The 104,536-nt window shown below is 38.1% G+C and overlaps 3 protein-coding genes and 10 non-coding genes across 33 annotated transcripts; 9 read left to right on the top strand and 4 right to left on the bottom strand.

The window, feature by feature from the left end:
- Positions 1-7,649: 7,649 nt before the first annotated feature.
- C14H11orf54 (chromosome 14 C11orf54 homolog) lies at positions 7,650-29,866 on the bottom strand. Of its 3 annotated transcripts, none has more exons than XM_046638622.1 (9): positions 29,765-29,866; positions 26,247-26,398; positions 24,156-24,254; positions 21,393-21,466; positions 21,103-21,204; positions 19,961-20,137; positions 18,805-18,954; positions 9,812-9,928; positions 7,650-8,853 (listed from the first exon to the last, which is right to left on the bottom strand). In XM_046638622.1, the coding sequence occupies exons 2-9, from the start codon at positions 26,299-26,301 to the stop codon at positions 8,680-8,682; spliced, it is 948 nt and encodes a 315-aa protein (XP_046494578.1). In that variant the 5' UTR covers positions 26,302-26,398; positions 29,765-29,866; the 3' UTR covers positions 7,650-8,679. The 3 variants fall into 3 exon arrangements, with proteins under 3 accessions (XP_046494578.1, XP_046494579.1, XP_046494577.1); XM_046638623.1 differs by having other exon boundaries at positions 26,247-26,393; positions 29,765-29,787; XM_046638621.1 differs by lacking the exon at positions 29,765-29,866 and adding an exon at positions 27,914-28,058.
- A 21-nt stretch (positions 29,867-29,887) lies between these two features.
- On the top strand, positions 29,888-44,094 carry TAF1D (TATA-box binding protein associated factor, RNA polymerase I subunit D). Of its 14 annotated transcripts, XM_046638633.1 has the most exons (14): positions 29,888-30,020; positions 31,795-31,913; positions 32,643-33,021; positions 33,900-34,075; positions 34,384-34,444; positions 34,815-34,980; positions 35,803-36,920; positions 37,118-37,152; positions 37,947-37,995; positions 38,656-38,702; positions 39,298-39,368; positions 39,855-39,900; positions 42,514-42,568; positions 43,965-44,094. In XM_046638633.1, exons 2-6 carry the CDS (start codon positions 31,855-31,857, stop codon positions 34,962-34,964), a joined length of 825 nt encoding a protein of 274 aa, XP_046494589.1. In that variant the 5' UTR covers positions 29,888-30,020; positions 31,795-31,854; the 3' UTR covers positions 34,965-34,980; positions 35,803-36,920; positions 37,118-37,152; positions 37,947-37,995; positions 38,656-38,702; positions 39,298-39,368; positions 39,855-39,900; positions 42,514-42,568; positions 43,965-44,094. The 14 variants fall into 14 exon arrangements, with proteins under 14 accessions (XP_046494589.1, XP_046494594.1, XP_046494584.1 ...); XM_046638638.1 differs by lacking the exon at positions 39,298-39,368; XM_046638628.1 differs by having other exon boundaries at positions 39,298-39,900.
- LOC124225943 (small nucleolar RNA SNORA40) lies at positions 35,519-35,646 on the top strand. The gene has a single exon (XR_006885158.1). It is a non-coding gene; the product is annotated as a small nucleolar RNA SNORA40 (small nucleolar RNA).
- Positions 36,697-36,827, top strand: LOC124225938 (small nucleolar RNA SNORA18). Its single transcript, XR_006885153.1, has one exon. It is a non-coding gene; the product is annotated as a small nucleolar RNA SNORA18 (small nucleolar RNA).
- LOC124225895 (small nucleolar RNA SNORD5) lies at positions 36,962-37,034 on the top strand. Its single transcript, XR_006885119.1, has one exon. It is a non-coding gene; the product is annotated as a small nucleolar RNA SNORD5 (small nucleolar RNA).
- On the top strand, positions 37,739-37,876 carry LOC124225932 (small nucleolar RNA SNORA8). Its single transcript, XR_006885147.1, has one exon. It is a non-coding gene; the product is annotated as a small nucleolar RNA SNORA8 (small nucleolar RNA).
- On the top strand, positions 38,120-38,254 carry LOC124225935 (small nucleolar RNA SNORA1). The gene has a single exon (XR_006885150.1). It is a non-coding gene; the product is annotated as a small nucleolar RNA SNORA1 (small nucleolar RNA).
- Positions 38,864-38,937, top strand: LOC124225931 (small nucleolar RNA Z40). The gene has a single exon (XR_006885146.1). It is a non-coding gene; the product is annotated as a small nucleolar RNA Z40 (small nucleolar RNA).
- LOC124225937 (small nucleolar RNA SNORA32) lies at positions 39,411-39,534 on the top strand. The gene has a single exon (XR_006885152.1). It is a non-coding gene; the product is annotated as a small nucleolar RNA SNORA32 (small nucleolar RNA).
- LOC124225933 (small nucleolar RNA SNORA25) lies at positions 39,931-40,057 on the top strand. The gene has a single exon (XR_006885148.1). It is a non-coding gene; the product is annotated as a small nucleolar RNA SNORA25 (small nucleolar RNA).
- CEP295 (centrosomal protein 295) lies at positions 40,161-88,384 on the bottom strand. Of its 6 annotated transcripts, XM_046638615.1 has the most exons (29): positions 88,254-88,384; positions 83,992-84,125; positions 82,985-83,185; positions 81,973-82,097; positions 81,164-81,257; positions 78,623-78,718; positions 75,649-75,789; positions 72,797-72,980; positions 72,409-72,576; positions 67,239-67,460; positions 64,090-64,182; positions 63,833-63,936; positions 62,258-62,395; positions 61,750-61,847; positions 57,985-61,483; positions 56,376-56,544; positions 56,096-56,239; positions 51,859-52,011; positions 48,175-48,278; positions 47,528-47,630; positions 45,726-45,862; positions 44,800-44,974; positions 43,456-44,108; positions 42,472-42,612; positions 41,063-41,135; positions 40,728-40,892; positions 40,550-40,649; positions 40,372-40,471; positions 40,161-40,288 (listed from the first exon to the last, which is right to left on the bottom strand). In XM_046638615.1, the coding sequence occupies exons 2-29, from the start codon at positions 84,097-84,099 to the stop codon at positions 40,247-40,249; spliced, it is 7,530 nt and encodes a 2,509-aa protein (XP_046494571.1). In that variant the 5' UTR covers positions 84,100-84,125; positions 88,254-88,384; the 3' UTR covers positions 40,161-40,246. The 6 variants fall into 6 exon arrangements, 4 of the variants coding, with proteins under 4 accessions (XP_046494571.1, XP_046494570.1, XP_046494574.1 ...); XM_046638614.1 differs by having other exon boundaries at positions 40,550-40,892; XR_006885114.1 differs by lacking the exons at positions 40,161-40,288; positions 40,372-40,471; positions 41,063-41,135.
- LOC124225940 (small nucleolar RNA U2-30) lies at positions 47,716-47,788 on the bottom strand. The gene has a single exon (XR_006885155.1). It is a non-coding gene; the product is annotated as a small nucleolar RNA U2-30 (small nucleolar RNA).
- LOC124225941 (small nucleolar RNA U2-19) lies at positions 47,965-48,044 on the bottom strand. The gene has a single exon (XR_006885156.1). It is a non-coding gene; the product is annotated as a small nucleolar RNA U2-19 (small nucleolar RNA).
- Positions 88,385-104,536: the final 16,152 nt, after the last annotated feature.

The raw sequence follows: 104,536 nt of genomic DNA, 5'->3' as shown, positions 1-104,536 counted from the left end.
GACTCAGACACATGATACTAAGTCCTGCTGACAGGGAAGTGTTCTACGAAAAATTTTTGTCAGATTTTGAGGGCTCATGGAGCTCAAATCTTCCAGTGGGAAGAACTGAATCCATCACCACCTTTCAGGGCTGCGGAGACAGAGATCTGCCAGGTTCTCAATTAAAACTCCAAAAGGAACACATGGAGTAACAGGCTGTAAGCAGAAGTGGCCTGAGTCTTATTTAAAAGGCAAGCCAACCCCAACCCAGCTCAATCTCTGATGACATTGAGGTAATCAGCCTGTCACCTTATCTCTCTAACACAAGAAAGGTGGAAACCCTCACTTGTGGAAGATATCAGCTAGAACACACAATCTCCAGCATAGAATAATAGTAGTAGTAGTAGATATGTAAAGAGGCAAGAAAGAGTGACCGATAATCAAAAGCAAAAATACATAATAGGAAAACATTGGAGATGGGAGGCAAGGACTTTAAAATAACTGAAAATAGAGGAAATTGGACAAAATGGATGAAAAGATGGGGAATTTCAACAGAAAATTTCAATCTATAAAAAAATAAAATGTACATCTTAGAATAAAATTGGTGCAATTAATAACCCATAGGATAGGTTTACTAAGAGATTTGACACAGCACAGAACAGGATTAGTGAACTCAAAGACGGGTCAATGGAAAAATCCAAACCAAAGCACGGAAAGAACAGAACAGAGTGTAAGATACTTTGGGGTACATATTCAAAATTTTTATAGACATTAAAAGGTTAATAAGGGAATACTCTGAATAACACCCTTTCTTGCTTCCTCTGGCCACAAATATCAGTTTTTCTTAGTTTTAGCCCCCCAGACTCCACACCACAATGCAATTCTTCACAACTGGGGCCACCCTCCAGATGAAGCACCAAGAGAAAAGAGAGAAATGGGACCACAGGAGGCCCACTTCCTGATTCCCCTGGAGTCATGTTTCTCATTTTTCTCTTGGTGTTGCAGGTGACAGCTCTGCTGATGCTACTGATGTAGTGTGCAGCCCCTGGGCGGGGCTGAGAGAGAACAAAGAAAACAAAGGAAACAAAGGGAAAAAATGGAGAGTATCACTGTGGCTTACTGGGGCTCCCTTTCCTGGTTCTCTGGCCACACAGGACTTTCTTGGGAGTTTTTGCTGTCCATATCCATGGCATAGTTCTGTGACAGACTGCCTCAGATAAAAGAGGAAAGAAAAATCAGGAAACTCATCACCATATTGTTCATTCTTCAAATTTTGACTTCCCTCTTCAACTTACCCGCTATGGTTTAATTTTCGAGTGTTCTGGGAGTTGCTTTTTGTATTTTATGCGAAGTTTTGTGTTGTATAATTGTGGGCGAAATAGGCTGTTGTGGGCTTATTCCATCTTGGCCAGTACCGGAAGTGCATGTGTTCTTTAGTAAATTTATTTTTGTGTTTGTGATATGCAGTTTCCTCTAAGGTATGGTACCTTATAGGGTAATATTAATAGGACTTACTCTGTTTTAATTATTTGTTCATATGTCAGTCAGTCTCCCCACTAGACTGAGCTCCTCTGGGGCAGGGACCATGTCTTATTCGTCTTTGTTTTCATAGTGCCTGCTACAGTGCCTGGCACATTGATGATGCTCAGTAAATTGCTATTGAATGATAGGCCACAAAGAGGCTTCACAGATAACCTGAAAGGAAACGGGGGTTTTAAAACCAAAAGCAAATGAGAGTCTGCTTTTAGATGTCTACTATAGTGGCAAATATTAGGTTACTAATGTAACTAATCCCAAGCATTATTCTAAACTTAAAGATGTCAGTCTTCCTTACTTTAGTTAATACATTTCAGAAAAACAGGCTGTATCAGAGAAATGGGGTCCAAGGTAGGAGTTCCAGGAACAGTAACCATACATTTGACCAATGAATATACCAGATTTTCTTTGGAAAACTCAGTTTTTACTATTTTATTACTTTAGTCACATAATTGCCCTTCTAGCTGTCAGTTTTGTTCTCATTTTAGGTTTGGACAGATGATGTCAATATATCTGGTCTCCACGCTCTTTGAACTGTGTCTATCAGCAAAAAAATTTTCAGCTGGCATCTTTAACGTAATATAATTTAAGAAATGTACACAAAAATAGAAATTAAAAAGGATGAAATAAAATATGCAAACAGACATTCTAAAACTCCTGCAGCCCTTGGAATGGGCTGTGCACTTGCTGCGGTTCATGCACCCCACTATGGAGAACGCTGATGGAAGGGCAGAGGCGGTATTCATAAACTTTAGTCAGGGGAAGAGACCCTGGGCTTTTTCAGAGCGCCCCCCCACCCCCAATCTGAAATCAGATGGGAAGCAGCCACAGAGTGGGACCCAAGCTATTCACTCTACAACTATTTTAACATAGTAGAAGTTCTCAGCTTAGTTTCTTCAGGCAACTTCCGGAGACCTCAGGTGCGAACTTAACAGGCAAGCTGCAGGAGGACAGCTCACTTCCCCAAGGGCTGTGATTTTTTTAGTAGCTCAACCCATCTCACAGCTTCCTGTTTGGAACAGGTTCTTAGTCCGCTCTGCAGTTTTACACTTCACTTTTCTCCCCTACTGAATGCAGAACCCTCGGCCTGTTGATCCTCTTTTTTCAGAGCTAAATCCTCTTCACTGTTTACCTCCATTTGTGTTCATTTTTCATGTCACTGCACCAGAGCGCACACTTGAAAAGTAGGCTTGTCATTTCGTAATATACCTCACGGGGATTCACTAGTATCTAAGACGAAGAAGTTGGTATATCATGATCCAATCTTTTTTTTTTTTTAAGATTGGCACCTGAGCTAACATCTGTTACCAATCTTCTTTTTTTTCTTCTTCCCCTTTTTCTTCTCCCCAAAGCTCCCTGGTACATAGTTGTATATTCTAGTTCTAGGTCCTTCTGTTTGTACTATGTGGGATGCCACCTCAGCATGGCTTGATGAGCAGTGCCATGTCTGCGCCCAGGATTCAAGCTAGCAAAACCCTGGGCCACTGAAGCAGAGTGTGTGAATTTAATCACTTGGCCATGAGGCCAGCCCCTCATTATCCAATCTTAATGCATAGATATTCCTATACATTTCATGGAAAAATAATGCATAGTATGTCATTGACATTTTCCCATCTTTCCCAAAGGCAAATAGGATATCCCCATCCAACGTAGTCATCCCTTCCCAGTACTGCTCACCACTTCCCACATAGCATGAATGGAGGTCACTGACATACAAAGGATAACTCCTTAGGAAAGAAGTGATATTATATATAGGAATAGGGTGTCAATATGTCAGAGAAGAATTCTAAGCAAATTCAAGAGAACAAAAGGGAAATATTTTTTTAATTTAAAAATGGTTGAACATTAATTACTAAAGCACCATAATTCTTTAGTGTAAACTTAAAGATATTTTAAGAAAATATGTGAAAAATGAAGTACAAAAGAACATACCTCCTAAAAGGAGATTCATACTATGTCCTTAACTTTATATTTAAGAGTTAGGGGCCTGCCTGGTGGCGCAGTGATTAAGTTCACATGTTCTGCTTTAGCGACCTGGGGTTCATCGGTTCGGATCCCGGATCCCATGTGCAGACCTACACACTGCTTGGCAAGCCATGCTGTGGCAGGCATCCCACACGTAAAATAGAAGAAGACAGGCACGGACATCAGCTCAGGGCCCGTCTTCCTCAGCAAAAAGAGGAGGATTGGCAGCAGATGTTACCTCAGGGCTGATCTTCCTCAACAACGACAAAAAATGAGTTAAAAAGAAGGTTACAACAAACATGTGTGTATTCACATCCAACTTAAGAAATAAAGCCTTACTGATATAGTTGAAGTCCCTTTGTACTCTCCCTAGTTCACATCTCCCTCCTCCTAGAAATAACCATGACTTGTAATTTCCATGTATTTACTGTTAAATCACTCACCTATTGCTGTGTAACAAAGCACCCCCAAAGTCACAGGCTTAAAGCAATAATCACGCATACTTGAAGCATCTGTAGGTCCTGGGGGTTGGCTGACCTAAGCTGGGCTTCCATTCTCTCCCAGACACTGGCCCAGAGTCCTTCACTATCTTGTTAACTCTTCAGTACCTTCAAGAAGATACTTTTTATATTTTTCCAGCTCTTAAAATTGTCTTTAGTGAGATGATTTGTCTGAATTGTCTAATCCACTTTTAATGGAAATAGAGATCTTAAGATTTAACATTGGCCATTGGTTTTTCCTTTTCTGTCAAATGCTGGTTCATAATTTCTGCCTATTTTTCTCTTAGGTGTTTGTCTTTTCTTTATTGATTTGTAGATGTTCTTAATGCATTCTGAATACAAACTGAACTTCATCAGTTATGTTTTGAAAATATATTCTCCCAGACTCTAGTCTGCTTTCTTCCTTTTTGAGCTATAGTCTGTCAAACAAGTTTTATATTTTAAGGTTGTAAGATCAGACTTATCTTTTCCTTTTATAGTTTGTGCCTTACGTTCTTTAGAAAATCCTTCTGTACCCCTAAGTCATAAAGACATCCTCCTATATTTTCTTCTAAAGCTTTTAAACTTTTCATATTCACATTTAGGTGTTTAATTCACCTCATATTGAGCCCAATCCAATTTTACTTTTCCATATTAATAACTAGTTGTGCCAGCACTATTTGAATGTATTTTCCTTTCTTCATTCATCTCTAATGTCACCTCTGCCAAAAAAAATCAAGTATCTGCATATGTGAGGATCTGTTTCTGGCTTTGGTTTTCTGTTCTATTGGTTTGATTGTCCATCACTGTTCCCAAACCACACTGTCTTATAATAAGCTTATAAATTTTGATATCTATATATCAAATACCCCTGACCTTGTCTTGAAAATTGTCTTTGCTTATCTTGGCCCATTGCTATCCCATATATTTTAGAATTAACTGGTAAGGTTCTATGAAAAGCACTGCTAGGATTAGACAGGTGTTGAATTGAATTTATAGATTTGAGAAGAATTGACACTTCTATGAGATTACTTATTCCCAGATATAACTGTTTACCACTTATTTAAGTTTTCAACAATTTTATAATTTTCTTCATAAAAATTATAGTTTTTGTTAAATAAAAATATTCTATGTACTTTTGGAATTAATAGCATTTTCAAATTTACATTCTAACTGTTTCTTGTTGGTATGCAGAAATACAGCTCATCACAGATAGTCCCTAACTTAGGATGGTTCAACTTAGGATTTTTTGACTTTACCCTGGTGCAAAAGTGATACTCATTTCATAGAAACTATACTTCAAATTTTGAATTTTGAGCTTTTCCCAGGCTAGCAATATGCAGTATGATACTGTCTCGTGATGCCGGGCAGTGGCAGCAAGCCGGAGCTCCCAGTCAGCCATGCGATCATGAGGGTAAACAACCAATATACTTGCAACCATTCTGTACCCATACAATTGTTCTGTTTGTCACTTTCAGTTCACTATTCAATAGATTACAGTAGATACTCAACACTTGATTATAAAATAGGCTTTGTGTTAGATGATTTTGCCCAACTGTAGGCTAATGTAAGTGTTCTGAGCACGTTTAAGGTAGGCTAGGCTAAGCTATGATGTTCGGTAGGTTAGGAGTATTAAATGCTTTTTCAACTTGTATTTTCAACTTATGATGAGTTTATCAAGATGTAACCCCATTGTAAGTCAAGGAAGAACTGTATGATAGTCCCTCTTATCCATGGTTTTGCTTTCCATGGTTTCAGTTACCTGTGGTCAACCCTGGTCTGAAAATATTAAATGGAAAATTCCAGAAACAAACACATTGTAAGTTTTAAATTGTACACCATTCTGAGTTGTGTGATGAAATCTCATGCCATCCCACTCTGTCCTGCTGGGGGTCTGAATCATCCCTTTGTCTAGCGTATCCACGCTGTCTATGCTAGTGCCTGTTAGTCATTTAGTAGCCCTCTCAGTTATCAGGTTGTGACAATATCACAGGGCTTGTGTTCAAGTAACCCTTATTTTACTTAATAATGACCCCAAAGAGCAAGAGTAGTGATATTGGCAATTCTGATGTGCCAAAGGAAAGCCATAATGTGCTTACTTTAAGTGAAAAGGTGCAAGTTCTCGAATTAATAATAATCATATGCTGAGGTTGCTAAGGTCTGTGGTAACTTTTATTACAGAATATTTTTGTAATTGTTCTATTTTATTTTTAGTTATTATTGTTAATCTCTTACTGTGCCTAACTTATAAATTAAACTTTATCATAGGTATGTATGTGTAGGAAAAAATGGTATAAAAAACGCAGTTTCAGGTATCCACTGGGGGTCTAGAATGTCTCCCCTGTGGATAAGGGGGGACTACTGTACTGTATATTGATTTTATATTTAGGAACCTTCTTGAACTCAGTCTAATAATTTCATCATAGATTATCTTGGATTTTCTAAGAAGTCAATCATGTTTTCTGCTGAAAAATTTTTTTTATCCTTTTCAGTTGTTATACCTGTTCTGTCTTGTCTTTTTTCCTGGTTGATAGTCTAATAGTTCATGATATTTGGCATCCTTGACACATTCCTAATTTTAAAGTGAATATGGCATTAACATATAATTTTGTCAATATATACATATATATAAAAATTTTATATATATATATATATATATCATTTAAAAAATTGCTTCTCAGAACATGGACTAGATGTTAGCCCCATAGAGTCAGGTGATCCTATTTTGTTAACAATGGCTTCCTTGCTGTTTCTTCAAGACACCAAGTCGTCTTCTGCCTCTGAGCCTTTGAATTGCCAGGAAGGATGTTTCTCCAAATAACTTCATGGCTCACTTTCTTATTTCTTCAGGTCTTTGCTCCAGTGTCTCTATCAGAGAGGCTTTCCCTGATCTCCCTATATAAAATGAGTAATGTAGAGTCTGATTCCATTTTTTTTTTCCATTTTGGATGTTTGACTGCTGACAGCTATTAGGCCTTACTCTTCCCTCTTCCCCTTCTTCCCTGCATTTGGGCAAGCTGTAAGAAAGCTTGGCTGCTCCTTCCTTTGACACCTATGGGAAATTCAAACTGCATGCAGAACCATCACCCCGGCCCTATCCCCTAACACCATAAAACCCCCAAGCCAGTCTCCTTTCCCTGTTCTCTCAAGTCATTTTTGGACTTGCTTGGGAGTGACCCTTCTTTCCTCAGAAAACCTCATTATGTAATAAACCCCTTAATACCCTGTTGGTATGTGTGTGTGGCTTCACCAGTCTCAACCTCTGAACCAAATTTTGGGTGGGGAGTCCATCCTGTCTTAGCCAGGCCACAACAAAATAGCATCCTCCTCTACAGTCCATCCTCTCCTTTATTTTTCTTCATAGCACTTAATACTATCTGACATGTTATGGATCTGCTTATTATTTCTCCTCCCCTACCATATAAGTGACTGAATGACAGATCTCCAGCATCTAGTGAAGTGTCAAGCATAATCATCCACCCATTCATTCATTCAACAAATATTTATTGAGTGCCTACTTCGGCCAGGCACTGTTAAAAGCACCAGTGCTATAGTGGTGATCAAAGCCCTTGCCCTCATGGAGCTTACATTCCAGAGGGCAGGGTAGGTGTTCAATACTATTTGTTAAATGAATGACTACTAATATTATTTTTGTCTGGAGGTAGGATATTAAAAAGAAACAGAATATCATATCATGAATATAAAATTTTTATTCATTTTTTTGCTACAAACTAGTGTTTATTTAAAAATAATATTTAGGAATTTATACTCATAGGACATATTATAGTTAACATTCAAAGACAATCAAAGCATATTTTTTGAAGATTTATTATGTACCAAAGAGTACCTAATTTGCACACTGTTGGCATTAGTAAGATTAGAGAGTTGATTTCTGGCTAATGATGACTATAAAAGGACACTGAGGAAAATTTCAACCATTCCCATCGGTGAGAGTATAATTTTATATTTCATGAAGGACAGTAGTCATGTTTAGCAATAGCCTCACTTATAAATTAGAGTATACTCACTCCAATGTTGTATTCTGATGCTGTTTCCTTTCCCTTCTCTTCTTACAAATAACCAACAAGGTACAAACTGTTTCCCACTGGCAATCGAAACAGAGGAGGAATCATACCTAACCACCTAGTTGCTAATGTCTGTGAAAGGCAAGTTGCGAACTTCTGAGTATGGTTCAACTTAACCAAAAAGTGTGAAGTTGCTCCCTCTGACCACCTTATTCCATGAAAAAAGTGTACTCTGACTTCTAAAATGGATTTTTAAAATTCAATACAAAGATTCAACAACTATCAGCATTTCCAACACTGATTTTTCTAATACCCAGAGACATCCACTTAGCAGTTGTGAGACTAATATGAAAAATTTAATAATGTTGCACAAACGTAAGTTTTTACTATTAGACAGTAGGAATAATCACATGATTCCTTATCATGTTTATATTTAAGCTATAAACATGAGACTGATTTTTAGAATAAAAAAGTAATGAAGAACATCTCCATTATCTTTGTTCCCAATAATCTTTTTCAGATAGATCTGTGAAATAATAGAGTACAATGTCAACACACCTTTCAGTTCAAAGACCAAAAAAATAGGGTTTAAGTAGTGAGATCCTTTCTATTGGATTTTATATTAGTATCAATTAATGAGTTAATCAATTAATTAACCTTAGTTATTTCTTTTTTCTAAATGAATATCAGTTGATTTAATCTCGCCCAAATGAATGGGTCTCTTTCGGTTGATCAATGCGATAGAGAAACTCTGCAGGTAAGAAGTATCCAAGATATTCCACTATATCTGGGGTAGTGTCGTAGTGGTAGTGTCCACCTTCTCCATGATGACTAAAAAAATGAGTGTGTTCCAATCGTAAATCAAACCCCTAGGACAACAGACAAACTATCTGTTAATATTCAAATTATTTTGGATAGAATTTGTTTAAGGGAGAGGGAGAGCTTTTTTATTTATAATACTTTTTATTTTTATTTTAATTTTTTAAGAAGGTAATACGTTCACATGATTCAAAATTCAAAGGGTGCAAAAGGATATATTCAGTAAAATGTATCTTTCCATCTCCTGCCCTCACCACTCATTTCCTTTCCTTGCAGGCAAACAATGTAAGCAGTTTCTTCTATATCCTTCCAGAAAGATTTACTTCTTTTTTTCCCCTCAAATGCTATAGCACTCTATACATACTGTGCTGCATATTGCTTTTCTTCATTTAACAATATAGCTTTCAGATCTTTGTGTATCAGGTCATAAGAGACCTTTCTCATTCTTTCACATTTGCATGGTATTCTATTCTATGTACATACCACTTTCCAAGTGACATTTAGATTATTTCCAATTCTTCTGGTGTTACAGCAATGCTGTCATGAATAACCTTTTAACTAATCATTTTACACACTTATGCATATATTTAAGGATAAATTCCTAGATATGTAATCACTGAATCAAAAGATAACACTAATCAGTATTTTGGTAGATATTTTCTCTGAGCGAGGGTCTATATTATATTTTTTTCTAATGCATAGTTAGAATATAATGAACAGCAAATAAGATGACAGGAGACCTGAATCCTGTCATGATTCTACCATTTAATAACTTGACTCTGGGTGTTATTTAAAATGCCTGTGCCTTCATGTCCTCAAAGATAAAATCTGCTCTGCCTAACTTGTAGGGTGGTTAGCCACCTGCTCCCTTATCTTTCAAGATAATTCCAGAGACTATCTTAATTTTCAAACAGCAACACAAAAAGTGCCTAATTCTAAAAGAATATTCTAAAAATTGAGCATTATCATTGTAGTATACTGCAATATAAAAGAAGGAGGTAGACTTACTGGGTCTCTGGAGACAAAAACTGGCAGACAAACCAAAGGAGCCTTCATCTCATAAAAATGCAACCACTTATTCACCTCTTCATCAGAGTTCAATGGGCAGGAAGAAAACTCTGCAGGCTACAATAAAAGATCATTAAACACGTAAACATACTGAATATTACCGAGAATTAAAAATTTAAATTATATATAATTTCATTAAGTTAAAAACTTTAAGCCTTCTTATACATTCTATTGACTATTTTTGACATCAAAAGGAGTTATACACCTTAGTTTTCAAAAGGATCACCAATCAATGTGTACACACTAAAAAGTATGAATGAATAAATGAAGGAATGAGTCTATCAGTAGATTTTTTATTTCTCATAGCTTCTCAGTTTTCCTGTGCATATCTCCTTATCCTAATCTTAAATGTCATTACTACTACTGGAAGGTGAAGCATCAAAAAGAATAAAATACTTAGGAATAAACTTAATCAAGGAGGTGAAAGACTTGTACACTGAAAAGTACAAAGCATTGCTGAAAGGAATTTAAAAAAGACTCAAATAGATGGAAAGATACTCTGTATTCATGAATTGGACAACTAAATAGTCAATGTAATTCCTATCAAAATCCTAATGATGTTTCTGCATAAATAGAAAAATCGATCCTAAAATTTATATTAAATCTCAAATGACCGTGAATAGCCCAAACAATCCTGAAAAAGAAGAAAGTTGGAGGTCTCATACTTTCTGATCTCAAACTTAACTACAAAGCTATAATAATCAAAACTGCGTGATACTGGCATAAACACAGACAAATAGATCAATGGACTAGAATAGAGATCTCAGAAATAAACCCTTGCATATATCTATGGTCAACTGATTTTTGACAAGGGTGCCAAGACCATCCAAGGGGAAAGGGTAGTCTTTTCAACAAATGGTGCTGGGAAAACTGAATATTCACATGCAAAAGAATGAAGTCAACCCTTACTTTACACCGTATACAAAAATTAAATCAAATGGATCAAACACCTAAATGTAAGAGCTAAAACTATAAAACTCAGAAGCACACATAGAGGAAAAGCTTCATGACACTGGATTTGACTCTTTTGGTATGACATCAAAAGTATAGGCAACAAGAGCTAGAGTCATGGTGGAGTGAGCTCACCCAGGAATCTCTCCCCTCCAACATACAACAAAAAGGAGCAACCACATTCCAAGAAAAAATATCCTAAGAGCACAGGTATCCTCAGAGACCCACAGTAGCCAAACAACGGAGGGCGGAGAGGCTGGAGCGCCCCCCTTGGAGGAGCTGGAACAGGGTAAGAGAGAACTTCGCTCCCTCCCCTAGAGACTGGGATCACTGCTGGGGCAGGCTCCATGAGGGAAGGAGTCAGGGAGGGGCTGTGCATCCGGGGGGATCCTCCAGGACTCCCACTGCCCCTGCAGCCCAGATGGGGGAAAGCTTTCGCGTGGGAGGACCCCATCAAGCCAAGGCCCCAGGAAACCAAAGAGCGAGAGCTGATGGGAAACTGGGTATGCACACAAAAGAAAGTGCCTCTCCTCTCCCAACCTGTGCTGTGCGCTGCAGCTGAAGACGGAGGGCTCAGAACATGCGGCTCTCAACCCCTATCTAGTGGTGACAGGCTGTAACTGCAACCAAATAATAGCATTATGTGCAAAAACCGTTCCTCTACTGTCCAGCAATTTATAAAAGCTCCAGACCAGAAGGAAAACAATAAAAACACAGAATTATGTCCTGAGGACTTGGAAATAGGTAAACTAAGCAACAATGAATTCAGAATAGCTATCATCAAAAAACTCAATGAGGTAAAGGGAAATATAGAGAAGCAAGTCAATGAGTTCTGGAGTTACTTCACAAAAGAGATTGAAACTATAAAGAAGAATCAATTAGAAATACTAGAGATGAAAAATACAATGGATAAAATAAAACAGAATATGCATTCCCTGAATGCCCCTGTGGACACCATAGAGGAGCAAATTAGCATAATCGAAGATAGACAGGTTGAATGGCTCCAGACAGAGGAAGAAAGAGAACTAAGAGTAAACAAAACTGAAGAAAATCTCCGAGAAATAGCTGACTCAATGAGAAAATGCAACTTAAGAATCATCGGTATTCCTGAGGGCATGGAAAGGGAAATGGAGCAGAAAGTGTGCTCAAAGAAATAATAGCAGGGAACTTCCCAAATCTAGGGATTGAGAGAGAAATGCGTGTGGAGAAAGCTTTCAGATCTCCTAGATTTGTCAATGTAAAAAGACCTACTGCAAGGCATATAGTAGTAAAAATGGCAAAAATGAATGACAAAGAAAGAGTACTCAGGGCAGCAAGGCAGAAGAAAATAACCTACAAAGGAGCCCCTATCAGACTTTCAGCAGATTTCTCTACAGAAACCTTACAAGGTAGGAGAGATTGGAACAACATATTCAAAACTTTTAAGGATAAAAATCTTCAGCGAAGGATACTATATTCAGCAAAAATATCCTTCAGATATGAGGGAGAAATTAAATCTTTTCCAGACAAACAAAAGCTAAGGGACTTCGGAGCCATGAGACCCCCCCCCACACACACACAAGAAATCTTCAATAAGGCCCTCATACCTGAAAAAAGAAAAAAAGGGAGAAAGGGGTCACCAAACACATGAGTAAGGAGACAAATAGATCGAATCAGAATAGGATAGCAAATATTCAACAGTAGCATTAGGATAAAGGTAAGGAAATCAGCAAAAACAAAGACAATCTTATCACTTTAACCACAAACTCACAACACAAGTTGGAATAAGAGATGAAAATAATAATTTAGGAGGGTAGGAGGAAAGGGACTGAATCAGTTTAGGCTAAGGAAATAAGAGGCCACCAGAAAATGGACTGTGTTATGCATGAGATTCTGAATACAAACTTCAGGGTAGCCACTAAACTAAAAAACAGAACAGAGACACAAAACATAAATAAGGAAAAAGCTAAGAAACCCAGCATAAGAAATTGCAGAAGTCAATGGGTAGGCTAAAACACACAGGATGAGAAACAAAGGAAATGCAGGAAAACCAGAAAAAGAGCGACAGAATGAAAGCATTAAGCCCTCATGCATCAATAATCACCCTCAGTGTAAACGGACTGAACTCTCCAATAAAAAGACAGAGTGGCAAGATGGATTAAAGAACAAGATCCAACAATTTGTTGCCTCCAAGAAACACACCTCAGCTTCAAGGACAAACGCAGGCTCAGAGTGAAGGGGTGGAAGACAATACTCCAACCTAATGGCAAACAAAAGAAAGCAGGTGTCATAATGCTTATATCAGACAAAGCAGATTTCAAGATAAGGCAGGTGAAGAGAGACATAGAGGACCAATATATAATGATCAAAGGGACACTTCATCAAGAAGAAATAATGCTTATCAGTATCTATGCACCTAACACAGGAGCACCAAAGTTCATAAAGCAACTATTAACAAACCTAAAAGAAGATATCAAAAATAACATAATAATAGTAGGGGACCTCAACACCCCACTCACATCAATGGACAGATCATCCAGACAGAAAATCAACAAGGAAACAGTGGAGCTAAACGAAAAGCTAAAAGAGTTGGACTTAATAGACATATATAGAACACTTCATCCAAAAACAGCAGAATACACATTCTTCTCAAGAGCACATGGAACATTCTCAAGGATAGACCATATGTTGGGAAACAAGGCAAGCCTCTATAAATTTAAAAAAATTGAAATAATAACAAGCATCTTCTATCATAATGCTATAAAGCTAGAAATTAATTACAAGAAAAAGCTGAGAAAGGCACAAAGATGTGGAGACTAAACAATATGCTATTGAACAAGTAATGGATCATTGAAGAAATTAAAGAATATCTGGAGACAAATGAAAATAACATGCCATACCAACTCATATGGGATACAGCAAAAACAGTATTAAGAGGGAAATTCATCACAATACAGGCACATCTTAACACACAAGAAAAATCCCAAATAAGCAATCTCAAACTGCACCTAACTGAATTAGAGAAAGAAGAACAAACAAAGCCAAAAGTCAGCAGAAGGAGAGAATAAAAATCAGAGCAGAAATAAATGCTATTGAAACAAAAAAGGCAGTAGAAAGGATCAATGAAACAAAGAGCTGGTTCTTTGAGAAGATAAATAAAATTGACAAACCCCTAGCCAGACTTACAAAGAAAAAAAGAGAGAAAGCTCAGATAAACAAAATCAGAAATGAAAGAGGAGAAATAACAACAGACTCTGCAGAAATACAATGGATTATAAGAGACTACTACAGAAAACTATATGCCAACAAAATGGATAACCTAGAGGAAATGTATAAATTCTTGGACTCCTACAATCTCCCAAAGGCTCACTCAAGAAGAAGCAGACAATTTGAACAGACCAATCACAAGGGGAGAGATTGAAACAGAAATCAAAAGCATACCAAAGAATAAAACCCCAGGACCAGACGACTTTCCTGGGGACTTCTACCAAACTTTCAGAGAGGATTTAATACCTATCCTTTTCAAGCTATTCCAAAACATTAGGGAGGATGGAACACTTCCTAACACGTTCTACGAGGCCAACATCACTCTGATACCAAAGCCTGACAAGAACAGCACGAAAATGGAAAACAACAGGCCAATATCACTGATGAACACACATGCAAAAAGTCGCAACAAAATTTTGGCAACCAGAATTCAGCAATTCATCAAAAGGATCATACATCATGATCAAGTGGGATTTATACCAGGGACACAGGGATGGTTCAACATCCACAAATCAATCAACGTGATACACCACATCAACAAACTGAGGAAGGAAAACCACACGATCATCTCAATAGATGCAGAGAAAGCATTTGACAAGATCCAACAGCCATTTATGATAAAAACTCTGAACAAAATGGGGGTAGAAGGGAATAACCTCAACATAATAAAGGCCATATATGACAAACCCACAGCCAACATCATATTCAATGGGCAAAAACTGAGCACCATCCCCCAGAAAACAGGAATGAGACAAGGATGCCCTCTATCACCACTCTTATTTAACATAGTTCTGGAGGTTTTGGCCAGAGCAATTAGGCAAGGAAAAGGAATAAAAGGAATCTAAATAGGGAGGGAAGAAGTGAAACTCTCACTGTTTGCAGATGACATGATCTTGTATATAGAAAATCCCAAAGATCCATTGGAAAACTTTTAGAAATAATCAACAACTACAGCAAAGTTGCAGGGTATAAAATCAATTTACATAAATCAGTAGCATTTGTATACTCTAATAACAAATTAACAGAAAAAGAACTCAAGAACACAATACCATTCACAATCACAACAAAATGAATAAAATACCTCAGGGTGAATTTAACTAAGGAAGTGAAAGACCTATACAACGAAAACTACAAGGCTTTTCTGAAAGAAATAGATGACGACATAAAGAGATGGAAAGACATTCCATGTACATGGATTGGAAGAATAAACATAGTTAAAATGTCCGTTCTACCTAAAGCAATCTACAGATTCAACGCCATCCCAATCAGAATCCCAATGACGTTCTTTACAGAATTAGAACAAAGAATCCTAAAATTCATATGGGGCAACAAAAGATCCCGAATTGCTAAAGCAATCCTGAGAAAAAAGAACACAGCTGGAGGCATCACAATCCCTGACTTCAAAACATACTACAAAGCTACAGTAATCAAAACAGTATGGTACTGGTACAAAAACAGGTGCACAGATCAATGGAACAGAATTGAAAGCCCAGAAATAAAACCACACATCTATGGACAGCTAATCTTCAACAAAGGAGCTGAGGGCATACAATGGAGAAAAGAAAGTCTTTTCAACAAATGGTGCTGGGAAAACTGGAAAGCCACATGTAAAAGAATGAAAATTGACCATTCTTTTTCACCATTCACAAAAATAAACTCAAAATGGATCAAAGACCTAAAGGTAAGACCTAAAACCATAAGGCTTCTAGAAGAAAATGTAGGCAGTACACTCCTTGACATCAGTATTAAAAGGATCTTTTTGGATACCATGTCTTCTCAGACAAGGGAAACAATAGAAAGAATAAACAAATGGGACTTCATCAGACTAAAGAGCTTCTTCAAGGTAAAGGAAAACAGGATTGAAAAAAAAACAACCCACTAACTGGGAAAAAATATTTGCAAGTCACACATCCGACAAAGGGTTAATATCCATAATATGTAAAGAACTTACATAACTCAACAACAAAAAATCAAACCACCCAATCAAAAAATGGGCTGGAGACATGAACAGACATTTCTCCAAAGAAGATATATGGATGGTCAATAGGCACATGAAAAGATGTTCATCATCATAATCATCAGGGAAATGCAAATCAAAACTACACTAAAATATCACCTCACACTCATTAGAATGACAAAAATAACCAAAACAAAAAGTAACAAATGTTGCAGAGGTTGTGGAGAAAAAGGAACCCTCATACACTGCTGGTGGGAATGCAAACTGGTGCAGCCACTATGGAAAACAGTATGGAGATTTCTCAAAAAATTAAAAATAGAAATACCATATGACCCAGCCATCCCACTCCTGGGTATCTAGCCAAAGAACTTGAAGTCAGCAATTCCAAAAGCCCCATGCACCCCAATATTCGTTGCAGCATTATTTACAATATCAAGACATGGAAGCAACCTAAATGCCCATCAACTGATAAAGAAGATATGGTATATATATATATACAATGGAATAGTACTCAGCCGTAAGAAAGAATAAAATCGTCCCATTTGCAACAACATGGATGGACCCTGAGGGAATTATGTTAAGTGAAATAAGCCAGATAGAGAAGGACAATCTCCGTATTACTCCACTGATAAGAGGAATTTAAACATGTAGAAAAAGAGAACAGATTAGTGGCTACCAGGGGAAAGGGGGTGTGGGGGGGTAGGCACAAAGGGTGAAGGGGTGTACCTACAACATGACTGACAAACAATAATGTACAACTGAAATTTCACAAGATTGTAAACTATCATTAACTCAATAAAAATTAACTTAGAAAAAGTATAGGCAACAAAGGGAAAAATAAGTAGTTCTACATCGAACTAAAAAGCTTCTGTAAGGAAAGGAAATAGTCAACAAAATGAAAAGGCAACCTATGAAATGGGAGAAAATATTTGCAAACCACATATGTGATAAGGGTTAATATCCAAAATATATAAGGAACTCACAGAACTCAATAGCAAAAAAAACAACCCAATTAAAAAATGGGCAAAGAACTGAATTAGATATTTCCCCAAACAAGACATTCAAATGGCCAACAGGTATATGAAAAAGATCTCAACATCACTATTCATCAGGGAAATGCAAATCAAAACCATGAGATAACACCTCACTCCAGTGAGGATTGCTTTTATCAAAAAGACAAGAGAGGGGCCGGCCTGGTGCTACAGCGGTTAAGTTCGTGTGCTCCACTTCAGTGACCCAGGGTTTGCTGGTTTGGATCCTGGGCGGGGACCTATGCACTGTTTATCAAGCCATGCTGTGGCAGGGGTCCCACACAGAAAGGAGAGGAAGATGGGCACAGATGTTAGCTGAGGGCCAGTCTTCCTCAGCAGAAAGAAGAGGATTGGCAGCAGATGTTAGCTCAGGGCTAGTCTTCCTCAAAAAAAAAAAAAAAAGGAAAACAAAAAGACAAGAGATAAGTGTTGGCAAGTATGTGGAAAAAAGGGAACTCCTGTACACTGTTGATGGGAATATAAACTGGTACAACCATTGTGTAAAACAGTATGGAGATTCCTTGAAAAAATAAAAATAGAACTACCATCTGATCCAGCAATTCTACTTTTGCATATTTATCCAAAGAAAATGACATCAGTATCTCGAAGAGATATCTGCACTCCTATGTTCATTGCAGCATTATTCACAATAGCCATGATATGGAAACAACCTAAGTGTCTGACACCAGATGAACAGATAAAGAAATTGTCGTATCTATCTAAGTGTGATATATATATGTAATATTATTCAGGCTTACCAAAGAAGGAAATTTTGCCATTTGCAACAACATGGATGAACTTTGAGGACATTATACTAAGTGAAATAAGCCAAACACAGAAAGATAAATATTGCATGATATCACTTATATGTGGAATCTAAAAAAGTCCAATTTAGAGAAACAGAGAGTAGAATGGTGGTTGCCAGAGGTTGGAGGAAATGGGGAGATGTTTGTCAAAGGGTACAAACTTGACTTATAAGATAAATAAGTTCTACAGATCTAATGTACATCATGGTAACTATAGATAATAATAAGTATTGTGTACTTGAATTTAAAAATATCCTATAATAATTTGGTATTTACAAATAGATTTATAATTTTGTTGTAAATAATTTGGAAAAGTAATGAAGTCGTTTTACACGTGTGTCCCTCTATACAGGATCAGCTGGCTTGCCATTTAAAATTATCAGGATAAAAAACATTAAAACAATACATTCCCTGATGGCTTTACTGATAAAGCGAAAACGAAATTAAGTTGTAATCACTTTACACTTCATTCATTCACCTACTAAAAATTATTTTAAAAGTCCTGAAGGCCCTGGGTCTGTCTTCATATGGTATTCCATCCCTAATATCTTATAAACTTATTATATTTAGCCCATAAGATTATAATTTTCAGGAGTTCTTTCCCCCAAAACCACAACCATCTTAATAGCAAAATCTTTGTATTGAGTTTGGGATTCTGGCAATGAAAATAATAATCAGTTTCTAAGGCTTACACTCACATCTATCGTGATCTCAAAAAGAAACATACTGAAAAGAAAGTTCTAAATATTAACATGAAAGAAGTACTCTAGGTAGACGACATTATCGCACAATATGATTTACAGTGTTGGTTGTCATTAAAATTTTAAAGTAATACCATCATAGTAAAAGGATTTGTTCAGGGTGTCTTTAAAGGTAGACTTCTCAATGTATATCAAAAAATCCTAAGATCTTAAGCACATGTGCACACACACAGGCCCTTACCATAATGTGAGCCTTCACTTTTCCTTTCTGAATTACGAAAGTGCCTCCCATCCCTACTGGCTTATCTCCATAATGATTTTCAAGAGTTTGTCTCATACAAGTCACAAAGTTAAGTTTTCCAGTTCTTCTTTTGGCTTTCACCTCAATGACCTAGAAGAGGACATAAAAATGCATACCGCTGTTCCAAGCTGCAAAATTTTAATGTAACTAAATATCAAGTGAAACATTATATAATCTAATGCCATCAAGTAAATATTCACTTGTTTGCTTAGAGCACGCAGATAGTTGACGCGTCTCAATCCTCTATGTCTTGATTAATAATACACATATTGTAATATATATTATAATATATATGAGTTATATATCATTTACTCTAATAAAAGTCTTATTCATGCTTTCTTGGACTGAGAAAGAATTATAGCTAAAGCCTGCACTGAACTCTAGAAATTCTTAGCATTATGTGTCAGGGTGGTAAAAACTTGAGACTTTCTTGACTTAAAGTGATTAACCTCTGATAATTGGAGGGGAGAAGAAATGATTACATTTTCTCACTTCCTTGAAAATTCTGGATTTATTTTACCTCCACTTTATTAGGTATTTGTACTTCACTACCTCATTTCTCAAAGTAACTGAAGTAGCTATCTCTATTTACAAAATGTGAGAGTTCTCACAATTGGTAAAACTGAAATCATCTTTTTGTGCACTAAGAGGAAATAAAATATGAAGTGAGGCATTAATTCTCCTGACTGCCTTCTTGCTATAAGTTTTGCTACCATCATTTCTATCTAGTTCAATCAGTCTTTTAAGTCAGGAATGAACAAATTGCATATATACGAACTATAGGCAGACATTATCTATTTACTTCAGCTGCATGGTTCATCTATTTGACTAACTCACAACCAACATGGATATCCTGCCATCTTTTACTTCCTCAGAGAAAAGGGTATTGCTTACTAAGTATTATTCTTAACCTCAGTTTTAAATGAGACTCATTCTGCCTGTAGTACTCTCTGAATCTTTCATAACTAGGTTATTTAAAGAGCTTGGACTTAAGTAGCTTTGGATTTTCTTAAGAAAACCATATTTGTGGCAATAAAAGTTCAAATTTTTAGCTGAGAACTTTTGGAGAATATTGTGTTTTTATGAACAAAATCACCTTTCCAGGTCGGCCCTCACTGGCAAAAAGATTAGCCAGTAATGCACATCCAAAATCACGATATTTCTCACTGTATTTCTCTAGAAGGTACCCTCCATCTGCAGGGTTAATATAGGCAAAGTAACTTCCATTCACAGGAGGTTTGTGTTCACCTTCTGTCTGAATAACTGGCATAAACTGAAAAGAAAAGTAAATAAGGTAATTAGTCAATCCTAGTATCACTACGCAAAGAGAGTATCTTGAATAATGTAACAAAATATTTTATCCTAGACTTAAAACATTTTATTTCAAGACCTAATAAGAAAACATGAAATAGGAAATATTAATTTTAGAGTCAAAATTTTAAAAGATTTACAAATATCAAAAAACTGAAAACATTTTATAAAATGTTCACAGTATTTCTTATAGTGTTTCTATAACATTGTAACATTTGCTTTAAAATGTCTAATTTTAAATCTTAAACTCTTTTTCTATCTTGAACACTAGGCAAATTATACCCATGTTTCTGCAAAAGAACTTGTATGGTTTTTGACTTAATGGTCACATCTGTAGCGATTGTGAGAGAATGGGCAGGCTTAAGAGGTCATTCACTCTTCCATTCATGAGATGTGAAGACAAACAGTTGATATTTTTATGTTGGAAATAAACGGACATACACAGTAATAGATATTTCCTCTTATAAATAATCATCATACTACCGGGGTAGGTTCTTACTACTTGGTCTGAAAGAGGGAGTTGACTAGATTATTAAACATTCCTTTCATCTTCTGATTGAAAGCTGCCCTCATATGAAAAGCAAAGATTTAAAAAGAAGCTAGGAATCCTCTGACGTATAAGGATTAAAATCTTTCACAATCCAAGGTCCTCAGCAGGCCACAGTAGGAGCTTGGATAGACTCATCTAAGACTGAGTGTATGAGCTAAGACAATCTGAAATGAGAGGTTAATGCTCCATTAGAGTTGGACCAATTGGAGCATGTGCTATGGTCCAAATCTATATGAAACAGTATCAAAACTGTAGAGAGAGATGACATCAACCACTGACAAGTCATTCAGAAAGCAGGATTTCTGATAGGTCAGTAAAAGGAAAAAGGCAAACCAAATGTCAAATCAATATAAGAAAATAATTATATATATACTAACCTCAGAATTGAACCCAAGAGTCTGAAATGGGCCTGCCCCCGCTCCAAGAATAAAAGCTCCAGGAAGCTTGATTTCTTTTGCAATCTTATTTAGATCATAAACCTATACAAGAGGAAAAAATATTTAAACTTTTAAATCATAACTCCTCAAATTCCCTGTTTTACTTTATATTACTGAGTCCATTAACACTTCCTTACCACATTGGTCAATGGATCTTCTAATAATAAAAAGAGGAATCAACCCAACTTCTATAATCTTCACGTGAATGTGAAGAGTAAAAGTATACTTACTTTTGTTTTATTTACAAGAGGCATTAAGTAAGGCACACCTCCTACTTCTGCAATTCTAGTTTTCCCACAGATGCCTAAAAAAAATAAGCCATCTTAAAAACAGGCAAACATCTAATTTTAATAGAAAATGCCAGAAGATACTAATTTAATTTATTAAGAGTATAAAACTTTTCCATTCTCATAGTTTTACAAATAGCAGGGGTTGGAAGATTTAAGTAGCTGGGACCCCTGTCCTATTCTAACTACCTGCATCTCCAGTATTGTCATAACCTAGCATGATTTGATGTAGTTAGTAGCATAAAGGCAACAGAAAGTTGATGACAGGGCAAGGGCTAGACCTGGGGCTAAAGTATGGATTGGATGAGGTTTCTAGAATTAGCCTATAATGACTTATTCCTTTAAAAACCATTTGTGGAGACAGGGTTTAGCCAAAATTATATTTTAATTTAAAATATTTTGCTCTCACGGAATATTAGTTCTTTTAGAAGTCCATATTGGAAAATCTTCTTGTTAAAGTTGTTTATTCCTAAGCTTGTTTATAAAAATGACAAGTAATTAGAGGTAACTTCAGATGCTAGGAACTTTCTACTTACATTTTTCATTAACATAACAGGTACAGCTAGATACAATTTGGGAGAAAGCATATTCTTTTTTTTTAAACATAGGGTGGAAAATTAACTTTGTGAAAAAGTAGTCTTGTCAGTTTCATACTAATATTATTCTATAGTAAAGTAGATTAAATTGCTCTATTTCTTCAGCTATGCAGAGGGTAAATGTACAAAATTTCTTTAGGTCCCATTTAAAATTAGGGACTCTGGAAGTGTTTTCCATGGGATCGGCAGAAATTACTCATGGTTAAGACTCTTTCTCATTAAGTGATAATGTTTAAGTTCAGAGAAACCATTAGAGGACTATTTTAGCAGTCCAGCAAATAGGCAAGTAATGAGCTAAAAACAGCGACTTGTAGAGATGGAGTAGAAGAAATTAAGAAAAAGAACAAAGAAAGGAGCATAGGCAACTATGGTGAAGTAATATGTTAAATTTTAGACTTGTCGTCCTCAAGTTGTCCTTAGCATACAGAGGTGGAGATGTCTTGGAGAAAAGTGGAAAAAGAGAGCTCTAGGTGAGACGTACAGGTTTCGAAGTTGTTGTGTCCAAGCAGTAACTAAAACAACAGGAGTAGATGAAATAGTCCAGAGAGACTTTACAGAATAAGAAGAGGCGGAGGAAAGAATTCTGGGAAACATCAACATTTAAAAGCCTTCCAGAAAGAGAAAGGAGCCAGAAAAAATGAGGAAGAAAGAATATCATGGAGGTAGGAAAGGCACCAGGAAGAAGACGCAGGAGAACCAAGGAGAGTAGAGGAGAACCAAGAGGAGAGAGAATGTTAGGGAGCAATGGCCAAACAGCATAAAATATTTGGAGGGATAAAATAATACCAACTCACTGGTGACTTGAGGAACACCAGTTCATGTAGAAAGTGCCTAACCATGTTTATGAAAGCTCATACATATACATATACATACATATCTGGCTTCCTTAGTATTGTAATTTAAAGACTCAAAATTATTGACCAGAAAACTTTTTTTCAAAGTATAACCCTTTGGAGGACAGAATTGAGATTAATCATTTTTCCCTTTTCCTCATACTCTTCAGTGTTTTCTGATTTTTATTTTAATTATTTAATTAATTATTTAGTGGGGGAGAATATATTACTCTTATAATTGAAAGAAACATGGCTATAAAAAAGTATTATGCTAAATGCTTTCAAGATGTGAAGAGAAATTGCCATTAGGTACACAAAACTTCCAGTATTTACAGGTCTACTTAACATCAAAGACTGTTTAAACTGGACACACCCAAGAAGAACATTTAACCCAAATCCCCCCCAATTTTAATGCATCTATCTGAAGCCAAGATACATTAACTGGCTTAACCAGGGTAATGAAATCTGTGTGTGGGAGAGAAAGAGCTAGAGTCCAGGACTTTTCCATAAAACTATTTTTTAACAAAGCTGTCAGTTATGTAATAAAACAGTGAGTGAGTGTGAGTGTTTCTCTCCAAATTCCTCATCACAGTAGGGTATAATGGGAGAATGCTGGACGCTGGAAGCAGCCATACCTGGACTGCTCCTGATTATGATTCACACTGAGCTTGCTTAGCCTCTCTGAGCCTCAGTTTTCTCAACTACAAACTGGAGCTAGTACTTACCCTGCAGTGTTACTGTAAAAATGAAGACATCAAACATAGGTTATCTATCATAGTCTGACAAATTATATTTACTCAACCAATATTAATTTCCCTTCTTACTCACTTTAAACATTGGCTGGATGATCATTTGGCAACTTTGTTGAAGGGGTATAAGTATTTAATAGATAATTCAAATACAAGGCTTTTAAGATCCCTTCTGGTCTTGAATAAATAAATGAAAACATAAAAATTAAAGTAAGTTCCTGTAACAGTCACTTGAGGAATTAAAAACAAAACTCTCACGTGATATCAAGGATTCTAGCCTAGTGAATATCTACTATATAACCTGTGAAAGCTACAAAACTGCATAAAACACAGTATTTTTCCACAAGGGTATAAAATGAAATTTAACCAATATAAGAAAACAGTGAGCACAGAAATTAAGCACAATTTAACCTAAAAGTTGGGACAATATCCTTTATTTGCAGAGTTTAAGACAACCCTTAAAAATAATTCTAGTTTTAGAAAAAGATTAGGACTGAAAAACAAAAGCTAACTGCAAAAACTGCTTACCTCTTACAGGAAAGGTAAATGGCTCCTTGGTCAAATCAGGGCAATCAACTACAGAGACCTGGACATCAGCAAAGTTATCCTTTAGCCCCTTCTGCAGAACTAGTAAAGACAAGGAAAAGGCTTATTCAACATTAGGGAAAATCTGCCACCACATAGTAAATCTTCCCTCAACTGTTTTGTGTCACACTCCCAACCTAAACTAATGTAATTAAAAAAGAGGGGGAAATGGTCTGATTAATGAATATAATAACATTAGACACATAATTAATCACAAGATATAATGTAAACTAAGACACCTAAATCCCTCCATTAATACCACTATAAATCATAGTGATTATAAACCATTGAAGATAAACATTGCACTCAGGTGAGGATTGCCTTTCTTCTGGGGAGAGGATTCCAAAGGTCTACTGAAATGTAAATATTTAAACTGCTAGAAAGTAAGCAATTACCCAACAACTTCATTAAACGCTTACAGACAAAATGTTGAGCAAAAGAAGCAAGATACAGAAAAACACATACTATATGACCTCACCTATAGGTATTTCAAAAACAGGCAACTAATCTAAGGTGACGGCAGTTGGAACAGTGGTTACCTGCTGGGGTAGAGACATTGACTGGGAAAGTGCATGAAGGAGCCTTCTGAGATGTTAGAAATATTTTACAACTTGATTTGGATGGTAGTGACATGAGTGTAAACACGTTAAAATTCACCAAGCTATACACTTAAGATTAGTGTTCTTTACTGTATATATGTTATAACTCAATAAAAAAAGTAAAAAAAGAAACATAGGTGTCTCAAAGTTACAAATCTAAGAGCAATGTACTTTTAAGGATGAAAAGTTCTTATGAAAATGTTCTCTGATAGCAGTGTCTCTAAAAGCATGAAGTCAGCCTCAATCCAGCCAGAGGGATATTCTATACCAGATCTTTCTCTATATGAAAACAGAAGCCAAAGCAAATGGAAAATTCCCCTCCCTTGACTAATAAGTGCAGACTTTTGAAAATATAAATTAAGATTCAGTGTGTGGAAATATAGTAAAATCTGTTTTTTATCAATTACAAAGGGACCAAGTTCTTGCTATAAGATTTTCTATAAAAAGTGAAAATAACTTTTAAGCTAAAAAAACCTAGATTCCATTTCTATTTGTATAGACTATATCCTGTACATATAGAAGGAAAATAGAAACATAAACACACAAGAGAAGATAAGTTGTAGGAACGCACCCAAAAAGATTCCTAGCTGTCCTGTCATATCAGGGAAGACAGACAGACTGATAGAAAAGACATACGGGCAATACAGATTGTTTACTAGCTGCTACTCAATTTAGGAAAAAATAGGAAGGTTATGAGAGATGAACTACAACCAAGCAAAACGTGAGTACACTTCTTGACTTTAATCTTATAAGGAGGACAGATGAACTACCAGGACATTTTTGAGAAGTAAGGGTAGGTTTTATAGTCACCATCAGAATGGAACTAAAGGCTGTTACACAAAGGTTGGCATCATGACAGGCTATATATACAGTTTTGGATTAGTACCATTCCTGGCTTCATTTTATATTCCTGTCTTTACTTTCTTTTTCTTATCTATCTCCTCTCCTTCTAATTACTCTTGTGAAGCTGCCTTAAATTCTTTTTCAAACAAGGTGAAATACATAAAAATACACACAGACAAAGAAATCTAAGCAAGTTCATTGGCATATCAGGAGAAGGGGAAAAAGTTGTATATTGGGAACATGGTTAATATACCACAGTATATTATAGACAGAATATTGTAACTGGTAAAAAGTTAATAAAGCAAAATGTGCGACACTTTGGGCATTCCAGATACTTAAATCTTGTATTAATAAATTTATTTTCATTCTGTAAAGTAGGTATCATATCAAGAATCTTTAAATGGTGAGTTTAGTTTTTTTGGAGGGGCAGAATTTTGGACTGTCAATAAACATAGTACAGAATAGATATTGAAAAGGAAAATGAGTTCTGTGTCGAAAAGTACTAGTGCATAAATTATATCTTAGAATATTCTTATTTTTTAATTTTTTCCTTAGAATAATTTTAAAAACTCAAAGTAAGTATTGTATTTACCTCCAACAAGCTCCTCTAGACTCGGCACATGGAAAGAGTATTCAGCACAAGTCATTTTCTTTCTTCTTTTGGTTCGAGGATGTACAACTAAAGCTATTGCAGGCTAATTATCACCAGAGTTCACCGTGCACCAAGCATGAACAGCTGCTGCTCTGGAAATGAACATTAAGAGTTTAATTATATAAAGAGGGCAAAAGGGCATTTAGCGGGGGCCGGCCCCGTGGCCGAGTGGTTAAGTTTGCGCGCTCCACTGCAGGCAGCCCAGTGTTTCGTCGGTTCGAATCCTGGGCGCGGACATGGCACTGCTCATCAAACCACACTGAGGCAGCGTCCCACATGCCACAACTAGAAGGACCCACAACGAAGAATATACAACTATGCACTGGGGGGCTTCGGGGAGAAAAAGGAAAAAAATAATAAAATCTTTAAAAAAAAAAAAAAAGGAGCATTTAGGTTTCTGCCCTCCCAGGAAGGCAATCACAGCTTCTAGTATTAAAAGTCCAAGTGAGAAACACTCAAGTAACCTCTGTTAAAAAGCAAATTTCAACTGAGTAAATTTGAAGATCTAATTGGCTTTATTCCATGGTTCATGAATCAGGCAGCATCTTATCTAGCAAACAAAGAGGAGCTCCGGGAGCTGTACAGAATGGAAGGCTTTCTAGCAAGAAGGGGGCGCAAAAAGGACGTTTCTAAAGAATGGATTAAACCAGGTCACCTTCCCTTGGGGAAGGGCGGGGTTCTGGCATGCAGATTATCTCACTAGAGTTGATCAGGAAACTCCAGACTGATTGGTTTAAAATTCCACTCCTGGGAGAAGCTGAAACTGCAATTAAGTCTTGGTTCACTGAGATGGGGGCTTAGGACAAATAACTCCATTTTGAGACTTGTTTCTTTTTAACACCTCTTTTAATACTGATACTTTGAGCAGCTGACAGTTAAAATAGACAAGAAGAAAACCCAAACCAAGAGGGCACCTGATTCATTTTCTTTAGTCATATATCTGGATTAAACATGCAGTTCTCTTTTTTGAGGAAGATTAACCCTGAGCTAACTGCTGCCAATCCTCCTCTTTTTGCTGAGGAAGGCTGGCCCTGAGCTAACATCCGTGCCCATCTTCCTCTACTTTATATGTGGGACACCTGCCACAGCATGGCTTGACAAGTGGTGCCATGTCCTCATCAGGGATCTGAACTGGTGAACCCCAGGCCTCTGAACCCCGGCCGGGCCCAAACATGGCAGTTTTCTGATGGTTGGTCTAAGGAATATAGGTTCTGCAGCAAAAGGTAGTTATTAAGGTTTATGAAAAAGTGTTTAAATGGTGTAGATAACAGTATGGGACGCCGAAGCACTTCTACAATAGATCATTTATGTTTTCTATTCTATTTTTGACATTTAAGCTATAAATTAAAACAAGTTTCTTAGACTATCACTTTCACAAAAGAAAATTAAAATTAATGACAGAAATGGAAACTTCTACAAATGACTAGCTCTTGAAATTGAAATGATTATTTTCATTTACAAACAAACATACTTTCTTGGTAAGCAGCTTTAATGTTCAATTATTCTGATAATCTAACCACTTATAATTTGATATTTTAAATAAAGATGTTAAGCATATTTTACAATAAGTAGGCATATATATATATATACAGAAATTAGTATCTTACCTCAAGCGTTCAGGTGATGAGGTGTGCAAGCAGAGGTAGATGAATAAAATAAACGCAAAAAAACCCCCAAATAAAAGTAATACGAGGTGGGCAGGGAATGCCACTGTAGGCCAACCGCAACAAGCAATGAAGACCAAAGTTTTAAGGGTTTCTAAGAGCACTGTTGGAGTTCTCACTAAATTCGTTAATGGAACACCTCATTAATCTGAATAGTCTCTGGTACATGCTTACTTAGTAACTGAAAGATGATTCTTCAGCATCACTTGAAAAATTCTTCCAAAAACAACTAAAAAAAATTTTTTTCCCAAGATTCACAGGTTTCTTAGAAAGTGGGTGTCTAGTTTTGATAATTTGAAACAACACATCCTCCATACACATGCTACTGCATACATTTAGGACTTGACATTTACTTTAGTACTTTACCAAATACTGACTTTTATTCTCCTTTAGTTACTTAATATGCATAATGTGATCTCCAAAATAAAATATAAACTGTTGATAATAGGCCCCAAGTCCTATATAATCATATTTCAATTATCTCAAACATATTTTTGAATTGAATAATCTATAGTTGTTCAGGAATGAGATATTTTAACTTTTTCACTTGAAATAATGTCAGTTGCACAGAAAATACACATAAATAATTCCTATATAGTCTTCACCTAGATTTTCCAAATGGTAACATCATGTTCTCTTCATCAGAAACCAGCAAGTACTAATCAAGAGCATGTCAAAATCTGCTCACTGAATACCGTATTTATTTATAATAAGGATAATAGAAGCACTCTAGATATTTCTTACAGAAGGAATAATAAAGATTCAAGTTTAAATTCAAACACAATCCTAATTTTACATCCTTTACTAGCTTTAAAAGCTCAGGTTTATTTTGTTTTCTTTCCTCACAGAAATGTAAACAAAGCGCAACCCTGGCAGGCTACAGCCTGAACTGGTTTAGAAAAATGCAGGCCTTCAAGCAAGCCGACTGCCCCATAGCGCGTGTGAGGGTGTAGACGTGTGAGCGGGAGGCAGGGCGGCCCTGCTCCCAGCGGGACAGCGAACGAGACAGGATGCCTGTCCTGGAACCTACAGTATTTCATAGACACTGGAAATGGCGACACGATTAGACGTTTTATGCCTGGAATTGTTCAATATTTAGAGTAAAGCTGAGTAAAGACGCCAGATTACTTTCCAAGGTCTGTCCAATCCCGAGATGACACAGACTAGAAACTAAGACTTTAGACACCCTAAGGATTGATCATATGATACGAGAAGTCTGAAAACCGACAAATCAAACCAGCTCACTCATTTTTGTAACTACTTCGGAGGGAACAGCCTCCCCCCAAACTAAACTAGTTTAAACTGTTGGATCCTAACACTCACTAGTAACCTTTCTGGGAACTAAGGGGGAAAAACACTCAGAAAAAAAAAAAAAATCCACTGCTGGCTCTCTTCTGACAGGTGAGCCAACTCTGGGAGGCCGACCCTTCGCTGAGGGGGAGAGAGCGAGCTAACAAAACAAGTCCAGACGGTGGCGGGGACCGGGTGTGCTCGGGGGAGCACGGCTTCCAGGACAAAGGTTACACGTGTCAGTCACGGCCAAGCAGGATCCTTTAATACTTTCATACGGAAGAGATTTCTGAAGGCAAAACTAAACCTAATAGGACAAAAGACACCCGGCACCACACACGCAGAACCAGGCTGCAGAAAGGCGGATGACAGCGCAGCAAAGGCGAGACCACGGAAACAAATCAGGCTGAGGGGCTGTTTTCTCGCAGTTACATCCATTCCGTTCACTTGACCCCAAAATTCGTTTTTGTCATTTGCGGGAAAGTTCTTGGCTATTCCACTTACCTAATCTGTCAGGGAAGCTCACACCTGAAACGCGATCTTGCCTCCGTCAGCTCCGCCTCTTCTGAGTTAGGGCGCTCAGGCTCCGCCCCCTGTTAATTGCTCCTCCTCTCGCGGCGATCAAAATGGCGCCCCGCTATCTGGCCTCCTCCCACCTCTCATTTTCTTCCGGGAGTTAAGTTGTTATCGCGAGACCTCGGCCCCACTATTAGCCGAGTCGCGTGGACTGCCTATTCTTTTGTTCCGCGCGGCTGTAGAGGTAGGTCGTTGTTGGCGTGTTGGTACGCTGAGGACAGAAGGTTGATGGACCCAGCTCACCGAGCCCTGGGTTGCGGGCAGCGAGTATGGGGCTGAGGCCCGTAGTGAGCCAGCGCTTGTTGGTGCAAGCCGTCTGCCAGTCTGGATGGGTAGGGAAGAGGACTTGGCGTCCCGGCCTGGTGGGCGAGGGAGGGCTTCCCATCTAGCTTTCCAGGGACCCCCGCGTTGCTCGGGAGCATCGAGCAGCAGAAGTCAGGCCCTGAGGTTGGAGGGCTCGCTCTTGTGGGCTTCAGGCCTCGTGCCTGGACTGCGGCCCACACTTAAGGCGATTATAGTGTGGGCGCGGTCACTTGGTCTAGGATGTAAAAGTTAAGATGTATTATAGACAAATACACGTTTTCTGAATGAATCTTCATGAGCGCGAGGTAACCATGCATGAGGTTGGGTGCTTCCTGGGGACGCTCGCCCCAAGGTCACTCCCCGTGAGGGCCTGAAGAGGTATTGTCAGCGCAGGTAGAGCGCTCTAGCTGGCCACGTGGCCTCTCATCGTTGAGTCTCGGAATGGGAAGCAACCCTTAACGTAGGAATGGTTTCTAAACAATTTCCGAAAAAGTGATATTTGAGTTAACTCCACTTTATTTTGATAATGTTTTGATATTTAATATTTAACCTCAGGTATACCGTCAGTGCCATTGGACCCAATTTTTGTTGAATTTCGTTTTTGAGCAGTTTTTTCATGACTTATTTCTTAGACTTTGTATTTTAAAAAACTGCAATAAAACACCGTGAAATTACCGCGAGCCCGTTGGACGGTTTGCAAGTCTAAGATCTGTATGACCTTACTGATGTCCTATATTTGAAATATTTGGTATTTTATCCTAGGACTCCTTTCTTCTTTACTCATTTGTCATTCTCAAGTATGCTAAAGACGAAGAAAAGTGGGAAATGGAAGAAGGATAGCTTCCCCTATAAGGGAGATGCAGTAGTAAAATGAGGCGTCGTCTTTTTTCTATTTTGCTCAAGCTATTGTAAAATTTTCTAAGGAGATAGGAACACAAAGGGCACCACTGTTGTAGTCTGTTAGCCTTTCATTCAGAAGTTTGAGAATTCAGAACTTTTAAATTACTACGCATAGTGGTAAAGGGGTAATATGGAGATAATATGGCGAGGACGAAGTTTCACAGTGACTTTGATGAATCACAGGAAGAATGGGAAGAGGCCATAAGTGAAAATCCCAGACCAGGAGTTTAAAGTGCCCTGTTGGATTGAGATGATAAATCGTGATGATGATTTTTCCTGGTATACTGGGGCCACAGTCTACCTTCTGGCTGTGTAAAAATTTTTCTTCCGAGTTCCTATCTGCTCTTGGGAAATTGTATTTTGGCCACTAATTGTACAATAATACTCATAATTGTACATTACTATATGGCTAATGACAAAATTATGTTTCTTACTGTTACGGAAAAACTGATACTTTCTTTGGAAATGACAATGCTTTTCTGGACTCTTGTTCCATTGGATAGATTTAGGAGGCACAAGTCAAAAAGTGAACTGGTGAATAAAAGTTTTAGGTTTTAAAATTTGATCTGAAATGGACAGTTCCTACATGAACGTGTTAAAGGCTTTGTATATGATTTTGCCTTAATTTACATATATTGGCACAATCTGACTACCTGGAACTTTGCGTTACTTGGATACTAGCTGTTTGTGTTGACATTCATATGTTCAGGGAAACTACCACATTGACAAATTTATATCGTCAATTCTGTTAAAAGCAAAGAACCAGTGACGAATAAAACAGTTTTCAGAAGGACTTGGAGATATACGTATCTGGAATGGATTCTCTTGACTATGCAACAGCATCTGATTCAGCTGTGCAGATTGAAAATCAAAGGTAGGTGCGTTTTCTGGTGTTTACCACCACCACCAGATTTATACTGGAAAACAGAATCGATGATAATGTTTACTGTATTTGAATTACTGGGAAAGCATAAACCATTGTAGATAATGAGTGGTGGTAAATATAATTTTCAAGAAAATGGAAAGAAAGGGAAAACCTGGTGTCCACAGACCTTGAAAGTTAAATGGTTAACAGTGGGACACATTCTTAACCCAGGGTAACAGAAGTATATTCTCTAGGTAGGCCAATTTGACATCTCTTCCTAACTAAATTATCTTAGTTTTATAACAAGAAAATGGACATCACTGGGGAATCTTGCTTAAAAATCAACTTGTTCTGATGTTCTGCCTTATCAAGGATGCTGGCTTTATGTATGTGACGGAGATGTCCACTTACCTCACCCATTGATTTCACTGGGAAACCAAAATCAGCATTTCTAGTATATTCACAGGAAGTATCTATTAGGCCACTCTTGTTTTATTTAGAGGAGGCTCTAGCAGTGAACAAGACTGCCTTTGTGGAACTTGTATTTCTCTCAGAAGTTTTTTTAAGTGCTGTGGCACGTGCCATTTTACTAGAGTGGTCAGAACTAAGTGGTTGGCTGGGACTGAGCCCATCTCTCAGAATTATCCTGAGTGTGTTTTGGGGCTGGAAGAAAAGTACTCTGCTGATAATAAGCATTCAGTAATGTAAAAGGATGTAATTTATCTCCCCTTTTTCTAGTGATAACTCTTCCTCGGGTAGCAGCTTATTTAAAACTCAGTGTGTTCCTTACTCACCTAAACGGAGGCAAAGAAACTCTATTAGAAAATTTGTTCATTCGCCTGAAAGTGTTCAAGAAAGAGATTCATCTAGTGACTCATCTTTTGAACCAAGGCCACTGACTTTAAAAGCTATTTTTGAAAGATTCAAAAAAAAGAAACGTAAGAAGAGGAAATATAAGCCAACAGGAAGACCAAGGGGAAGACCAAAAGGAAGGAGAAGCACAAGATGCTCGCGAATAACTAAGAAACATATTAGAGACAGAGGACCTGGGTTCCCAGTTTTAGAATCAAAGAATGGAAGAAGACCATTACCTTGGAGAAAAATTTTAACCTTTGAAGTGAGTCAGTATTTTATATTTGCTGATACTTAAAGCTAAAATGTGCGAAGTGAATTGTTGGTCACCTTGAGAATTTAGATGTGCCTGGAATATATAGTTTGCAACTTTTGATAATGCTCTTCCATACTTACCACTTAAAGACCATCCAGTCCTTCAGCTCAAACTTCACTTGGGCTTCTGGGTGGAATCTTCATTCACTAGTGTATATTCAGGGACCGTGCCTATATATGAAGTGCTCCAAGGCAGAGTCTATCAAGTCCCTTGATTTTATCCTATCAGGGTCTTTAAACAACATCCCTAAAACTCAAACGATTCTCACTTGTTTTACAGTCACCTAAGACAAACCCACACCTGCCTTTCGTGTTAAGTGACTTAAAAATAGACTTCATTTTCTTACAGATGTTGAATATTCAGTTCCTGACAGATTTGCCTGATAAACGCCTTAATGCTTAGTAGTAGACTCAAATATCTGAGTTAAATGTTCGCAGAATTTACAATCCCTTGCTCTAGAATCTGATTTATTTGAAAGGGTTACTACTCGTTAACCTTTTATGTTTTAAGTTGATGATAATAAACGTCAGAAATTTGGTTTTTTGTATTTAAAAATGTCTTTAGCAATTCCCAAATAATACAAGATTTATGCTTCAATTTTCCTTGGTACTAATTAGGGAGGTTTGATTAACTTGCTAGATAGAAGAGTGAATTCTTTTTACAACCAGCGTTTGATAAATTATGTGTGTTCTGCATGTGGCAGAGTAGTTAAATCAGTGTCACTAAGCCTTCTTGGTAAGGGAATCCTTGCCCTTTTGGAATATGGGCATCTGCTGAGTGAGAAAATTTATTTTGTAAGGCCATGTCTTGGTGTTTTTTACATACAGCAAGCAGTCGCAAGAGGATTTTTCAACTACCTTGAAAAACTGAAGTATGAGTACCACCTCAAGGAATCCTTGAAACAAATGAATGTTGGTGAAGATTTAGAAAAAGATGACCTTGATAGTCGTAGATATAAATACTTGGATGACGATGGATCTCTCTCTCCTATTGAAGAGTTGGCGTAAGTTTAATTGTGAAATAATTTTGATCATGTTTTAGCAAATTTTTAAAGTTAATGTTAAGTGCTCCGTATTATGCTTTTGATTTGTTTATACTTTAATAGTGATGAGCAAAGATATAGTAGTCCATCTGGGTTATTTACAGTTGAGCTACAAGCTTGGCACATGAGATACCCATTTTGGGGTGTTAGAAATAACATAATTTTTCTCCTTGACTAGTATTACTGTTTGAATTGTATATCATGACAGTATACTACTAATTGGGTTCTAGAAGATTTTGTCATCTGAGTGATACATTTTACTATTACAGAGCAGAGGATGAGGTTGCAACAAATCTTGAACATGATGATGAGTGTGATATCAAATTGGTGGTAAGTGACATTTTTATCCCATTTCATGTAGGCACAGCAGCAGTTGGTACAGGAAGAATTTTATCCAAAAGTTACTTTTAGACTGTAGTTAATTTTTGAAAGACTCCATGCATTTGGTACAGGAAATGAAAAAATAAAAATGAACTTTTGGATAGTTGAGAACACAGACTTTTCAATACTATTGTTAAGTAAGGTAATATGTGGTATTGCTACTGGTATATCCAATGAGAAAATAAGCAGAACTTAATTTGGATTTGTAACATCTCGATGTAGTCTCCATGTTATTTGAAATAACCTAGAGCTCAGTTATGTATAATTACTAAAGCAATAAAGTTTTACTTATTGCTTAATATTTATATTTCTTATGCAGGAGGACAATTGTTTCATAATAAGTTCTGAATTACCAAAGAAGATGAGTGTATATTTAGAACAAGAGGAATATACTGGAGAAGATGCTTTGTCTAAAAAGAGGGCATCAAAGTGCAAAAACATTGGACAGAATGGCCTGAAAAGAAAATAGGTATATAAATGTCATGGTAAGCAGAATTGAGAAAAAGGAACATTTGGAGAAAGAAAGTAAAGATGATGAATGTATATATAATGAATGTATATATACGTATACACACGCGCGTGCGCCATCCTTGTGATGAAAAAGAACTTTTCAAGGAGAAAATAAAAAGAACTTGAACAAATTTGAAAGAAACTCGTAAAGAATAAGAAGTAATGAGAAGATACTACTTTTTTTGCCTATACTTGTTTATTTCAGGGTAAGAGAGCTTACAGGCATCAATTGAGCACTGGATCAAAGTAGTACAGAGATTGTAACCCTAAAAAGGAAATGTTAGTTATAATAATAAACACTGATTCATAACCAACCACCCTCTTTAGGGTATGTGAAACCCCCCATTTTTATCCCAGTTTTATTCAGACAAGTGACCTTTAGTATCAAATGTTTAATACTGTAGTAAGAACTTAGTAATTTTCCCTTCCTAACTACCTAGGATATTTCGACTACCATTTTCTTCACTATTGTATTTTGTCAATTATGCTACTGTATATACTGCATTTTATGATAGCACTTGTGTTTGTTTTTGTTTAATTTGTGGACAAAGACTTAGAGACAGGTGCAGAAAATAAATCCTCTTTTGCAACCCAGAGCTCATTGTTCAGTATGAGTTTTGATACAGATAAGAAGGAACATTGTATCTAAAGCAGAATAAAGTGATGAGGGTGGGGTATTGATAAACAAAGGTTGCTTCCAGGCTATAGAATTGATAATTAAAATAGGATATAAGGGGAATCTTGGCCCTATTGGTTTTTGATGTTGACACGAAAGATGGCTTCCTTTTTTTTATTAGGCTTTTATTTTGAGAACGCAATGTCTGGACTTAAGGTATGTCTTATGCTTTAGGTGAGTTTTTGTATCTGATTTGTTTAAGTGTAGTACGTTGTCAGGTAATTTAAATGTCCACAGGTCTCATTATTGAAAGACATTTTTGCCAACTTTTAATTTGTTTATGATGTCATTTCAGAAAATGAATCTTAGGATTCACACATTTTATAGTGATACTGTGCCATCTTCCCTTTTGGAGTAAAGGGTCCCCAAACAATCTTAGGCTACAGCAATAATCAGAATCTTGGATATTGCTGCCACTTGAAGCATATACAACATTATTTTTAATTAATGCATAATCTAACATGAGGTAGAAGATACAATAGTGTAATGCTAGGATACAAGATTTCATAAACCTCAATGATGATAAGTTTCATTAAAAAGCACCCAATATGTTTGTCTTCTACTTATTTCCAAATATAGCCACATTAATATTTTTCTTGGTTTTTATAACTGATACCAAATGAGAAAATATTTTATATAGTTATTAAATTGAGGCAAAAGTTCAGCTGAAGTAAAAATTTCACTGTAATCTGGGAATTTCAAAGGTAAAACATTGCAGTGTTGAAGTTCATAAAAATCGAGACTTCAATTTATACATGTACATTTTTTCCTTTGGATCATCTGTAGTAGGTAGTTGGCATACTTTCATCAGTATATACTCAGCTGTTCCTATGCAGCATTGTTACAGTCATTACCAAGTGATTAATTTATGGGATGATTTCTTTAAATCTCTTTTAAATGGATGTTTGTTTTTATGCAATTTTGAATTCATCCAAAAGGCTAGAGCAAATCCCAGTTCTGGTAATAATTGAAAATTTAGACTTTTGTTTATATTTTTTAAATGGTGTAAATAGTGGTTGAGGTCTATCCCGATGGGGCTTTTTCTGTAGACCCACATCGTTGGAAACGCCTCATAGAGTAATCATGTGGTTTCCTTTACTCACAGAACTATGTGTTAGATCTGTGGGAAAGAACTACAAGACAGCTGCTAAAAGTATGAAAGACGTAATAGTCAATTTTTTTTATCGTAGGTATTGGCATATCACAAGGTCTATACTGTTCTAGGGTGAGACAGCTTAGGTAAGTTTAAATTGGTGACAGTTAATCTTGGTACCATTACAGTTCATATGATGAATTTTAACTGTTCAACTGCTGAATGATACAGACATGAACTAAAACTTAATTCTGACAGAGCTGTATTCAGCTCTGTATAGGTGTTAGCTTTTAATCACACATTTAAGTTGTCCTTAATCTTTTATTTGTCATTTTATCTGTAGGAGTGAATATGATTTGAACTTACTCATGTTTAGAGGTAAGTAGAATAATTGATTTCTATTGAAATTTATTAAGGATTCAAAAGTGTTGAAAAAATGTAAATTATGACTACAGCACTCCATTACTGTTGTGACTGGTAGTTATTTAGGTACAAAACAATTAAGATGTTGGCCAAAATATTTGCCATATTTGTATTTATATATAGAACTGGGGGGAAAAAAAAGGAGAGTGCCTATCTAGGGCTTCCAGATGAAAATGCCTACTTCTTTGCACCCTTTTACTAAACTGACAAATCCATATGGTTCATCCTAATAACCTGTATACTTGGATATGTTAGAATAGGGATTGTCAATTTTTTATAAGAAATTCTGCCCAATAAGAGCAATCATGATCCTTATGTCTGGTGTGTTGTTTGTTTTAGTGATTTGACTTAATTACATCTGTAAGTGTATATAAACAGAGGGCAAAGATCAGGACAACTAGGTTTATAGTTTAAAATGCAGTTAATGTAGTTGCCTTATTGAAATGATAATTAGGAATAAAGGTGAAATTATTTTACCTGTAATAGGAACTTCAAGTTTTAGAAATTAGCAAAAATAAGTTTATAGCAGTTCAGTCATGATTGCACTGCATGGTATCTGCATTCAGCAGTGTATTCCTGCTGGGTGTTCAAAGGACAGTGCGATATAAATTCAGTATCTGGCATCGTTGGTTTTCTTTGCTTCGTGCATGTTAAACCTGGTATTTTTATTGATACAGTATTCCTGTAGTTTCTCATACTGTTAGTTGGACATAATCGTGAGTAGGAACTAATGCTTCTCTTTTTTCTAGGGTGTGTGACATGGAGAACCAGTCATCCATGGACTCTGATCCTAAACATGTAAGGCTTTGTATTTCTGTTAGCCTCTTGTTTATTGATAGCATGGTCAGCAAAATAGAACTTCTAGGAAGATGCAAAAACCTTTTGTATAGTGTATATGTAAACTTGAGAGAAACTTTTATGAAGCCTCATTTTAGATGAAAATGGGCACTCTTGTTCATGGTGTCCAGAAATTGTTAATGTGGCTATATTGAGACACAGGTTATGCTTCCATCACAGTACGTGTATTACAGTGGTGACAATGAGACCTGTAACATTTTTTGCTAGGCTAATGAGTAAAAATTGGATGTAACAGGACTTACCAATATTAGAAATGATTAAGGAATCATCTATTTTAGGGGCTGGCCCTGTGGCTGTGTGATTAAGTTTGTGCACTCTGCCTTGACAGCCCAGGGTCTCGCTGGTTCGGATCCTGGGCACAGACATGGCACCACTCATCAGGTCATGCTGAGGCCGCGTCCCACATAACAAAACTAGAAGGACCCACAACTAAAATACACAACTATGTACAAGGGGGCTTTGGGGAGAAAAAGCAGGAAAAAAAAATTGGCCACAGTTGTTAGCTCAGGTGCCAATCTTAAAAAAATATATATATATATATATATATATATTAGATCATTTGGTAAAATAGGAATGAACTTCCTACAATTTAACTCCTAGGGCCCTAAAGTAAATTGGTTGAAGAAATTGGATCCTAAAGATTAGAGGTAAGATTTTAATTTATTCCTTATTTTATAGGAGACTTTAACTTCTTTACTTCTTATAGCTGATAATCCTGGTGGTTACTATCACCACTTAGGAGAAAATGAAAAAAAATCTAGATGTTAAAAAGGACACTGTGTTGTGTATACTGCTTACCAATGATGTATGTTGTTATGATGATGGGCAAAATGTTCAACTGCTCTGAATGGGCTGAATGAAAATAGCCTTTCTGAACATGCATCTACCTTAAATATGTGCTATATTTTAAAACATTAAAGCTCTAAGGTGAAAGTTAGCTGGATACATGCATGTTTCCAGATAGCTACCATTGGAGTTGCTAATCAGAGCGCATTTTTCAAATACATTCAGGTGTGAATGGAAATGGGTTAAAGTCTGTCTTGATTTGAACATATATTTGTTCCCAACATTTCGTTTAAATGAACTGGATTTAGAAGATGTTTATGGCAACTATTTGCAATTTTAAACCTGGAGTTTTTAATACATACTTGTTGGAAACTGGGTTTCAGGATACTTTGGAACCTAATCAACTTCATTTTGAAAAATGTATTCCAATATAAACTTTACAAACTTTTTCCGCAGGTGGAGAATTTTTAAAGTATGTCCATATTCAAGTGGAGATCAAAGAATCCCAACTGAAAGAATTGTGGCAAGTTAGTTTTTTATCTTCACAGCATGTTATTTGTCAGGGATAATGGTCATTACCAAGGCTTTTAGAATGCAGTTTCTCATTTGCTGTGGACATGACCAGAAAAAAAATTTCCCACTGGGCTTTTTCTCCTGCTACCTTGCTAGCATTGCAGCCTATTGGGAACATTTTGTTAACCTTGTTTTATTTCCATTGCTTAGATCAGCACTGTCCAATATAAATACAACACCATCTAATAGCCAAAGGTAATGAATGAGATTGGATGACAATCATTTTTCAAATTCTCACTCACCATTCATGCCTAGTGGCGGTTGTACAGTGCATGCCTGGATCTCTCGAGTGTTGGCAACTATCTTTTGCCTGGTTAATCTTTCTGAGTTGCTAGAAACCAGGCAGCTTCTAATGTAATAGAACTAACAGGGAGGGCTGGCTTCAGAATTTACTTGAGTATCTCTGGAAATGGAACCTTACTGTTTATATTCTTTTATAGAATTGACTGACATGACAACCATGGATTGAGCAAAATTTTTTAAAAGGTATGTACATATTAGAAAAAGATAATTTGTAGGTCATCTCAAAGAGGGCTTGTGGGACCAAAACCAGGAGCTCTTAACGCTGTGACCAAAGATTGAAGTTCTCCATAGGATATAATAGTCACTCAGTAGTGCTATGTTTTCCTGAGGAGATACATCCGTGATGGGTCCCTGAAGTTTAACCAATGCCTACTCTCTTCTACAGGGCTGTCTTGAAGATATGACTCAAACTTTGGAGGAATGGAAGGAATCACAACATGAAATTAACTTAAATAAAAATTTATTGACTGGAATAATTTTGCCTATTACATTTAATTAAAAAAAAACCCTTTATGCTTTTTGTAGAAAGTCAGCATGTTGAACTTTTGGCTCGAAGTTTCTCTAGTGTTTTCTGTGGAAGGAAGAGAAATAAAATTGAGCAGTTATAGTTGTAGTGTACCTTAGACATGAAAAATTGTAGTGGGCCCTGCTCACCTTATGAAATTCTTTTGCCCTTGCTCTGTTCTGGGCATAAGCATCTTGCTTTGCTTTTTCTTCCTTTCGCTGTTTCACTTCAGCTAACTGATTGTATAATCTGTAAGAAATTTATATGGAATAAAACACTTACTAAATTTGCAGTACTATTCGTATATACATACATATATGTGTGTACCTTAAAGCCCTTTGGTGCATGAGGGCTTGTGCAGTCTTTCTATCTTCAGGAAGAGACACTCTGACTTTATTCACCCCCTTTAGGCAATTCACAGATGAGCCTGAGCAGAGAACAAGTGATTTGATTAAATACATAATGCCAGATTCTCTTTGTGAAAACACAAATGTGAGGAACATACCTGTAGATTTCTCCTTAACTGTTTTGCTTTCAGAATTCTCAGAGACATGGATTTTATTTTTTATTTCTTTCTGTCGCTGTGAGGATCGCTCTATAAATGATTTTTTTCGTTTTACAAATGCTTCTTGCAAGCTGCCTGGTATAAGTGGAAACTTTGGGAGGGTTTCTGTTAAAAAAAGCACAAAAGCTCTTTTTTTCATGTCATTGAACTTTTTAATGTTTAATGTGAAGATTATGGGGTTCCTCCTTCCCTCCTAGAAATGTGGAGGTTGAGAACTTGAGTAGGGAAGTCCCACTGTGCCTGGGTTCAGACCTTTTCAGATGGTTAAGGCATACCTGCTGACACTGTCGTTGGCTTGTCGACAGAATGTTCTGATGTTTCTGATAGAAGAGGCAGAAATTCACTCACCTAATTGCAAGAAAGTCAGATGAATTTACCGTGTTTCACCTCATGGTACAGACTTACTGCTAAGGTTCTAAACCCTGGTTCCCTTTGGGAGTGACTACTCAGGCCCCAGTTGCAATACAGGGATCTATGTCCAGTTGACTTGGCTTCCATTCTCAACTAGTTCACTGCTTTGTGCTGCCCTGATGTCTCAGTAACTAGGACTGAGTTTTCTGGCAAGGGGAAGATTTTAAAATGGTTTTATTCCTATTAAAATGCTTTATCTGACTGACTACTAGAGAACCAGCCTGCTTTCCTGTCCTACGCTAGCCAAAAAGCTTTTCCTCACCTGAGTCCTGTCAAGTCTGGTAATTAAGAAACTTTTTTCTTCGCTACCACCTCTACTGCATTTTTACTACTTGTGTGTTTTGTGTCTTCACTATCTTTGTCAGTAATCATAAAAAGAATTACTAGTTCTGGTGTAGAACCATTTCTAAACATCTTGGAATAGTCTTAGGTGAATTCTGTTCCAATGGCATCAGGCCAATTGGTCCTGCCATAGTACTGTGAAGCACGATGTACAAATGTAGTATCTGGGACTAATCTGCAAAGTTGTGGGGATTGAAGACAAAATGTGCAATTAAATCAAACAGCTGGTGAGGGTGACCTGCACTTGTCTCAGTTTCAATTGCAGTGTTGTTAAAATCAATGAATTCATCTATTAAAGTTCTTACTAAATTAGGATTAAATTCATGGCAGAACTCCCTTCAATGATTACCTTATAAGATTTTAAATTGTGAGCCAGGCAGGAATAGTTTAGTGGAAAAATGTAGATAGGAACATGGCAGCAACTTGACTGAAAAGTGCAAAATAAACTTCCAAAGCAATAGCACTTGCTCTGTATCCACCTCAGATCTGAATTTCCTTACCTACCTTTCAAGAGCGCCTCTGCTGCCTCCCATGTAAATTTTTTGGAATAAAGTATTTCTTTCATTGGGGAATGGAAAGCATGAGTATCAACCCAAGTCTTAGTGAAATCAAGAGCATTATAAATAATATGTATTTAGGACTATTAGGGTATAAAACAAGGCCATCAGGGAGGTTTGAGAGGCTTTTCTTGTCAGCCCTCAATGTCCACTGTGAGCACAGTAAGCTCCTGCTCACTATGTAGTTTACTGCATTTACATCTAATATAGGGGAAGGAAATTAGTTTGCAAACAATTCTAATGTAAGGAAAACAATGCCATGTGGAAAGATAAGTGAAAAAAACTATCCTTTTCTGTTCCCTAATTCTCATAAATAGCTATCGGTTGCTATTTAACTGACGTGTGTTTATGTTAATGAGACCTATGAAATTTACCTGAAAACAGCTTTTTGCCTCATTCTCTCTCTTTTCTTCCAGGCTTAAATTTGCAAAATCCATTTCAGCAATACTGATATCACTGGTGCTTACTAATGTAAGTTCTGGTTCTTCCATTATGCCATGGCCAGACTCTGTCTCCTGCATAGTAAAATTAAAAAGGAAACCATGTCCAAAAATAATAGCTTTATAACATTCAAAACGTGAGAATAATGTACATTATGGAGGAAGAACAACAGTTGGTGAAGACCAAGGTGGTGCCTCCTCCATCTCCAACCCACTTTTAGAAGTACTGAGAGGACTTTGGGGATGGGAGAGATAATGGGATAATTGTCTCAAAGTATCTACTGCAAGGAAAACTAGGCAGATAATAGAAACGTCCGTTGACTGAGAGCTGTGCAGAACCCATGGTGTATCCTGGCTAAAGGCTGCAGGAGCTATTGTGCTGCAGCCAAATGTAGGCTACTGCTGCCAGACTACATTTTTTAAGGGAAATATCTTTAGTTTTAAACACTGAACAAGAATTCACCAAAAAAAAATCTAAAAGCAACCAAATAAAACAGATCTGTGGTCTAGATGTTGCCCTTACGTCAATCTCTTTTTAAAGGCTTATCTGTAGAAGGATAAACAATACTAGAAGGTAAAAACCATATTCAGGTCACTGGAGTTCAAACCAAGCAGATTAATCCAATGCAGTGAAATGTGGATCAACAGTTAAGTACTGAAGCACAGGCAGAGCCACCATTCCAAAGGGAAGCTGGAGAAGGGCAATGCCAGATGGGAGGAAAGATCTTTTGTACAATTCACAGGTCAGCTTAAAATATGGAGTTATCTCATTTCATTGGAGACGTCCAATGATTACGAGATTGACCATCTCAAACAGGAACTTTTAACAAGTAGCTTTGTTGCTTCCCTTCAATTGTTTCAAAAGTCTTTCCTGAAAATGAATCTAAATGTTACTTAGACAACACAGACTTCACTTACCCATACTGGAATAGAGCTCTGTAATGAAAATGATCCAGAACTTACAGAGAACTCTGATTGTGTTAGTTGAGAAAGGTTTCTTATGATTTCTGGAGTTTCTGCTTTAGTTGAATTCTCAAAATATTTTTCATTCTGAACAGATAATGAATATGGTGTCTGAATTGAAGTTCCCATCTCCACTGTTCTTACACATAATTGAGAGTCAATTTCCTCTACCTTTGGATTTATATTTAAAATCCCACAGGTTTCATTTTTATCTTCAGTTATTCCTTGACTTGGTAACATTGTATCAACCCCCCTTTCCGCTACTTCTTCAAAGCCCTGTCCTCTGCCTTCGAGTTGGTCTTGTAGTGAGCACTCACTAGAGGTAGAACCACATGGAGTGCTGTGCTGTACACTTAACTGATGAAATACATTAGCTTCATCAGATGAACTGAAGACTGAACTTTGCAAATTTTCTACTGAGAGCTGGAAATGAACACTTTTTTTCTTATTTTGTAATATTTCAGTCTGTTCCGAAGAGCAGTTCTGATTTTCCATGCCTTGGGAAGAATCTCTTGCTTCAATGCTAAAAATACTTGGTAGATCAGCATGCTGGCTCCCCTCCTGTGAAGAAAATTCTGGCAGAAGCTGTTGAAAAGATTGTTCACATCCTGTAAGAAATCAGTTCATCATAATTATATGTTGTAAAACTCCGATACACATACAGTCTCTAATAGTCTCTGAGTAAGTTGCAAATAATAAAGTCAGGTTACTTCCTACAATTCAGGAGTGAAAGTGATGTATGTAAACATGAATAGAAAGCTAAAGGATTGTCGTGATTTTCAAGTAACTTTGCTGCTCACACTATGTATTTTCTCCTAATATGATTTAATAAAGAAAATATGGCTGTTAGACACGATGAGAACATCCCCCCCGTAAGAGAACAGAATATTGATTTTAACAGGACTTAGACTAAATGTGCATGTATATCTCATATAGGTATATATGTATGTGTGTGTGTGTGTGTATATATATATGTATATATAAAATTTGTACAAAAGTTTTAGAAGGATACTTAAACTGCTAACTGTAGGGCTGAGGTAGGGAAGTTGAGCAAGATGCACCACTTTTACTTTTTATTTTATCAAGTTCAGTACCGTAAAAATGCAAACTGAGTACGTATTACTTCTGTTACTTAAATACACAAAGAAATAGCACTTCTAATGCTGGGGACAGGGGTAAGAACAGGAGTGGAGACAAATCAAGAGCTGTTAAGCACAATTTCCAAGGAAAATGGATGTAAACAACCATGAAAGAAAGTAATGGATTTTAATTAAGTTTTTCTAACTTAATCATACATACCCTCAATATCTTCTGTAGCAAAACTCGGAGCTGCAGCGAGAGCCAAGTTAGCGTCAGGGTGCTGGTTGAGGCCTGGGTTAAGAGAAGAATGTAGGCTGGGCCTCCTCAGTGCCATAAAAGGTATACTTTTGGGTGATACAGTAGCAGGGTGGCTTCCACACAAAGAATCTGAGCTCTGATGGAAAATAATAGGGAAAGGCTGAAAAACTGATTATGGATTACCGGTTGAATCAATAATCATGTTCCTTTGAGATTACTCTTCCTTAATTACTACTTTACTATCCCATTAATAATTTGCTATTCAAACCCAATTCTTCCATTTCAGTTAATATGAAAATAACTTTTTAAAAAAGATTTAGAAAAGAAATTGCGAATTAACCAGTTAGAGTTTAGAACATGATAACATCATTTTCTGATAAGCAGAAACTATGGAGAGCAGCCTGGAATATCAGGATGTCAGCCTGTGGGAGCAGAAAGTCCCAGGTTTGAAGCTTAGCTCCTGTACATACTGTATAGGAAGAGAGAGACTTTGACTTGCAAAATTCTATTTACTTGAACTGTTTAAGGCTGAATTCCATTAAAAAAACAAAATACTAAAAAGTAGCAATAAAAATATTCTCAAGCCTTTTATGGGTTACACTCATTAGCTGGAGATAAGGCTAACAGGACAAAATTCTAATGCAGCTGTTTTCAATCTTGGTTCCAGATCAGAATCACCTGGGGGAACTTAAAAAAGAAATCCTGGTGTTTGAGCACTCCCAGAGATTCTAACTTAACTGGTCTGGAGTGTAGTCTGGGCAATGGAGTCTTTAAACTCTCCAAATGGATTCTAATTGGCAGCCACTATAAGGAACTATTATTCCAACAGAAGAAAAGACAAACTGTTCTTGGAAATTCACTGCAATGAGACATCTACTTTAATATACCTGGTAAAAGTCTCTGCTGTCTTGAGAAATCCCAGAGGATGATGACAAATCAAAATCTGGATGTGGTTCTAAGGGTTTAAACAGCTGATGATGCAAATTTGGAAAAGTGTGTTCCAGTTCTGGAAAGTCGAGGTCAACTGTTGGAATTTTGAGAAAAAAAGCTAAATTTATTTTAAAAATAAAACCTAGAGGCCAGCCCAGTGGTGTAGTGGTTAAGTTCGCACTGCCACTTAGGCAGTGGCCTGGGGTTTGTGGGTTCAGATCCCGGGTGCGGACTTACACACTGCTCATCAAGCCATGCTGTGGTGGCATCCCACATACAAAACAGGGGAAGACTGGCACAGCTGTTAGTTCAGGGCCAATCTTCCTCACAAGAAAAAAGAAAAAGAAAAAGAAAAAGAAAGCATAGAAAAGTAGTATTAAGAACATATTTGTAAAAGTTTATTTTTAGGAAACTCCAATTCAACGAGATTACTTCAGTTTTTTCATTACCAGCAGCTGCTTTCAAATTAACTCCTATCATTATTTCTGATGTACAAAAAAAATAAGGATACTCTTAATGATCAAAACCTTGACAAATATGTTTCCATTTCTAACAGGCCAAAAGTCCAATGAGGTTAATTGGGAGTAAGAGGCTATTAGGAACACTGCTTTGCTATAAGCTTTGTTATTCTCACTTAGCTCATTTTAGGATCAATGATTAAAAAAAGAAAAGCTCACTGTACTGAGAGTTGGTATGGGCCAGGCATTGTACTTTACGTGCAATATCTCAGTTAATCTCCAACATCCCTCTTGTATAGAAGATGAAAGAGTAAGTAACTTGCCCATGGTCTCACAGCTAGTAAAACTGTCAAACTAGGACTTGAATCCAGGTCTGTCTGACTTCTGAGCTTTTATTCTCAATATTGGCAATACTGCCTCAAGCTGTTATTTTTGCGATAGTAAAGGAAGTTATGCTAATCTCTTACATGTTCTTTAGTCAGTTCCAGATCCCCTCTCTCACTAAATGCCTTCAATGTTTTCCACGTCGTAACTGTGCTGCAGCAGGCCATAAAAACATGAAGCTCAAAGAGTCATTACAAAAAGGATAAAAAAACTAAAAAGCCACACGTTGAAAACATTTAGTTTATATGAAAGTATTTGTTCAAAATAATTTTACCCCACAACTCTGTTTTTTCACTCATCAAATTTGCTTCATTTATATACTTCTCTATCACCTGCTGAATGTGTGTTTGGCCAGTTGTAAATCTTTCTACTGCAGGTTACAGAAGTTTATGAATATCCCCAAGAGTCCTGCCTTTGATAAATAAGTTGTGATGAAGGAAGTATAGAACTTAAAATATTTGTCTCCTTTTCTTTACTGGTGATAGATTCTTGTTGTCTCTGGTCCACATGCTCTGAAAATGACTCTGAAAATTCAGTTTAATGAAAATATTTAATGGCTGGGTACTTCCTTAGAGACAAATTTTGGTTAAAAGGCATAGCAATATACATTGATATGGGATCAGTGCAACCAAGAAATTTGCTCAGATAGAGTCCCACTGAATGGGAAATGTGACATTAGTGGATACTTCTCAGTGTTGTTGGGGATCCACAGAGGGTGTGCAGGCCTGTGACTTCCTATCATGTTTAGAACATCATAGTGTCCAATATTCTATCAGGCATGAATACTTTACTTTTGAGATTTAAAGAAACAATCCTGCTCAGCACACTGTGAAAAGCACTGTTTGCTCTCACCACTGTATTGCAACTCAACTGGTGCTGGTCTTTCAATTTATTTATTAACATTTTGACATTATTACCTGGATTTGTAAGGCTCAGATCTGTGTTGTCATAACTTGAAAAGCTCCCAGTAGAAATACTTATTGAAGATAATGGCTCATGATAAATCTCTTTTGTTTCAGCCTAAAAATTAAGGGGAACATGAGACCACAATACAGGAAGTAATACCTAGAAAGCCCAAATCACCAAAATAAGCAGTTATCAATTCTGAGCTCAGATCAAGTGTAGAAACCTTCATAGTTATAAAGGTCAGTGGTAAAAACCTTTTTTCATCATTGCTCAGAACTGATTAGCCTTTCATACACACACGTTACTCCCTGCCAATCTCATTCATCCATCAACAAGTCCTCAGTTATCCACTGTCACCTTTATAAACACAAACACATACACACACACACACATATACACACACACACACACAAGCCCTTATTGTTTTAAATTACTCTATACTTTTGCTTCTCAGAACTACAGAGATCATGCATCAGGTAGACTGAAAGGTCTTCTGATGCTCAGATTTGGCTATTTTCATCATTGATCCACTTCAGTAAGAGCAGATCTCAGAGAACACAGACTTTAATAGTTCACAATTTCTGTAAAGTAAAGACAACGTGAAGCCAAATAGCTCTAACAACTCTAACAACGTAGTACACATTAAGATATTACTAACCTTATTATCTGGCTTCACAGTTGGACCCAGATATGTAGCTGCTTCTTCCTCCACAGCAGAACTTACTACTGCATGATTCTCAACCACAGCCTCCTCGACCTTGACTGAGTGGGGGTGGGGGACAGGGACGGGGGACGGGATGGGAAGGACACACACACGACACAGTTTAGATTATGGCATATCAAATTCTTAGAACCAGAGAGCATCATTTCCTTTGTTTTCCTACAATTTTTATTCCTATTTTGCTTAGCAGAATTGCCTTATCTCAAAACAAAACAAAAACAAACAAAAAACAGTCATTTTATTATTCATTAAAAACACTTACTAGTCAACACAACATACTTTTTCCTGGAGAACTGTAGTTGTCATTATTATTCTATGAATAAAACCCTTTAGAAAAGAGAATGTGATGGGAAATACTTTTGTCATTATTTTAAGTGAAGCAGCAAGAATATTTGATCACAAATACAGTATGATCTCAAAGTTTAGAAAAATGCATATAAAAAAGACAAGAAAGAAAAACATCAAAGTGCAATCAGCAGTTCCTTATGAATGACAGGACAAGGAGAAATTTTACTTCTCTATAAAATCACGAGCATATACTGCTTTGATTATGAATTATCATTCCTAATTAATTTGACATTAAAACTATATAAACATTACCCTTTCTGTCTCATTATTAATAATTCAGGTATTCTGAATTAATTCTTCTCTTACTCCCAAGAGCCAACATTTGTGAGAAAGCTGGCCAAAGCATATGGTTGTCTGTGGCTCTGAAACAGAATAAAATTAAAATTCCTCCACCAAATATAAACTAAAAATTTCTCTCTCTAATTCACTATATTAATAAAAGATATCATGCACATTAAAAGTATGTTTCTTAAATGTTTGTGCAAGAAATGTTTCCTAAAAGGTAACCCAGGGCACACACATGACACACACCCCTATCAGTATCTGTATGTGTATATATATATTTATTTGTAAAATAATATCTATATTATGGATAATGAAGTAGAAACAAAGTTAATACTAAATATTATATTTAAATACAATTTGTTTTAAAATACAGTTTTTTACTCTCTCCTAGTTCATTTAAAAACATTTTATTGTGACATAATTAATGTAATAATTAACTGTTATTTGGTTGCTTCTATCCACACTAAAATTTTAAGTAAAAGAGAAAAAGATAGTGAAATTATATAGTGAGTTATTTGTTTCTTAGGAGCTCATTTCAAAAGCTAGTTGGGAGATGAGAAGTTAATCAGGTTTTTCAATTTATAATCACAATTCTATATTGTTATCTGCAACATAACAAGAAGATTCCCTCAGAGGAGAGATGAACGAACAGGGTAGCAATTGGGTAGTAATAAGAAGCGAAAAATAAAAAAGAGAGAAAGGAGGGCCAGCCCAGTGGCATAGTGGTTAAGTTTGTGCACTTCACTTCGGTGGCCCAAGGTTTACAGGTTTGGATCCTGGGCACAGACCTACACACTGTTCATCAAGCTATGCTGTGGCAGTGTCCTGCATACAAACTAGAAGAAGATGGGCACAGATGTTAGCAACAATCTTCCTCAAGCAAAAAGAGGAGGATTGGCAACAGATGTTAGGCCAGGTCCAATCTTCCTCACAAAAAAAAAAAGAATAGAGAAAGGAGAAAGGTCAGTTATTTAAGATGTTGAAGAATTCAATGAATAGGTCTCTGAAAGTGTTGGAAAAGATGTTAAGTGTTATTAATTTGGAAATGTTTCACTGATAACAGGGACCCACTAAGGAGGTTCCTAAAAAGGGGAAGTAACAACATGAAAGCAATGCCTTAAACAGAGTAATCTTCCCATGCTATGTGGGAAGGCACCATTTCCTGCCTTCCTACAAAAGCAAAGGGTACAGAGCTTGAAATTAGTGATACCAGCTAAAAAGCTATTAAGAAATCAAGGTGAGGTGAAGAGGACCTGAATAAAGTGGTAGGGAGGGAATAGAGAAGTAACAAAACTAAGGCCCTTGCTTCCAAGAGAGAAACAATATGAACCTGGGATGATTATGAGAAACAGAAAAGCAGCCCCTGAGAGCCAGGAGCTGACCTGGCACTGTCAGCTAGGCCTTGGTGTTCTAAACATTATCAATTTCACAGAACATCAATATCAGAAAAGGCCACTCTGTGACTGCGATGGATCAAGACAAAAATCAGACCACCCATACTTATCTCTGAACATAGACAAAACCATGAATCTTGTCCAAACCACACAAATGACCAAGCGTCTCCCTATCCCAGCTAATATGAGTGACTGCTGCTGCTTTAACATTAGAGCCTTAATTCGCCTCACTCCATTATTCCTACCTTCTAGGTAAGAATTTTCTAGATGCCCAGTAACAGAATTATCCCTGCTTCCTGATAATGTCCAGTGCTAATAAGCAAAACCCCATTCCCTTGAACCCTCCCCAGGTCACCCAATACAAACCCAAATCTTATAGTAAGTCCTCTCTAATATCCTCCTACTGAGACTCCTCACGGTTCCCTGAGGGGTGCATTCCCCTTCACTGCAACAAGTCAAAACACCCAGCTTTGTCCACCCACAGGTGTGTTCCTGGTAGTCTTTGGCTATAGGACATCCACAGGTAGAATAAAAAGGAAATATAGGTATCCATTGGCTAAATCTAAAAGAATGATAACAGTTTTATTTTAAAACGTCAAAACTACAATTCACTGGAAGTTATATCCTTTGCAGTTATTTCAATCTCCAATTTATAAAGGAGATGCTGAAGTCAATTTTTCCATAAACTCTCAAAAACAGAATAAGTCTCGGTCATCTCTCATTCTACTAAACTATAGACACAAGTAAGATAATTATCCAAGCATGTGTGACAGCAAAAATAAAAAGAGCTCTGGTTAAAAAGGTAACTACTTCAAAGGTGCTTTAGAACCAATGAAGCAGTACTAGGACTATGCTTTGTAGGGTCAGTAAGCAATATTACACATATAAAGCAGCTTGTTAGAGATCTGCATAAATTCAAAAGTGAGAAAATTAACATTGGTTGTGTTTGGGTAGCAGAATTAAGTGATTTAAGGTTTATTCCTTGTAATTCTCTATTTTCCAAATATTTAAAAGCAAACATAAAGCAGCTCATTTAGAATGCTAGAGACAGAATTTTTTAAAGACAATATTTAATAGTTTTTAATTAAATGTGAATTGTTATGAATCGGCTTAAACACAAAATTCATAGAGGTTGCCAAATGTAAAAACCTCATACCTTCATACTCTTCCTCTTAGCATTTATTTAGTAAAACAATTTAAAAGTGAAATTAATTCTTCTTTAAATAAACTTCACTTCCCTCATTTAACTTTTTATGTACAGAAATAATACATGCTTCTTGTAAAAAAGCCCCCAAAACTACAGTATGTGAACTTATAAAAGAGAAAGTGAAACCCAGCCTCCAATAAAGGTAAACCTGGACCAACACTTTGGTGATTCTCATTCCAGACAATTTTCAGGGCATGGACACAGATGTTCCCCCATCATTTAACAACCACACTGAACTGCATAGTGTGGGTGCACCATAATGATTCCACTACGAACAATCATTGAAGTTATTTACCATATTTCATTACAAATGAAACTATAATAAACATCTTTTGTCGACATATCCTTGTGCACAGCAATTCCACCTTCAATTTCTTTCTCTCTCACCTGCTTCATCCGAGTCATCACCAGACATGTTCTCCTGGGCAACTGGATGAAGATCACCAAATGGATCACTGTCCAGTGGGCTCCCAAGGAAACTCTGTTCCCGGCTAATGGAGACCCTCAAGGGGTCTCTGTCTTGATAAAATTCTGGTTTACCTGGGAGGAAAAAAACTTGACTCATTAGATTTCTGCTTAGGTTTCTAAAGTTAGCTAAAACTAACAGGACAATTTAGATTATAGGTAAAATTCTAAACTCTCAAAGACTTGGTCTGTGTAGCAAGAAAATAATAACTGCTTATCTTTCATACAGGCCTTTAAATTATTTTACTAAGTTTATAATGATACTCCTACTTCCTAATACCAGATAATGCTTCAGTACTGACTAATCCCAGGAAAATGCCTGGAGAATTTATAGCCATTAATAGTATTATAAGGAATAATATGCATTCATAACGTAAAGTTCAAAAATAGCCCCAGCTAGTCTATGGTATAAGAAATCAAGACGGGGGTTTACCCTGGGGAGAACCGAGGGGGCAGGAACTGGGAGGGTATGAGGGAAGTGCTTATGGAGTTTTCTAACGCTGCAGTTCTTGACCAGGTAGTGTTTACAGGGTCTGGTTATTACAGTGATAATCACTGAAATAAACACTTCTGATTTGTGCACTTCTCTGAATGTTATACTTTGATACAAAAATAAAAACAAACAGGCAAACAAAGGAGTGGGAGATACCCAGTAAGAGAAGCTAATTTACTGTGCAGAACTCCAGAAAAACTTGGGAATTAAAGGCACCAAGTATTACAAAAGGAAGGTTTATGTCAGGAATTAAAAACAGGGAGAATGCTTAAAATTATGTACTTGGAACAGATTCCTCCCATCTCCTGACATCCCTGTCCCTCAACATCATCCCCAGAGGAGACTGAAGGTTTTTCTCTGAGAAATTGAACCCGAAACCCTCTGAATTCAGGGGGATCAGGCACTGAGAGAGGCAAGGGTGAAAGGTAGAGAGAGTGCCATATGGAAATCAGGGGTGTTAAAAGAAAGTCTGCATCCTCAATCCAGATGCCCCAGGTCTGGCTCCACAACAGTGACAGCCAGACTTGTACCAGGCTTGGAGGATCTTTCTTTGAAGAAACTAAACTGCAAAAGTAAAAGAACTACAGATACTAAGTTGAGGGTCCCCAGTGAAAAGCCACCTTTCCTAAGGAAGTTCAGCAGTAAATATGGCCCCTACCCAGAGAATTTCCAATTAGCTGGTTAGCATTCTACTCAAATATGCACGATATTAGAGAAAAGCCTCTAAAGTATCAGACAGAAATAACAACAAAAAGGAACAAAAGAACTCAAACAGAAAATACAGGAACCCAAACAAACAGAAAACTATGAATATTCAAAGTAGGTAATATTTTGCATCCATGAAACAATAGCAGGATGCCATGAAAAAGGAAAAAAAAAAAAAAATCAGGAAAAAGAACAAGATTTTAGCATTCAAAATACAGATTCACAAGAAAAATTAGAAGAAAAGTTGAGGAGATTCTCCTAGAAAGTAAAACCAAAAGAAAACAAAATGAACTGTTGAGAAGAAAAAAAAATTGGAAGAGCAATACAGATCAGTGTTTCTCAACGTTACTTTTATCATCACCCACCTAAGGAGCCTATTTATAGACATTTTTTTTCCTAATTGCCTACAATCTCCATGAAATTTTAATAACTGCTTATCTTTTTTCTTTTTAGATTTTATTTTTCCTTTTTCTCTGCGAAGCCCCCTGGTACACAGTTGTCTATTTTTTAGTTGTGGGTCCTTCTAGTTGTGGCATGTGGGACGTTGCCTCAGTGTGTCTTGATGAGTGGTGTCATGTCCACGCCCAGGATCTGAACCAGCGAAACCCTGGGCTGCCACAGTAGAGCACACAAACTTAACTGCTCGGCCACGGGACTGGCCCCACTGCATATCTTTTTATGTACATTTGTGCTTTGGTACATAAAACGAGTAAGACTGTTTCACGTCCCCAAGAACCAGGTTTCGTTCCCTGTGGGAACAATGAGACCTTTGATAAGAATACATCAGATATGGGGCCGGCCCAGTGGTCGAGAGGTTGGGTTTGCATGCTCCACTTTGGAGGCCCAGGGTTTTGCCCGTTCGGATCCTGGGTGCAGACGTGGCACCGCTCACAGGGCCATGTTGAGGCAGCATCCCACTTGCCACAACTAGAAGGACCCACAACTAAAATACACAACTATGTACTGTGGGGATGTGGGGAGGAAAAAAAAAGAGAATGCATCAGATAGGTCATCCCACCTCCAACTAAAAGCTGTTCCACAAACAGAGAAAATGGCGTGGTCTCAAATTATATTAGAGGTATTTAATAGAAGTGTTAGTGTAGGAAGACAGACATTCAACAGAAACTCAAGCAAACTCTAAAAAGGAGACAATTTACTACAGGAAGAGTTTTACAAAAAGGAAACATAATCATAGTATACTAATTGTCTCAGCATTGAAAAATATTTATACATCAGCATGATAATTTAGCTTAATTTTTGCTAAAACCCATTGCCAAGTGTAGATGTAAATACAAGAAGAAATACCTAAAAGACTTGAAAAAAGACTTGAAAAGCCTCTGGTGAGTGGGATTAAGGGGTAAGGGATGGGTAGGGGTAGGAAGAAATGCCGTTTCATGTTATAACCCTTTAGCACTATTTGCCTTTTTAAACTATTTGCCTGTAATATTTGGATTAAAAGTATTACCCAAAGAAGGGTGATAAAAGCTAGGATGAAAGCTCCCAAAAAGCACACGAGAGGGATACTTGGTAGTTTAGAAAAAGTTTATCAGAAAAGAGGCACTAAGCCAACCCTGAAGGGAGGAGCAAGACAACGAAAGGCCTGGTAGGTGAAGCCAGGGACCGAGACTTGGTGTAGGCGTGCTCCTCGAATCAGAGGGAAACCACTCCAGAGTTTACACAGGGAGAAAGAGGGTGAGGACTCTGAACATACCGCGGGGAATGAATCAGAGTAACGCTAGAGTGAAAATAGGAGACACTGGGAGTTGTAGCAGCCATTCAAGAAAGAAATGACAGCCTGAATTAAATGAGTGGTCAGATTCCAGAGCTGTCCAAGAAGCACTGAGAACTGGTGATTGATTTATTGGGAGTCAGAGAGGCAGAGACAAGGAAGTGTCAAGACTTCCGTATGGGTACTATTCACTGAAGAAAGAAGGCTGAAGGCATAGAGAGGTGGAGGTGAGGGAATATATAACTTTCCCTTCTAGACAAGACAACATTTTGCAATCTCAAACAGGACTCATTAAGTCATAAGAATCAATGGTGAGAATTTCCCACTGATCACTCTGAATCAGGGAAAGCACCAATCAATTCCCGAATAGCTGTGGTTTGCCAAATCTGGCAAAATAGGAGAAAAGCTTCCAAAGCCTAGTAATAAATAAAATCATTACTCTATATTATAAGTTCCACAGACATAAGAAGAAAGTAGAACGGGGAGTGATTCATAAGAGTTACTCTGAATCTCTACCTGCCTTAATTCTTTGAACCAGAAACAAAGGTACGATATTTTATGGCTGAAGATCAAAATAGCTAATATTAATATTACACTTATACATACCTTTATATTGACAAAGCTAATCTTCCACCTTAGAAAAGGATTTTGCTTTGATAAATTTGATCAAGAAAATTATTTGGTGTCTGGAATCTAAAAATAATTATGAAATTCAAGTAAGGCTATTTATTTACTAAGGATCACAGGGAGAAATTTTTCTAGATAATTTGATCTAGGAAGAAGTATAGTAAAGAAATATATCTAATTGTCCTTAAAGCCAAGATTTTAAACATAATAATTATCCCATAAAAGATACAGGAAAAGAGCAGTGAAGGTACTAAAGTAGAAAAACAGCAAAAGAAAAAAGAAAAAACTGAGTTATATCCTAAAGACATAGGTTTAGAAGGCAGGCATGACAGGAAGCAGAGGGAAGCAAGAGTGTCAGAATATGGAATACTGAAGACTTTTTTCTACAATAAATTGGTTTCCCTCTATATACAAGGAGAAATTAGTTACCTAATGCCACATCTCTTTAAGTCCAAATTTTAAATACTGTTTATGTAAACAGTTTTTTTCCTTTCATGAGTACACACAGCCTAAGTTTCTTCAACAAAAACATCTAGCATCCTGAAAAAAATGTAGAAAACTGGCCAAGTATTAAAAAACCCTATTTTATCAAACCATCTGTTTACCTAGTATAGAAGTTCTTGCACTTGCTGGTGATTCTACCTCTTGTATAGCACTTAGTTCATGCTGGTTCAAGTCCAGTCCACATTTAACTTTTGCTACAGGTGGCTTTGAGGCTCTCCTACCCAGTTCCTTGTCCAGATGCTCACCTATCAGGTCAATGACAAAGTTAGGCACAATACAAATCTATTAACATACTACAAACTTTTCTTCAACCAGCAAGTTGCAAGAAGTGAAAACAAAGAATAATGAGCAGAATATTACAATAAAATACAATTATCTTACCACTTTGCTTGGTACTACTATCTTCTGAAAGCAGCTGCTTATCATCAGAGTTGCTCTTATCTGTAGGACTGATGTTTTCCTGATCACCTCTTACTAGGTCGTGGAGATGAGGAAGCCACTCTCTGAGCTTCTGGGTTTTAAAATCATTTTCAACTGCAGGCTTACTTGTCTGAAGAAACAGTGGATAGAGGAGGGTGGGGATGACATAAGATCAGGGATCATATGAAGCATTTATTAGATTTTTATCTCCCTTTTAAATGAGAACCTCAACCAAATAAATAATTCCATTAATCACACTATTACAACTTCATTCATAGATAAAAAATGAGAAGAGCCAGCCCTAATGGTCTAGTGGTTACAATTCGGCACTCACAACGCCATGGCCCAGGTTCGTTCCCCGGTCAGGGAACTACTCTATGGGTCTCTAGGTTGTCATACGGTGGTGGCTGCAGGTTGCTGCGATGCTGAAAGCTATGCCACCGGTATTTCAAATACCAGCAGGGTCACCAATAGTGGACAGGCTTCAGTGGAGCTTCCAGACTAAGAGAGACTGGGAAGAAGGACCTGGCCACCCACTTCTGAAAAAATTGGCCACAAAAACCCTATGAATAGCAGCAGAGCATTGTCTGATGTAGTGCCGAAAGATGAGAGGATGGCGCAAAAAGACCGAGAAGGGTTCCACTTTGCTGTGCAGAATTGCTACAAGTTGGAATTGACTCAATGGCACAACAGAAAAATGAGAAATGCTTCTAATACCGAAAGAGTGATATTTCCATTGAAAAGTACAACCATTCACAACCTTCAACCTAAATACTCAGCCTCCATTGTACCTTTCAATAAGAGATTATACTTGAGTATCCCCCTCTGCTTTTCTTTTCCTATTACTTTCCCTTCAAATGACCAGTAAATCCCTAGAATTCAAGTTCTCATAAACTCAACTCAAGTTTCTCCTGAACATCAAAGGATCTGTAGAATCCTATTTAGGCTAAATCACAAATTTAGGAAGTGGCCTTCTAAGATAAAACAGACATTCATACTGAGAATATACTCTTGTCTCACATATAAAGAAACCATGAATATCTGAATGAGCATGCCAGAGTCTTCTCAACAGTTCAGTAACAAGCAGCAGGTCCAGCTGTCCACCAGCCTAAAATAATGCCAGTTTTACAAGAGGTGTTAATATTGTCACTTATGGAAAAAGATGGTACTGATTTTGATTCATATACAAACGTCAACAAAGTGCTATACAGAAAGCACAAGGTCTGGCGTTAAAGAGAAATTCTGCTAAAAAGCTCAAAACCCTTTATAACAAAACTTCAAATGACAATCTACAGTTTTAATGGTGTTTGCATTTGGTTCTATCAAACTACTGGCTGAAATTAGTTTGGATTCAAATAACTGTTAACCTTATAAACACCATACAAGACAGAACAATTTTTATGTTTTAATTTCCGTATTGTTGAAGGTAGAAAATTAAGGCACAAAAAAGGACAAACCACCTATTCTCAATAACTAAGGACTTATTTAGGCCTAAGATTAAAACAAATATTTAGTTTGTCTGAGTTGGGTTACCTGCATTGTTTCTTAGATATTCAAGTTTAATACGTACCTGACTGTCTTTAAAGAAATCCTTCAAAGTCTCTCTATGTTTCTGTATCTGCTGCTGCAGTGCTGTTTGTCTCTGTACAAGCAATACTTCTTGGGCTTTTTGGCTATAGTGCAGCACTTCTTTTTGTAAATTCAGCTGATTCTGAAGTCCCAAGTTATCTTGCTGAGCTAAGACAGGTCGTGAAAAACTCAAAAGTCTATCTTGAAATCTTGGGATCATAGAGTCGCCTGAAGGAACTGCATGTTCATTCTTGGATGGATACAATTCACAAATGTTTTCAGACTTAACTTCGCCAAAAGGTAGTGGAATAAATGAATGCTCGCCTTCCTTGGGCAGAACCAAAGAGGGCATAGCATGTTCAGTAGATTCACTCTCCATCAACTTAGTTTGTTTGTTCAAAAGCAGTTCTTCCTGGGCTTTCTCATTAGAATGTACCACGTCCCTTTGTAAGTCCAACTGTGCTGTCAAGTGATCTTGCTGAGGCAGAATGGGCTGGGACAAACTCAAAAGCCTGTCTTGTGATCCTGGGATCTCAGGATGACTTGAGGGAACAGCATTATTGCTTCTGGTTGGAAAAGACTTTTGGATTCTCTCAGAGTCAGCAACAGGCAGTGCTACCTGAGATACGGATAAAGAGGAGCTAGGCTGCTCAGATGACGCCCTTTGCTCCAATTTACTTAGCCTTTGCAAAAGCAATTCTTCTTGGACTTCCTGGCTAGACCGAATGGCTTTCCTTTGTACATCTAACTGCTGTTGAAGTGTCTTTAAATCACCATGGTGAGGTTGGCTAAAATGCTCAGAAAACTTTTCCTCAAATTTATATTGCTGGGGCAAAACCACTTCTTTCTGGGTTTTCTCAGTAAATGGAAGGGAATTTGTCTGTGCAGACAAGTGTTCTTTAAGTGCAATAAGATAATCTTGTTGAGGTAAAACAGGCTGTGATAAATTCAAAAGCCTATCAGGCAATATTGGTATCTCAGAATGACTTGAGGAGGCTATATTATCACTCTCAGTTGGACAAGGTTCTTGAATTCTATCAGATTCAGTAAGAGGTAATGAAGCAAATGAATGTTGTGTGACTAGGGGTAATAAGGAAGAGGTGCCAGTCTGCTCAGGAGAAGTTCTTTCCTTGCACTCACTCTGTTTAGGTAAAAGTAATTCTTCCTGAAGTTTCTGTCTAGACTGAACAATGGCTTCCCTCTGTGTAGCTAACTGTTCTTGAAGTGACCTCAAATTATCTTGTTGAGGCTGGATAAGTTGTGATATCCTCAAAAGCCTATCCTGCAGTTGTGGAATCTGCAAACGGCTTGAAGGAATTTGACTATCACTCCCTGTGGAAAGAGGTTCCTGGGTTGTACCAGATTCAGCAGAAAGTAATGAAGTAAATGAAAGCTGTCCTAACTGGGGTATGAATGAGGAGGAGCCAGTCTGTTTAGAAGATGTATTTCCTTGGGTTTTCTGGCTAAAATGAAGGGCCTCCTTCTCTGCGTCTAGCCATTCTTGGTGTTCCTCCAAATTACCTTGTAGAGGTAGTATATGTTGTGAAAATCTCGGAAGTCTTTCCTGAAATCTTGGGATCTTAGAATGGCTTAAGGGAAGTGTACTATCACTCTTGATTGACATAAATTCCTGGAATCTATCGGATTCAGCTACTCGTGATAGGGATGAAGAGGTGCCAGTCTGTTCAGAAGAAGTTCTTTTTTCTAATCCACTTTGTTCGCGTACAAATTCCTGAGTTTCTTGTTTAGCACCAAGTATTACCTTCTGCATGTATGACTGTTCTTGGAGCGTTGTCAAATCTTCTTGCTGTGGCAGGCTATGCTGTGGAAAACTAAGAGACTCATCCTGCAACGTTGGGATTACCAAACGACTTGAGGGAATAATACTCTCCTTCTCAGATAAATAAAGGTTCTGAATTCTAGGCGCAGTTTTAGCAGAAGCATGCGAAACCACTGAACGTTGAGCAACCGTTGGTGGGAATGAAGAACTCATCTGCCCAGACTTATTATGCCCCAGATCCCTTTGTCTATGTAAAAGTAATTCTGCCTGGGCTTCATGCCTAGCCTGAAGAGCATCCCTGTGTGTAGTGAGCTGTTCTTGGAGCAACTTCAAACTATTATGCAAAGGTAGGAACTGCTGTAGGAAACTCAAAGATCCATCCTGAAATTTTGGGATTTCAGATTGGCCCGTCTCACTCTTAGATGAATATTGCTCCTGGAGTTTTCCAGATTGAGTACTGGCAGAAGGTAGTGAAGTAAATGTATTATGAGCTACCTGAGATGGGAGAGAAGGGGTCTCAGTCTGTTCAGACGATACTCTTCCATCCAATTCACTCTGTTTATGTACACGTAATACTTCCTGGGCTTCCCGTCTAGGCTGAAGGCTGTCCCTCTGAATACTTAACTGTTCTTGGAGAAACTGAAAATTATCTTGCTGTGGTAAGACAGGCTGTGAAAAACTCAAAAGCCTATCCTGAAGCTGTGGGACCCCAGGATGGCCCGAGGAAACTACAGTATCATTTGTGGTTGGAGATTCCTGGATTCTCCCTGATTCAGCTTTAGCAGAAGGCAATGAAGCAAACGAATCCAGAGATACCAATGGAAGGAATACAGAGACACCAGTTTGTCCTTCCAATTCTTTCTGTTTGCACAAAAGCAATTGTTCCTGAGCTTTCTGTCTTGACCGAAGAACTTCCTTCTGTAGGTCTAACTGCTCTTGGAGAGCCTTCAAATTATCTTGCTGGGCTGTGATATTCTCTGAGGATGGCAAAGACTTATCCTGCATTTGGCTGATTACAGAATGGCTTACAGAAACTGTACTTTTGCTCAGGGTTGAAAAGGGTTCCTGGATTATTCCAGATTCAACTTTAGCAGGCAGAGAACTAAAAGAACGCTCAGCCACCAGTGGTAGGAATGAAGAAGGTTCAGTTAACTTAGAAGATATACTTTCATTGTTCTCTGGGACCATTTGCCGGGAGTCTGGAGTTTGAAAAGTGGTTGCCCTCGATGTTTCAGCTACTTGTCTAGCATCATGTACTATTAGCGGCCTATCAAATGACAAAGCCCTTGAAAATGTAGAGGAATCTTTAGGGACCAATTTATAGTCTCTCTGTTGTGTTTCAGTCTGTGAGAATTGCTTTGGCTGTTCTTGTGAGTCCAAAGATTGCTTGGCTAAAACATCTGAAGTGAGTAACATTTCTGTTGTTTCTACATGTCTTTGTGGAAAGTGATTTTGTCTTGGAACCTGAAAATAATCTTGTTCTAATTTGGGGATTGGTATGGGTTGCATAGGTTGATATTTGTTAGGACTCAACTTGGGTCTCTGACCTTGATCCCAATGCTCTGATGTAACAGTGGGTCTTTCAGATTTCTGCGATGGTACTGATGTAACAGAATCAGATATCAATGATGTAGCTAACATGGATGAGTACTTTCCTTTTAACATGGTCTGATATTCAAGTAATCGTTTCCTGGCTATTTCAACAGACTGTCTGTGAAACCTACCAATAAGAAACACAAAAACAAATATACATTATTCTTTTTGGATTAAAAAACGTCCCATATTCTCAAGTTTCTATACATTAAATTTAACAACAATCTAGGGTTGGCCACAATCATGGTGGAAAAGGAATAACATTCACAATGCTCTTTGAGAAATCCATATGCCTAGTTCTGAGGGAATCCTGATTAGATCTTCATACAAAACAAATAAAGCCTAAAGATGTAGCCACATACTATCACATATAGATTGTATCCTAGCTAATACCTGTTTTGCTGTAAAAGCTGATGTTGATAGTTTCGAATCATCTGCCTATGACTATCTTCATCAGAACCTATGGTGCATGATGCTGGAGCAGTGCCAACCTAATAAAAGACAAAGCTACTAATTAAAAGGCAAATCCAGGAGCAAGTACTAAATCATTTTATATAAACTCAAGTTCTATAACTGTAAACTTCCATATAGCTTTCTTTTTTTATAAAAAAAGACTGGCACTTCCATTATTAAGAAATGAATCCACCATTCTCTTTTAGTGCCAAGTCTAAGAGCTCAACATGCCCATTAGATACAAATTATGGTCACTTATACTGGCACCCTCTATAAACTGAAAGAAGAAAGCCATTATCTACATTGCCTTATATATATAATTACCAAACTTGGTACAAAATTTACCAAATAAGAATTAGAAATGCTTTTACTTTTCTGAATGCTTAGAGTGCTCATATTTTCTTATCCCCCAGCGATCTACATAGGGATGAGATTTCCTACATCCTACCCCAGTCTGTTGAGCTGTTTTTCTTTTTTCTTCTTCCAGCTGAGCCCTGAAGCAATCAGTTTCTAATCTTAACTTCTGTTGTTCAATTTGTTCAAGTAATTCCAACTGCTTTTGCTTCTGCTCTTCTATTTCCATTATCTAAGTAATAAAAATACTATTGATCTATTAACAACAAACTCATACAAAAGAAAATTTTATATGTATAACATTGAAAAGAAATAGGTCTTATCACCAAAAGCACCAATTATCCGAGAAGAAAGTGGTGATTTTTATTTCTGTTGTTGCCATTGCCAGAGGAAGGAAGGGAGTGAGAGATGGGAAAAGAGAAAAGGAGAAAGAGGGAGAGAAGTAAAGAGAGGCAGAAATTGAGGAAAAAATAAACGCGCTATTTCCATTTCTTGGGAGCACAAGGAAACCTTGATCACCACTGAAGACTCACCCCCAGAGAAGTAGCAAACGATGTTCAGCCAGATTCTGTGTTCATATTTTTATTTTACATTGTTCTCAGTAAGAATGACTAAAGAAATTAAACATCGAGACCTCCCCAAACACTTTGATTTCTTAGGCATACTCATAAAGGGGTACAGTTATCTAAAAGCCAAATAATACAATGAGCAACAGTCTATATCTTTGCTGCCAGGCATGAAGCAGATAGGAAGACAACGGCAGAGGGATGACACATAAACTCTAATATTATACCAACACATACACACGGATCTGAGTAATAAAAAGACAGGTTAGAGTAACTGTAAGTTTCTTGAGGGACGAGTGTCTGGTTGCCTACTAAATGCAGCACCTAGTGCAGTCTCTGAAACATACACAATACATAAATACTCACTGAACACGTAGAAAAAAAGGAACGTATGTGAAGTTTTATTAAGAGGAATACATCTACTAGAGATAATGAAGAATAATCTTGTTTTCAAAATAAAAAATGTCTCAGTTTGATACTTTACATATTTCTAATCAGGGACTAGTGGCTCTAACTGAGTTCCTGTCTTCATCTTCCTTACTTTCCCTCACTCATAGAAGCCACTGAATTTAGACCATTTACAGTTCTGTAGTACCTCTAGAATTACACTATCAATACAGTAGGCAGTAGCTATATGCAAGTATTAAACTTAATTCATATTAAATAAAATGTAAAATTCACTTCCTCAGTTGCATTAGCCATATATTAAGTATTCAACAGCCCATACAACTAGCAGCCACCACACTGGACATAGATATTCAACAAATATTTACTGCACATTTATTATGTATAAGGCATTGTACCAGAAACTATGCAGGATAAACTGAATTTTAAAAAAGATACTCTCTGCCTTAAAAATCTCAACAAATTTTATAGGGAAGATAAGATACATACAAAAGTATAAATCACAAAGCAGAATGCAGTAAGGGTCAAACGAGTACTACAAGTGAAGATGAAGTGCGTTCTATCAGATGAATGTGAAAGACAAGGTAGAAGAAATAGTATCAGAAGCAGCCAGACATTAAGACAAAGCTCACTGGTAACACAAAAGTACAGTACCTAGGGGTAGAAAAGAACCTTTAAAAAGAAAAATTTCAAATTACCTGTTTCTGCCTTGCTGCCATTCTAATTCTGGCTGCCGCTTCTTGAGGATGAAGCAGAACTGAACTCTGAGCTACAGTTGTGACAGGCTGAGCCTCATTTATTTCTAAGAGAAATGATAAAACAAAAATTAATTTCAACAATTTAGAATTTTGACACCACTACAATGCCCTTTATTCATTTATTACACGCAATTTTATTAGGAAAAAGATATGAAGAGCCAGGCAAGTTTAATTTGAGGGTGCGGAAAAAGAAATACCTTGTTCCTTCTCAGAGTCTATATGGCAGGAAAGTGGTTTATCTTCACTAGTAAGTGGTCCAGAGTCAACTGTTAGCGAATCACTTTCAACAACTGTAATAGATACATTATGAACATATTATCAATGTTAAATCTAAACAAAATAACAAAAATCTGCATTCAGATTAACAAGTCAATCTTGGTCCACCTGAATGTCTTATTTAGTCAGGATCCAGTCACCTTCCAGATGTCCATATATTTTATCCATTAAACCCAAGCCTAATATAAGACAAGACTAAAATTGTGAACAAGAAGGAAAAAACGAAGGACAATTGATTAAAAAGGTATGCCCACAAGAGCTTCAAACACACTGGAAAAGCATAGAAGGAATAGAATAAGCAAGGCACTAAAGTTTAAAAAGAGAAGCTAAAGAAATTTAAATGTATCTCTGACATATTTAGATATTAGGATTTTTTTTATTTATGAAACCAGAGAAGGAAGTTAAAGCAATCATATCAGGGTAGCCAGAAACTCTGCATCAAGCATGCATTCATTCATTCTTTCATTCAGCACCTACTTAATGTGCTGCATGCTGGGGACACCGAGGTAAAAAAGAAAAGGCCTCCAGGAGGTTTCACAGGGGGAATGGGGACAGAAACATCATATAATTATCCTAGAAAAAAATTACAGAAGGAGAAATTGTAGTAAGTACTATAAAAGAGAAATAAAGGGTTATACAAGAGTGTATTCCAGGGAAATCTGAATTAGACAAGGGGCTCAGATGAGGTGTCTCTTAGGCAATGATATTTAAGCAGACACCTAAGGGTAGGGAGGAATCAGCCAAGTAAAGAATGTGAGGATGCACAGGAGACCTTCCAGACAGATCAGCAGGTATTAAGTCCAGCGAGGATAAAAAAACTTGGCTCATTCAAGAACTGAAAGAGGATCAACGTATACGGAGTATGTCAGACAAAGGAGAGGATGAGGCAAGGAAAAGCCGACTCATTCATACAGGGCTTTTTAAAAATAACTTGGTTATGAATTGAAGATGAAAGAACCCCTTTTATTGAATTCCAACACCACATTCTCTCCTACTTCTCTGGCCGCTCCTTTTTGCTGCCTTTACTGTTTGCTCCTTCTCTAGCCATCTTATAAATGCTGGGCCTCAGAGGGTCTCTTAAGCCCTCTCCTCACTGAATTCTTTCCCCTAAGAGTGTTCCATGCCCATGGCTTTAAACATCATATATATGTCTGACTTCCAAACTTACCTCTCTTGCTCTAAGCTAATCAATTAATTCAACAAATATTAACTGAGCACCTTTCATGTACAAGACACTAGTCTAGGCTCTTGGTATAAGCAAGGAACAAAACCAAGTTCCTACCCTCATGAGGTTATATTCCAGGATTGGAGGGTAGGCAGGGTAGAGAGGGGTAGGTGTCAAGACAAGAAGCAAATAAGCAACAAAGTAAATTTAGGGTCTCGGATGTTGATAAGAGCTATGGAGAAAAAGCAGGGTAAAGGGGATAAGGAGTGAAGGGGATGGAGTGGGGAGAGGGAAAGCAGCTTGACGTTTTAGAGTGGCCAGAGAAGGTCTTACTGAGAAAGTGGTATCTCCGCAAGTGTTTGAAGGACGTGAGAGTGAGCCAGAGAAATATCCAAGAGCATTTCGGCCAAAAAAGACCAGCAATTGCAAAGACCATGTGAGTTACGTTTGCTGTGTTTGAGGAATAGCAAGGAAGGAAGCCAGCGCCTAGGGTGCAGTGGCTCGGAAGGGAGCTGTGGTAGAAAATGAAGTCAGAAAGAGAGTGAGGGTGAGAGAAGTGGGGGGGTAGAGGTGTGTGTGCAGACCATAGAAGGCTTTGATGCCACTCCAAGCACTTTGGTTTTTACTGAGTGAAATGGATAGTTGTTGGAGGGCTTTCCCCAGAGGAATGACATGAGCTGATGTGTGTTTTAACAAGATGACTCTGTGAATAGACTACAGCAAGGAGGTGCAAAAACTGAAGACAGTTAGGAGGCTACTACAAGATCTACACTAGAGAATGAACATGGCTTAAACTAGGATAGTAGGTGGTGGGAAATGGTTGAACTTTGGATATGTTTTGAGGGTAGGATCAACACAATCTGCTGATGGTTTGGACGTAGGATATAAAACAGGGGAACCAGAATGACAAGCTTTTTCGCTTGACCAAGAGAATTTTACTACCATTTATTGAAATGTGGAAGACTGTAGGAAAAGACGGTGTAGGGTCCAAGGGGATATCAAGAGTTTAGTTTTGGAAAAGTTTAAGATGTAATTAGATATACAAGGAAGATGTCAAATAGATGTTTAAATGAGTGGTGCTCAAAGGAGAGGCCAAGCCTAGAAAGACACACTGGGAAATCCTCAGTATGTAATGGTAAAGTCAAGTCACAACATCAGAGATCAACTAGGGAGTGTTGATACAAAGAAAAAAGATCTGAGGAATAAGCTCTGGGGGCAATGACTAGCGGTTGTATAGACAAGGATAAGTAGCAAAGGAAACCATGAAGGAGGAGCCAGCCAGGCAGGAAAACCAAAAGAGGATGGGGTCAAGAGGTCAAGGGAAGAAATTATTTCCAGACAACTTCCTGTTGTACTTAAGATAAAATCCAAAATCCAAATACAGACTATAAAGTCACTTCTTTCAGAAGCCTGGTAGCAAAACATTTCCACACAAATCCAATCACATTTTTAAAAAATCCAGAAGATAAAACTCTTAATAAACATACAATAATACACTCAAAAGCTGTTAAAATGTGTCAGATCCTTTGATTCAGGAACTCTTCTTTCAAGAGTGTTCCTAAGGAAATGATTAAAGATGTAGAAGAAGATTTTGCTAAAAGGATGCTCATTGTAGCACAAGAAAAATTAGAAACAGTCTAAATATCTCAACAATGGGGAACTGGTTAATTCTGATTCAACAATTACATTGGAATTAATATATATGAATACTACTACTATATTGAAAGTGCTCTGCAAGAAGATTCACTAAGCTTTTCAACATTTACTGCCTCTAAGTAGCAGCATTATGGACTTTAACATGCCTTCTTCCTTTTGATCTCTATTCTTTGATTTTTCAGGAATGAGCACATTTTTGAACTTAGAATGGGTTATGTACTACAAAATGAGACTACTGGAGAGAACCACCTTGTTCCTGCCCCGAGGATAATGCTCCCTCTTCACCAGCAGTTGCTCCTGATTCAACCATTGGTGCTTTACTCTCAGTTTCACTAATAGTTGAAATCATTTCACTTTCATCCTCAGACATGGATCTAATCGTCCAGAGAGATTTTTGGCTTCGGATCTTATTTAATAATTTTTTAAAAAGAATTTTTGAAGGGACTTGGTGAGTCTTCATTGACAAGGGCGCTAAAAGAAAAGAAAGAAATTATTCAGCACCTCTGACATATCAAGTCATTCAATCTTTATAGTTAGTTATCACTATGACCACTAGTTAAAACAAAAGCACTTTATTTTCCTCAATATTTTTAATTTAACAGTATATATAATGCTATTTGACCACAATCACAATTTTATAATCAGGAATAGTTTTTTCAAGTTAAATATAAATAAAGGCACCGAAATTCAACTATTTTCCTACAATATGCATGCAACACAAATTTCAAGCTTAAAAACTTATCAGAAGCATGTTTATTTTGCTTGCTAAATGATGACAGAATGCATACCTCTTAATTAATTTGTGGGTAAGACTAGCATTCAAAATACGCACCATAAGATACTCTATTCTAGAGAAGGGTCCCAAATATGGCTCTACTAGTAGGCTACAGAGCAAAACATTACTAGTTATAACCTTAAAAGCAAATCAAGTGCTCCCAAATTATTCCGGTAGTATCTGGGGAAAATTTCTCCCACGTATCATCATAAAGAGATCCCTACAGGGGCTGGCCCCGTGGCTGAGTTGTCAAGTTTGTGCGCTCTGCTTCGGCAGCCCAGGGTCTCGCTGGTTTGGATCCTTGGCATGGACGTGGCACCACTCATCAGGTCATGCTGAGGTGGCATCCCATATAGCACAACCAGAGGCACTCACAACTAGAATATACAACTATGTACCGAGGTGCTTTGGGGAGAAGAAGAAGAAGAAAAAAAAGATTGGCAACAGATGTTAGCGCAGGTGCCAATCTTTAAAAAAAGAAAAAAAAGAGATCTCTACAGTTTAAAAAAAGAGTCTTAAGTTGTTTCCTTAAACATCCTTCCATATGGGCTAATGGTATAACACCAAAACTCAGTACACTACTAACAATTCTCTAAGGGGACAAAACTGTGTCACAAATATATAGTTCCCTGGCTTAATGAGGAATAAAATTTAAGAAATCTACAGAGGTTGAAAACTGGAAGACTGCAGTTCTGTCTGACCCACAATTTTCTTTAAGCTTTCTAACTGAATTATAACTTACAAACAATAAAGTGCACAAAACCTAACTTTTCAGCTCAACAAATTTTACATATACATGTAATACCACCCAGATCATTATGTGGAACATTTCTAGCACCTATAAGGCTCCTTCATATCCTTTCCCAGTCAATACACCCCTAATGATAATCACTATTCTAACCTTGAGACAAGATTATATATTTTCCCTTTAACTTTATATAAATATGGAATTACACTCAGGTATTCTTTTCTGCCTGGCTTCTTTCACTCACCATTAGTCTGTGAGTCACTCATTTTTAAGAAATAAACTAAATTAGTTGGCAATATTTGAGATTTTTAAAATAAATAAATGAGCAATCTCAAATTACACCTAACTGAATTAGAAAAAGAACAAAACCCAAAGTCAGCAGAAGGACAGAAATAATAAAAATCAGAGCAGAAATAAATGCTATTGAAACAAAAAAGGCAGTAGAAAGGATCAATGAAACAAAGAGCTGGTTCGTTGAGAAGATAAATAAAATTGACAAACCCCTAGCCAGACTTACAAAGAAAAAAAGAGAGAAAGCTCAGATAAACAAAATCAGAAATGAAAGAGGAGATATAACAACAGACTCTACAGAAATACAATGGACTGTAAGAGAATACTATGAAAAACTATATGCCAACAAAATAGATGACCTAGAGGAAACGGATAAATTCTTAGATTCTTACAACCTCCCAAAGCTGAGTCAAGATGAAACAGACAATCTGAATAGACCAATCACAAGGAAAGAGATCGAAACAGCAATCAAGAGCATCCCAAAGAATAAAACCCCTGGACAAGATGGCTTTCCTGGGGAATTCTACCAAACTTTCAGAGAGGATTTAATATCTATCCTTTTCAAGCTATTCCAAAAAATTAGGGAGGATGGAACACTTCCTAACACAATCTACGAGGCCAACATCACTCTGATACCAAAGCCTGACAAGGACAGCACAAAAAAGGAGAACTACAGGCCAATATCACTGATGAACATAGATGCAAAAATTCTCAACAAAATTTCAGCAACCTGAATTCAGCAATTCATCAAAAGGATCATACATCATGATCAAGTGGGATTCATACCAGGGACATAGGGATGGTTCAACATCCGCAAATCAATCAACGTGATACACCACATCAACAAACTGAGGAATAAAAACTACACGATCATCTCAATAGATGCAGAGAAAGCATTTGACAAGATCCAACAGCCATTTATGATAAAAACTCTTAAGAAAATGGGGATAGAAGGAAACTACCTCAACATAATAAAGGCCATATATGACAAACTCACGGCCACATGATACTCAATGGGCAAAAACTGAGCACCATCCCCCTGAGAACAGGAACAAGAAAAGGATGCCCACTATCACCACTCTTATTCAACATAGTACTGGAGGTTTTGGCCAGAGCAATTAGGCAAGAGAAAAGAATAAAAGGAATCCAAATAGGGAGTGAAGAAGTGAAACTCTCGCTGTCTGCAGATGACATGATCTTATAGATAGAAAACCTCAAAAAATCCATTGGAAAACTAATAGAAATAATTAATTAACAACTACAGTAAAGTCGCAGGGTACAGAATCAACTTACAAAAATGAGTTGCTTTTCTAAACTCCAACAACGAACTTACAGAAAGAGAAGTCAAAAATATAATTCCATTTGCAATCACAACTAAAAAAATAAAGTACCTAGGAATAAATTTAACCAAGGAGATGAAGGACTTATACCAAGAAAACCATAAGACATTACTGAGAGAAACTGATAATGACTTAAAGCAATGGAAGGAGATTCCTTGCTCACGGATTGGAAGAATAAACAGTTAAAATGTCCATACTACCCAAAGCAATCTACAGAATCAATGCAATCCCTATCAGAATCTCAATGACATTCTTCACGGAAATAGAGCAAAGAATACTAAAATTCATATGGGGCAATAAAAGACCCCAAATTGCTAAGGCAATCCTGAGAAAAAAGAACAAAGCTGGAGGAATCACGATCCCTGACTTCAAAATGTACTACAAAGCCATAGTGAACAAAATGGCATGCTACTGGTACAAAAACAGGCACACAGATCAATGGAACAGAACTGAGAGCCCAGAAATAAAACCACACATCTACGGACAGCTAATCTTCGACAAAGGTGCCAAGAACATACAATGGGAGAAAAGATAGTCTCTTCAATAAATGGTGCTGGGAAAACTGGACAGCCACATGCCAAAGAATGAAGGTAGACCACTGTCTCACACCATACACAAAAATAAACTCAAAATGGATCAAAGACTTGAAGATACGTCCTGAAACTATAAAACTCCTGGAAGATAATATTGGTAGTGCACTCTTTGACACCTAACTAAAAAGGATCTTTTCAAATACCACGTCCTCTTAGAAAAGGGAAACAAAAGAAAAAATAAACAAGTAGGAATTCATCAGACTAAAGAGTTTCTGCAATGCAAAAGAAACTAGGATCAATACAAAGAGGCAACTCAACAACTGGGAGAAAATATTTGTAAATCATATATCTGACAAGGGGTTAATCTCCATAATATATAAAGAACTCACACAAATGAACAATACATTCCTAATTTTTTTTTTTTTTTTTTTGCATCTATCTCGTGGAGGAACAGACCAATTTAGGAGGAAAATAACCATATAAATTTTAATATTTTTTAGAACACATTTTTCTGCATTCTGAGAAAAATATTTACAATGCATATTAAAGACAAAGAATTAACATCCTTGGTGTATAAAGAGCTCTTACAGATCAGTAGGAAAGGATGAATAGAAACATGGGCACAGGATATGACCAGGTGAAAGAAAGACAAATATTTCAACCTCACTACAACTGAATAAACACAAATGAAAATAAAAAAATTTAAAAAAAGAGATAAACTAAATTAGTTGGCAATATTTAAAAATAAGATTTTAAAAACAATGAGATTCCTAGGTTCTTTTGAAAAATCAAGAGAGCTGGCAACACCAAGCTAGCAATCCCAAATGGGATGAGCAGGAGCTGAAGAGTAAAGGTCTCTTTAGATAAGGCAAGACTTGCAATTCTGACAGACTAGATCTGAGTGATATTCTCAATGAAAAAACTAAAAAAGCTGGATGAAATAGTAAAACCTTTTCTTAAAGGCATTGCTGATCTGGTAAGAAAATAAAAGATTCTGCAGAGGCCAGAAATGAAATTTAAGCAGGAATTCTGGAAAGCAAGTGAGCCCTGAAACCATCTTCTGAAGTTTATGACAAACCACAGTGAACTTACGCTTTGTTTGGACAGCAGCGTGGGCATAGGAGGCAGGGATAGAGCCTAGAGCCCTCACCCAAGGAGTCTAATAGGAGACCCACATAAAGCTGGAATCCTAAAGAGCTACCTATCCAGTGCAGAGCGATGATAAGAAGGGCGGAACGGTGTGGAACAAAGCAAGAGATGATGATAAATTTATCGTTAGACACTGAGTTTTAAGTACCCACGCGACTGCCAAGTGCAAGAGTTCAGAATGGTGGAGATAGAGAAGATTAGAAGAGAGATCTAAGTTTGTGCTATTCATCATTATACATGAACTGCCTGGCAGTAATTAACACACAGGATCTCTTCGGTGATTTGATGCAAGTCTGAAAAAACTGCTGACCTTTCAAATGAATTCAGAATTGAGCATCTAAATGAAATAACCTGAAAATATTCAGACTATATGTACACATGAATAAAATAATTTTCTTTCTATGTATGTGAAAAGGATCTTTAATGATGGAAATCTGAAAATATTGTTTCCTCCTTTCGTCACTCCCTTTAATATTAGTCATTGTTTGTACTTAAATCAGATGAGACTTTCCTAACTGTTGGCAAATGATTAGCACTTTTTTCTAAGAAATATTGTAACATTCAGCTCAGAAGGAGTTTTTACCATCTGCTTCACTAGAACATAGTGCTTCAGCTTCTGTCACTGGACGGTTTTCAGTTTCACCTAAATTTTCTTGTTCCATTGAAAGGTCCAGTTCTTCATCTTGGATCTGATCAGTCACAGTGGGCAAAGGCTCCGGTTCGAGGTGCAAAATCAGGTTTCCTTTCATTTCTCAATAAAGAAATACAGAGACATGTTTCCATTCCAGAATGACTAAACAGAACTTGTGCATAAAATTTTAAAGACCATCATAGTTTCTAAGTCTAAAATATGAGGGCCTCTTTCAAAGAGAGAACTTATTTCAAAATAAAAACTGCTTCATCAATACAAATATTATTTTCCCACCAAAATATTTAAAAGCACTGTTGAAAGTTTATTAAGAATATCTTACTCCTGTCTGCATTGTACATGTCTTCAAAGGCAAACTCCAGCTCTCTCTGCCAATCTTCTTTCATCTCACTGCGTTTGTATGGAAGTTCAACTAGCTGTGGTGGCATTCGTGCTACAGTCTGTCTCCTACGAGCCAGGTCCTCTTGTTGTAGCTGTTTGAGTTCTTTCATTAGTTTCTCTTGATTCTTCAAGAATAAAGAGAATTAATTAACAATAGTTGAGTCACAAACTTTGGATAGTAACATTAACAGCGAGGGAAAAATGGAGAAATCATGAGAAACAGGACCTGGGGTTTCCTTTCCTCCCCTGTCATTTGTTCCGCCACAAAAAGATATTAATTTATTCACTCAAAAAAAAAATATTTACTGAATGAAAGATACCATGCTAGATGCTAGAGACACAATCTGACCCCTAGCCTAGAGACCAACAAACAGGTAAGTAGTATTGTTAGTAAGCACTATAACACGGTGGTACTGATTAGGCCACAGAGCTTCAAAAGCATCTGTCAGTTACAGTTTTCCTTTCTTAGGACACTCATGAAGTGATGTTCTATATAAGTTGCCACGGCTCCTGCAGTGTACTTTGTGCCAGTTTTCCACATAGCCAGCAGCATATACCAGTCTCAGGTAAGCAACAAGAACCAGAGTGACTGTGGCTTAACAGACGCTATTTCTTGTTACTTCACACACTTAGGAATCCCCATGATTAAAGGGGATCTGTATGTGTATCTTGAAGCTCAAAAAGTCTTGCTAATATGAAAGTTTAAGCAAACGTATCAGTGAGGTTATCTAACTGAATTTTGGCGGTGGAAGACAGTGAGGGGGCATAAAGGAAGACCTCCCATCCCCTTGGGACAAGGATTTAGCCAGATAAAACTGGGTGGAGGAGGAGTACAAGTAAGAAATAACAACAGCAGCACAAAGGTTTGCAGATGAAGGCATGGGATGCTAAGAGTACACCGTTCATTATAGGTAGGGAATGGGGGGCAGGGTTGGTTAAGGAAAAAAGATAAAGGGAGAGAGGCAGGTAGAGGCCAAATGCTAGTTACAACAGAAACTAGCAGGAAATAAGATCCCAGGGCACAATGGGGTCTGCAGCAAGAAGGTTCAGATAGGGGAAAGGAATCCTCTAATAGTAGTGAGAGTGCATGGGTTTTTTTTGTTTGTTTTTGTTTTCTCCTCCCCAAAGCCCCAGTAGATGGTTGTATATCCTAGTTGTTAGTTCTTCCATGTGAGCCGCTGCCACAGCATGGCAACTGACAGACAGGTGGGTGTGGTTCTAAAACCAGGAAATGAACCCAGGCCACTAACGAAGTGAGTACCGAAGGTGAACCACTAGGTCATCAGGGCTGGCTCCAATTGAACTTTAACCACTAGGTCATCAGGGCTGGCTCCAATTGAACTTTAACCACTAGGTCATCAGGGCTGGCTCCAATTGAACTTTAACCACTAGGTCATCAGGGCTGGCTCCAATTACATTGTTTTCATGATTATTCTTGAGTAGAGACACTAAGGCTACAGAAAGGTGGAAAGCCTGTATAACAAAGTGTTTGTTAAGTGATAACATACACACACGACTTATTCTTATGTGAAGTTCTAATTATGCCATTTGGAGATGAATTTTCTTTTGCCTTGCCCTGAAAATTATGAATGGATTCATTTCATTTATCTTACAATTTAAATCATCTCATTAAATTAACTTCAAAGTTATTTGAATAAGTATACTATTTCTGACTCAGAAACTGTTGAATATTATTCTACTTGAATTATTTACAGTAGCAACTACTACCACCACTGACACTTACTGTGAGCTTATGAAATTCAAGGCATAGTTCTAGGGGCTTTACTAAACTCATTTAATCCTGATGAAACAGAGCTCAGAGAGGTCAGGTAGCTTGCCTGAGATCAAACAGCTAAACAGTGAAGAAGGAAAGAAAATCCAGGCAGACTGTGGAGTCCACTTTCTTAACCACTAAACACTAATGACTTATAGAAGAATGTGTTCAGTTTACAATGCTTTTTATGTGTTTTTTTCTATAGGTTTAAGCCTCAGATGAGAATTAGTGGCAATAATTTGGACATTCAGTTATTTTAGTCACAATTTACTCCCAGTTTACAAAAGCTAAAAATTTAAGGGACAAGGTCATAATTCAGTTAAAACTACACAAATGACCTGTACCAAATAGGCACTTAATTCACAAAGAAGTACTTAAAAACTCATTCCTCAGAGCAGCATTTAAAACATCCAAATGCATTAGCCAAGTTCAGAAAATAAAATCAGACTTCTAAAGAGATAAATTACATACCACGGTATGTTTCAAAAATAAACAACCACTAAACAATAAGCACAACAGAACTGAAGCTAACACCAGAAAGCGAGGTTTCATTATACATATTTTGCAGCTCTACCACAGTCACTTTTTCAAGGCTCCTTGACAGCAAGGATTAATTCTACCTCTGAATCAACACTCTGCAAAACCGACAAGTATTTTGCTTAATAAATATTTAATGAATTGAATCCTAAAATTTGCAAGGCACAAATGCAATTCAAATACTTAAAGTGGAAAAGTGATTAATTTCTTCTCAGGCTATTTTTGAACTGATTAAAATATTACACTTTTAATAAATTCATTGTCAGTAAAAATTTTAGAACAGCAGTATACTCTAAGTGAGAATAGCTTCACCCAACCTGAATTTAAATCAGGAGGTAAGAGAATGTTAGGAAACTTGAAATCCTAGGACTCAGACTCTGTTTTCACATTCTTCACACCTCTGTCCTTTGAGCCCATTCACTAATCCAGTTCTGCTGTGGGTGGGGCTATCAGAAGGGGTCAAGCCAGAACTTAATTCTTACCTGAGCCAAACGGATCCTTTTCATTGCTTGGAAACCCCGAACATGTGCTTTTTCACACTGCTGCATTCTCTCCTGCGCTGCTTGTTTTTGCAGTTCTTCTGATCTTTTAGCTTCTTCTTCAGCAGCCAAATGAGGATCTGGCTAGCAATCAATAACATTTTACACAGTTTAGAAGTGTGAAACAAAGTGATAACTAAAAAATAAAACAACTATAAAATTGGGTTTTTCTTCTTATGTAAAATTAAACAAAAAGAAGAGATATTTTTAAATGCCCACAATTATAAACAGAATGTATCCATGAAAAAAAAAATCAAATTCTTAGTGTAAAGTTTTACAAGTTCATTTTAAACCAGATTACGCTATACTCACACACATTCCTCCATCGTTTTTTGTTAAGTAAAGAAATTCCATTAAAACGGCAATGTTGAAAGGTAAACACTGACAAAGCTTGTAGTGAAGAAACCACAAACCCAAAGGTCACAAAAGTCATTGAGGGGAAGCACTAAGATTTATCTTTGGTTTTCAGCCAACATCTGATGCTTGGCTTCAGCCTCAGGAAGGCCAAATCATCAGAACATCTACTTCCTAGAACTTGTGCATAATCCATGTATTAACCTGCAATGCACGTAACAATGTGATATTATTAAATATGCTACTTTTGCATCTTTATTTGCATCAGATATTTGGACAGAAATCTTTTTAAGCACAATAGCAGAGTAATTTGATGAATTAAATAGTTTCTGCTTTACTTGTCTGCCGACATTTCTGGGTTTCACAGCAAATGATACAGTGGATCTGACTGGAAAAATATTTCCAGGATGAAAAATCCATTTGTAGTAAGTGTTAGGCAACTGTCATTGACAAAGGAACAAACACAATGAAGGCCATGAGTAATTTAGGAATTTCAAGCATATGATGTTTTTTTAAGTTGTATGTATAGAAAGTAAATGTCACAAAACATAATTTTGAGAAGCCAGAGAATAACTGGTTCTAAGTAGGAATATAGCCAGCCACTTTCATCATTCTTTCAGCCAAAGACAAAATTTATGACATATAAGAGATTTTAGAACTACTTTATCAGTATATTCAAAGAAAACAGGATAGCAGCTGTCACACGTTAAAAAGGCTGACTGAAGAATGAAAGTAGTTTATTTGCAGAAAGCTGCTGAATAATAACCAAACATAAATGCCAAGAGTGCAAGTATTTTTCACATGATACCTGCTGTAAAGATCCTATCGTTGTACTCCAGGAAAGATGCTAAATTACTGTACATGTGATACAAGCCTAGATGCAGATAAAAATTCAGAGGTAATTTTGTTATCTGGAAAACCAATCACATTGCTCCATTGTCACATTTTAAACCAAAAGTTTAAGGACAGATTTTTCCATAAGTGATGGAGTGACAAAATAAATAAAAGAAAATATTAGAATGCTATAGTTTGTGGGACAGGTTTTATAAAACCGCATTATAACCACTGATCCAATCTTGAAGTTGAAGAGGAGGTTGGTCTTTTAGTTACTATCAAAAAGGAAAGTTTAATAACTTACTGTAACACCATCAGTGGAACCCTATACTAGTGCTAGGCAAAAAAAAGTCTCTTCATCAATCTTAGGTGGAAATAAACATCTATTTATTACTGCAAAAATGCAGTGTAGTAACCACAAGAGCAAGTTAGCAACAGACTGAAGTTATTGTTCCTGTATTTTAATCATATTGAAGTCGTAATAATAATTTACAATTTTAAATGAATCTCAAGATTATTCTTGTTTTTTACAAGTTAATTCTATGATGATGATATTCATCTGAGGGCTTGACCACACATCTATTTTAACACCTGCTATTAAGCAGTCAATCAAAATGTGTATTTGTTGCATTCTAAACTCACATGAATGCTACACTGAAGAAGTTTATTTTCCTACTAGCCAGATATATCCAACATGAAAAAAATTACAACTCATTGTTACAAAGAAACAGCAATTATAATAACAAGGAGATATCATTTGTCACTCTTAAGACTGGCAATAATTTTTTTTTTGAGGAAGATTAGTCCTGAGCTAACTACTGCCAATCCTCCTCTTGTTGCTGAGGAAGACTGGCCCTGAGCTAACATCCATGCCCATCTTCCTATACTTTATACGTGGGACGCCTACCACAGCATGCCTTTTGCCAAGCGGTGCCATGTCCGCACCCGGGATCCAAACCGGTGAACCCCAGGCCACCGAGAAGCAGAACATGTGAACTTAACTGCTATGCCACTGGGCCGGCCCCAAGATTGGCAATAATTTTTAAACCATAATATTCTATACAGACAAGGGTATGATAAGATGCCTTTCTCATGTTGCTGATGCTTTTTAAAAGGCAATTTAATGATCTGTATAAAATCTTATACAGTTTGGAATCAATAATTTCTCTTCTAGGAATCTATTCTAAACTTACACAGTTATAGATAGAAATGTACACAATTATTATGTTTGCATTATTTAGACAAGCAAAAAAAAATGAATTGAGATTGGTTAAATAAATGCTATGATGAAATCTTAAGTGTCTATTAAAAATCATGTTTTTGAAAAGTGTGTGCACATGTTTATATAGAAAGACAATAATGAATTCATTAATGTATTAACCACATTACTTTTGGTGATGGAATCAGGTATTTTTCCTATAGTTTATGCTGATGTGCAGAGATCCAAAGTTTTCACAAAAAGCATGTAGTATTTTATAACAAAAAGTTTAAGTCAGCTATTTTAAAACATAACCATTTAAACAGCCAACTCCTTTCATTCATATTAAACATCACATGATAATTCAAAACATATTTAAAAGATTTTTTTTATCACTATTACCCAAAGATGGTTAGTAGAGTTGTTCAAATTTTGACATCTGAGAACAACACACCTAGAATCAAGAAATAACTCAATTCAATGGACAGAGAAATAACAGTGAGGGTCATGAACAAACAGTAAGTCAATCACCTGCTCTGTGTCCATCTCTCTATTCACAAAATTGAAAAGATGATGGTAGGTAGAACTACTGGTCTTCACATCAGAAATGCTCTTTACTTTAATGTTCTGAAAAATGGAACACAGAAAATAGAGTGTTAAGCTAAAAGCATTAATTTCCACTTAAAGCTGGACCCAAAGCAAAAAAATAATTGTATTTTACCCAGTTATCCTTATTCGTTTTTTTCACATGGGATCATGAACTGTATTTCCAGTAAACTGGCATTTAGATTTAAAAGCTAGATTGTATTTAGGAAAGAATACTAAATAACTGATGCTGTACAATTTACTGATTAACATCAGGTGGCACATAATGGCAAGTTGCTCCCCTATTACTAAGTTTGAACATTTGGTTACAGTTATTCGTGCCCACTGATAAGAGAAAGTTCTTTTCTCAAACAGAAATAGGCCAATGAACAAATGTAGAAGGATGACAGACACCTAACTGGTGCCAAAGTATCATCTCCCAGATTACTTGGTAATTAAAAAGAGAAAAATGTATCTTCACGATGGAGATCTCTTATAGTCACCAGAGCAACCAAATGAGATAAATACAGAATATGAGAAACTAGTCTAGCATCTTCAAAGAGTCTCAAACAGAAAAGTCGGGTAGAGTTGGGGGAAATAATGTTCTACATTAAGAGAGATTGAAGAGACAAAACAAGTAGAAGCAACGTGTGAATCTTGAGTGGATCCCGGTTGAAAAAAAGAAAAAAAGCTGTAAGACAATTTTAGGGATAGATGAAGAATTTTGATTATGGATTGTATATTAAAAGGTATTAAGGAATTAATGTTAATATTCTTGGTGTCTTATTTTGGTTGCATAAGAGAACGTCTTTATTCTCACAAGGAGCATGCTAAAGTATTAGGGTGAAATGTCATCTCTACAGCTTACATACAAATGTATACATATATACACATAACTATTTGAAATTTATACACAATGCAAACATTCACTGGACTCAACTTCTCTGTATTTTGAAATTTTTCCTAATAAAAAGTTGAGGAAAAAAGTATAACCACACATTTACATACAATTCATATTTGCTGAATCACTTACGCAATGTTTTGCTCGTTTTATAAATTTTTGACCTTGGCTTGTTATAAACATTAGGAATTAAGACAAAGGTAATCAAAAGACACCATGGATAAAAAAACTGCCTGCCTTTTAACACGGTACTAAGGGAGTGACTGAGATCTGACTCTGCCATTTGAATCATGTTGGATCAAATATTACACAGCAGATGGCTCAATCTAAAAGCGGGAAGGCTGACAAAATGACAGGCTTAAGAGGCGAACATCTGGTACTTACGCTGACCAAATAAACATAAAATATACTTGTGTATACAACTAACTAGACATCCCTATATAAGTTTTTTATTTCTACTTAACTTTTTAGATAAAAATAACTATGCAATTTTGATAATTATCCAAATAACCATTTCAGTAACAACAGAGAACAAAATACTTCTTAAAATTAATTTCCACTTTACTTAATAAATTGTTCTTTTCAGAAATAAGCTCCAAATCATGAAAGCACACATTTTACTCCCATAAAGAAATAAACCCCTCTCAGCGCTATGTAATCTTGTGTAAATTTATTAACTTATCTGAACCTAATTTCTTTATCTGTAAAATGGTAACTATTTACAATGGCCAAATTCTGAATGTGGGAAAGTCTACAGGGCAAATAATCTAGGGTTTTTTCCAATAAATAAAGGGCATCAAAAAAACCAACCAAACTATTGGTAGTTTTTAAAAAATCAAAAACATTATAGTTTTTCAAACAAAAAATTTTTTAAGACAACTGGGGAAAACTGAACAGATTGGGTATTAGATGATATTGGAAACAATCTTACTATTGTGCTTAAAAAAAAGTCCTTGGGGCCAGCCCCATGGCCTAGTAGTTAGGTTTGGCACACTCTGCTTAGGTGGCCCAAGTTCAGTTCCCAGGAGTGGACCTACACCACTTGTCAGGGACCATGCTGTGATGGAGACCCACATACAAAATAGAAGAGGATAGGGGCCAGCTCCGTGGTGCAGCGGTTAAGCAAGCACATTCTGCTTTGGCGGCCCAGGATTCACCTGTTCAGATCCCGGATGTGGACATGGCACTGCTTGGCAAGCCATGCTGTGGTAGGCGTCCCACATATAAAGTAGAGGAAGATGGGCACAGATGTTAGCTCAGGGCCAGTATTCCTCAGCAAAAAGAGGAGGATTGGCACAGATGTTAGCTCAGGGCAAATCTTCCTCAGCAAACAAACAAAAAAAAAAAGAAAGAAAAAAAGTCCTTATACATCAGAGATACATACTAAAGTATTCACAGGTAAAATGACACCTATTATTATTATTTATAAATAAGTTTTAAGTAGCTCAATGTGTTACTTGTACAAATAACAATAAAGTTTAAACATTAAACTTAAAATTAAAATACTGTTATATGACCTCACTGAATTTTAATGGTAAAGAAGAATTATTATAACCTAGTTCTTCTCAACAGTGCAAGTAATTCACCTCAAAAAGAGTTGGAGGAGGAGGTGGCAGACTCGTAATTTTGGCAGATCTCTCTTTTTCCACAAGCAGTGCTTCCTTTCGAGCTTTTATATGCCTTAAAAAACAAAAGATGTCATAAATTAATCTCTTAATTAATACTACAGTACAACCCTTATGGTTAAAAATATGAAAGCCATAGGATCTCAAGGAATCCTCCAGTCTGATCCCACAGGATCACTATGCTGTTTAATAAAGAGTCTATACCCAGTGGACAAACAAGAAAATGTTTACCAAGTGAAAGAGGTGTATCTAAAGACATGACGTTCTACAGTGGGGACTGACCCAACAAAGATCCAATGTTCCTCAGTTTAGAACTGTTTAGCGGAAAAAAACTAGAAATGTTGATAAAGATGGCCCACTGTATAAAATGACCACTGGTGACTAGTAACAGGCACCTTCATTTTTACAACATACAGAAATACTCACTAATGACGTCCACCCTCTTTTAATGTTCTTATCACACTCATTTTCTTTTTTTACATCAGATGTAGAAAGATTTTGGCTGACATGTATTCTGAACTAGCGGTACATTTCTACAGAGATGAAGTAATCACTGCAGAAGCCGGACTAGAAGAGAAAGCTCGTTTTGTTACTATGTTCACTAAGCAAACACTCCCCCACTGCATTATTTTTAAACCAAGTTTAACAAACGCAATAGTTATACCATATGCTTTTTACTTAATATCTGCTTAAACAGCATCCAATGTACCCTTGCCTTCCAGCCATATCAGTTTCAGTGGAGAATGTCGTAAAAATCATTACTACTTTACCAGGTTTTTTGTTTCATTAATATTTCTTTTTGATTTTTCTGTACTTTCAGGGCCTCTTTATGCCTCATTTCTGCTTTTCTTTTTCTTTCTGCTGCCCGCTGTGCCAGAGCATTCAAATCAGGTTCCTAAAATACATATATTACTTAAAATGTCATGTTAAACAAGATTAAATGCCAAACATAAAATAATACGGGTGGCTCCTCAGTCAGGGCAAAAACCATGAAGGTGGTATTCAAATGACTGAGGTCTGGGGAGACACTGCACTAAAGCACAAAGTTAATCACGGCATAAATACAGCACCACAATCTGATGACAGACCTAAAGGCTATCCCCAAAAACACAGACTAAACTAGGGACCAAGGAATATATTTGACTTCTATATTCTTTAAAGATCTTTCTTTTCCTTGCTAGTAGTTTGATATCAACGACCTGCCTTCTTTAGAACCAGCTCGCTTATTTTGTGCAACTCTCTCTGGGACTGCAATCTAGTATTTTCCAATCATGAATCACAATAAACAACAAAGCAAGGTCAGGGAGCAATCTTAAACACTGAGTTCACGTCTACTTCATCTTCCTGAAAGTCATCAAAGGATTTTTACTGTCTGAATGAAATCCAAGTGTATATACATTAAGCTATACATGTTTTGGAGGTATGAAGAATAATAATGACATGGGAAATCTGAATTTACCCCAGTGAATCTGTCCAAAGTGCTAGAAATAAACAACTCCTGAATCCAAAGGTTACTATTTTATTTACCCAGCTAGTTAAGGACTGGCTGGGAATAACGCTAATTTAAACGTCGTAGGAAGATAGATTTCACTTGACGTGACTCTTACTGGGAAACGAACCTAGCAGCATTCTTAAAATATATTAAATTCACAAATTAGTTCAGGCTGCCCAAAACAAATTCTATACATGAAAACATTTTTATCAGACAAGTATTTAACAACTAAATTTACTTTTAACCAATATAACTGGCACAGACAGGTAGTCAAATAAGTGCTCACTCACATTTTCTTTGGCTTGTTGATGTCCCTCTCCCATAGTTCTCAAACTTGCCAAATATAGTTTTTCCAAGTTCTTTATTTTCTGAGTTTGTGATTCTTCCCATTCTGTCCTTAGCTCCTCTGCCAAACGAGTGAATTGCTGATTTCTCCTCTGTTTTATATCTTCTCTTATCTGTAAAGCAATACCTCTTTCTTGTTCTCGAACCTAAAGAATGAATATTTAACAGATTATAAGAAAAGGATCTTAATTCAACTTTTTTGAAGAGCCATTTGTAAACAGGAACTTAAATGAATTCTCTTTAGGTCTATCAATTCTCCTCAAAATCCACAAATTAGATAAGAGCTATGTAAAGCAGAAAATCCAAGGGATAGAGAAAAAATTAAAATCTCAATACTAGTTCTAAAGTTCCCTCATGGATTAGCTAATATACACCACCAGCAAAGCCCTTATGGGACTGCCATTATCATTCTAATAACCCATGAAGAGGCTAAAATGGTAAGCATGATTCAACAAAATTTACAGCCCAGATGAGTACAGACAGAGCTAGATGAAAACTCCGTATCTGTGGTCCATCGTCACCAATTCTAGACAGAATGGCACCAAAAACACGCTTCACAAAGACTTAACCATCTTACTTAAAAAGAATAATCTACAACTTCTTAATAAATTTGTTTCAGCAGCTAATAATCTTTCCAGTAGGTCTCCTTCAAAGTCATTCTAATCTTCCTGCTCTAATCTTCATCAGTAACGCATGATTTTAAAAAATATTTAAAGAACCATTTCCCAATAATTATTGAGTCAAATAATCCCTATCCTCAAACTCTCCTTCAATCTATTTAACATTTCAGCCTATTTTTCAAATGTCCCCAAACCAGTTTATATGCAGGAGCCGAACCAGGGCTCGTGTACAGCCAGAAAAGGAACATTTTATTTAGAACATTCTAATGTAAAAAATACTAATAATTTGGAGAAGACAAAGAACTTGAAACTTTGTTCCAAATAAATCTTACCTGTAGCAATCTTAGTTTTCGTCTTCTTTCATAATCTTCCTTTAAAATGAAGGCTTCTTCATTGGGACTCAATCTCAGCCTGCCAGCACTCGCTACCTTTCTTTTCATTTCTGTGTACTTTAAATACAAAGGTTCTGAATTTTAAAAAAGAAGAATGTCTATTAGGGTAGAAAAGAATAATTTTTAAAATACATATTAATACTTTGACATTTAAAAGGCTGTATACATGCAAATAAAATAATTTGAGTAAACAAAGTTCAACTTATTTACAAATAGCAATTATTAATTCAGCACTTACATCAGCGGTTCTCAGATTGGTGGGAAGGGGTTAAGAGGAGGGTAAATCAGCACTACTTGAAGAAGTCTGTCCCTATCTTCAGCAGATTATTGTTTACCTAGACTATCTGGGACCTGACTTACTCCTGATTGGGATTTCCAGAGTTTACCGAGCTTAAACGTAAAAAAGCAGAGACTTAAAAAGATGTGTTAGCATAGAATGAATGTTTTCACAATTACAATTTAACCCTTCATAACTTTGATAACTTGTTTATAACCAGCAAGACTGCTGTAATTTCAAGAGCTGTTGGTCTCTAGATTCCACTCCTAGTCTGTCATACAGAACTTAATCACCACGTGTCATTGTACTGTATGGAATCACATCAACCCCGCAACAATTCTTCAATAATTACAGTGGTGTGATTGATTTTTAAATGAATGACCATTTAAAAAATTTCTTTAAGAACAATTCTGACGTTTGGATGAGCCAACCGTTTAGATTCCAAGATCTGTTCCTCTAGTGCTACTGTTTATACTCAAGTGTTCTCACTCTCCTCCCCAGATTCTAACATGGATACAGTTCTTAGGTCTTTCTGAAGCTAGCTTAAGCCCCACTACTTCACAAAGCTGTCCCCTAGCAATTCTTGCTCTGCTCGCCCAAGCCTTCATTCCCCACTTACCCACCTATAAAACATTATTATCTTTCCATTCGTATGGGGACTAATCTAATGTTGTGTTGTATTACCCTCCTCTAGTTTGCCCTTTCTAGTTAGACTCCTAACAACTGAAGGATAGAGGCTATATAGTTTTATTTCATTTTAATGTTCAAATTCATTTAATAAATAACAACTACCAGACAATATTTCACATACTATGGATGGATACTGTTTTCACTCAGGTGCAATCACAATAAAGGCTAGGAGAATTCAAGGTTAACTAATAGACACTAATACTTTCTGAGTGAATTTTCCATCAAAACGTAAGCTCCATGAGGGCAAGAATGGTCTTACTCACAGTTTTATGCCCACAGCCTAAAAACAGTGCCTTGCACATAAACAGGTACTTTAGTAAGTGTGTGGACTCAAAGAATGACTCACTCAGTAAGTTAATTCATGCAAAGTACTACACAGGTATACACAATCATTGTTAATATTTTTAATAGGACGCTGACCCAAAAAGGAGTAACTGTTTGCATTTGAAAATCTTTTCCAATGCATCTCGCTCATCTGATACAACGCTTGGTAATACGAGGGAAAGTGCCAATTGTTTCCCTCATTTTATACACGAAGAAACAAAAGCCTCTTGGGTTGAAGATCCTGTCCTAAGTGACAATATCTATTGGCAGAGCCAAGGGAAGAATCTGGTTTCCTTATTCCACATGGCTCCTAACCTGACATGCTAAAATGTGCATTGAGGAAAATTTTGTTTAAGCTGGTACTTTTTGCAAGAGGGAGTGACGAACAGAGAAGAACTGAACAAAGAAGAAAAATGAGCAAGATTAAATTTAGTCTTCACAGTATGTCTTCATGAATTCATCTGAAGGTCTTTGAAAATTCACTCATATTCAAACTATTAGACTAATTCCCGATAAATCTCATAGATCAAGTATCAAGGCAAAAAGAAAAAAAGACAACACACTGTAAAATTCCGTTTACATTAAGTTCAAAAACAAGCAAGACCAATCCATGATGAGAGAGGTTAAAACAGACGTCACGTGTCTGGAGGTCACTGACTTGGAGGGGACACAAAGGAGCCTGCAGGGGTGCTGGGAAACTTCTCTATTTTGATCTGTGTGATGGTCACACAGGTGCATATATATGTAAAAATTCCTCAAATGGCACATTTAGATTTGTGTATTTTATTCTGTGTTATATCTCAATAAGAAAATAAAAAACTATTTTTTCAGATTGTTTTGAGTATCCATCATCTCATTGGCTAGACGATTACAGGAAAATATACATACATTGGTTATTTTTACCTCCCAAAATGTGATAGAATAACTTTCTTCTTGCATATAATTTTCTTAATTTTAACTTATTTGGAAGTAATTTCAGACTTAGCATTCCCACATACTCTTTCCCTACCTTCTCTAAATGTCAACCACAGTACAATGATCAAAACCAGGAAAACAACACTAGCACAATACTTTTAACTAATCTACAGACTTTATTCAAATTTTGCCAATTATCCCACTAATGTCCATTTTCTGGACCAGGACCCAACCCAAAGACAACACATTATGTTTGATTGTTGTGTTACTCTGGGTCCTCCAAGAAGCAGATGCCAAGACGGGATTAAACCCACAAAGATTTTATCAGGGCAAATGCCTGTTGTGAGGGAAAATGGGGAGGGAGTTGGTAAAAGCTGGGAGCACAGACTTCCAGGAAAATCTGACACTGAATGAAGGAGGGAGGGAAAGTTGGGTGAATGCTCCTAGACTGCCATGCAGTTTAAGGCAGGCTCAGCAAGACCTCTGGGAAGTCCTTAAGCCAAAATCCCTTGTTTCTCAGCAACAGGGCTGCTAGGCAGTCAACTGGCTAGGAGCAGCCCAAGGGAAGCAACTACGTAAATGGGCTTCAGGCTACAGGTGCTGAGGGTCTGTGAATTACACTCTAATGGCTGCTGGCGAGGTTGTCATCTCTCCTTGGACTCTAATCTGAGATAGTTCCTCAGTCACTCTTTTCAAGCTCTTGACATTTTTGAAAAATACTGGCCATATATTTTGCAGAATGTTCCTCAATTTGGATTCATTTAATCTCTTCTTGTAGTTACACTGTGGTTATGCATTTTTGGCAAGGACACCACAGAAGTGATGTACCTTCTCAATACATCACATCAGGAGGTACATCACGGTAACACGTCTTACTACCGGTGATATGAATTTGGATCACTTGGTTAAGGTGGTGTCTTACCAGGTTTCTGCACTGTAGTTACTACTTTTTCTTTCTAAGTATCTGGTGGAGAGAGAGTTGAGGCTATATAAATATCATGCTCCTCATCATACTTTTGCCCACTAAGTTTAGTATCCATTGATGAATGTTGTCTAAAACAACTACTGCGGCATTTATCAAAAGGTATTTTCTATTTCCATCATTCCTTCTACACTTGGACTTGTACTGTAAGGAAGAGTTTCCCTTGCTCCCTCATTTATGTGTTATTTATTCGTATCAATGTGGATTTTTAAATTCTAGGTATAATTACTATTCAAAAACAGAGATGATACTACTTATCTTACAAGATTTTGTCCTGAGGATTAAATGGCACCTGGCACACTGTAACCACAAAATTAATACTGGACTTAGATGTAGGTTCAAGACCCAACAATGCCACTTATGGCAGGGAGACACTGGCTCTCGTTTTCTTAAACTATATAATGGGAATAATAATATCTACCCCAACAGGTTTTTCTGATGATTATGTGACTTAATGAATGTAAAACTTCTACCTTCTAATTAATACCTTCTAAGTATTAAAGACCCAAACGTTCCCCATTATTTTCAAAGCTCAGTTTGTGGCAGGACTTAATACTTGAGAAACTACAAGAGAGAGACCCCAGAAGAGAGCATGCGCTCTGCAGGAAACGATTCCAGGCAGCCTTAAAGGGCTACTAGATGTCAGGCCACGTCCGCGAGTGACCCGGCGGAAGGGTGGGCAGGACGCACCGAGAAGCGACTGCAGCAGCACCCGCGGAGGCCCTCCCGGCCACCCTGTCCTGCAAGCTGGGCGCCCCGCGCGAGCCGACCCCAAGGGCGCGCAGAGCCACACGCGCCAAAGGCCCGGGAGCAGACTCTCGCCCGAAGCGTGCGGGTCTGGGTCGGGACGCCCCTCCCGCCCCGACGCCCCTTACAGCCTCCAGCCCACCCGGCCTGCCGAGGCCCGCGAGGCCTTCGCGGCATCCCCTTCCTCGGAGCACACTCCCGTCTCCCGGGCCTCAGGGAGTGGCGCACGGCCGGGACCGCGGGTTGCACGGCGCGTCCGTCCCTCACCGGAGAACCTGGAGCCTGCAGTCAGGACCCGCAGCTCAGCCAGAGAAGGCCACGGCGACCGCCGCCGATCCTCTTCCCGACAGCCGTTTGTGCGCCTGCGGGGCGGCCATCGCGGAGCCGCCGTCACTTCCGTCATTCAAACCGCCCGCCAATGGCGGGGCCAAACCGCGGGAATCCGCCTGGTCCGGCCTCCCCGGAGGCCGCCGGGACGGCAGCACCAGAGGAGCCGGCTCCCCGCGCACGCGCACCTGCGAGCACCTACGTAGGGCCCCATTATTTCTCATCCTTGCTGCGGCGTTGAAGTTTTACGTCTTCTGTCTCAATGTGCTCATTTTACAGATCAGGAGACAGAGAGACGGGAAGAGGAAGGTATTTGCCCAGAGCCGTGAGAGTGACTTTAGTCTTACGCCCCATGATGAAGATGCCTTGGGATATGCATCCTTTTAGGCAGTAACTACACAATTCTTTTGGTACTATTAGGCCATTATGTCCGATAGCTTTCATTAAAGACCTCCAACTCCTGCAACAGGGAGCCGTGGCATGATACTCTGGGCCTCCAGAGGCCCGGCACACCTAGAACATGTCATGGATTTATCTACTGAAAATAGCTTGTAATCAGAGAGGAGATGAGGGCAGGTTCATATTTATTAAGTTTCTATTATGTGCCAAGTCCATTGTGCTAGGTGCAGGGGAGACAAGGCTAAATGGGTTATCGCCCTTATCCTAGATTTGGTAGTCTAGGCGGTGAAACATACAAGGAATCAAAAGATTAGAAAATGAGGAGTGAGGAAGAGGGAAGTTGCTGACCAGATCTGGCTTCCTTGCGAAGAGGTCAGAGGGAGTTAAGAAAAGACAGAAGGCGAGGAAACCGATCAGGATACTACCCCTGGAAATGAAAGAGGATTGCAATGAGAATGGAGAGAAGTGGATAGATTTAAGAGGCAAATAGAAGGTCAAACATCAGGAATTGGTTTTGGAAGGCACAGAAGAGGGAGAAATCAACCATGATGCCTGGGTTCCATATTTGGCAACTGAATGGATGGGGATAACATCCTACTGGAGCAAAGGAAGAGGAGCAGGTTTGAGGGCAGAAGTAATGAGTTAAGCTTTGACTAGTTTGAATTTGAGCTGTTTATGGGATAGCTAGACAAAAGAATGAATTGCAGAGATATTTAGGAAGCAGACTTAGCAGTACTGACAGACAATTGCGTGTGAGTTGAGGGAAAAGAGAGAGTGAAGTTAACCTCACAGGCCACTAGCGATGGTGGTGGTGGTGCCATCAACCGAGGGAGAAGTCAGAAGTGGGAGTCAGTTAAGTGGGCAGGTTGATGAACTGGCTCTGGACGTGTTGAAATTCGCATGCCTGTGGAACATCCAGTGATGTGCAGTAAGCAGATGCATGCAGTGATAAGACAGCCCCCAGGACTGGGCTAGCATGTAGACTTGGGATTACTTTCTATACAAGTGATAACCAAACCTATAGAAGTACATGAGATCGCTTAGAATTTGCAAAGTGAGAAAAGCAGTGAGCTAAGGACCAAACTCTGAGGAACACCAAAACTTAAAAGAATTGGAGAAAGGAACTGTCAAGTACATGAAGAAATAATGTGACCCCACCTCGGTTTTACAGATGAGGAAGCTGAGTTATAAAATACAAGTTTAGTGACTTGACCAAGAGCACATGTAAGTGAAGGGTGGAACCAGGACTAGAATTCATGTCCTTATCTCAAATACTGAGATTCTTCCTCTCTGCCTCCCTTCCCATTTCCTGTCACATTTATCTTGATGAATAATTGTATTCATTCTAAACATGTTCTTCAACGTCCTCCACACAGACTCAGAGATACCCTCCCACACTCAATGAAAAATGTGCCCATTATTTCATGTCTTGGGCTACATTTAGTGACCACTATGTTTTCCAGGAGCAGCCTGCACATTCCCCATCATGGAACCTATCAGTTCTTATTGAACTGAGCTGTTTATGGGGCTCTTTATTGATTAGACTCTGAATTCCTCAAGAACTGGGAATGCATTATGTTCAGTTGCCTGCCACATAGAGTTTCTCAAATGTTTGTTGAATGAATGAATAAATGAATGAATGAGTGAATGAATTATATGCTCCACTTCAGCAGCCTGCATCCTAGGCAGAAGTTCTACAGTTGGAGATTTTGAATTAAGGCTATTCTGGTTTTGGCAGTAAGGAATCAAAGGAAGCATAGCAGGTTTCGAGTCAGAGGATCTGGTTTAGCATGACAATTCATACTTTCTAGCTGTGGGACCCTAAGCCAATGAGCCTTAGTTTCTCTTTTGGTTCTGTATCAGTGCCAACCAAACCACCCTGGAATGTCCAAAATGGCTCACTCATTACGGCTGGCAGTTGATGCTGGCTGTCAGCTGAAAGCTCAGCTGGAACTGTTGAATGAAGTTCCTTCCTCTGGTCTCTCCATGTGGGTTAGACTTCTTACTAGCTGAGTTTCGAGAGGGAGTGTCCTAAGGGTAAGCATTCCCCAAGAAAGAAAGTGGAAGCTGCAAGTTCTTTTAAAGGCGAGACTGAAAAGTAGTAATAGTAAGTTCTGCCACATTTTATTAAAGTATCATAAGGCCAGTCCAGATTCAAGTGAAAGAGAAAGGAACTCCATCTCTCAGTGGGGAGAGTGATAAAGGATTTGCAGCCATCGTAGTTTCCTTAGTAATACTTGACCTGCCCTCTTCACATGGTGGTTGGAGACTCAAAAGGCCTGAATCATACAAGAGCACTTTATAAACTCTAAAGAGATATACCCATGTTAGGTAATTTAGCAGTTACTTTATATTTTCTGTCTGGCACCTTTCTCTCCAGGCCTCCAGGCCATAGACATGTGACCCAGACTGGGCAAATCACAGTTCCCTGTCTTGCTCACCACTGGGACTGATGCAAGGATGGGTCCATAATCTAAACGGGGTCCATCAGAGTCTTTCACAGGAGTTTTTCCTACTGGAGCCAGCAGGGATGAATATTTTCCTCTCTGGGCTCATGTTAGGATTTGGAACTGGAGCTTCTCCAGTGAGATTCCCCACCATGTAGCCCCCCACAAGCTAGTCTGAAAGAACGAATCCGACATTCAGCAAGAACACAGAGAGAGAGTTCTGACAGTGTTCAAGTCCCTGGATCCAGCTGTCTCTGAGGTGAGCCCATTCTGTAGCTGCTGATAGGAGCCATTAAATCCTCCCTTCTTAAGCTGCTTTGAATGGGAGTTTCTCTTTTTTGCGAATTGAAAGAGGCTCTAGATTTACATTTAAATTCTCATAGACAAACAACTTCTGGGCATCTTGGGAAATAGTATAGAATAAAAGTTAAGATCTTGGACCTTGAGTCCAATTGCCTGGATTCAAATTTCTGGCTTAGAAACTCTGTGGCCTTGAACTAATTCCTGAGCCTCTTGTAAAGTCGGTTTCCTCATCTTTAAAAGGATGTAGGAAAAGTATTCAAAAGGTTGTTGGGAGGTTTAAAGCTCTTAAGCCAGTGCCTGGCACAACGTGTGCAATAAATATTATCTTTTTTGGCTTTTATTTTAAATACATTCATTTTAGACCATAGGGAGGCAAAAAAAATGTGTTTATTGGTGTTTTTGGTTTAATTTCTAATTAGGTCCTTTTGTATTTTTTAGGCCTAGGGAGAAGCATGTATGTTTAGCTTCCAGTGTGGTTATCCCACCAGGAAGAATATTAATAAGCCGTGATCAGGAGGAGGAGTTGCCCTAGGCAGTAACGACATTAGCGTGAGCAGTCGCCATGTAATGCTGCCCCTCTCAAAATGCAACTGAAGGTGTTGGGGATTGGAGCCGTTTAACTCGTTTCTCTGATGGTAGCAGTTTCACTGTTCTGAGCTCTCTTTAATCTTTATCCACATCCAATACAAGAGGCTGACATTAAAGTCGGCCAGGGGACCCTCAATAATTCTCATGTATAAAATCCAGAAGAAAGAGAACCTCTGCAAGAACAGAAATATTCAGACTTCCATCTGACCATCTGCCGCCTGCCCTCTCTCTGGCATAAACACCACGGGGCTTAACAAATGGTAGTATCTCAAAAGGATAATTTAGAGCTGCCATCAGGAGTGAGATTAAGAGCATCCAGCAGGAGAGAAAAGATGGGCTGGGAAAGGCTTTCAAAAGCTATAAATATTTTTTTAAAGGTGTGTGGGTAGGTCCAAGTGTGGGGAGGAATTGGACCATTTATTGAAGGAGAGTGAGAAATGAGAGGAGAGAATGGGGAAATTGATTTTGTTTCATCTTTTAAATCTTTTGCAGCACATTACTAATATGATATTTATTCATATTATTAATATCTGTTAAGCCATAGTGTGGAGATGGTGAGTTATATACTTAAAAAGATACAGAAGTCTAAATGAAAACAGGGAAAAAAGGAGATTATTTACAACCCAGAACAGTACATAACAGTTGAGGAGGATTGGGTGGGGTGGGGAACGGTTTTGCAGCTGGAGTCAGAAAATGTGGATTTGAACATCTGCTTGACCAATAATTAACCTCTGTGAGGCTCAGTCTCTATCTATAAAATGAGGATAAAAATATCCAACATTTATTGGGCAGTGTATATCCTAGGAATGTTAATACCCATGCTATCTTATAGAGCAGTTGTAAAGACCAAATAGAAAAAGCTGTGGGGCCGGCCTGGTGGTGCAGCGGTTAAGTTCACACGTTCTGCTTCAGCGGCCCAGGGTTTGCCGGTTCGGATCCTGGGTGCGGACATGACACTGCTTGGCACAACATGCTGTGGTAGGCGTCCCACATATAAAGTAGAGGAAGATGGGCACGGATGTGAGCTCAGGGCCAGTCTTCCTCAGCAAAAAGAGGAGGATTGGCAGCAGTTAGCTCAGGGCTAATCTTCCTCAAAAAAAAAGAAAGAAAGAAAGAAAGAAAGAAAAAGTTGTAAATATCCCACATAAAAGTATATAAAAACTATAAAAGATCATAGTACAATTTGCCCACCAGTGCAGACTCAGGGCAGGCAACTTCCACACTGCAGTTTCTTTGTTACTATCATTTGACCTGGTTTAACTGATCCAGCTTTTACACAACAAGAATCAGCACTATTTGGTCAGAGTTCTCTTCATCCAAAATTATTTCCATTTACCTATGGACATAACAGTCATCTACACACTGGCTACCCAAAGTGTGGTCCAAGGACCGGAAGCATCATCATCATCATCAAGGAGTTTGTCAGAAATGCAGACTCTCAGGCTCCACCCCAGATCTGCTGAATCAGAATCTGCGTTTTAACTCGATCTGCAGGCAGTTCATACACACATTACAGTTTGAGAAGCACTGCTCTACGCAAGGCCCCATGTGAGGTAAATTTAGGACAGAGTAATTTATATCCAATAAGAAGAAAAAGGGGAAGCAAATGGGTCATAATATGGATAAGTAACAGAGGCAGACCATGGCACCATCCAAAATGAGGGTAGTGCTTCCTTTTACTAATGTAGACCGTGGTCACTTCATGGTAAAGGTATGTGGTATAGAAAGAGGATAGTAGATTTGGAGTTCTTACCCTAGCTCTGCCGTTTACTAATTTAGAAAATCAGTCACTCTGAGACTCAATTTTCTCACCTATAAAGTGGGGATTATGATATCAGTAATTTACACGAAGCATTGAGCACAGAACTGAGAACCCATTGTTTTTTCATCTCCCTTGATGGTGTGTGTCCAGGAGGGTAATAACCTGATGAGTTGGTGTTATCTTTATGCTGTGTCATATTTCTCCTCATGGGAGCTCTCACCTAGAAACCTGGGAGGTGTCTATGTCCTGGCCATCTTAATAAGATGGTCATTACCCACTAATAAGTATTTTAGCTGCATTATGTTTATTCATTCATGGATATTCACTGAGCACCTACTAAGTGCCAGGTACTTTGGTTGAGGATAAAGTGACTAACCAGATATTAAAGATACAACAATGCACATTGTAGACGTGATCCTGCCCTCAAAAAGGCAGTGTAGACATGTGAACAGGCTCTTAGGCTACTGAGTGTTAAGTCCAATAGCCTGTTCATTCCTTACATGCCTGTATACCCAGTCAGTGCCCTGTTCGAGCCTAAAGTGGGGTTCCCAAATAACTGGTGAACTAGTGAGGGGGCCACCAGAAGTCTGTAGGCTTCCTGAGGGCTGGGGTTAGCAGAAAGAAGGGGGCGGTGACTACTGGGGAGACAACTGATGGGTCTGCTACACCAGAGATCCAACGCGTAGGGTAAACACTCCACGTTTCTAGAAAGGAGGAACTCCAGCTATAAATCTTTGGCACCAGGAAGAAGACAGCTGGGGATCCGAGATATTCTAGCAATTTCAAAGGGAGCAGTATCTTGATGATATAATGCATGTGCTCTCATTGTGTGTTGGCATAAAATATTTATTTAAATGATTATAGTTTGGTGAAGCAGGCATATTGAAGGGGATTCTGCTCTTCTAGAATACTGCCAAGCACAGTCGACAGAATAAATTTATCTTGCCTCAATCTCTGTTTGTTTGGACTTGTTTTTTTCCTCAACATTCCAGAAAGTGGTGACATGGGACAATCTTTCAGCCAGACATCCCTCTATAAGCATTTCTGCCCTGCTTAAAATGTACAGTGGTTCTCTTTCACGTAATACCTCAACTCTAGATGTCTCAATAGCTTTCCGGATCCTCTATCATTTGGAACTAAAAAGAATCAGAGCTCAGGGTTTGAGTTTATCACGAATAGCTTTGAGCCTTAGTTTCTTCATTTTTAAAATAGGAATAATAACGTGAGAGCGCTTCGTAAACCGCCAAGTGCTATGCGGATGTTATGGTGATTGTGGTGCTCTTATCCAACCAGCCTAATTTCAGGACACCCCTCTGCTGCTCTTCAGCTGGGCCACAATATGCTGTGACCATTCCCATCTCCAAGTCGGTGCTCATGCCATTGCCCGGCATGGTGGGAAGAGAACAGACCCTGAGGCCAGACTGCCTGGGGTCTGGATGGTAACTACTTGCTCACAGGGCTCTAGTGAGGATGAAATGCGTTACTGGTGTAAAGCCCTTAGAACGGCGCCTGGCCTGCAGTAAGTGTTCTGTGTTTGCTGCTGCTGTTGCTCCTGCCACTGTTGTAGCATGTGCTCTTCACGCCCTACCATGTCTTTCAGGTCCCGGTCACATCCTATCTCCTCCATGAAGTCTTCTCCCATAGTTTTCTCCCGCTTAGGAAATGTTGCACCTAGAGCCTGTGTCACACAGGTTAGCTATTTGTTTATTACTGAATGAGATGATTGTTCTCCCTGGTTAGATGCATTAACTCAACATTTAATGAATACCTTTCATTACCAGGCTCTTTACTAGACAATGAGAGAATAAAGAGATACAAGACACGGAACCCTCTCCCAAAGTACTCATGGTTCCTGGGAAAGATGATCACTTTCCCATTTGTGGCCAGATGACCAAGCAGATAATTACAATGGGAGTGCTATAGACTGAATGTTTGTGTCCACCTAAATTTATATGTTACATCCTAACCCCCAATGTGATGGTGTTTGGAGGTGGGGCCTTTGGGAGGTGATTACTTCATGAGGGTGGAGCCTTCATGAATGGGATTAGTGCCCTTATAAAAGAGGCCCCAAAGAGCTCCCTTGCCCCTTCCACCATGTGAGGACACAGTGGAAAGACAACCATCCTCTGAAGCAGGAGGCAGGCCCTCATCAGATACCAAATGTGCTGCTGCCCTGATCTTGGAGTTCCCAGCCTCCAGAACTGTGAGAAATAAATTTCTGTTGTTTGTAAGCCACCCAGTCTATTGTATTCTGTTATAGCAGCCTGAACAGGCTAAGACAGGAAGTAATAGGAGCCCTGATAAAGGCACGCATGGGCTCCTATGGAAATGAAGAGAAAAGAGATAAAATTCAGGCTGGCAGAGAAGGGCTTCCATGATTTGCTGAAGTTTTTGCTGAGGCTTAAAGATGACTAGAAATTGACAAACACCTGAATGCTGTCACTTTCCTTTGCTTCTTTGAATCACCAACAGTTTCTGAAAAGCAAAAACAGTTAATATTTATTGAGCTTTTGCCACATCCAGGACACTGAGCTAGTGCTTTATGTGTTCAATTTTCACAACTCACAACAACCCTACATGACAGGGACTATTATTAGCCTCATTTGACAAAGGAAGAAACAGACTCAGAGAGGTCACATGCTAGGAAGTGAGAGCAATGGACTTCCAAATTAGGACTTTTTATTCCAAAGTCAAACACACAAGCTCGATGCTATACTCTGCATTTTGGAATGGATAGATCAATTGATGGCATTTCCTAACTGCGATCTTATTTTCTGGTTGGATTGTGGCAGACCCATCTGCTCCAGTCTCCTATTCCAGGCTCAGGGCAGGCAACTTCCACACTGCAGTTTCTTTGTTACTATCATTTGACCTGGTTTAACTGATCCAGCTTTTACCAGTGTTTATCATATTCGTTGGATCTCTGGTGTAGCAGACCCATCAGTTGTCTCCCCAGTAGTCATCGCCCCCTTCTTTCTGCTGACCCCAGCCCTCAGGAAGCCTACAGACTTCTGGTGGCCCCCTCACTAGTTCACCAGTTATTTGGGAACCCCACTTTAGGCTCGAACAGGGCACTGACTGGGTATACAGGCATGTAAGGAATGAACAGGCTATTGGACTTAACACTCAGTAGCCTAAGAGCCTGTTCACCTGTCTACACTGCCTTTTTGTGCATTGTTGTATCCTTAGCTCCTAGAGTCAGTATTACCCGTTGCTTTCCAAACTTATTCTTATCAGGAAATTTTATCTCTCGCACTTCCGCCCTCTCAGCTAGTATCCTCTGTTCGTCTGCTCCAGGCCTCAGACGCTCATCTCTGGGTGTGGTTCTCTTCAGCCATTTCCCTGCATTTTTACTATGAGCCTTTTTGCCTTCCACTCCTCATGCAGGGGTCTGACCTTTATTTCTACCCTAAACATTGTCTCCTCTTTCTCAAAACCCTCAAAGCCTTCCTGTATTAGTTTCCTAGGGCTGCCATAACAAAGTACCACCAACTGAGTGGCTTAAACAACAAAAATTTATTATCTCACTGTTCTGGAGGCTAGAAGTGTGAGATCAAAGTGCTGTCAGAGCCTCGTTTCCCCTGGAGACACCAGGGAAGAAGATGTTCCAAGCTGCTCTCTTAGCTTCTGGTAGTTCTTCGACTTGTAGAAGCACCACTCAGATCCCTGCCTTCAGCTTCACATGGTGTTCTCCCTGTGTGCATGTCTGTGTCCAAATTTCCCCTGTTTATAAGGACACCAGTCATATTGGGTTAGGGTCCCACTCTGCTCAGTATGTCCTCATCTTAACTAATTACCTCTGCAATGACCCTACTTCCAAACAAGGCCACCTTCTGAGGTCCAGCCGGGTTAGGACTTCCACATATGGATTCTTGGAAGCCCAATTCAACCCTTAACACTTCCTCTTGAAGCTAGCGTGGGGATTGTGAAGTACATAAAACAACTCCATTTGTTCACAGCTCACAACTCAGAACTATATAGCATAAAATCGTAATATTATAGATGTACAAAGTGTGTGGGATTCCTTGCTCCTCACTAGTGTGGGACCAATGTCGTGTGACTCCCAGGGTTGCTCTGTTTTTCCTAGCATGCTGCTATGCTTGCTTACAATGTGAGCTTCTTCATGGGACGGATGATTGCTTAGAGCATCAAGCCAAGTGTGTGCTTGATAAGTAATGGGATACAAATGCCCTTCCTTTCATTTCCACACATCTACAACCTACCCATCTTTCAAGGCTGAGGTCATCTTAAACATTCTAATAGGTGCCATTTTATTGAGACCTTACATTGCCCAGTGTTACCTGGCTTAACTGACAGAGCCCGTTTTTACCCAGATATTTCTGACACTAAAGTCCATACTCTTCCCATTCTTCTCTGTTCACTCCACTGTTTTTCACTCGACCCCGGTGACTCGAGCATTGTATGAACAGTGCTCTCTACTTTCTGTGTTTTCCTTCCAGCCAGCTGTGATCAGACTGTATCCCGAACTTCCTCTGCTCAAGATTAATGGCATCTTCTATCTAGATTCATAATCATTTTGTAACTATACCACAGCCCCTGGTAGACTGTAAACACCTTGAAGGAAACTGCCACATCTAATTTATCTTACACTCCTTCAGGGCTGGGTAGAGTACAATGTTTGAACCAAGATGGTCCTCAATAAATAGCAGATGAACAAGTGAAAGAACGTATTCAGCCACACATATTAGACATTAAACTCTTTTTTCGGATCTGTGTTCTGATTATTATGATCTAGCTTCGAAAATAAGTCTGGGCTTTAATTCATTGATTAGCAGGGATTCTTTTTTCCCTCTATGTCTGATGTAGTAAAATATATATTTTTTTCCCTGAAGAAGCTTGGCCCTGAGCTAACATCCATTGCCAATCTTCCCCTCTTTTTTGTTTTCCTCCCCAAAGTTCCAGCACATAGCTGTATATCCTAGTTGTAGGTCATTCCAGTTCTTGTATGTGGGATGCTGCCACAGCATGGCCTGATGAGCAGTGCACAGGTCCATGCTCAGGATCCAAAGGGATGAACCCTGGGCCACCAAAGCAGAGCATGTGAACCCAACCACTCAGCCATGGCACCAGCCCCTGATGTAATAAAATTTTGACCATGAAATGTTCTTCCTGGTGTACCACTATTTACTTGACTTGTTCCTAACTGAATGACACTTGATGGCCCAAATTTCAAGGCAAATCAGTTGAGAATGGTTTTATCACCATTTTAGTCACACATTATCCATTATAAAACCATCTTTTCTGGAGCTCCTAGAGCCCCTTCCAGCAGGTTCCATCTCTCTCAGATCATCTCTGTGGGTTCCACATTTGGGCTCATGTTGATCTTTCTCCTTTAGACAAAGCCCTTATCCTATTTCTGCGAGTTGTCTCTTGTCTCCAATAGGCTTTCTCAGATTTCAAGCTTCTATGTTCTTTTTTCCCCTTTTTCTTTCCCTTCCCTCCCATCTTTGCTCCTAAGACTTCACTATTGGGACTTTACTAGAATTTCCGAAAAATCTTCTCATAGGGATCTGCTCATCCTGCACTCTCTCCTCAGCTTTTACTAAAGAGCCTAAGGACTTCATAATCTAGCCCCTGATCATCGGACCGTCAGGCCCAGGTCAGAAGAGGGATGTCTGTTTTCAGCACATGCCCCTCTTTCACCTTCAACACTAGTCACAACATATCATTTTCAGGGAGACTTAAAATAACAAACAAAACCATGACATGATCCATGGTTTATCAAGCATTTCACTGAGTGCAGAATTAGCACCATCGTGTCCATTCTACAGATGAGAAATCTCATGCTCAGAAACACTAAACAGCTTGCCTGCTGTTACACATCTTGTAAATGGCAAGAGTGGCACTCCATCCCTGGACTCCTGACCCAAAATGTGAGGTTCTTTAGGCCAGAGCGAATGCATACGAACGTTTACAGAGAGTCATCTTTCATGCTAGAAAGTTTTGCATTCTCTTCCTTCAAGCCCTAATTTCCAGTGTTATTACATTAACCTCTGTCTTGAGTTATTACTCCTAGATAGATGATTACAATTTTTGAGGCAGGAGAGGAAGCATATTTGGGACTTGTACCTTCTGCTCTTCACCCTTGAAATAGCCAGGGGGCCCCTTTATGGCTCAGTTTAATGGCTAACTTCCCATGGACTTTCCTGATCCTCACCTCAGAGTCCCATTCCTCAGGCTGGCTTGATTCAAGTTGAAGGGTTCATAGGCAGATACCGCCTCCTAGGCGTAGGAGGTTTGCATTTTAAGGTTTGCATTTTAAGAAGGACCCTCAAAGCCTTACCACAGGGAAGTGAGCAATGGGCCAGTTTGAGTCACTTTCCTACCTTTACATGATGGTGGCAGGACCAGTAGTGGGAGGTGAGGCAAACACCTCAGATGCCGCCCTGTAAGGGCATTTTCTGTTTCAACACCAATTGCAGGGAAAACTGGTGGAAATTATTATATCTACCGCTAGAGGGCAGATTAATCAAATTTTGGAATATTTGCTGGCGATAGAGAAACCGTGGGAATTTTTTTTCTTGCTGTCACAAATCCCCCTGCATTAGACAGGAGAAGAGAGATGAGGGTCACCAGAAATAGGAAAAAGTAAAGGCAGCGCATTGCTATGGATAAGAGCAGGTTCTCCTCATCTTCTCTAAGTGTGTATAGCAGACTGGGCCTGTCCTGGGGAAGCAAACAGGTAGCACATCCAGGTAACAACAGCCTAGTGTTTAGCACCTGTTGTATGCCTGGCACGGGGCTAGGCATTTTACCTACATTGTCTTCCTTGATCCTTACAACAGCCTTCTGAGGCACATTTTTGAAATCATTATTTTGCAAGTGAAGAAATGGGCTTATCAAGGTTAAATATATTGCCCAAAAGCAAGTAGCAAATAAGTGACAGATGCAAGATTTGAATTGATCTTTGTTGGGGAGGGAGTCAATGGGAAAAGGGGGAATCTTGAAGGGGCCTAAAATTAGATGGTAAATCACCAAGCAAAGTGTCTTCAAGGGCTTCAAGGCGGCACTGTGTCAGGGCAGCTGCTCTATGTGGAGAAAATACCTTTAAGCAAATTATATGTATTCATTGTAAAAAAATTAACCAACACAGAATATCTAAATAAGAAAGCAGAAATTACCTTCAAATCTTATTATCTAGATAAATCACTTTTAACCATTTTTAGTCAGGATTCTACAATACTGTTTTTGTTTTGTTTTGTTTTTTACTGTGGATATATTACCATGTAGATAAATACAGAATCTTCACTATCAATTTTAATGATTGTGTTTTATTCATTGTGCTTAGATCCCTTAAATCACGTACCCAGTTCCTACTGATAAATTTTTAATTGATTTCCAGTTTTTTTTACCATCATAAATAATTGTGTAACAAATTCTGTGTGTCTGCTTCTATCCAAGGCATCTGCTGTTTTGTTAATTGGATCCCATCTCATCTACCTTAATTCCTTTGTCATTTTTTTGTTTCTGCCATACCATTTCTTTAGCAAACAGATATCAGATAATAGCTCCCATCTTTCAAAAATAAAATCTTCCTTGATGTCACTCCACCTCCAGCTACGGCCTTTGTTCTTTGTTTCCCTAGACACCTAAAATTCTTGAAAGAGTTGTTTTTACTTGCTAGCCTTACTTTCTATCCTCCAGCTTTCTCTTGAATCCACTTCAATCAGGTTTTCATCCACAGTCCTCCATAAACAGTTCTTATCAAGGTCAGCTGTGACCACCATGTTGTCAACCCCAATGATTGGTCCTCCATCTGCATCTTTCTTGCAACATTTGACATTTTGACCATTCCTTTCTTTCCTGGAATTCTTCACTTGCCTTCCAGAAAACCGCTTTCTTGGTCTTCTCCTATTTTATTTGCACTGATTATCACTGGCCACAGTGCTTGTTTCTCCATGTCTTCCTGACCTCCAAATTTTGGAGCATCCCAGTGTTCAGATCAGTGCTCTTCTCTTCCTCCATCACCATTCCTTCCTTAGGTGATCTCATCTGGTCTCAAGACTAAATCCTATTCATGTGCCTAGACCTCTCCCTGAACTCCAGATTACTAATCCAAGTGCCTACCTGACATCTCTACTCAGACGTCTAACAGACATCTCAAACTTGACAAATTGAAAGCCCTTGATTTCTCTGTCTTCATCTCACCCAACTTCTCTTTCTACAGGCTTCCCCATCTCAATAAATATCATACTTCTAGCTAAAAATCTCAGAGTCATCCTTGACTACTTTATTTCTCTTACACCTCACATCTACTGTCAGGAAATCCTGATGGTTCTACATTCAGAACATCTCTAGAATTCAACCATCACCACTGTCCCCCTCCCCCATCATATCTCACCTGGATTATTGTAATTGCATCCCCAGGGGTCTTCCTGCTTATGCCTATGCCCACTTCCTGCCTATTCTCCACCCAACAGCCAGAGAGAGTCTTTACAAATTCAAGTCATAGACCATCACTGCTCTGCTCAAAGTCCTCCAAATCTGCCTGTTTCATTGATGGGAAAGCCCCACTGGCCTTGCTGTGGCTTACAAGACCCTAAGTGGTCTCAGAGCACCATCCCCTCAGCTTTTACCACTTTACCCTCTCCCGCCCTCTTCTCTGCTCCAGTCTCACTGGCCTCCATGCTGGTCCTCAGACATACCACACACTGCCATTTTTGCACCTGCTCTTTTCTCTGCCTGGAAGCATCTTTCCACAGGTATCCCTATGCCTGGCTTGCCTACTTCCTTCCTTCCTTCCTTACTTCCTCTGCTCAATGTCTTCTTATCAGAGAGGGCTTTCCTAACTACCCTGTTAGGAGTGTAGGGGAGGAAGACATTTCCTCTACTCTCTCTGGGTTCGTCTGGCAGGAGAACGAATTAAGTTCACATGAGACAGAATAGCAGGAGAAAATTAAATAAAGCTTTATAACATGTACACATGGGAGAGGCTCAGGCAAGCTGAGCAACTCACCAAAATGGCTGAAGCCCCCACCTTAAATGTCGTATCCAGCTAAAGACAAAGGAGGATGTTGGGGGTGGGGGGAGTCAGTTACAGGAGGTTACCAGAAAAAGGAATAAGATTATTATGCAGAATTAAGTCCTTGCCTTTGACACTAAGAGTTTCTAGAGATAAGGTCATCCCCACCTGTTTTTCCTGGTACAGAGAGGGAGGCACCTTTACAGAAGGAGATTTCCTTTACAATGTAAATGTCTCCTAACAAAGGGCAAGCAAGTTCCACCCCTCAGAGCCTCCTTTCCTGTCTGCAGTTTATTAAAAGCAATCAGCCCCAAATAATCCTCATGCCAAAGAGACATATCTTGGGGTGGCCAATTCCAGGCCCCCACAGGAGCAGCACATTCCATTTCTATTGCCCTTACTCTGCTTTATTTTTCTTACCATTATCACCACCCCCGTCACAGACACACACACACACACACACAATTTATTTGTTTGTCAGCTGTCTCCTCTGTCTACAGTGTATGCTCCCTGAAGGCAGGAATTTTGCTTGTTTTGTTCTCGGCTGTATCCCTCATGCCTAATCTAATGCCTACATATATAAAGGCTCAGTGTGAATCTGTTGAATGAACGAATATTCATCTTCTAGTGCAATTATCTCCTCAGGGTAGATTTCTAGAAGTGGAATTGCTGACTCCAAGGTTACGAATTTTAAAGATGTGCTTGACACATATGACCAACTTGTATTTCCATCAACAGAGTACATGACAGTGCCATTGACTTCACATTCACCAAAAGGGGTTTTGTCAATACTTTTTTACTTTAGTAATCTCATAGGCAAAATATTTTCTTTTCATTTGCATTTTGGGATTATTTGCATATTTTATGTATAAATTTATTGACTATTTGTACATGCATTGTTTGTGTGAATTCCTAGATTATGTTCTTTGTCTACTTTTCTATTATGATTATTTCTCTTATTGATTTGTTCTTTGTGTATTAAATCTTTGTTTAAATTGTGAATATTTTTTCCAGTTTTCCATTTGTCTTGCAGCCTCGTTCTTGCCAAAAAGAAGTTAATTATATTTTATGCAGTCAAATTTATTCATTTTTCCCTGGTGATTTTTTATTTCTCCAATAAGAATATAGTTACGTGAATGAGTCTTTGAATATTGAGCTTGCTCAGGCTTTCTTAGAAATGTTGACTAAGTATATTCTTTTCTTGTAGATAAATTTTCCCTTAAAGGATTATATCTTGAGTTGAGGTAGAGAAGGTGGTACAGCCTTGCCTGGCCCATCAAACATACAGTCTCAGGAATATGGGGGATAGGGATGCTAACCCAAGGCAAGATGCTGTGAAACCAGCTCTCTCGGGGGTTCACAGATGGCTAAGCTGACACAGCTGTTAAACATCTATGCATAAAGCAAGTGCCAGGAAGAGAACATTGTGCAGCTCCTGGAAGCTGTGCACTCACGTTGTTCTGCTCCAAGGATAGACACGCAAATGAATGTAACTACACAGTTCCGAAGAATCAGAAAGGTTTACTTTGACAAGTTTCCCAGCTTGCAGAACCATATAATCACCAGCTATTTCCCTTCCTCTCTGTAGTACCGGCTGACACATATCTCACCACAAAGTGATGCTATACTTATGCACTGAGGCAGGTGTCTTCGCATCCACCCTAACCTGTGTGTAGCAGGCACTAAAGATGTCCCTGGTGCAGGAACAACTTTCTGGTCCCAAAATAAATAATAGGTTAAC

The sequence above is a fragment of the Equus quagga genome, chromosome 14 (assembly GCF_021613505.1).
Source record: "Equus quagga isolate Etosha38 chromosome 14, UCLA_HA_Equagga_1.0, whole genome shotgun sequence".
NCBI lineage: Eukaryota > Metazoa > Chordata > Mammalia > Perissodactyla > Equidae > Equus > Equus quagga.
The sequence above is the reverse complement of the archived record's forward strand: the minus strand, read 5'-3'. Positions and strand labels throughout refer to the sequence as shown.

Bases quoted from the DNA above. Each gene is read 5' to 3' on its own strand.
- TAF1D (XM_046638638.1), top strand. From the start codon at position 31,855: ATGGATTCTCTTGACTATGCAACAGCATCTGATTCAGCTGTGCAGATT. The intron at 33,022-33,899 runs GTGAGTCAGTAT...TTTTACATACAG, and splicing joins GAAAAATTTTAACCTTTGAA to CAAGCAGTCGCAAGAGGATT. The intron at 34,076-34,383 runs GTAAGTTTAATT...TTACTATTACAG, and splicing joins TCTCCTATTGAAGAGTTGGC to AGCAGAGGATGAGGTTGCAA.
- CEP295 (XM_046638614.1), bottom strand. From the start codon at position 84,099: ATGAAAAGAAAGGTAGCGAGTGCTGGCAGGCTGAGATTGAGTCCCAAT. The intron at 64,183-67,238 runs GTGGTTCTCTCC...TATCTATTACAG, and splicing joins ATCCTCGGGGCAGGAACAAG to TTGTTGAAAGTGATTCGCTA. The intron at 63,937-64,089 runs GTATTTCTTTTT...CATTTCTCTTAG, and splicing joins AGACTCTGAGAAGGAACAAG to AAATAAATGAGGCTCAGCCT.
- C14H11orf54 (XM_046638622.1), bottom strand. From the start codon at position 26,301: ATGACTTGTGCTGAATACTCTTTCCATGTGCCGAGTCTAGAGGAGCTT. The intron at 20,138-21,102 runs GTTAGTATATAT...TTTTCTTTTCAG, and splicing joins CTCTTGGGTTCAATTCTGAG to TTTATGCCAGTTATTCAGAC. The intron at 18,955-19,960 runs GTGATTTTGTTC...GTCCTCTTCTAG, and splicing joins GTGAGGGCCGACCTGGAAAG to GTCATTGAGGTGAAAGCCAA.